At 39.8% G+C, this 125333-nt stretch overlaps 2 protein-coding genes across 4 annotated transcripts; one reads left to right on the top strand and one right to left on the bottom strand.

Annotated features, from left to right (window-relative positions):
- Positions 1 to 26075: 26075 nt before the first annotated feature.
- Positions 26076 to 106236, bottom strand: DICER1 (dicer 1, ribonuclease III). Of its 3 annotated transcripts, XM_089522469.1 has the most exons (30): positions 105955 to 106236; positions 88011 to 88076; positions 85137 to 85198; positions 84123 to 84220; positions 79490 to 79692; positions 76189 to 76351; positions 74988 to 75118; positions 72727 to 72861; positions 71535 to 71695; positions 70948 to 71116; positions 68184 to 68656; positions 63771 to 63903; positions 62473 to 62715; positions 60552 to 60706; positions 59445 to 59577; positions 58624 to 58699; positions 49457 to 49596; positions 47270 to 47449; positions 45848 to 46061; positions 45183 to 45336; positions 43652 to 43834; positions 42699 to 42804; positions 42426 to 42601; positions 38278 to 39052; positions 37286 to 37441; positions 28771 to 29653; positions 28375 to 28643; positions 27741 to 27903; positions 27578 to 27653; positions 26076 to 27169 (listed from the first exon to the last, which is right to left on the bottom strand). In XM_089522469.1, exons 5-30 carry the CDS (start codon positions 79631 to 79633, stop codon positions 27004 to 27006), a joined length of 5757 nt encoding a protein of 1918 aa, XP_089378595.1. In that variant the 5' UTR covers positions 79634 to 79692; positions 84123 to 84220; positions 85137 to 85198; positions 88011 to 88076; positions 105955 to 106236; the 3' UTR covers positions 26076 to 27003. The 3 variants fall into 3 exon arrangements, with proteins under 3 accessions (XP_089378595.1, XP_089378594.1, XP_089378596.1); XM_089522468.1 differs by lacking the exon at positions 85137 to 85198; XM_089522470.1 differs by lacking the exons at positions 85137 to 85198; positions 88011 to 88076.
- A 2438-nt stretch (positions 106237 to 108674) lies between these two features.
- Positions 108675 to 110742, top strand: LOC149315089 (5-hydroxyisourate hydrolase-like). Its single transcript, XM_089523601.1, has 3 exons — positions 108675 to 108838; positions 110259 to 110397; positions 110585 to 110742. The coding sequence occupies exons 1-3, from the start codon at positions 108675 to 108677 to the stop codon at positions 110672 to 110674; spliced, it is 393 nt and encodes a 130-aa protein (XP_089379727.1). The 3' UTR covers positions 110675 to 110742.
- The last annotated feature ends 14591 nt before the right edge of the window (positions 110743 to 125333 follow it).

Here is a 125333-nt window from a genome sequence, read left to right on the forward strand (position 1 = left end):
AGGCAGAAGAAGAGAACTGATATTGCCCTCTCAGCTGCCAATTAGCTTCTGGGCAAGGTAAAAAGTGTTGGTTATTACTTTTAAAACTTTACATGGTTTGGAGCAAAGTTACCTACAGGATTGCCTCCTCCCATATAATTCATACCATACACTCAGATCCTTTGGCAGACATTTATTTCAGTCAGCCAGGAGTAGGTTGATAACTATCAGCCAGAGGACTTTTTCTTCGACTGCACCTAGATTGTGGAACGACCTGCCAGAAGAGGTTTGACAGCTGAATGTGCTATCTGAATTTAAAAGACTGTTAAAGACCAGTCTCTTCTGGAAGATTTATCCAGATCATTTTTAAATTGTGCATTTTAAATGATGAATTTTAAATGTGGGTTCTTCTGATATGTTGTAGAGAGATCTTGTAGCACCTTTCAAATTAACTGCGGAAGTAGACATTAGTCTATGAAGGCTCATGCTCCTAATTTCTTTCTTTCAGTTAGTCTCAAAGGTGCTACGAGATGTCTCTACAACTGATTCTAGAGACTAACATGGCTATATCTTTGAATTCTTTTGATATGTATACATCTTACTTGTCCTTGAAAACTGATGTGTGCTTTAACTTATGTTATTTGCCTGTTTATCATTGTTGGTGGTGGTGGTGGTATTTTATTTTCTAAAAGCCCTGCATGTTTTGGTCTGTGAATTCCCTTTAGGCATTCCTCAGGAAGCCATATTAAAGAATTACAAAATGATAGAGTAGGAATATAAGCAATATAAGAAAAGAAAAACAGGCATACCTCTGATGAGCCACTTCTTGGAAAAAACACCATTCTTTCCCAGATACATCATCAATGTAACCAGAAACAGAGAGTTTTCTATCACTGCAGTTACTTACAACCAACAATTCCACACACACCCCAACCTACTTTTGCATACTTCTTCCATGGTGCTGTAGACTGAGGAACCGAAGTGGTGTCTGTAGCATTCTCCTTTCGCAGGGTGCACTGAGAAAAGGCAGCTGGAGAAACCCCTTAACGTCCTGCCACAACTCCTTGCCTGAATGTGCCTTGCAAACAGAAGAGCACTCTTTGGTCCCCAGTGCCTTGGTCATCCCTCAGTAAGTGTACTGCCAGCCTACAAGGATAGATTTGGGGGTCATATTTGGTACCAATGAGTCCCCAGCTTGCAGTCTTCTGAATGATGATCCGGATGCTAGCCTTTCTCTTTTTTCCTGACTCAGGCGTATCATATTATCTGGTTAGCTGGGCTTTTACCCCAATTCTGGCCTATTACCTTCATGTTCATTTTTCACAATCATCTGACCCAGAAGCTGTTCCAGCCTGCCTGCTAATCGTTGTCTGCCCCATTTCTGTGATATTACAAGATCACACCCTCAAATCTAAGTTTCTTGCGGTTGCTGCTGTTGTGTGCCTTCATTTATAGCAATCCTAAGGTGAATCTGTCATGGGGTTTCCCTTGGCAAGTTTCTTTAGAGGAGGTTTGCCATTATCATCCCCTGAGGCTGAGAGGGCGTGACCACCCAGTGAGTTTACATGGCTGAGCTGGGATTCAAACTTGGGGCCTAATTCCCATTTACCACATAATGCGATTCCTGATTTGGTGTCTGAAAGCGAATTCAAAAAGTCCCTGGTTCCCACTACAAAAAGCCAGGGATGGAGCAGGCAGTTTGGGAGGACAGAGGAAGCAGGGCCATGCAGGGTGGAGGACAGAGCCTGGGCAGAAGGAGAGAGGCCAGTCGGGAGGATGGAGGCTGAAGCAGGCATGGCTGGGGCGGAAGGCTGGGGCGGAAGGAAGGAAGGAAGGAAGGAAGGAAGGAAGGAAGGAAGGAAGGAAGGCGGCTGGGGTGGTAGAGAGGTAGGTGGGAGGACAGAGGCAGGCAGACTGGGCAGAGAGGCCAGGAAACACAGGCTACCAGGGCGGATTCAAACCCGCCCTGGTTCCCACTGGGCTGAATAGATTTATTTCCAAATAAATCAATTCATCCCAAAAAAAACCACCCCATTTTACTTTTTTGGCTCCCCTTTCTGAATCGCTTTAGCGATTTGAATTAAGTGACAACCATGGTGGTTTAAACCGGATTGTTCCGAATCACAATCCGGTTTAAACCATAGTGGGAATTATTCCCTGGTCTCCAGAGTCATAGTCCAACACTCAAACCATTGAATCACTCTGGTGTTGGGTATTGGCCTTGAAATCTCAGGGAATGGGATGCTGCTGGCCTGGCAAACTTAGACAAGCCTCTTTATGAAAGAAACAATTATCAGTCTAAGATTCACAGTCTTTTGCTGACCAATTAAGACTTTTTAAATACATACTTTAAATCTGTTGTGCTGAGCTTTCCCCTTGCTATGGTATGCTAATTTCTGTCGAGGGTCTTAGTTTTAACTGGAGGCTATTGTTTATTTGAGAGCTAGCATGTGTAGAAGTTTAAGCATTGGACTATGACTCTGGAGACCAGGGTTCAAATCCCCACTCAGCCCTGGAAACTCACTGGGTGACCTTTGGCAAATCACACTCTCTCAACCTGAGAGGAAGGCAAATGGAAATGCAAACGCAAAAAAACAAACCAAAAAAAAACCCTCATAAATCTTGCCAAGAAAGTCCCATGATAAGGGCTGCCATAAGTAAAAAATGACTTGAAGGCACACAACAACAACTGCTCTTGATTTTATCTGTTCATTGTTACGTATTTTCTTACTGTTATTTTAACTGCATTGCATTCTTACTGCAATTCTTATGGCCTTCCCTATGTTCATGCCTGGACTATGGAACCCTTTCCTAGGGCAGCTTGCTGTCTTTGTGAAGCTCTTTCTGTTCCAGCGGGCATTTGGGAATGTAATATTTCATATAATGGGTTTTCTGTTGTAGTACTGCATTTTTTTCAATCTATGCTTTTAAATTAATGTTTTATATGGTTTTACATATATATACAGTTTAATGGCATTTTAATCTTAACTTTTTCTATGTTTTAGCTATATGATGTTTTCCTTGTATTTGTTTTTATTCTGTAGGCTCCCTTGAGTCCCACTCTGAAGAAAAAGGTGGGAAATAAATAAAGTGATTGATTGAATGAATGAATCTGTGTTTTTATTGTTGTGTGCTGACTTTCCTCCCTGGCAGTAGAAGGTGGGATAAATAATAATAACATTTTAAAAACATGCTGCACATTACGTTTCTATTTGCTTCCTGGTGATTACAGTGGGCAAGTCCTGCACAGAAGTAAATGATCCAGAATGTTGCAACAGTAGACAAGAGGCTGTTGAAGTATTCATTTTAAGCAGAGAAAATACAGGCATGGCAGTAGTATTTAATAACTCATTAAATGCAATGTATGCAAAGGGAGTGTGTAGCATCTTTGAGACTGTGTGATAGAAGTTGTAGCATAAGCTTTCATAGACTGTTTCAGACCAAAAACAGACCCTGTAGTGGGAATAGCCTTTTCATGGAAAATTGTGCTCCCAAGTTGCTATGGCCCTACTTGACATTTTTCACAGAAAGAAATGTGAGTGCAGGAGGTCAAAAGGCCATACTTGGGATCTTAGAGATCATCTGCCCCACACAGGCTATGCTTTGCCCATCCCTGCCCTAAATGTACTATTAGATTACAATCATAGAAACATTGCAGGAATAGAGATTTCACCTCAATATTAGGAAGAACTTCCTGACAGCAAGAGCTGTTCAACAGTGGAACACCCTCCCTTGGAGGGTGGTGGAGTCTCTTTCTTTGGAGGTTGTTAAACAGGGGCTGGATGGCCATCTCTCAGTGGGGTGGGGGCTTTATTGCATATTCCTGCTCGGCAGAGTATTCGACTTGATGGCCCTTTAGGTCTTTTCCAACTCTATGATTCTAGAATCATAGAATTATAAAATCATAGAGTTGGAACAGACCATAGGGGCCCTCCAACCCAGCCCCATTGTGCCATGCAGGAACACACAATCAAAGCACCCCTGACAGATAGCCATCCAGCCTCAATTTAAAGACCTCCAGAGAAGGAGACTCCACCACTCTCTGGCACAGGATATCCCACTGTCAAACAGCTCTTATTGTCAGAGGTGGAATCTCTTTTCCTGTAGTTTACTTCCATTGCTCCATATCCCAGCCTCTGGAGCAGCAGAAAACAAGCTTGCTCCACCCTACTAGCTACAGAAAAGAGATTCCACCTAAACATTAGGAGGAACATCCCGACAGTAAGAGCTGTTTGACAGTGGAACACACTCCCTCGGAGAGTGATAGAGTCTACCTCCTTGGGAGTCTGAATCCAGAGAAAACGGAATTACTAGTGATAGGTTCCCCGGGCCTGGGTAGTGTAATTTCTCCACCTGTCCTGAATGGGGTCACACTCCCCCTGAAGGACTCAGTTCGCAGCTTGGGAGTGCTTCTGGACTCGTCACTCCAATTGACATCTCAAGTAGATGCGATGATCAGAAGCGCCTGTTATCAGCTTCGGCTGATACGCCAGCTGCAACCCTATCTGGGCCGGGGGGACCTTGAAACGGTGGTACATGCTCTGGTAACCTCTCGATTGGATTTCTGTAATGTGCTCTACATGGGGCAACCCTTGTACCATTCCCGCAAGCTTCAATTAGTGCAGAATATGGCTGCAAGATTGGTCGCCGGCTGTTCTAGAGCTGACCATATAACACCCATCTTACAAGATCTCCATTGGCTGCCCATTCGCTTCTGGGCGCAATACAAGGTGTTGGTAATTACCTATAAAGCCCTAAATGGCTTGAGCCCAGGTTACTTGGAGGACCACCTCCCCCCATATAATCCGCCCCACACACTCAGGTCAGCCGGAAAGAATTTGTTGAGGGTAACAACTGCGAGATATGTGTTGACCTTGCAAAGGGCCTTTTCCATCTCGGCCCCACAAATTTGGAACACCCTTCCCGATGAGCTCTGCTCCATCACCTCCCTGGATCTCTTTAAAAAGAGACTTAAGACCTTTCTTTTCCGTCAAGCTTTCCCCCATGTGCCTTGATATTTGCGGTCTCCCCCCTGATCTGTATCTTGTATCATTGATTATCAACTCAGCTGGTTGTGATATGGTTTTATGGTTTTTAACTGTGATTGAATTTTTATTGCTCAGTTTTAATGTTACGTATATATTGTGATGTCTCTTGGTTTATTGTATTTTGTATTCTTTGTTGTTCACCACTTTGATCAGTATGGAAAAGCGGTATAGAAATAATAATAATAATAATAATAATAATAATAATAATAATTGGAGTTCTTTAAGCTCTATGCCGCCCCAGAATAGGCAGGGTTGGAGACACAGCAGCTGCACACCACGCCCCCAACCCAGTGCAAATAGGAGCTGCGAAACGTGGCTCCTATTTGTGCCCTAAAATGGGTGCCATAAGGGCTGCAGCATGGCCTTATGACGCCCATCATGCGCAGCACCGTGTAAGCTGTGCCATGTAAGTGCTGCACATGGAGGACATCATCATGGTGCATCCCGTGTAAACAGGGAGGCACCAAGATAGTGCCCGCGGCACATGGTAGGGCTTGGGAGCATGTGAACGCTCTGCCCTACTGCAGCCCTAGTTCACACCCAGGTTGACACAAAATGGAAAAAAAAACTGGTTTGGGAGTAGCTATTATCATAGATGTCTGCAATACAGTGGGCCCACGTCATACGTAGGTGTGACTTACACGGCTTTCAGCATATGCCAGAAGAAGGTTCAGCACACCCTGAAAAGGATAATGCACACGCCCATGGCATGCACGCCACACCACACCATGCCGCAGCATGGGCACGAGCCCCATTCTTTTAAATGGGGCTCGAGCATACACGGAATTTCCCTTATGCGGGGTAGTTGGGAACAGATCCCCCACATAAGGGAAGGGACCACTGTATTTAGTAATGTTCTTTATTGTGCTTTTCTAAGTGAGTGGGAATAGGTTCCTCATTTCAGTTTCATCTGGGAACAGCCTTTTAAAGATTTCTGTCTTAATTTCCAAACAGGGAAATATGTTCTCTGCATGTGTGTTTGAATGTCAAGGTCTGAGCAACTGTGATTGCTACATAATGAATAAATGCTTAATGACATCACCAAGGGCTGCCCCTAAGTCTCAAGTTTTGGCCCAGAAACATCTGAACCTGGGATGATCCTGAACCAGCAAGCATACTCTGCAGGCCTTTGCAACCACTCAGGAGTATCTCCTTTCTTCCATCATGAACCAAATTTAATTCCTAGAGCTATTCGCATCATGAATGGGATCATGTTTTACCTGCTTGCCATAAAGGTTTTAAAGAAGAGGAACCTTTCAGGAAATGGAAAGAAAGAGAGAAAATGATAACGTTAATTCAATGCTAACATTGTTAAATTCACAACCATTCAAAACTAGAGGATAAGAGATAAGTATTTCAAGCCTTGGCCTAAATAGCCAAATGGGCCATTTTTGATGTCTGCCACTCTTGATTTTTTTTGAATCTCAAGAACTCTGTGAATTTTGTTAATTCTGATGAACAAACTGAGAGGAAGCTAACTACCATTGGTACAAGCTTTAGTCCATCTTTGAATTAACACATACAAGGTCATTCCCACTGTGTTCTGGATAATATCTTTATTCATTGAAGGGTGTTCTCCCAAGATTGGTCTGCGATCTGGAAAACATTTTCATAATACCCTTTAAGGAGGGAGAAGGGGAGAGGGTCATTATCTCTCTACACCCCATCCTTAGTTTACATTTGTCAACCATAATTTATGCCTCCATGTAATTCATTGCTTAAAATAAATACTGAAACCCAAGAGGAAAGCTCTGTGCAGGATTTGTAAAGTAAAAACCCAACCGGAAAAAAAAAGTCACCCCAAAGTGCCAAGTAAATGGAAGTTGTGGTTAACTTCAGTTCTAGTCTTATTAGCATTCTCGGGGAGTACTGTAAAACAGACCTAGCAAAAAAATAAAATCCTCTTTTACTAGCCTCTATTGTGTCTGTTGAACTGCTGCTCTGTCTTTAGTACAGTCCCTCGCAATCAAAATCTTCTATTAAAACCACCTGCAGGGCTTTGTCAGCTGAGGTGCATGCTGTCAAATAACGGAGCCGCTTAAGCCAATACAAGTCATTAGGAAGAAGGTGAATTAGAGATTTTGACGTTGCCAATAGGAGCTATCTATGATCAATTGATACCTTCCTCTGATAAAGTGGGGCTCCGCAGACGACACCCACTCCCCCGCACTCTCCCTTGCCTGATCCACTGAGACCCCAAGCCCTGGATCCAATTAGAAGTGAGGAATACCAGGCTCAAACTTGTGCTGAAAGGCCATCAGTAGGCCTATCCATTAATAACTCTCCAGTGCGCTGTACATTGTAATTGTCAGGCTGCAATTTACAGTAATCCTCCAATGCAAGAGAGAGAGAGAAGAAGAAGAAGAAGAAGAAGAAAAGCCGGGGGGGGGGGACCCTTAAAGAGCTGCAGCTGATTTGAAATTCATACAACCAGTTGAAAGAGAGAAAAACAAGATGCACGGGTTAAAAGGCCAAGCCGTGCAAGTGTGTGCGTTGAGTGACAGACATTTTAGTACTAGCAGGGGACCATATTTTAAAAGGTCACTGAAAACTTTTGGCTTGGGCCCTCTGACAAACAATGAACTTTCCATATATTTATTTGCCATCTCTTTGTTTTTACAGCAAGCAGAATAAATGAGTTAAATGACGTTGTGGGGGCCTGCATATTGTCAGCACAGGTTATAAGTCATTATTAAACTCCATCAAATCAGACCCAACCCGGTCTAGGCAACGAGACTAAAAGTTATTTGCATTCCTTCTGTCATAAAAAATCATATCCCCTTACCCCGAGACTTTCGTTTCTTTATTAAATGCAGCCACAAGAGTATTTCAGGTCTGGCAATGTGAGCTGAGGAAACCTTACTCTGTATAACTCAGTGTAACAGCTTAGAACCGATTCCACTAAAATGTCCCAGTTGAGTGTATCTGGGCACTCAATCAAGAAACACATATTACTTTTAAATAAGATTAGCCTTTCTATTTTGCTGCTTAAGTTAAAACTTTTCATGTCATTCTCTGGCTTTGTGTAAACTCCAGCCCTCATTTGGGTTTTTTATTTTATTTTTTTGGTGGGGGCAGGGAGGAATGCTTTGCAGAAAATTAAAAACTTCAGGCTGAAGGTGTCACAGCAAGCATTGCTTAATGGCAGGACAAGCTGCTCAGTGACAATCGAGTGTGATTAAATAAGATGAATTTCCCTTGCACTTCTCTGGGTTTGTAATTATGCTCAAGCACTAAGTGCCTTTCCTGAGTACAATGGCAAAAGCAGCATCTCCAAATCAAGGACTTAAATGACCTCCCCTCCCCATCTCCTCTTCAAACTCTTAGGTGAATGTTTGCAACTGTTTGCATGGACTTTACAAAGACTTTGTCCTTGGAGGTCCTTTTGCATCCCACTAAGCCCCAGTCATGAGCCCAACAGTTGGAGTCCCACAGTTTGGTGTCTGCTAAAGATGTTGCACAGACAGATGTGTAATCTCGGGGAGTTCTTGGATTCATCTTTGTCACTGGAGACAAGTGGCACAGAGGTCCTGCTGTCTGCTTTGGTTGGTAGGATAGTTATGGCCATTCCTGAGTAGGGTTAAACTGTTCCACAGTGATTCTTGCATTGGTAATCTTAAAACTGGGGAAAGTCAGCATGGCATAGAGATTTGAGTGTTGGATTATGACTTTGGGGACAAGAGAGATCTTGTAGCACCTTTGAGAGTAACTGAAAAAAGAAGTTGGCAGCATGAGTTTTTGTAGACTGGGGAAGTAGACTGAAGTCTATGAAAGCTCATGCTGCCAATTTCTTTCTTTCAGTGAGTCTCAAAGGTGCTACAAGATCTCTCTATGTACTGATTCTACAGACTAACATGGCTATATCTTTGAATTCTACCATTCTGGGGACAAGAATTCGAATCCCCACTGCGCCATGAAACCCACTGGGTGACCTTGGGCAAGTCACACTCTCTCAGGCAATAAGGATGGCAATGGCAACGCCCCTTTGAAGAAACTTGCCAAAAAACTGTGATAGGTTTGCCTTAGGTGTGCCATAAGTTGGAAATGACTTGAAAGCACACAACAACAATCTCAAGACTGCACTACTCTTGTATGTGAAGTTACCCTTGGATGTAGTTCAGAGGCCATAGCTAGTGAGAACATGTTAATTAAGCTTCAAGTAACAGCTGCCTATCATGGCCATAACTCCTGTGCCACAGCTTAGAGACATTATAGTTTTGGATCACAAAATATTGGATTGTTGTGAAATAACTGTTTCCAAGCTCTACACTTGCTGCCAACTACCAACTAAACCAAGCTCAAGATGTGGATCTTGGTTTATTTGGTCCTAAACAGCTCAAAATCAGGTTATCACCTAAATATCATGAAGGCATCGGAGCCCTTTTGATCTTGGAAACTAAGCAGGATCAGGCCTGTTTAATATTTGGATGGGAGACCATCAATGAATACCAGGTGTGGTAGACTATAATGTTCAGAGGAAGGCAATGGCACTTCTGAATATTCCTTGCTTACAAAACCTATTAATTTCACAAGGTTTGCATAAGGCACCAGATAACTTTAAAGCACACACGCACATGCACACAATCATATTAACAACACTATAACAAATTATATATTACATCTGAAACATATACACTGTTTCAAAAGCCCATGCACCCACTAAGGTGGCAGTGCAGGACTTGATTGGGAGACTTTTCTCCTTGCATTGCTCATTAGTATTGCAACATTTCAAAGCAACCATAAAGCCCAAAATAAAAAATGCAATGCAGAAGATCCACTACAAATAATTTACCCTTTTGTTTGCTCTTCAGTAGATAGCTAAAAATATCACTAAACTGAAATAGGTCGATCCTAGTAGCTGCAGCACCTCTCCTCACCATCTCTCCCTCTCTTTCAGTATAATCCCTTCTTTAGTGTTTGCCTACCCAGGGGAGTGAACCAATGATTTTGGATTGTTTTGGCACTACCTCTACTCCCAGGGATTGTTGTCTAAGCTTTCTCCCCCTCTTCTAACACCAGTAATGAAGATCCGCTAAAGTTGCTATGTACTGTATTCATTTACTCTGCAGTCATCCTCTTTCCTCTAGTTTAAAAGCCAAAAGGCAATGCTGTTATTCAGTTAAAGACAGAGCCTGGACAAATTATTTTCAATTTCCAGAATTTGGATGGTGTAATAATAAAAAAAACCCAACCCCAAAAGTACCTTGTGCTCTCCCTGCAAGACATGACTTGCACACAAAAAATTTGGCTTGCTTTGGGTACTATATGCTATATCTTGATCGGGTGGAGTACCATGGGATAGGAATCATGAAATACTAGAGATATTCTTGTACTGCAAATCCCAACACCCCTAGCTGACATAAACGGTGAGGCATTCTGGTATTTGCAGTCCAACAACATCTGCAGGACCAGATGATTCTCACCCCAGATTTAGCAAAATGGCTTAGTTCTGCCCTGTCAGAAAGGGTTCCGTATAGAACTAACTTTTAGACATGAGTTGCTGGACTGGGGCCACATAGATAGGGCTGATGAACCCTATCTTTGAGCGTTTTACTATGACTCTGGAGACCAGGCTTCAAATTCCCACTCAGCCATGGAAACCCACTTACTGATCTTAGACAAGTCACACACTCTCAGCCTCAGAGGAAAGGAAAGGCAAACCATCTCTGAACAGATCTCGCCAAGCAAACCCCACAATAGGTTTGCTTTAGGGTCTCTGTGAGTCGGAAATGACTTGAAGGCTCACAAGAAGAAGAAGAAGCAGGTCTGTATCTGTGTGTAAAAGAGAAAAAGAAGGAACTGTTTTAAATCTAGTATTTGAATTAGCTGACCTCTTTGAGGGGCAGACCATGGCTTATTTACCAGCCAGCATTTATTCCTCATACTGTCAAACTCATTCATAGTGACCACTGGTTCAGGAAGAAAGAGAATTTCATGTGCATTGATATCCAGACCACTTTTTATGGTGTGAGAGGATTTGAGGCTTGGGGTCATAGCTTTGCTGCTTTCAAACAGAAACTATGTCTAAAAATATGGCAGGGGGAGTAATGAGACCTGCAGAATTTCTCCACACAGCCTTCTAATTCATTACATTAAGGATCATTATATATCATTAGTGAGCAAATGCTAGTGAAAACATTTCAAGGCTTAATCATGCTGTATGAATCCAGCATCAATTCTTGCCATAAGCTGTCATAAAACTGCTTTTGCATTAAAAACTGCAAAAGCAATTCATAAACACACTTCATAACCAATCTCTGCAGTTACTCACTAGAGCCACAGCTCTATTCAAAATATAGAAACTCAGAATTCATCGCCTATGATAAATTTCATTTATTTTAATGTGTGTATATTCATGTACAGCTTTATCACCTGTTCTGAACTATTCACAATAACAGACCAATTAAGCACAAATCCTCTTATTTGATCCTGAAGTAGATCTTTTTGAATTGTGGTGCCCAGAACTGGATGCAATATTCCATGGTGAAGCCTGACCAAAGCAGAACAGAGTGGCACTATTACTTCCCTCATTCTAGACACTATACTTCTATTGATGTTGCCCAGAATCGCATTGGCTCTTTTAGCTGCAGCATCCCTCTGTTGACTCATGTTCAACTTGTGGTCTACTAGAACTCCTTGATCCCTTTCACAGGTACTGTTGTCAACTCAGGTGTCAACCATCCTATATCTGAGCCTTTCATTTTTTTTTTCTCCCTACGTTTCCCCCTGGTGTAGTTCTTTTCAATCTTCACATTTTATTCGCTGCTAGTTTTACTCTGCTTTTATGCAACACAATGTTGCTTTACTTTCACACTGCTGGTTTTATTGTCTATCTGTATTACGATTGTGATTTTAATTTGTTATTCTGTATTGTTATACCTCCCACAGAATTGTGCCTTCAGGGTAGTCTAAAAATGTAATACATTCATTGGGCAACTAGAGACAGTAGCAGTCAATATCCTGGCCCAAATACTTTATTGGAATGAGATGGCTTTGGATTTACCTACATATTATTTGAGATCCTACCATTTTTCCAGTGCTCCAGTTTAGCTTATAACATGAATGAAAACAGAGTATCCACTGGGGTTTGGTTCAAGTCCTATTAAATACAATGGCATAGCAAAATGGTATCCCTTATATAAAATGTAAAATCAAGGTTTGCTATTTTATATATTTTTAAAAATATTTTCAAGCCATGGATGCTTGAATCCGTGGAGGAAAAATCCGTGGATAAGGGGAGCCAACTGTACAGCTAAAAAGCAATAGCTGTGATTGAAAAACTCTGTGTCTGCCCCCATGTCTGTTTTCGGATCCAGGAAAGATCATGCAAAAATAAAAACCATTTAGTCTTAAAGTCACTGCCATATTTCTTTTTTCTTTTTTCCTTTCTCCTTCATCACTTTCATGAATGTGTCAAAATAGTTCCCCAGGCAACTTTTGGTAGATTCATATGCAAGTTCTTGACCTAAGAACCAAATTTACTTGGTCTTGGGCAACTTCCTACATTGCTGTAGCATAGACTGGAACAATTCATATACCCAGTACTAATGGGATGGATGCAGAACAGGATGTTTAAATTCCTCAACTTGCCAAGGAATAATTGAAACTGGGGTGTGGGTTAGAGGTAGATCATAACAGAAGAGCCAATGGATTTGTTGCTTAGAGGGGCAACAAATCAATTCTTGGATGTATAGCCACTCCTTTCATAGCTGCTCTAAACTGTATAGGGAGCTCTTCTCCCAGTGCTAAACTGACTTCAGTCCACGTCTGTTGATTCAAGTCTACATCACTGGATATAAGCCCATGTACAAGTTGGCAGCTACCGGAGAAATGGCCATAAAACTGAGAGAAGATTCATCTTTCACCACCAAATGCTTTTAAGGACTTATGGAATGGGAAGTCCAACCAAATAAAGTTTTCTGAGCTCTGCTTTGAGCAGAAAAATGCAAACATTTTCCAACTCTGCTTTTTGACACCTTGGCGCATTAGACCGCCCAAAACGGGTGGTCTCGTGCTGCTGACGGTTGCTCCGCGAGGGAGCCGCAGCAGCCAAACCACACGGCTCCCTCACGGAGGAAAAAGAAGCCCCAAAATGGCGCTTCTTCCTGCGCCCCGGAAGAGGCGCCGCAAGGTTTGAGGCGTGCACTCGCGGCACCACTTCCGGTGCACGACATCCTGACGCTGAGCATCCATGACATCAAAATGGCGGCACCCATCTGTATGCGGCGCCGCCATTTTGACATAGTTGTTATGCACGAGGGGCAAGGCGCGTCAGGAAGCGCCGCCCCTCACGCGTAACGACGGCGCCCCATAGGGCCTGTCCGGAACGCACCCTTGTTACATACCAGTTTAAACATATCAATTTGTAGCCCAAGCTAAGAAAATGCTTGAAGCAAAAATAATGTTTCCCAAACCTCCCATCCTCCACCATGCCCCAAGGGCCATATTTTCATTTCTTTTTTCAGTCAGATTGTGGATTTCTTTGCCATTCCCCCACTCATAATCTTCATAACCCTGACAATGCTGCTAATAATAACCAAATATTTTGGGGAGAGAAAAGTGATAGTGATATTAATTAAAGTGATCATGGGGGGCAAGATGAGGCGCCTCCCCAGTGTAAAAAAGACCAACAGAGAAATCATAGAGTTGGAAGGGGCTTCATGGGCCATTGAATCCAATCCCCTGCTCAATGCAGGATCTTGCAGTAGTGCCCAAACTCTGGTGTTCCAGGTGTTTTGGACTTCAGCTCCCAGATGTCTCAACCACTTTAACCAACCGTCAGGGATTCTGGGAGCTGAAGTCCTAAATGTCTGGAGGAACAGTTTAGGACCCACTGAGCTAAAGCATGCCCAACAGGTAGCTCTCCAGCTTCTTTTTGAAGATGTTCAGATAAGGAGAACTTGCCATCTCCCTAGGCAATTGGCTCCCTAGGAAGCCCTACTGAACTGAATGGGCTTTATGACTTTAAAATACGGAGAACCTACCATATCCCAGTCATTGTTTCACGATGAGAAAGAACTGGAGAGAAAGGGAGGGAGGAGAGATTATGAATATATTAGGTGAAGGGGGGGGGGCAGAAGGTGATACAGGATAAGAGAGGAATTGAAGGGAAGACAGAATGGGGGAGAGAGAAAAGTGAGAATGAGAGAGAGGGAGGATGATAAGTGTGGGAAGACAAGTACAGTAAGGTTTGGGGGAGAAGGGGGGAAAGAAAACAGCCTTAGCCAGGAGTTGAAAGCAAGGGAGGAAAGGAGAAGAAAAGAAAAGTAGATGATGTTCAGACAGAACATGCAAGGTAGAAAGAGAACAAGAAAAAGCGGGACTAAGGAATAAGGGAGTAGATTAACAAAGACAAGAGTTGCAGATGGGTGGGAAGAAAAAAAGGAAAGAAAAAGAAAAAGAAAGGGAGAGAGAGATTGGGTGGGGGGGCTAAGCAGACATGAAGAATAAAAATTTTTACCAGGCTTTTAAGAATGATGCTTGGAACATAGATTTTACCTTTACAGCATGTTAAGTATTTTTATTTATACCCTGCCTTTTTCCCAATATAGATACCACATGTGATTTACTTTGGTTGTAATCTTTCATTATCATGGATTCTGGTAGATTTAGTGTTTTGTATGTTATGTAGTATGTAAATCACCTGAGGAAGCTTTTGCCGGTGAAACACTAAGAATAATTCCTGGGATCTTCCATACTTCTGGTGCCTTGTCTGCTGTGATTTTTGCTCTTGGACTTGTTTCTACAAAGTGCCTATGACCGTGGTATTACTTCTGCAAAGCATTCTGCTAGTCTCATCTCTGCGATTCGATGTCTACCAGCCAAAGTATCTGTGAACAAGGTTTATTTCTACAATGTACTTTTGAAGCCTGTGATTATTGTTGATATTTTCACTGTCCTCTCTGCCTGGTTTTGGAGCCTTTCCATGTAATTATTTATGAATTAACCGATACAGTGTAATTTGTTTTCTAGATTGTTATTACAAAAAACAAAACATATAAAAGGAAGGGTAACTGAGTACTAAAATCTAGAGAGAAATTAAACAAAGAAGGATGGTTTTCTAGATTGTTAATAATTTTTCCCATGAATTGTTTCACTATCCCTGATGTATAATTACATGTGTATAAAGTTTGTTGTGGTCTGATTCTTGCTGTATACCTTATTCATGTTTTCATAAAGTATTTTTGAAACTTGAGTTTATTGTGTTAGGTTGTATAGTATAAAAATGATGCAAATCACATACAACTCAGATGAAATGAGTAAACTGCACTGCAGCTTCGGTCATTCAGGATGCAGTGAAGTAACCAAATGAGACTGAGAGAGACATCAGTTGTGACACTTAAGCAAAGCACGGGCAGAATTAAGTAGCTCTCTGTGAGCTGGTGAGGTGAAAGCAAAACAGTTTAAATTAGCCTTTCCAACCTATTAGTCTCTAGATGTTTTGTACTAGTTTCTATTACCCCAAATATTGGCTAGAGAGACTGACAGTTGTGTCCCAAAATATCTCCTTAGTGAAGGATGGCCTACTGGGTATACTGGAAAGCATGATTCATAAAATTCAAATTACAAAACCTCCATGCAAAGTTGATGAAATGCATGCACAGCTAAAAAATAATAACTTGGCAAAATGGGATTCCAATTCAAAAGGACTGCCTCTATGAATAAATAGCAAAGGCTCTCTGCTTTAGCCTGTCTCCCTGCATGGATACAAGAGCAATGGAACCAGAGATGGAGGGGTTGAGATTAGCAGGCTCTTTTTCCTTCTCAATTTTTCATAAACATCTAAATAGGACTTCTGATATTAGCTACTAGTGCAATCAAGAACTCAGAAGTTAAACTTGGATTGCATCTTCCATCACTACCAGTTATTATGGATTACAATCTCTACAATTTTCAGGGCAATCTTGGGAGCTATCGTTTGTAATCTGTGTTGCAATTCAAGTGACTTGTCCTTTTCCTGGTATATGTGTTACAACCTGCCTCCCATTTATTGCAGTGCCTTTTGCATATACAGACATTTTAAAGAAATGAATTTTCTTTCAAATTGTGATGTTTCTCCCAATTTTTCTGGTAACTAGTTAGGCTTGTAGTTTGCATTTTCAAATGTAAAGCAGATTAAATTTTCCTGGACCTTTAGCAATCCTAGATTATTATTATTATACTTTATTTATATAGCACTGTAGATTTAGATGCAGATTCTTATCTAATGTCTAAATTTATTATGAGAAATTCATTTTCCCTATCAGACTAATCTGTAATTTCCCATGCAGAATCTTAATTGGAAGAAGCAGTCAAATATACAAAATGGAGTCCACTTTTGCTGAGGGATGAAAGCAGGTCTACATTTGGGGTTTCCAAGAAGAAGGAACATGAAGCAGTACAAAGACTAATCAAGTTAGATGAAATAGATAAGCCATAATTCTTACAGAAGGGGTCATGAAATCATCTAGTCCTCCTCCAAATATTAGGCTGCAAGGACCAGCAACTAACAAATACTTGGAACTGAAGTCCAATATCATCTGAAGGGTGGTGTAGTGCCTGAAGGGCCTCTTCTTTATTTTCTGACCAGGTACTCAGTGGGGAAGTGCCTCTTCCCGCAGTGTACAGTAAGCTCAGCTTCAGACATAACAACTCCTAAGTGCTGCTGGTGGTGCTGAATTCTACTGAGGTGCAGCATCCTAAAGCAGATGGTGCATTACTTGCTGATAATCAATGACTATTTGTCATGAGGGCTGTATGTTATCTTCAGGATCAGAGGCAGGATGCCTGTGAACACAGGTTCTTGGGAGCACAAGCAATCCAACATTGTGCATATGTCCTACTTCTGGATTTAAGTTGTCTGTTTGGCCACTGGGAGCAGAATGCTGAACTAGATGGGCATTCTGCCTGATCCAGTATGCCTATACTTATGTTCACAACCACAATAAGTCGGGGTATATGACTAGTGGTATTATCACAGGGTGGTGCCATGTATGTTTTAAACCTCTTCCCTCACATTTAGCAATGGCAATAGCAACTTCATTTATATACTGCTTCATATTGCACTAAGCAGTCTCTAAGTGGTTTATAACTGTAAGCTAATTGCCCCCAACAAGCTGGTTACTCATTTTAGCAACCTCAGAAGGCTGCCAGGCCGAGTCCACCCCTGAGCCCCTGGTTGAAATTGGACTCACAGCCGTGTGGCTTGTGAGTGAATGGCTGCAGTACTGGCATTTAATCATACTTCTTAAAGGAACTGCCAGAGCCTTCCAGAACAGTCTGGCCAGAGAGAGGAGAAGGAGAGGAGCTGCTTGGCAGCCATTTTGAGACCGTGTGCTTGAGACCGTGTGCTCGTTGCTGAAGGGGAGGAGCTTCTGTGAGTCACATCTGTGAGTCACAAGGGGGCGGAGCTAGCAGACTAGCTTTATATACCAACTGCCAGAGCCTTCCAGAACAGTCCGGCCAGAGAGAGGAGAAGGAGAGGAGCTGCTTGGCAGCCATTTTGAGACCGTGTGCTTGAGACCGTGTGCTCGTTGCTGAAGGGGAGGAGCTTCTGTGAGTCACATCTGTGAGTCACAAGGGGGCGGAGCTAGCAGACTAGCTTTATATACCAACTGCCAGAGCCTTCCAGAACAGTCCGGCCAGAGAGAGGAGAAGGAGAGGAGCTGCTTGGCAGCCATTTTGAGACCGTGTGCTTGAGACCGTGTGCTCGTTGCTGAAGGGGAGGAGCTTCTGTGAGTCACATCTGTGAGTCACAAGGGGGCGGAGCTAGCAGACTAGCTTTATATACCCTGCTCAAGTGGCATCAGGTTAGAATCAGATATTGAAACAGAACCTTCCCTTTAAGTGTAAGATAGCAGCCAGTACATTCCTTTAAAGAAATATTCCCAGTAGATTGACTGTTATACTCATTACTAAAGACTTTGCAGTATGGACAACGAGGGATCTGCTGCAGTCACCTGCAACTCTTGTGGGATGTTTCTCTTCTTGCCTACAGAAGTGGAGAACTTCACATGCACCAAGTGCAAGTTGGTAGCACTCTTGGAGGAGAAAGTGCAGCAGCTGGAGTCCAGAGTAGCTACACTTCAGCATATTAGGGAACAAGAGGATTTCCTGGACTCAATAGAACTAACCATCTTGGATGAGTACCACGCAGAGGAAGATGCTAGGGTGGAAGAGGTCACTTGCCAAACAGAGGAGGCAGACAGCTGGAGGAATGTCACAAAGAGAAGTAAGCCAAGAAGGAATTGTTCGGGGAGCTTGCAGCTAGAGAATCGATTCGAAGCTCTTTCCCTTATCAAGGAGGATGAAGAAGAGCAGCATGGACTGACTTCTGGGACAGAGCAGGGGAGCCCGAGAGTCCCACCCGAGGGAACAGTCGCTGCTAAGCCTCGGAGGAGGCGTGTGGTCGTAGTGGGGGACTCCTTGCTGAGGGGTACAGAAGCAGTGATTTGTAGGCCTGACAAGATGTCTCGAGAGGTGTGTTGTCTTCCAGGTGCAAAGATCCGTGATGTGACAGAGAGGCTGACAAGACTGGTCAAGCCTACTGACCAATACCCCTTCCTTTTGGTCCACGTGGGAACTACTGATACTGCAAGACACAGCATTCAGAACATCAAAAGGGATTATGAGGCGCTTGGTTGGAAGCTGAAAGGAATGGATGTACAGGTTGTCATCTTGTCTCTTCTGCCAGTTGAAGGGCATGGTCCAGGAAGGATGAGGAAAATAGCAGATGTGAACAACTGGCTTCGCAGATGGTGCCGCCGAGAAGGATTTGGATTCTTCGATCATGGGCTGCGGTTCCATGAGGAGGGACTTCTTGCAACGGACGTGTTGCATCTCACACCAGTTGGAAGAAATGTTTTTGCCAACAGTCTCAAGAACTTGATCAGGAGAGCTTTAAACTGAGTTCCGAGGGGAAGGGAGACAATATTAAGGAAGGCGAAAGGGATGGCGAAAATAGTCAAACTGACATAGAGGAAACAAGGCAAACAGTGCAAGGACCCAGCAGTGGGAGGCAAAAAAACTTGTACAGGCAGCAAGTAAAAGGGAACCATGGTCTGCGATGTCTCTACACTAATGCACAGAGCATGGGAAATAAGCAAGATGAACTTGAACTCCTAGTACAACAAAGCAAATATGATATAATAGGCATCACTGAAACCTGGTGGGATGAGTCTCATGATTGGAATGTGGAAATAGAGGGGTATAACCTTATTAAGAGAAATAGGCCAAACAGGAAAGGAGGAGGAATAGTACTATATGTCAGAGATATTTACACCAGTGAAGAGATCCTGGACATCAATCATGGAAGCCAGGTGGAGAGCATCTGGATAAGAATCAAAGGGGAGGGAAACAACAAGGGTGTTACGGTGGGAGTCTACTACAGACCCCCAAGTCAGACTGAGGAATTGGATGATATCTTTCTAGAACAGATGACCACACAGTCAGAAAAGAGAGATGTAGTAGTGATGGGCGACTTCAACTATCCTGATATTTGCTGGAAGTCAAACTCAGCAAAATCCTCAAGGCCTAGCAAATTCCTCACTTGCCTGGAAGACAATTTCATGGTCCAAAAGGTGGAAGAGGCAACAAGGGGGTCAGCTATTTTAGATCTGATCCTAACCAACAAGGATGACTTGGTTAATGGGGTGCAAGTGGTGGGATCCTTAGGTGGAAGTGACCATGTTCTCCTGGAGTTTGTAATACAGTGGAAAGGAGAAGCCAGGCATAGTCAGACACGCATCCTAGACGTTAGGAGAGCGAATTTCAGTAAACTTAGAGAAGTATTGAGGGCGATTCCATGGTCAGAAATACTAAAAGATAAAGGAGTTCAGGATGGATGGGAGTTTCTCAAAAGAGAGATACTGAAGGCACAATTTCAAACAGTTCCAGTGAGAAAGAAAAACGGGAGGTGTCTCAAGAAACCAGGATGGATGACTAAGGAACTTTCAACTGAGCTAAGTTTGAAACGGAACATGTATAAGAAATGGAAAAAGGGGGAAATCACAAAAAAGGAATTCAAAGAAATAGCAGGCATGTGTAGGGGTAAAGTCAGAAAAGCTAAAGCGCAGAATGAACTCAGGCTTGCTAGAGAGGTTAAGAACAATAAAAAGGGCTTTTTTGGATATGTCCGCAGCAAAAGGAAGAAGAAGGAAACGGTAGGGTCACTGCGTGGAGAAGATGGCAAAATGCTAACAGAAGACAGAGAAAAGGCAGAATTACTCAACACCTTCTTTGCCTCAGTCTTCTCAGAAAAGGCAAAGGGTGCTCAACCTGAGGATAATGGAGCAGAGGACAGAATAGGGGAATTTCAGCACAGAATAAGTAAAGAGATAGTAGAGGAACACCTTATTAATCTAAATGAATTTAAGTCTCCGGGACCAGATGAACTCCATCCAAGGGTATTAAAAGAACTGGCAAATGTAATATCGGAGCCATTGGCAGTAATCTTTGAAAACTCCTGGAGAACAGGAGAGATCCCAGCTGACTGGAGGAGGGCAAACGTTGTCCCCATCTTCAAAAAGGGAAAAAAAGAGGATCCCAACAATTATCGTCCAGTTAGTCTGACATCAATATCAGGAAAGATTCTGGAGCAGATCATTAAACAGAGAGTCTGTGAACATCTAGAAGGCAATGCCATAATCACAAAAAGTCAACATGGGTTTCAGAGAAACAAGTCATGCCAGACAAATCTAATCTCTTTCTTTGATAAAATTACCAGCTTGGTAGATGAAGGGAATGCTGTGGATATAGTATATCTTGATTTCAGTAAGGCCTTTGACAAGGTTTCCCATGACATTCTTGCAAACAAGCTTGTAAAATGTGGGCTAGACAAAGGAACTGTTAAATGGATCTGTAATTGGTTGACCGGCCGAACCCAAAGGGTGCTCAACAATGGCTCCTTTTCATCCTGGAGAGAAGTGACCAGTGGGGTCCCACAGGGCTCTGTCCTGGGCCCAGTGCTATTCAACATCTTTATCAATGACCTGGATGACAGAATTGGGAGCATACTTAACAAATTTGCAGATGAAACCAAATTAGGGGGAATAGCTAATACCCCAGAGGACAGGATCAAGATTCAAAATGACCTGAATAGACTAGAAAGCTGGGCCAAAGCTAACAAAATGAAATTCAACACAGAGAAATGTAGGGCGGAAAAATAAAATGCACAGATATAGGATGGGTGACACCTGGCTGAATGAAACTACGTGTGAAAGGGATCTAGGAGTCCAAGTAGACCACAAGTTGAACATGAGTGAACAGTGTGATGCGGCAGCTAAAAAGGCCAATGCTATTTTAGGCTGCATCAATAGAAGTATAGTGTCTAGATCAAGAGAAGTAATAGTGCCACTGTATTCTGCTCTGGTCAGGCCCCACCTAGAATATTGTGTCCAGTTCTGGGCACCACAATTCAGAAAGGACATTGAGAAACTGGAGCGTGTCCAAAGGAAGGCGACAAAAATGGTGAAGGGTCTGGAAACCATGCCCTATGAGGAACGACTTAGGGAGCTGGGGATGTTTAGCCTGGAGAAAAGAAGGTTAAGAGGTGATATGATAGCCCTGTTTAAATATTTGAAAGGATGTCATATTGAAGAGGGAGCAAGCTTGTTTTCTGCTGCTCCAGAGAACAGGACCCGGAACAATGGATGCAAGCTGCAGGAAAAGAGATTCCACCTGAACATTAGGAGGAACTTCCTGACAGTAAGGGCTGTTCGACAGTGGAATGCACTCCCTCGGAGGGTGATAGAGTCTCCTTCCTTGGAGGTCTTTAAACAGAGGCTGGATGGCCATCTGTCAGGGATGCTTTGAATTGGATTTCCTGCATGGCAGGGGGTTGGACTGGATGGCCCTAGTGGTCTCTTCCAACTCTACGATTCTATGATTCTAGGACAGAAATGTGGTCAACATCCATCAAATTTCAGAGTCATGTTTGTAGGATATACACTGTTTTTGTTAATAGGATGGAGCAAATTTGTTTTCTGAAGCTCCAGAGGAAAAGACCTGGAGCAATGGATTCAAACTACAGGAAAAAAGATTCTACTTAAACATTAGGAGGATGTTCCTGATGGTAAGAGCTGTTTGACAGAGGGATATCCTGCCTCCAAGTGTGGTGGAGTCTCCTTCTTTGGAGGTTTTTAAAGAGAGGCTGGATGGCCATTTGTCGGGAGTGCTTTGATTGTGTTTTCCTGCATGGCAAGGGATCGGACTGGAGGACGCTTGTGGTCTCTTCCAACTCTGTGAAATGTGGCTAAAAATCAGCTCACTTTTATTAGCAAAATACACAAGTGAGAAACATTATGACAGCTTAAGGAGAAAAAAGCAAAACAGAATGAACAGACCATAACTTTATTGGAGATATATTCAGCTACAGTTATTACAAAAAATCTATTAAAGGTAATTGTGATCCATAAGGTGCAGACTGCAAATTTCTGCAGCATGATTACAGTATGAATGAATTACATTTTATGTCCCTTAGACAGCTGCAGCAAGTGATGGGAAATATTTTATTGTCCATCAATTATGTTATTCATTCTACTTGATTTTAACCATCTTTAAAGTCAAACTATTTACAATAAAAAAGTCTGCAATTTTCAATGCTTGCTCAACATCTGTTTCTTTATGCAACTTGCTGCTCTAGCATACACATCATTCTTATAACGTCTGTGGTTGTTATTAAAATCAAAAATACAGAGTGGGTAAAACCTATAAAAGGATTCAGGAGACAAAATAGATAGATGAATATTGAATTATTCTTGAAATATATTTTCAGGCAATTGTTTTGTATTTTATAATGTCCCTTACACAGATCTGGTGTCAATTTTCTGCTGGTGACAGTTATTTCAGTTATATTTTATAGTTGTAAATGTTAAGGATTTAACAATACTGTTTTATAAATTTTAACCCACAGTGGCTTACTAAGTATTTTCCACTAACAGCTTTAAACTGCCCTAGGTTCAATTTTGTTTTCAGTAATCACACACAACCAATTCCAGTACATTCAGTGAGGAAAGTAACAGAACAACATGTCGCTCAATCATCAAATGACCACAGCATTGAGGCTTTCACTTTAAGCCACCTGCAGATGTGGTCCTACAGTTTACAGGGCTACTCTGAGCTAAGCAGGGCCTACATTTAAACTTACAGGAGTTTTCATTGAAAATGATGTTCTCTGCATGCAAACAGTGATACCCACAGATCCCTTCACATCCAACATGAAGGAAGGATTTAATTGACAACTATGTACCCATTTTCAGTATTTGCAAACAACAGCGGGCTGGGGGGGGTTACAAAAGAGGCGATATAAACACTTCAATTTAAAATTTCAACTGTTTTACAAAAAAATACAAACATGGTGCATTGCTAACAATAAAAACAGTAAGTGGGATCTAGAATACCACTGGGCAGAGCAGTGCTTGTGCAGTGGTGCTCTCTCAGCTCCTGGGATGGGATATGACTAGCTGCAGCTGGGGAAGACTCATGAAATTAGAGGATCCAGCACACCCATACCCACACACACACATGAACATGGAAGCACTTTCCAGACATACAAGGGACTCCCTGGATCCTAGCTAATAGTTTTTAATTGTTTTCAAAAACATATAATAACATGCCACAGACAAAACAAATGGACTTTGTCAGTTGTGCAAGTTAAGTGACATATCACAAGCGTTCTAATGATCCTTTCCGAATTCAGTAAATCAAGGCAGCAAGGCCCAAACCATATTTTTCCTCTATTAAGTATATTTCTCCTTGAAATGAGGTAAAGCATGGTACCAAGTGCAATGCTCATTTGTGCTACATGAAAAGAACAGCACAAAATAAAGCCATAATAAAAATAAAAATGCAGCATAGTTAGAAGGACTGTAAGTAGTACAGTATAACAGAATATACACATACACACACAATCTGAAACTAGGTTCATGTCAATTAACCCCTCCGCTGTCTACATGAGGAATTTGTGTTTTACATTTTGAACACAAACTTCCAACAGTCCACTTCCAATCCTAACCTTCAAATGATCAAATCTAGAACTCAATAGAATACATTTTCCAATACATCACTTGTATTAAAAAGGGCAAAGCAGTTGCATTTCATAGAAACAAGTGTGTTTTTCATTCTAACAGGATTATAAAATAGTTGGAATTAAAATCCTACGACAAAAAAGTTGTGGCTTTAAAAACACAGAGCAGCAGCAGTCTCATTTACAATTGGCCTCTACTCAGTATTTTCTTGAAACATCACAGGGGCATTGAATATATCTGACTAGAGTCCGCAATTACCAGACTCCTCTGTTATCCTCAGGCTACACTCTAACGTTTGATATTACCCAGGTATTAAACATGCATTTAAAGTGTTCACTGACTATATTTCAATCTTTCAGTTGGTTCTAATTTCACCTGTGATGTTTCATTAAACACATACACACTTTGCACATTTGATTGGAATAAGACATGCCCCCTTTTAAAACTACATGGATGTTGTGAGTTTTTAACAGACTGATGTGTGTCAGCAGGAAAAAACCCACTGATATTATAAAAAATTATTTCCTAGAGTTGCAAAGTTCTCACTCAGGGCAACATAGGTGACTGTATGTCTTCTTTCATAAATGAACTTTATACCTCTATGCTGGCATACTGAGCGTTTATATTGCAATCATCAGTCTACTTACAGTTGAAAAGTCCTCATGAAATGTGGGGGTAAAATACTTTGAAAGCAATTCTGGAGTCAGTGATCAGCACTTGCTGTATTATCTAAACATGGCAACAGATGTCCACAATCCAAAGCTATTTGCATTGGTGGAGGGAGGGGGCAACATTATGCATATAGCAATTTTCAAAACAGCTATTCACAGTGAATAGAACAACCACTTTTAAGGCTCAAAATAATGATTTCTTTCTTCATCCATTTCAGTGGGATGCAGTGAAAAGACAGAAACTTTAAGATGCATGTGCAGTTCACCCTGGCACTGGATCACATCCTTTATGCCGTCCATGGTATTTTATTTTCTCACTGTGACTAAAACCTCATACAAGTATTATTTCATTTCACTGTCATTGGAAATCTAATCAAAAAATCTGTTGCTCAAAACTAAATTCTATATTTCAGAAAAGCTTGATGTCTCCTATAACTAAGGCATGTTTCTCCCCTTTTAGCAAGGTAAGCCAGATGTTTTTCCTCTTTAAATTTTGAATGCATGTGTATGTGCGGGAAGGGGATTTTTAAAAGCAGCGAACAGTATTATCAGTAATTTAACACATAAAACAGCATCACGAGCAGACCACTGTGCTGGAAAACATTAAAAACTTGCTCAGCTCTCTCAAACTTCAAGCATAATTAATGGGGTAAAATTGCAGCAAACCTCTATTGATATTGGTGGGAGTGCAAGATGACCCACAGCTTTTTAAAAAGGTAAATTAAGAGGTATTATAGTTACAGTGCAAAAATTAAAATTTCAAGCATAATACATACACATAGCACCAAAACAGGAAAAAATGCATGCGAAAAGAAAAAAAAAAAAGACACAAAAGAACATAGAAGAACTGAGGTATTTAAGTGAAGGGTGCCTACTAATATCTAAAGAAATTTAGGCATAGCCTAAAAATATATGCTTTCATATTAACTGAAACAACGATAATGAACTACTCTACTTTAAAGGACCAAAATCACAGATGTATCAAAAGTATGGCAGTTTCTCTCACACAACAACTTCCATGGCATTTTAACAGCACAGCTTTGGTAGGTGAAATATGCATGCAATTCTGAAAAGTACAGTAAGAAATTTATGTGGAAATCGCTCTTAAAGGTGTAAAGGTGCTCTGTTTGTTAAATATGTATCCAATATAAAATCTGCAGCATACTTTAGGTGCGATATGTCAAAGGTTCTTTTTTTTTTTAAAGCAACAGTTTGCACTGTGCAATTAACTATTATCACAAAGTTCCAATACCGGAACAATGTCTGCAATCCACCAAAATCTCCCACACAAGCCTCTTGAACTGAAAGGAGGTTCCCCCAAGAGTGATGGATTGTACTCAGGCTAAACCCTTTGACTTTAAAAAAAAAAAAAAAAAAAAAAAACACATTGGAACTTAGTGGGAAACCTTTGTTTGCAATATCAAATAAACTCTAGACTAACCATTTTCTTTGAATTGTTAAAAATAACCTCACTACATATATATGAATACAATTTCTATTACAGTTGTGTAATAAGTTAAGTCACAGCTAAACTAACATGTACTGTAAATATGGAGCTTTATCACTGTAAAATGCATTCTAAAAGTGAAGGGAATGTAATACCGTTTGCTCCAAAGAGTATGAGAAATGATTGAAAAGGTCGTATTAGTGAGGGCTTACGTACTTTTAAGGCAGGAACCTTTTGCAAGACTGTGTGGCATCAATTTAAAAGTCTATTGGATGCCAGACATTTCAATTAAAAACCACTCCCTAATGAATAAGTGCAATAATGATTGGGAATGCCATCTTAATGCAATGATGGCATGGAAAGAAGGAGGACAATACTGGCACACTTATCCTTACATCAAATCATCCAGTACAGTTTATAAACTGCTTCGTGACTGGCATTAGTGCACAGATTTGAGGAATTTCAAAATCACTATATATATATATATATATATATATATATATATATAGCAACTATAACAGACATAAGCTTCCTAGCCTTTAAACACTAAGCAAAGCAGTACTGACAAAGTAAACCAAAGATACCTGACAACAGTTATTTCGAACACTTGCTAAATGTCATCATTAAAGCACTCTTGTGATTAAACAAAGCAGAAGTGAGGAAAGAAGACAAGATTGTGTTTGCGCAAAAAAACAACCATCCTATAACTACAATTAGTTCCAAAATTATGTATACATGTTAAATGTTATTAGCTATTTTGTTATCAAACTTTTAACTGCTGTCTTCAATTTGTTCCTCTCAACATCATCTTTTAAATTTCTCTGTATTGTGTGTTTGTGTTTTGAAGAGGTGTCTCAGCTATTTGGAACCTGAGGTTGATTCGCTTTGAGGCTTCGTAGAGCTCTTCTTGCTGCTGCAGATTTGGCAATCCGATAGCTTCTTCCAACACCTTTGAACTTTCCCTTCCCTACAACTTCCACTGTTACTCTGACCTTTCCATCATAGGTTCTTTCTGCAGGACTTCATAAGAAACAGAAGGAGAGAGGACAAATAGAAAATGAACGAATGAATGAATGAATGAATGAATGAATGACAGCCAAGATACTCAAAGAACAATCAGCCCCAGAATAATTATTATGGTAATCTATAGCAGCAAATACTTTCATGTACTTCTTCTTCGTGGATATATTACAATGGGTTTTTTTTGGTAGAAACAACCACACATCAACAAAAACACACAGAGTGGGGAAAATCATCCTGTAGCTACCATAAATATCAGCAAAAATAGGCATATTGATGTTCTTTCCATTTCTTGAGAATTTCTGTTCCTGGAAGAGCATTCTATTCAAATTTTTATACCATAAAACTTTTGCTTGATTCATGAGTTTAGAAATATTTTGTACAAATTAGAAACAAATGAATTCTTACCTAAATTTAGCTGTCTCAGGCTCCATCTCCAGCAGCTCTCTTACCGGTGAACGGGGCACATTTGCAGAGAATTTTTCTGATTGAAAAATACATATATAATTGTAACCTTCCTAATTGCAAACAATGAATTACTGAATTTATATTCCAAAAACATTTACATTACCTATTAATGGCCTCATCATTGGATAGTACACTTGCCAAACCATTTCCAGCGACATTCCACTATCCATGTAAATGGCACCAGCTAGAGATTCAAATATATCTCCCATGGCCTTTGGTACTTCTATATCTTCTTCTTTTTCTTCATCTTCTTCAGATCTTCGGAGCTAACAATCACAGCAAAAGTTAGGGGGTTCAACTGAGCACACAAACTTAAAATAGAATATGGTGTTTCATCAGGTCACCAGAGACAAACTTTCAACTACATGCTTTTGATTATTGAGAGTAAGGAAGAATTAATGAAACACAATTTGGAGTTTAATTAGCTATCTATAATTAGTTTTAAATTGAACAAAATATGGGTATCTGAAGAGAAAGTACAGTTTTTATATCACATAATTAACATAGCTTAGTTAGTAGTTTGGAATATTTTTGTAGTATTCACCATGCCCTCTTTATGTCACACATAAAGCCAATATTTTAAATAGAAAATGTTCAATAATTACAGTGTTTAATAAGAACATATATCAAATTTTTTTATTGTATACTTTTTTAAAAAAAATCTCATGTTTAAGGAATGAGTTGACACATTAAATGTGATTCAATACTAAAGAAATAGTTTTTCTAATATCACTAACCTCAGAATCCATTCCTTGCATTTCATTTTTTTCCATCTGAAACTGTACGAAATCATCAATAACATGAAATAGCTCAGGAGAGACAGCTTTGAAGTATTTGTGGTAGTCATACTTTACAGCCAAAGAGGCAAAGATGGTGTTATTAACGAGAGCAGATCGTAGGTCTGTTAGAACTCCTGGAGAGTGCTGCCGTGGGTCTTCGTAAAGGTGCTTGGTTATGAGGTAGTCCAAAATTGCATCTCCCAGGAATTCCAACCGCTGGTAACAATCTTAACATACAAGGGTTGAGGGATTGGAGGCAAATACAGAGCAGTACAATTAACATTCCTTCCAAATAATTTGCATTCCTTCCTATCTCTAAACTTAATACAGTAAGCAATTTTTCAAATAACTTACCAGTAATGGTATTGTAATGATAGGAGGCATGGGTAAATGCCTGAAGTAGATAAGCCTTGTTCTTAAAACTGTAGTTGATTTTCTTCTCAAAACTTGCAAAGCCAGATATAAGGTGATTTAAGGTTCTCTCAGCATCTGGATGATCAAACATACACCTTGGAGGAATCTTTAAACAACCATATACTAAGTCTTTATACAGAGAAGACTCTTGATTGGCTAAAGAGGCAGAAATACAGATTGATGAAAGATGTTTCTGCTGCCTGTTTAAATGTTCCATGTAGGAATACAGAGCACTGTCCCAATCAGTTTTTTTAATAACTGGAAGCACTTTCAGTCCCAGTGAGCAGAGGAAAAGCTGAGCAGCTCTCTCACCACAGCTGGTCAGATAGCAGCCCAGAAGGGCTTCCACACAATCTGCAATGCTTTTGTCAGCAATACACTGTTCTGTATGTAAGTCATAGGAGATGGATTGTTTTCCAGCATCAATGCCACAGTTTTCCTCCGATGGATTCCAAAAACCTACTACAAAGTCATCCTCTTCAACAGCCTTGCTAGGATCCAGATAGCACATTGCATCCCATGAGCTGTAGTCAAACTCATCAGTATCTGATGAAAACTGAACATTGGACAAGGTTGATTTTTTGGGTGCTTTCCATTCGTAACTATTATCGGTGGGTGAGAAAGGGGAGAGGGATATTTTCTTCACAAATGCTCCAGAGCCCATTAACATATTGTCAATAAATTTGATATGCTCCTGATCATACTCCAAAAAGTCATCCTCAAAGTCAGGTTCCTCTTTGGGTACCCTCCACATTAAGTCATCATCATCATCGTCATCATAATCCTCATCAAGTTTTCCATTCGACATTAGGCCATCTTTTGACTGAAAATAAAGAAAAGGTGAAAAAAGTTACATTTCTTGTAACAGTTAAATAATTTCACAACACAACTAAGAATGGCAAAACAAGTCTTTTCCTGCACTATGTTATATTCAAACACATCAAATTATGTTGCAGAAGAAGTATTTGTGTCTGGGACATTTCTGGCATGCTAGGCATTGAGAGGCACTCCTTTAGTTGCTTCCACAAGGTAGTGTTGGAGACTTGTGCTCTATTCTATAGCATTTGGTTTTCAAAATAGCCATGTTAGTTTCTTGAAGCATAGAAAGGAGGAGCGGAGGGTGAGAGTGGAAAAAGGAATGTAGGAGCACCTTTAGGACTAATTTATTATTATTATTATTATTATTATTATTATTATTATTATTATTTGGCATGAGCTTTCATGGAAATAAACCCACTTCTTCAGATGCTAACAGAGTGATACAGTGGGCCCTCAGTATCCATGGGGATCTTTTCTGGATCCCCCTGTGGATATCAAATTTGCGGATGCTCAAGTCCCATAGTGGCCACATTATATATTTTTGTTAAAAACCAAGGAATTTGAGTTTTTGTTATAAAATCAGCAACTTCTCATTTTGGTTTCTTGAGAACTCTTGGAAAGATAGCATCTGGAACCAGTCATCTGTTTGCTTCTAATGTTGATAAGATCAAAAATTTTGGTCGAAATCCAATTGTTAATCCCAGCTACAGTATACTCATTAAATCAATAGATTTTAAGTAAATTGATTTATGATTCAGCAATTAATTCAATGGGTTTACTCTAATTGGGGACTAGCAATTGGATTTAGGGCATCTTTTGGCATAGCTATTTGTCTAAATTCTTCAGACTTCTTTCCTGAAAAGATCAGCTCAGGCAAAGGTAACTGTCTACATCTCTGCCATGAAGACAGATACAAAGAATCCATTCAGGGTTACTGTGTGCTATTTGGTCTCCTTTAGTACTTAAATCCCTTGTCAGTGTACGTTTCAACGCCTGCCAGATTTCTTGCTTTAAATACCTTTTAATTTTGCTTGTTTACTGTTAGTTAACAACTCAATCTGTCCATCTTTTTTTGTGGCACATTGTTTCTCCTCTGCAAGCCTGTCTGTCTTTTCGTTCTTGTTTAAGAAACACTTTCATTTTCCGAATAATTTTATTCTTGAATAGCTTTTTGATTACTGATTTTTTTTTACTATGCTGCTGACTGCCCAGCTGTCATTTCTCAGTTATCATCACCAACATCAAGCATTTCTTATTAACATATCAGAAAATTACATTCCATTGCTGATCAGGATTTTGGAGTATATGTGTGACAGAAAAAAGAAGCACGGGGCAGATTTTGAATGGTAGCAGAAGTCATTTTCACTCTTTTTCAGGTGTTAAATCAAGGAGAGGAAAGTGTGATTTTCACACCCAAATCAAGTATTTTTTTAAAAATGGGGCTTCAGGGAGTTCCAATGTCTAGCAAGAGGCCAGTCCCTGGATCATATATGCTCTAAATTGTTTAAACTTTATTTGGAGTTGTTATGTCTAACAATAATTGCGTAAGGTATCTTTGTGCATTCAAACAACAAAACAGCCAACACACAGGTTATGGAAATTAAAAAATCATGTATATATTTTTGGACCAATGTTTAGGAACATTGGAAAGAAAACAAAACTCTTATTCTGAACTGTTACTGTGTTTAAGTGAAATGGCAATTTTTACGTAACTACAGGGTGATTTTAAAAAGAATGGTACACAAGTAAAGTTGGTCTTCTTTGGTTTCGCACCATTCTTTTTGAATCACCCTGTAAATACAGCTTGTTGCAGAGCAGACAGAATTTTTTCTCCACATGAATAAACCAGTTTAGACAATTGTTAAATTATATCTATATACAGATGCAAGAGCTCTAGACCAAATATTTTAAGCAACACTTGACATTCATGTAAACAATTACTGGAATAGTACTGAAACACTTGATTGAGAGTTTGATAACTTGATAAATGCTACAGTTTCAATGAAGGTTTTGGTTTTCAAATACAAATTATATTCAGAACTAAAATCTGAACTAATTAGGAAAAATAGTTTTAGTAGGTAATACAATTTTTCTGATGCTGTTCTACCAACATAACCTTTCAGTTATCAAATTGGACATGAATGATGACTATTTTCAAATCTATAAAGTAAATTTAAAAAATAGATAAACAATAGAAATGGCTCCCAACTTGGATGGCTTTAAATGATTGGATGAATTCATGGAGATGAGACTACTGGTTTACTAGAATCATAGAGTTGGAAGAGACCACAAGGGCCATCCAGTCCAACCCTCTGCCAAGCAGGAACACACAATCTAAGTATGCTTGACATATGGCCATCCAGCCTCTGTTTAAAAACCTCTGAAGAAGGAGATTCCACCATTCTCCAAGGGAATGTGTTCCACTGTCAAACAGCTTTTACCATCAGGAAATTCTTCCTAATGTTGAGGTGAAATCTCTTTTCCTGTAGTTTGAATCCACTGCTCTGAGTCCTGTTCTCTGGAGCAGCAGAAAACAAGTTCACTCCATCTTCAACATGACACCCCTTCAAATATTTAAATAGGGCTACCATATAATCTCTTAACCTTCTCTTCTCCAGGCTAAACATCCCCAGTTCCCTAAGTCTCTCCTAATAAGGCATGGCTTCCAGACCCTTCACCATTTTGGTCAGCCATAATGATGTATGCTGCTGTACTCCTCCTTCTGTTTGGTCTTCTCACAAGCAACTGACTAGCCACTATATGACCAGAATTTGTTGTACCCTTGAATTGACTCAACTGCTCTGCCCAGGTCCTGCAGGTCTACACCCATGTCTTCCTTGATCAAGTCTAACCATCTGGTGTGTGGTCTTCCTCTCTTCCACCTATCCTACCATCATTGTTTTTTTCTAATGATTCATTTTTATCATGATGTGGCCAAAGTAAAACAGCCTCAAATCAGTCATCTTGGCTTCCAGAGAAAGTTCAAGCTTGACCTTCTCTAGAACCCATTTATTTGTTTTCTTGATCATCCACGGTATACTTGGTACTTTTCTCCAGCATCAAATCTCAAATGATTTGATTTTCTTCCTATCAGCTTTCCTCACTGTTTAGTTCTCTTTCGTATATGGTGATGGGGAATACAATAATTTGGATGATTTTCACTTTAGTGTTCAGAATTATGTCTGTATACTTTACGATCTTGTCTAGTTTTTTCATAAATGCACTTCCCAATCCTAGTCTTCTTCTGCTGTCTTGACTGCAGTCTCCATTCTGATCAGAATAGACAAGGATTTAATTTAATTTACTGTTCTTTTTACATTCTTACTTGTAAGTACAACTAAGCCAAATTGATACAAACTATTTCCTGCTCTTGTTCTATGAGTAAGGCAAGAAGATACAATAACTTTCCTCAAATGGTATTCTCAAGAAATGCTGGACAAAATTCCATCACACCTAATCAGTATGATCACTGTGGAAGATGAGAAGTGTGATCCAATACATTTGAAGGGTATCAAGTTGTCAAAAAATTGTGTTTCAAAACTCCCTCAATGAAGTTCCTGATTAAATTTACCATTCATAGGATAAGAAGACAGTTCATATTATAGATCACTAACCAGTTAAAAAACCAAAAGAAAGTTTGAGACACAGATAAACAATAAGAGGTTTGTGGGAGATACATAGTTAAGATATGTCTGAGATGGGCAACATGATATCAAGAAACAAATCAGAATGAGTGTAGGGTACTGATGTATTTTATTAAAGTAAGACTTCAGTTTCATATATACTGAAATGGGACAAAACTAGGAAACTGATAGTGGCATTCATGGCAACCAGTTCAAAGATATCATGAAAGTAAGGGGTAAGTGAAATTAAAATAAGCCTCAGTGCTTGGGTGCATCAAAAAGAAACTTAAAAATAAGAGAAGCAGCCTTGCAATTCTTTTATATAATCCACCACAGCCAGATTTTGGAATACTGCTTGTTGTTCTAGTCACCTGATTGATAGATCATAGCACTGAAAAAGGTGGAGAAATTAACCAAGTATGTACCTTTTATGTGATGAAAGACTAAAACATCTGATGATTAATTTTAGTTTCCCTTAGAAGAAAGGTGGGACATGACAGAGATTTAAATTATGGCTAGTTTCAAAAAGACTGGTATATAACATTATCTCTCTTGTAATACGCATCCAGCATTAACCAATGGAACTGATTGTTGGTAAATTAAGGACAACTGAAAGAAAGCATCCTGGTTTTTACTTCTGTGGATTTGATTATTTGTGAGTTTGTAGCTGCCCCCACATTTGGGTGTTGCTTTACCTAGCTGTCTCCGCTGCTAGTCTCCAAGTTTCCCCCTTCACCTCCTACGATGATGCTGTTCCAAAAATCTCCGTAAGTGTTGTTGTCCTTCCCCTCTCCCTCCTGTCTGTCTCCTTTCCCACAACAACCCTCTCCAGCCCATGGTGCATGTGGTTTGCAACCAAGGCAACTTTTATTGGCAATCAAAGCAACTGTCTGCTCCCTTGCCTGTTTGGTCACTTTCGCTCTCACTGACTGGCAGATCACCCTGTTTGCCTCACTTAGTCTGCATGCTGGATTGACAGACCCTCCACCCTGCCACTACTGCTGGGTACATCTGCCGCCTTTGCCCTCTCATATCAAGCTGAGGCCAGCTAGAGTGAAAGGGCAGGGGATGAAGCAGCAAAAAAGACAAAGGGGTGATGGAAGTTGCTGCTTTGGCAAATGTCCCCACCTTCCCGGTTTTCGAGGGAAATATGGTTATAGCCACTGGCTTGGAGAAACTGAAATAATTCTATTCAACACATAATGCTATTGTATTTATCAATTTATACTCTTTATACACTGACCCTAGGAATTTTGAGTGGGAGGAGGTGGACAGGTTTTAAGATAACTGTATTCCTTTTTGTCTTGAGTACAGCCACAGTCATACTCAGAAGTGCATTCCAATCACACAGCGAGGACCTACTGGTGTTCCTTGGGCCAGTGTCTTTTCCATCTGCAAACTTTAATATTAGTTACTGACACTTTTGGCAGGTGCATTTGCTCCCTTATGCTCCCCATACAACTTGTGTTTCCTCTATCCATTCATCACTCTGTTTATATGCTGCCTCTCTCTCAGACTGGGGCTCAGTGTATCCTTACGTTCTGTTAACAGACAACAATTGGCTAAGAGATTATTACAGAGAAGCTACATTATTAAACACGCACTGTGTACAAGAGTTGTAACATCAAACTCATATAATTTTATTTTTAGAGAGGTATAAAAGCAACCTCTTAAAGTGAACTGCACTTGTATTTATTCAAAATTTATTCAAATTTACTCTGCAATGTATGTTACATGCAGTAGCTATCCAGTGTGCCCTCTGGTGGTTCTGCAGCCAAAGTCTGAATTTCAGAATAATTTATCAGTTCAAAACATTCTGTATTCTTTCTAATCATAATTACGGCATTCTATGGCAAAATACCAATTATAAAGTAAAAGACCACATCAGGATTTTAAAAATCAAACTGATGTATGCAAATATTGAAAAATTCAATAAAATAAGAGCAAAGAAGTTATCTAGTCTCATAGAGTGCATAGAGAAAGAAATCCAAAGACCTTTTCCAGCTGTAAGACATCAGATTATTTTTGCCAATCAGAATTCTTTACAAAACAGTGAAACAGCTCATAGCAATCCAAAAAAAATTAAAAAATAAATAAAAATAAAAATAAAAAAAATCCAACTGTAAATGAACTTTTAGCTTGATTTCTAAATTCAAAAGCAGCCAAGTCAGATATCTGACAACAGTTATTTGTCCCTTCTCTGGCAGCCTACAGGATGGGAATGACGAGAAAGAAAGATAAACATGACAGAACCAGAAGTAAAGAAATGAGAAGATATTGATTTTAACTGTGATTTTATACTACTGTTTTAATATTTGTCTGGTTTAATCTCTTTTTAGTATTACTATGTTTTTATACTGGGGGGGAGGGATAGGGGTTTTAGAATTTTAACTGTATCCTCTTTTATTGTTGTAATCTGCTTGGATTCCAAGTGATTAAGCGGAATATATTATTATTATTATTATTATTATTATTATTATTATTATTATTATTATTAGAAGCAAGAGAGAAAAGTATTGGTGCCATGCATTGGCTTTGAACCTTTCCAATAATTTGCTTCAGCCCCTCCTACTTGGCAATATGAAACCTCCTGAAGAGGGATTCTGTCAAATCACCTACAAGGGAAAGCAGCCCTTAACAAAAATAAAACTGACTATGGCTATAAAAGAAAAGTCTAAGTCTCGGTCTAAATGACATGCACTATTTTTCCACTTTTAACTGCCAAGCAAGATTTCAGAATTTCATTAGCTTTTCACTACATATCAACAATTCTCAAAATACTATTTCAAGCTTACAAATTCAGAGCTTTGATTCTGTATAAAGAGAGAATGAATTTTAGTGAGCTAACAAGACTGCTATAAACCCAGTGAGTATCCAAGGATACAGTGAGTATCCTGACTACTCTAATCCTGAAATACCATTTTCCTGTCCCTATTATAATTTTGGTACATAATAACATATACTCCTAGAGCTTCTGAAGGCTTAGTAGTAAGGAATTCCAAAATAGAGAAAAGAATAGTTATGAGAATGTAAGAGCTAGTTCAAAAAACAAATTTGGCAAATTTATTTCATGTATGTATGTTTGGTGGGGTACAGCCACAACGTAACAGACATTATGTATGAACCAGACACCCAAAGACACAAACCACAGCCAGTTTGAGTACATCTCCTTTTGAAAGGGGAAATGATTGGGAAAAAGGTAAAGGTAGTCCCTTGACATGAATGTCTAGTTGTAACCGACTGTAGGGGGCAGTGCTCATCTCCGTTTCTAAGCCAAAGAGCCAGCATCGTCCGAGGACTGCTCTGGTGGTCATGACTGCACCGAATGCTGTTACCTTGCTTCTCAGAAGTGGTACCTATTTATCTACTTGCATTTGCATGCTTTCGAACTGCTAGGTTGGCAGAAGCTGGGATTAGTGACAGGAGCTCACCCCACCATGCAGTGCTTGGGCCACAAAATGCCAACCTTCCGATTATCCGAACTGGTGTCTTAACCACTAAGCCACTGCATCCTACATTGCATTGCTACAGTCTGCTAAACAAAACATAAATTTTCATTCACCATCATACATATGTTTATACACATCTATGCATGTGATGGAGGCAGGAAAACTACTGCTTATGTCAGGAAGAGTAGACTGTGATTCCTGACTAATAGTTTACTCAACATGAAGTCATAGTTTGGCATTACACCTGCTATGCAGATCAAACACCTTATTTTATTAATATTGATCTTTATTTTCAACTCTGTAAACTTTTACAACAGTAGGTCAAAGCAAACAGTTTCTTTTCCCTGCATGGAATTTTGTCCTTTCCCACTTTCACATTGAACCATTCTTCACAAATTGTTCTTCATAAGTCATCCAACATCACCCTTGTCCCTATTTTTATTAATTATAGGTATACAATGCTGAAGTAAGGTAAGAACAAGACCCTGCTTTCCTCTTTCACTTGTAATGACATGCTTATACACTGAGACATTTAATATTAAATGTATTTCAACAAAGGCTTACCATTTCATCTTTTCCCCATTTGTCTGCATTACTCTTGTCTTGGTTTACTATGTAACCAGGAGGAAGCCAGTTGACTGGAGGATCAAAAATAGATACCACCATACGACTAGGAAGCCCCTTCTTTTTTCCAAGACGATACAAGTTACAATTGCTGACCTTAAAAAAACACATGTTTATGACAATCTATAGAGAAATAATTGGAGGGAAAAAACTTGGAGACCACTAAAAATCCCAGAACTGGCCTATAAATTAAGGCTTATAAACTTATTTTAGTGGCAAAATTTATTTCTAACTACTAGCTTCTTTTAAAAAAGTACAAGCCACAGTCTCTATTCTACAGTTAAGTTATGGCCAGATATGAAGTGTGACATCTCTACAGAGAGTTTATACAAAAGCAATTAATTTAGTTTATGTGAATTTATGTCAAACTTGCTGTCAAAATAGCCTGCACAGAAGTTTAGTAAAACAGATTAAGATCAGGTCTTGTATTCTCCCCAGTATAAATATTAGTATCAGGATATTATAACTACATTTAAGAGGATTGTATGCACCATTGTGGTACAGTGGCTAGGGATTTAGTGGCTAAATTCAGTGGCTAAATTCAAAGAGCAGTTTTTTAAAACAGTAGTTGAATTCTACGAGACTCATGCAGTATTTATGGACAGTTAATGAATTCAACATTTGTACAGAATCATGTGCAGAAATCAGCACCAGAAAGCTATTGTGTTCCTCAATTCAATCTCCTGTGAGTCATCCGTTTCCATAATTTTTCACAATACATTAGATATCCCCGTCATTATGAACTGATGGCAATAATGCTTTGCTGATGAACATTTCATGGACAGAAAGGTTTAGCGGCTTTTGGATCTAATATGTTCTTGCAAATTCTTAGAATATTCAGCGTACAGGGCTAGTGGTATATTGAGTAACCTTTCTCAAGTTTGCATACTCATTTCTATTAAACAGCTGTGAATCATAAAAATAACACTCACTTTTTTGCTTCTCATGTATGACAGACGTCCCTCATGAGCATCAGGGTAAGTGCAAAACAAATATGTAGTGATGGCATGCTTTAAAAATGAATCACCAAGCATTTCAAGCCGCTCCAGATTGAATCCATCACTAGCATTTGAAAGAGTCAAAGCTTGCAGAATGAGACCAGGATTTGGGCCAAGGGTTTTTGAGGAATACCCATTAGAAGGGCTTGTTAGAGAATCTACTTTTTCTTTTGAAAGATTACAAGCATCTGAAGCACTGGTGGTCACTGCCATTTTGGGAGATCCATCTGAGGTAGATTTGTTAGCATTTCCATCAAGATATTTACTCAGAGTACATTCATTGCTGGGCTTGAGCTGGTTCTCATTGTTGTATAAATTCTGAATAGGATACGAGGTAGTTGGTTGTACAGGTATTTCCTGCTTGCAGTAATTTAGCTGATTTTCTTGGCAAATATCTTGCTTAGCTAAGTCACAATTGCCATTGGCAAGGTTTTTATTGTAAGAAATGCCATTAACTGTTGCCAGTTCTATTGAGACATCATTTTGAAGTTTACTATGTGACTCAGTCAATGTTCTGTAATTCACAGACATTTGGTCATGCTTATCTGCAGAAGAGGTTTTGTTAGCACCTTGATGTGCAGCATTTTCAGGGACTACAATTGTGCTGTGCTTAATATAATTTTCATTTTCTGACAGAGAGGAGCTAGGAGCAGAGATGAAGGATTTGCTGTCAATAGATTTTTTCCATCCAAAATCCAGGTTAGGATATCTGTAAAATGAATTATCAAATTTAAAAAATCTGATCATTTATTGACACATATATGTGCTGCCTACATACGACCCATGATGCTGGGACTTTTACTCCCCCTGGCCCCAGAGCCTGACTACAATGCATGAAAACTGCTTCTGGGAATTGCATGGTCTAAGTTAACTTGTGAAAAGGAATGGAAGCTCTCCTAACAGAATTAAAAGACGCTCTGCTGCTCTTGTGGCACTAACACCCTAGTATCCTGGAAGGGTTGCTGAAGATAACTTACATTGGTAGATGAAGTGTTACAAAAGTAGTGGCTAACAGTGCTCTAGAAACATTAGGCAAATGCTAACAGAAAAGTCTATGCAGTACTATAAAAACAGGCAATGCAGCAGTTCCCATGATTAAGTTCAGGATTTTATGCATGAATATCAGCTCTTACACAGCATGCTTACTTTGAGTGTTTATTACTCTAAGAACAGTTTGATTATAATTGTAATAAGTCCAAACTTTCAGTGTTCACTTAAACTCACTGCAGATATAAACTGAGCTTAAAAGTTAATGTACAGACTCTATATTATACAGCAAGCTATCCATACAAGATATTTAGGTACACCAATTCAAACTAATGGCTCCTGAACAGAACAATGAGAACAGGCAACTGAGTCAGCTAATCTACCCAAATGGCCATCCTGAGGGTTTTCTTTATAGAAGTTGGCTGTTTTATATGTTCCACTACTCAGGCTTACAAAGTAAAGTACCTGGCTCAATTTACTTTTGGTATTCTTATTTGGATTCCTAAATTTAAGTAGAAAGAGTTGAAAATAGCTTCTTAAGAAGATTTTGGTTTTACCACCCTGAGTGTGGAATGTGGCTATTTATTTGAAATTGGGTGTGTGATAAATGGAATGTAAAGCTTGGATAAATGCCCTGAAATGGTGGTTAAATTTGTATTTTTCTACAACTTCTGCTTGTTATATTTATTTATTGCTCTTAAGATTATTTGGTTAGTTGGTGGATGACAGATACGGAGAAGAAGATTTTTAGATTGCATTTCTAAGGTTGAGGCATTGGATAAATGTAGTCTAGAGAAGACCCAAATCTCTCTTGCACAGGGATTAATAGACTTAGACCTACAGTATTTGAGAATCACATTTGCTAACGTCTGGTCCCCATTATTTCTGGGTCATCCTCTAAGACTTCTTACACACTAATAGTTTTCAAATACAAAAGCATATTTATGCTTGCTCATTTCAGTGTCTGATAATTTAACAGGATATTGGAGGAATCTGAGCAAGTGTCTCTCTTGGTCATATTCTTTTTGAATATAATTTGTACAGAAAGTATAGAGAAATCTTATTCTTCTCTATAGTATTCCAGGAAGATATCCACAATGTCTGGTACTATTATTTTTAAATGAGGATAAGTAACTCTTGAGGAAAGTTGGGGGTGGGGTGGGGTGGGGTGGGGTGGGACCCACTTTTTGATCTAGTGGCTGATGTATACTCCAGTGCTGTCTTTGTGGTGACCACAAAGTTATATACAGAAGCAGCCAATAATGTCACAAAAAACCAAACAACTGACTGACAATGGGTGCTGCAGCCAGGATCTTCTAGAGTTGTGTTGGAAGTGTGCTTTTGGCATCAGGTCCCTGCTGGTCTCTATACCCACAGAACTGCTGTTTTTCCCCACAAGACTGGGATCATGTTCTCTGCTGCTGTGGAAGATCTAAACAGCTGATTTTAAACAGATGTGCCAACCTTCCCACAAGCCTTCAGCTTGCTGTGGGGGAAGGGTATATAAAAGCAGAGGCAGCCATGGGTGGAGGGTTGCAAGTGGCCTCACTTTTTGTAAGTAACCCCCAAAGAGGTAACACTAAAAGGGATCACCCCTTCAGATCACCACTTTAGGTAAACATAGGGGCAGGTACACCCATCCAGTTGGATGACTGTAGAGAAACAGACCTTGGATGAGAGAAGGGTCTTGGAATAATATCATAATGAGGGTGTGGATTAAATCTCTTGGGCCCGGTACAAATGGGCCCTCAGTGACACCCTCGTCACGTGCTAGGGTTGCCTCGGGGCGGAGCGCCTACACACCCCGCAACCCTAGCATGTGATGAGGGCATAATAATGGTGGGGCCCTGTATACATAGCTGGCCTTGTGGCGTAAAAAGAACCCAATTTTCATGGGTTCTTTTTCTGCTGGAGGGAAATCGTGCAGTTTGGCGGCTGCGGCTTCCCTCCGGCAGAAAAACTGGCACTGGCAGGGCACTGTTTTTCAGCAGTCTGTACTGCGCCTTGGAAAGCCACTTCACAGCCTCTGGGTGAGAGTCAGCATCTTTAGCTGCCCATGAGAGGAGTGTACCAGGATAGATGCAGATGTTTCCAGGAGGGAGAACACCCTGCTAATTGATTTTATTTACCTCCATTTGGTTCCTGCATTGCTGCTGGTCTCTGGGAAGTATTGGGAGGCTGGCCTAGCACACTTGTTCTGACCTGCAGCATCGGCATCTCCACAGTGTTTGCTCCTTATTATATGTATGTATGTGCACATTTTAATATTGTGCATATGTCTGGGTGAATCTCAGGGGAACAAGGATGAGGGGGGTGCCTCTATTGAGGCAATCATGGACACATGGACAGATGGAGGCCAGGGTACAGTAATGAAATGCCCTTAGTAGTTATAAAATGGAAACTCACACATATGCAAGCCCCATAGGCTTGAAAGGGTGTGCATGCCCACAAGCAGCTCTGCCCCCCCCCCCATTTTAATCCCCTCCGTTTGCCCTTCATGAGGGTCACGGATATAAAGTCCGAGCAAACAGAAGGTCAACTGTAAGTCTGAAAACTTTTAAATTTTTAAAATCTATTTTAATTCAGTATACTGTTTAATGTGCTTTATCTTATTCATATTTTCGTACTGTTTTTAACCTATTTAATCTGTTTTAATGCTATTGCAATCCACCCTGAGATCCCTTGATATAAGGCAAGAGAAATATGGTGGTGTTAAGGGCTACAGGAAAGGAATTTAAGATTGCATGCAGCCCACAGGATGCACTTTCTCCACCCTGAGATGTAATAATGATTCTTTCCGTATTATTGAGAATTTCTTGTTCCTTTTTTTAAAAAAATATGCTCACTAGAACACAAAATATTAACAGAAATACTGCTCAGCAAAACTATATAAGCCTAAAACCACAAAAGAACTATCTTCCCCTCTGAAGTTTTCCTGACACCCAAAAGCCAGCTCTGAAAGTTTTCCCAGCTCTCCTGGATAAGTCTTGGGAGTGAACAAGGGGTTGATGGATTATACTGGATGCACTGCCTGAAATGTGGAACCAATCCTTTAGATTTTGACCAAATAATTAAAACCACAGCAAATTCAATACCTGAAATCTGTAGGAAGTGATTTAACCCCAACACCAGCATCAATGGCTGTTTGAGCTCTGAGTTCCTCGGCTGTCAAAAGGCAGTGAAGACGATAAAGAATGCTAGGGAGACAAACAGCTTTTCTCCACAATGATGCTGGAATGGGATGTATAGCACAGAGTTCTGGAACCAGAATCTGTAATAAAGAAAAATATATCCCCCAGAAAAGCCTGTTATATCTTTAAAACAGTAAAGGAGTATTGTGTTTTATAAAATGGGAAGTATATTACTACCTGTTTGTTTTGCAGACTTTCCCACTTAGCTTTCCTCTTCTCTGCACTGCTTAATGGAAGAGCTTTTCCCTTCTGATTCAAATGACGGGGAGTCAAAAGATTAAGTCTAAAAACGAAATAAAAGGAAAAACTTTACTTTAAAAGATACAGTTCAGTAACTCTTTTTAAAAGGGGGGTACAATGAGGAGAAAATCATCTCCCTGTATAAGAACTGCTAAGAGCAACGGATACAAAACTTCCCCTAAAAATATTTTAGAAGTCTTACAAAAATGTTTTTGTTTTTCTTAACGCAGATGCTTCACTGCACCTTCAAATTCACTTAAAATAGTTCCTTGTGATGAAGTGCAACCATAATTTTACTTAATATTTGCCTTCCAAAAAACAGATACGATGCAAGCATTCTATGGAGGTAATGAGAAGCTGCAGTGAAGGTAACCATCTTTTCTTACTCCTTGCAAGAGCTGGCTATTGGAGGTGGTTTCTTTGATATTCTGGCATTTCCCAAAAGAAGGAAAATGTATTACACCCACAACTAGTCTTTGGGCTAGCAGTTTTCTTCCTTCCCTACTGGCTTTGTCAGGGCAATGGAAGTGCATTGGATCCTGAGCATCTGCAGCCTGAGACCACCTGATTTTGTCCCCTCTAGTATCACACTTCAGGTGTCAAACAACTGACAGAAAATGTTTCTACTATAGCAGGCAGGAAGGTTCTGAAATTGGATCTCCCCCTCTGTAGGTAACCTCCATCCCATTCCCTCTGTGGCTTTGGAGACAGCAATCTGAAAAATCTTTGAGGCAGCCTCCTAAGGAGCATAAGTTTGTCATCAAAATAGGGTTAAAAAAGAAAATAAGTGAGGAGAATTTTAAATCAGTATCTGATTTGGAAAAGTTAAGGTCAATGCTTTCAGTCATACCACACGAATAATAATTAACATCTGTAAACTCTGATCTTACCTTGAAGATGTGTGGTCCACATCCAGCAATGGCTGGTTGAGATTGGTCAGGTCAAGGTTATACTTGGTTTTATAATATTCAGCAAAAGTCTCATATTCTGGGGAAGGAAATTTGCTCAGTGGAGTAAGATCTGTATAGACATCAGCAACATAGAATCGATGAGGCTGATCAAAGTTTCGATACCTAGGCAGAGGAAGATATTTGGTTAAAATGTGAAGTGCTATGGTGAACACATTTCCTAAGTCTGAAATGCTTTTAGAATTACTATGTAAGCTCTAGTAAGCAACTACAAGAAAAGTCTAAAATAAAATACAGCTCCATTAAAGGGTTAACTGAAATGGCTGGATTTATCAAAATAGATGAACAACCAATACAGTGGTACCTCGGGATACGAAATACCCAGGTTACGAAATTTTCAGGATACGAAAAAAACCCATAGGAAATTATTGTTCCGGGTTAAGAAAGTTTTTTCGGGTTACGAAAAAACTTTTGGTGCTTTTCTGCGCGATTTCACACGGAATCGCGGCTTTTCCCCATTAGCGCCTATGGGAATTCGGCTTGCGAAAGCCTTTCGGGTTACGAAATTGACAGCGGAACGAATTAATTTCGTAACCCGAGGCACCACTGTATTTACTGGCCAAGACATAAAGGGCTTTATACACATCCAAACAGAATCTAATTTGAAAGTAAACACTCTTCCATATAGCAACATATTTTGCAGTCCCTTTTCTTATTAAATAAGTCTGCCATGTAGTATTAAGAGAAAAGGTGGGCTGGTGTTGAAACAAGAGCAAAATTATTAGAGGATGAACTATACAGTATTTGGTTTGTTGTTGTTTGGTTTTCACTATTCTATTTCCATTAGATTAGCAAGCAAGGAGTATCTATAAAATAAAATTGCACAAATACATTTAAAATTATACTGCATATTCAAAATAAGTAGAAAACCAACATATTTTAGTTCCTGTTCCTGATTAAGTCCCTTTAACCTTTAACCTACAATTTCCTTCTCCCTTTATGCTTGAAATATTTGAAACATTCCATGGTAATGTTATAATTATCACATTTGTTTTCCTCACATACATTAGCAGTACTTCCAACAACTTTAATTCCTTTGAAGATTTTAAGGAATGCAAGCCTAAATCCAATTGCTAGTCCCAGCTTGAGAGACCCACTGAATCAATGGAATTTTACTTGCCATTCTGCAATTGATTCAACAAAACCCTTTTAGCTGGGACTAGCTATCAGGTTTACACCATATTGTTTTCCATACAACATTTGAGATAGTTTTCCCTATTTGATTGCAAAAGTTTTTCAGGAAGTGATTAGAAACTTATACAAGGCAAATCAAGAATAGTTTTATAGTATTTTTCTCCAGGTGTCTTTTATTTTGGTGTGATATTGTTTCAACTGGTCTAACTCACCCTTCAGCATCATTAGCCATTGTTATGTGTGCTCCTGAAATGAAAGCAACTGGGAATTACTCACAACAAATACACACAGAGAGATTGATAGTTCATAAGATACTTGCCTTGGAATGATAACTGCATCCTGGTAGTCTTCTAATTTGAAAATAAAAGGTGTCTCTTTTGTATACTGTGTACTAGGAATGCCTGTACGAGCTTCAGATTTTTCAATATCTTCCATAAATTTAAAATCAATGTCCAAAGTGCTGGAGCCATCAACTTAAAAATAAAGATATTTAAATTTTCAAAACTGAATTCTCTTTTCAGAATGTTATTTCAGGTTCTTAACATATATTGCTGATCACAAGCCACTTTGCTTTGCAATACCGCCTGCAAAGAGTCTAATGCCACAATTAATATATTAGCACCATGAGACTTCTTGGTATTTTCAATACAGATGTCACTCTGACCATGGTCACTACACTCTTCCCAAAGATCCTATCAAAATTACATCCCAGAATCATGAGTGGAAAGAAGTTAGTTACTAGAATAGTTCCATAAAAACATGGGCAGGATCTTTCCTGAGAGTTTTAAGTGTTACTTTAATAAATACATTCTGTGACAGTTCAAGCTTCTGCTTGTGTAAGAGAATATGTTGACTCTTCAAATGTACATAATTCTAACACAAGGTGTAGAAGAACAGCTCTTCCATGAATGGAAGGCAGCTTTTCTGAATGTAGGTGGAAGCACTGTAGGTAAACAAAATGTATATTTATAACACTCTCCTCACCAATATTAAGAGGTAGAACACAGTAGGCTGAATCAGCATCGGTAGGTCTGAATTCTAGTGCAGGTTTCTCAAGCCGAAGAATGTGAGAGAATATGTACTGGTGAAGTCTTGTGATCAACTCAAGCATTTGTAAAGACAAAGTGAAACCTGATTTCTTTAGCTCAATAGATATGGTCACCTCTCCTGAGCGAGTATACACTGGAAAGTGAGGAATCTAAGAACAGAAAGTTGGGAGGAAAAGAACAAAGGAACCCCAAAGTCAGTAAGAAATTATTTCAAAAAGTAGTGACCAAAGTTTATATATTTGGTCAGCCATAAAATGCACAGTCTATACAGAAATGAGATAGATATTTTCATAAAGCAAAGCTTAATTTGAGCCATCCAATTCTTAATAGTATTCTGTAAATCAAAAGCACAAGGAATCACAAATTAATATAGGTTTAATATATATTAATATAGGCTTGAATTCAAAACAAGAAGAAAGGTATGCAATGCACTTGAATCAAAGACTGGATCAAAGATAAATAGCAGCTAGCATCATGCAACAGACATAAGGGAAAGATCTTGCTAATTTCCCACTTTATAGGAATGTGTGCAAGCTCATTCACACCCTTTCAAATAAGGGTATTATATGGGCATGATTTTCACTTCTTTTGACAATGGTCTAGTCAGATGTAAAGACAGATTCTGCATGCAGAAGGCAACTTTTGAATTCAACCCAAGGGAGCTTTGTAGAGCCTGCAAAGAAAACTAGATTCTTTTTAATTTCCCTTTAATTCTAGGAGAGTTAATTTTTGGGTGGAATGGAAGAGAATAGCAAGGGTATTAAAATGACATACTGTCCTACCATACAACAGAATAACATACTAGATTAGGCCCAAACTCTAACCTTGGGCCTCTAGGCCTTGAACAAGGTTGAACAAGGTTTTCACTCTATATTAAAAGATGCACTTTAATTGTGCAAAGCACAAGAATATACAGGATTCAGGATCATGGACACACACACACACACACACACACACACACACACACACAGTAACATAGTTACTTGCCCTCAGAGAAACAATAGCATCTTTAATAATAATAAAAAAACTACAGCCTTTAGTATTCATTTTGTTCCAGCAACTGCTTCCATTTAGCAAACTACTTGCATAATTGCAAATCCAGTTACAAGTTAACATGGGAAGCTACAACAATACTAGAAGTTAAGCTACTGCTATGTATTGTAAACTTATTTCAGCAACAAGAGCTTCAAAAATTTAGCCATTTTTAAAAGACCGTCTGTGCACTAGGAAGTATTTTGGTGCATGTGTAACTGAGATAATGATGAGGGCAAAGAAAACATCTAAACGCTTCCAAATGTTGAAAAACAAAGCAAACAAGAAATAGGGAGAGAATATGCACAAACATATATTTAGCTACCTGAGGTATAGGTTTGGCTGTCAGTATTCCAAAACATCTTGTAGTATCTTCAGGAGGATACAGCTTTCGACGCCTGAAGTTGAGCTCGTCAGGTAGAGGAGTAGTTAATACCATTCCAATAACATAAAGGTAACAGGGCTGGTCAGGTTTTGGATAACTCTCTTTTAAGCACTCTGGAATCTATAGAATGAGCATATATTTATATTTTAATTGGAAATTTCCTTTTTTTAAAAATAAAGCAACTCATCGTCAGCCATTAAAAGGTCACAGTGGGACTGAACAGACAGCCAGTTCAGGGCAGCTCTATACCGCCCCTGGAAGCGCTGGATTGGGTACACGGCAGCTGCGTGCCATGCCCTCAACCTGGTGCAAACAGGAGCTGTGAAACACAGCTCCTGTTTGCGCCCTAGAATTGGAACCATAAGGGCCATGGTCGTTTGGACGCTGCCCACAGTGACCGTCATCAAGGCATGCACTGTGTGGAAAGGTGCGTGCTATGATTGCGGCCGCGTAGCGAAACTAGGCCTGGGCACATGTGAATGCCCAGCCCTAGCACAGCCCTACCATGCAGCCAGTCTGGCACAAAGTGCCGGTCTGTACTGCCTCTGTGTTTACATGCTGAAATAAGCTTTTTACATATTAAAAATCTTAAGAGAAAGACTCAGTGGCAAAGAACCTGCATAAGAATCCCAGGTTAAGAACACAATCTCTGAGCTAGAGTGGGTCTGAAACCATGAAGAGACTTTAACAGTCAGTGTAGGCAATATGGAGTTAAGGGATCAATGGTCTAACTTGGAAAAAGGCACCTTTCTATCTTTTATGAATAAAGTAGCTTCAGATTTGACCATATAGTTTTGTAAACAAAAACAACTAGTGGCTTACATTTCCTATAAGCTGTCAACAACATGGAATCTGAAGTATGCCTTCACCTCCTCTGCCTAATTTGTGCATTTCCTAAATTAAGGAGATGGAACAGTTGTACAAAGTACTTCCTTTCCTCTGTAAGACTATTACACTTAAAGCTATTTATTCTTTATAAAGTGGATATCCACAATGCTGGATCTGATTAGAGCAACAATGGTTAAAAATGATATTGCTCCCCCCCCAAATATGACATGTCATAAAAAAGAACTTCCTGGATAGGCTTTCATCCAGCCACTGACTAGTTCTAAAAAAGCTTAATGAACTTCAATGAGATTGCCGCATTCCATTGTTTCAGGGAATGTCTTTTCTCATACTAGCAAGAACATAAAACAACAGTCTGTTTTTTATTGCTCTACTAGTGTTTAAATATGTACAAGGAGAAAAGACTCACATATCTATAGAAAGAAATGGAACCCATTATTGCTCCACCATGTTGTGCCTATAGAATCAAATTAACATTTAGGTTAAGACATTTAGGGAAGAACCTAGGAAGTAACGAAGTTCGACCTAGGACATGTCTGAGTTCAATGTTAGTCGACAAAAATTGGGATCATATTTTAGAATATGATATCCGCTGTTTACCATTTAAGTTGCCGCCTTACTTTGCTTATGCCTCAAAATCTGTGCATACTATAGACATAAAGTTTTAACGCAAGGGAACTGGGAACTAACAAAGCCAATTTTGTATAGACCGTATGATTTTAGGAGAACCCTAGGAGAGTTGGCGGTTGGCACCAGATTTGCCTTAACTATTTTTTGAAATGGTAAGAGCCCTTGCTTTTATTTATGATTTTAATGCTTGTATAATTGTGTATGATGTTAATGTTCATAATCGTGTATAGAAATCTATGAATTTCTATTGTGACTTTCCATATTTATATGCTGTGATTTTGTTGGTCAATGACCGAATAAATTTTATACTACTAATACTCAAATTAACTGTATCTGAAATTCATGTTCATCGTTTTCCTGTATCTCTTCATCACCCCCAGCCCCACGGGCCTCAACAGAAAAAAACAACACCCAGTCTCTCAGCCTATATGATCATTTCTACAACAACTACAGGTATTTTGTAAGACAAAACTCCTTTCCTTAGATATTTTAGAAAAGAATTATTTTTGTCTGCATATCCTTTCGGTAGACCTTAGGTTTACACAGCTGGAGTTTATTAATGTATCTCCTTTGCCTACAAGTCAGAAAAAACAGACACATGGTTAAACATCACAGGCTATCATACATAGTGAGGCACTGAACTATACTAACAGCTTTAGGGTAGCATTGCCTTCGTTTGGTAGAGCCTGGCCTTCCTGGAACACTGGTTTCTTCTTCATCATGCAAATCAAGTTCCTCCTCATATTTCACTGTCTCTTTCCCAACAGGCATCAAGTGATCATCCAGTTCACCTAAAATTATTGATAGAGAACAGATTATGAGTCCAGTAGCAATTCATTAACTACAGTAAAATCAGAGCATTTGCAAAGAACATGGTGTATATGGCTTAAAATAAAACTGCTGTGGAACTGTGACATTTGGGTGACCTCACTAAATGTTCTGTGTGCATCTTACATTATCTGCCATCTGAAGATCTAAAGTTCCTAATCTCTTTTGTGGTAATGAAGGTAAAACTTTCTATGTTCACATAAAAGAACACATAGAAGAATTAAAAATAATCCTCTCTTTGTTGAAACTGACAGAGAATTTAATTTCCTGCACCAAGAGCTCAAGGAAGGCTGCCCAAGTTTAAATTACTAAGAAAATCTTTTCAAGATTTTCACATGTTACATTAAGTTTGGTAAATGTTTTTTGTTCAGAGAACCACATATCACTGTAACTAACTGTACAAATGATCAGTTATATTTACTCTAATTCCATTAATTTAGAATTGTCTCCTAAATCTCTGTACACAGCATTCTTTTCAAGCATACTAACAAGGTTCCCGACTTGTGAAGGTGCAATTCCACTTGTACAATTTATTACTTTTTCCTAGCCCATATTGCTGGGCTGATGTCCAATGACACTCTCCAAAACCCGTAGAAGGTCACTGGACCTTTTAAAATAGTAAGAAGTGCACAGGAACTATAGCTTGCGTATCAGATGTGTTGCAGGGAGGGGATCAGGGATAATAAACTTAAGGCAGCCAGCATCTGATCTACAGGAGTTGCATTGGGATTGGGCTGCGGAGTGAGGAGACAAAAGATGCTGCAAAAGGGGGTTATAGCAAAGTCTGATTGTTTAAGCTGTATTTCACCTACATTCATATGGTTCAATGCCAACATTTTCCAGTGACTAAGAATGTTGTACCTCAGCCAAAACCCATTCTTAAAACACTCTAACGTAAATTAATATGGCATATGCCAGGCATCTATAATTGCTGGCAACTGATGAAAATTCTACTTTAACAGAAATGTTGCCAATACACGTGAGGTAGGCTTCTAACAAAAAGGTGTATGCTCAGTAAGTCAGTGTTCTTGAACCTCTGTTGAATCAACAGAATCATCTTCTCTTTCACCTTCTCAACTGCTTTCATCTATTCAAAAAGGATGAATTTATGCAAACAGATACTGACAAAAACAAAGATAAGGAGGAGGGGGAAGTAAACACAGCAAGGGATGAATAACTTGTGCCCCTTCAAATGTTGACTACAGCTCCCATTGTTCCTAGCCAGCACAGTCAATGGTTGATGGAAACTGCAATCCAAAATCTTACTGCAGGCCATAGATTGTCCATGCTTGGAAGAGATGTTCATTACTTGGATTAATCTGAAGCCAAATCAAGAATATGAAGTGCTTGGGAGAAAGAAAGAGAGTTGAACCTGAAGTGAAGCCTGGCAATAATGTTCTTATAAGGTTGGAAATAGTTCTCAGATAATTACTGGAAACACATGAAACAGTCATCACTGTACCATAACATGCATTAACAGTGGTTTTTGAACTAGCAGGTAATGAATTGACTGTCTTTTAAAATGTGCACAGATTTTGTTTGTATTTTATTTCTCTGAAATGTACTGCACGCCTTGCAAATGTACAGATTTCTGAGGCAAAATGTGTTGTTACAGTGATGAGATGTCAAATGGATAATTTTATTAATAATCTGGATTCAAATTAAAATCTTTGCCATCCCTAGGTTGAATCTTGTACTCTACCTTTCTCAGTTTGTTAAAGCCTGTCTGGTAAAGGCCTGTCAAGTGTCTCGACACTTTCCCACAAACCATTAATTATATCTTTACTTAGAAAATGAGCTGCTACATACTACAATCTGTGGCCTGAAGAAGATTAGTCTATTTTAATTTTGGCCCCTACCAAAGGTTGTCCAGGTCTGTCCCAAACAATATAAACACCAGGAATACCTGACTGTTACCAGATCTTCAACCCATAACAGTAACACTATTTAAACAGGACCCCTGAGATCATAATGCAAGTGCACTGCTACCAAGGAAAAGGGAAGAATGCCAGGTGATGGTGGTGAGATAATGAGAAATGATGAAGATGAAAATTTAGAAATGAACAGCAATGAAGAGCTATATAGAATTACAGTCGGCCCTTCTTATACACAGATTTTTTATACATGGATTCAAGCATCCATGGTATGAAAATGTTCAAAAAAAGTATAAATTTCTAAGATCAAACCTTGATTTTCCATTTTTTATAAGGGACACCATTTTGCTATTTCATTATACTTAATGAGACTTGAGCATACACAGGTTTTGTTATACACAGAGGATCTTGGAACCAAACCCGAGCGTATAACAAGGGTCCAAGGGGGAACTGATAAAACAAAACTGGAATATTTGGATTTTGAATTGAGTGTAAAATAATTAAGGCTGTAGTAATTTAGCAATTTAGGGGGAAAATAGATTTTAGAAGATAGAGGATAGAAGAGGACGATAGTTTGGAAAATTAAGAAACTTCAAAAATTCAAAATCTGAAAACAGAAATAGAAATTGAAATTTAGAAAAAAAATTGTTCTTTATTTTTTGATTGAATTACTATTACCCATATCTTTAATCTTAGATTTGTTTTGGATTTTTAGTTAAATTAATTTTTGATTAAACAAAAGTTGAAACAACCTGTATTTGTTAGGACAAAGATAAGAGATACATGTAAATCAGATGTAAGATTTGGAATTTGTATAAGAATTTTTGAGAGTATTTAACAAAAATTTGACTAGAAAATTAAGATGTCAACTTCAGGGAAGAATGTACCACCTAAGGGGCAACAATAGAGAAGAGCGTTGTTAGAAAAGACAGACATGACAACAACCCTATTAGACGAAATAAGGAAATTGAGGACTGAACTATAAGAGACAAGGACTGAATTAAAATTGGAAATGAAGGACACAGAAAAAGGAATTCGCCAAGAACTAAGATCAGATATGAAGGAGATAAACCAAAATATTGCAGTTAACTACAGAAATAACAGCAACGAAACAAAAAGTCCAAAAAATAGAAAAAAGGAGTGACGATATGGAAAGTGAAATAGTGACATTATAGAAAAGACTGGAAGAGAAGTTAGAAGAAAAATCAGTATGGGAGCAGACATTTAGAGATAAATGCATTAAAATAAGAGGATTACTGGACGATCAAGACAAAGACCTCATGGATAAAATATCTACCTATTTGGCAGAATTTTTGGGAAGAGACTCAACTACTTTTGAATACAAAATAGACAGATTGTTCCGTGTGAATTCTTATATTGAAACTCAAAGACAGCCGCCAAGAGACGTGATCATTTATTTTGTTAGGAAAATTGTGAGGCATGAGATTTTAAGAAGACACAACGAAAATCCCTTAGAATATGAGGGACAGACTTTGATGATATTTAAGGACATACCAATGAAATTACTGAGGAAGCAGAAGGAATTCCAATTTATAACAATAAAATTGAGACAGGAGGGAATTAGATACAGATGGGAGATACCCGAAGGCTTAACTTTTTGGTTTAAAAAGAAAAGAATTATGATCAAGACAATAGAAGATGCCAAAAAATTCATGAAACACTTCGAACGGCAGCATGACTCAACAAAAAAGAAAGGACAAGGAGAGGAAAAAGATAAGCAGAAGAAAAGAACTATGACGACTCGTAGTATGAAAAAAAAACTCGGAAGAACAACAAAAGGAAAAAAAATCAGCAGTGAATGACGAATTGGAAATTTATGGAGAAGGAGCAACTGGAGGTGAAGACGATGGAGATGGAAAGGATGAGACTGAGAATGAAAATGAAGAAGGGGAAGACAAATTAGAAGATGCGATATAAACCATAAATTTAAAATATAAGAGAAATAGTAACAAATTTTGAGAAAATGGAAAAATTAAAACTTTTAACATGGAATGTACAAGGCCTAAACACACCGCATAAGAGAAAATTATAAAATTTATAAAAACAAATCTTCCACACTTTACAGAAACAAAAAATAGATGTAATCTGCCTCCAAGAAACAAGAATAAAAAAAGGATGTAAAACATTTGTGTAATCCGAAATTAGGTTTAGAATTTGTTTCAGCCTCCAATCACAAGAAGAAAGGAGTGGTCTGTATGTAGACGATTTGAAAAATTTAAATTTTGATGATGGAGCCCTGGTGGCGCAGTGGTTAAATGCCTGTACTGCAGCCATTCACTCAAAACCACAAGGTTGCGAGTTCAAGACCAGCAAAAGGGCCCAACCTCGACTCAGGCTTGCATCCTTCCAAGGTCGCTAAAATGAGTACCCAGACTGTTGGGGGCAAATTAGCTTACTTGCTAATTAGCTTACTTGCTGTTCACCGCTATGATCTTTGGAATAGTGGTATATAAATAAAACAAATTATTATTAAATTATTATTATGATATGATTTTGATGGGTGACTTGAATGGGGTATTGGACCCAATGTTGGATAGAAAATCATACAACAAGGAAAACTGCCTAAAGAGTTCTTTGGTTTAATTGATATAATGAAGATCCAAGATGCTTGGAGATCAAAATATGGCAACGCTCAAGATTACACTTTTTTTTCAAATAGACACAAGTCCTGGTCATGACTAGATATGTTCTTCATCTCATCTTTTCTATGCTCAAAAATAAATAAAATGGAGGTACTTCCCAAAGTTTGGTCTCATCATAACCCTGTAAGTTTAGACAATAAAATTGGCAAAAGAGAATTCTCTTGGAGATTGAATGAGAATTTATTAAACAATGAAGATGTCTTCAAAGAAGTTGGAGAAAATATAGAACAGTATTTCCGAGAAAATTTGAACAAAGAAGTCGCAACACAAATAGTGTGGGATGCCTCAAAAGCTGTCATAAGAGGATTGCTGTTGAAAAAAGGTGCTAAATTTAAAAAGAAAAAGAAAGTTCATATGACCAAATTAACAGAAGAATTGAAGGCAAGAGAAAATCAATTGAAATTAAGACCAAATGATAAAAAATTGGGCAAGAAATGAGAATACTGCAGAAACAAATATCACAAATTACACAAGAAATACAAAAGAAAATTAAATTTGTTAAACAAAAATATTTTGAGTCAGCTAACAAACCGGGAAGACTTTTGGCATACCAACTGAGGAAAGAGAGAGTAAAAAGACGAATTAGAGAACTGCAGATAGAGGAGAAAGTAATTAAGAACCCAAAAAAGATTCAGAATATATTTAGAGAATTTTACTCTAATCTATATCAGAAATCAAAGGTAAATGGAGACAAAGTCAAAAATTATCTTAAGAAGATTAAAATCCCAAGGATAAGTGAGAGACAACAAATAGAATTAAATAAGATAACAAAGGAAGAAATAATCATGGCAATTAGGAGGAGCAAATTCGGCAAGACACCAGGACCGGATGGATTTATAATGGAATACTACAAGAAGTTTATGGCTCAATTGTTAAGCCATTACATATGATGAACGAAATTTTGAATAGAAATATACCGGAAACCTGGAGGAAAGCAAATATTACCTTAATTCATACAGAAGATAGAGATCCGAAAAATCCATCCAACTATAGACCAATATCATTACTGAATTCGGATTACAAATTATTCGCAATAATTCTGGCAGAAGGATTAAAAATGTATTAAAAGATTGGATCCATGAAGACCAAAATAGTTTTTTGCCTAATCGATTGATGAGAAACAACATAAGAAATGTATTAAATCTGATTGAGTACCATGAAAAGAATTTTGATAAAAAACTGTTATTAATCTTTTTGGATGCAGAAAAGGCTTTTGACAAGGTGAATTGGCAATATATGATTAAAACACTAAAAGAAATGGACATTGGAGAAAATTTCCTAAATTGGATAAAAAAAATATATACAACGCAAGAGGCCAAATTAATTATGAATGAGGAAAAAACAGAGACATTTCCTATCCACAAAGGTGTAAGGCAAGGGTGTTCCCTGTCTCCTCTATTATTTTTGATAGTAATAGAGACTCTTCTTATGCAATTAAGAGAAGAGAAACAAATAGAAGGTGTAAAGGTTAAAAGATGGGAATATAAAACAAAGGCCTTTGCCGATGATTTAGTTATCTCATTGAGTAATCCAGTTGAAAGTCTTAATCCCTTGTTGATAAAATTAAAAGAGTACGGTGAGTACTCAGGACTCCAAATTAACAAAGATAAAACAAAGACGTTGGCAATAAATATTTTTGAAGAAGAGCAAGAGATATTAAAAAGTAAATCGGACTTCCAAATGGTGAAGAAGCTGAAGTACCTCGGAATTTGGCTTACAACAAAAAACACAGATTTATTTTAAAATAATTATGAAAAAGCATGGATAGAAATTAAAAAAGATATAATGAGATGGAACAAATTGGAACTTTCTTGGTTTGGATGTATGTCGGCCATCAAGATGATGGTGCTCCCTAAGATGTTATTCTTATACCAGAACCTACCAATTACAGTAAATGACGTCCCTTTTCAAAAATGTAATAAAGATATGACAAAATTTATTTGGAAATCTTAAAAACCCAGGATTAAATTGAAGTTACTTCAAGACACAAAAGAAAGAGGAGGCCTCGTGTTACCCATACTATTATGCCGCCACCTTAACCTGGACATTAGATTGGACAAGATTAAAAAGGAACAAGATCATAAATTTGGAAGGTACAGGCCTGATATATGATCTGCATGGATATTTGTTTTATGAAAAAGATAAAGTAAATAAAGAATTCAATAATCACTTCATAAGAAAAATAATTTATTATGTGTGGAAGAAAATAAAGAAGAGATGGTTTCCCAAAATCCCTTTGTGGGTATCCATAAACAAAGCCCTTTTTAAAAATAAAAAGTTGTCATGCGAGAAATGGCCAACATATGAGGATCTAACTAAATCCGAAAATAATCAAAGAAGAATAAAAACAGAAGAAGAATTATTTCAGGAGGGGTACATCTGCAATTGTTTCTTGTACAGAAGAATAAAAGAAAGATATAATCAAGATATGAAACTGAATGGAATAGGAAAAGGTGAAATAGAATTTAAAAAGATCATTATGCAAGAAGGGACTCGAGAAATTTCAAAAATTTATCAATTGTTGCTAAAACAAGAACTGGAACAAGAAAATATAAAGAACTGTATGATAAGATGGGCACAAGACTTAGGACAAAATATTCAGCTTATACAGTGGGAAAAGAATTGGACAAGAAGAATAAAATACACAAAAAAATCATGCCATTCAAGAAAACCTTGTCAAAATGCAATTTAGATGGTACCTAACACCGGAAATAATATCAAAAATTTCAAAGAACTGCCAAAATAAATGTTGGAAGTGTAAGGAAGAAATTGGAAATTTGATCCACTGTTGATGGAAATGTAAAAAAGTTAACCAGTTCTGGACAGAAATACATCAAAGGATGCAAAACGTTCTCAAGACGAATATTATGAAAGATTCAAAGATGTACCTCTTGAATATAGTGGAAGATAATGATCTAGAAAGGAAACTAGGGAAGCTAATATTCTATATGATTTGTGCAGCTAGGATATTATTGGCCTCAATGTGGAAAACAGATCAGATTCCTGATATAGATATGTGGACATTGAAGGTGTACAAATACATGGAAGTGGATAAATCAACTTGTTGGATAAATAAAAGCCCAATAAGAAAACATAAGGAGGATTGGGAACCATGGTTAAATTATATGAAAGAAGAAGAAGGAACCTACCGTATTTTCCGGCATATAAGGTGACTGGGCGTATAAGACGACCCCCAAGTCGCAGGCCGGCAGCGTCCCTGGCCTCCTATAGGACGAAGTAAGGGGGTCTCACGCCCTCACGCACGAGCTTGAGCGGGCCTCTGTGGAGGCTTGGAAGGCGGGTACTGTGGCCAGGCTCTCTCTCGCCGCCATTGCTGGAAAAGGTGGCGGAGAAGCGGCTCCAGAGCCAGTCGGGCTGAGGGAAAAAGCCGGCCCCTTATTCCTCGCCGCTGCTGCCCAAGATACTCCGCTCCTCCAGCGGCTTCCGAGGCAGACTTCTGACACACCATGGAAGCCACTGGAGGAACAGAGTATCCTGGGCGGCGGCAGCGAGGAATAAGGGGCTGGCTCTTTCCCTTGGCCTGACCAGCTCTGGAGCTGCTTCTCCGCCAGCTTTTCCAGCAATGGTGGCGAGAGAGTGCCTGGCTGCGTTGCCTCCTGGGACAGGAACCGCAAGGACCCCAGAGACAGAGAGGTGGCTACACCATTCGCCTGTCTCTGGGGTCAGAACCCGGCATATAAGACAGGTGTAAAAAGTCATCTTATACATCAGAAAATACGGTACTCTATTATTATTTACAACTAAACCAAACAGATAAGAAGGAAGGGGGGAAAATCATTTCACTTGTTATCAGTATATAATAATGAAAAATAAAATAAGATAAAGAAGGATGAACTAAACATAGCAAAGCTGGTAAAAGAAATTTGAGGTAAAGAATTATACATGTAAAGAATACAGTGGTACCTCGGGTTACGAATTTAATTCGTTCCGCGGCGCCGTTCGTAACCCGATACATTTCACAACCCGAAAAAGCCGCTGGAAAGCCGCTAGCCGCTAGCCGCGGTTTGAATTTCGCGCCGAAAAGATTTCGTAACCCGAAAAATCATTCGTAACCCGGAACAGTTTTTTTAAATCTAACTTTTTCGTACCCCGGAAATTTCGTAACGCGGTGAATTCGTATCCCGGGGTACCACTGTAATGTTAAGGTGAAAATATAATGAGAAATAGAAAGTAACAATGTATTAAATGGTGAACTACAATCCTGACAGAAATCTGAGGAAGGATAAAAGCAGAAAACTCTATTAATCATGAAATGTAATACACGCAATATGGTGTATTTTAATATGCAAAAACTTAATAAAAATATATTTTAAAAATTCTGTAAGAACCTTGGCAGTTTCCAAATCTCTGCTGCATAGCAGCAGGAATAACCCATTTGTGTGAGTCACAGAAACATTAAGAAGAAATGTTCTTCACTTTCAAAAATGCTTACCAATTTTATGCAATTTTTCACAGCAAATAAGAGCAACTACTCTCTCTGCCAATCTTGTACAACTCATCGGTGGACCCTAGAAATAAAATGTAAAGTAATGACATTGTACTACATATGTTTTAAAAACAACAACAACCTACAATCACATATTTTAAATAACCTTTGTTTAAACAACAAAGTTCTCTCTCTCACACACACACACAAATAATTTATGCAATGGGAAGATTTAACAATAAAGCACATTCAAGAATACACAGAATAAAGAAGTGTAATTTATATAACTCACTAGAAGTTGCTTACTGCAATTTATAAAAAAGATGCACGGCATCTTACTGCACCAAAAAAGTACATATTCCAATCCAACACTGAATAAGAAGGTAAAACAAGTTATTTTCTTTTCCAGAACCCATCAGTTCTGTGCTTAGACAGCTGTTGACAAGATCCAATACAGGATCCTGTCAATAGGGGCAGTGCCCCTCCTACACTGAAGAAAAACTACAATAGTGCCATTCAAACATTAATATGCTAGCTGGGGAGAATGGAGGATAGGAAGACATATATCCTCTCATCAGTCCCTCATTGCAGTATATGTCTTGTAGTACTTCAAGCAGTCTAAATTGTGCCATACTTGTTAGATCAAGTTTCAGCTGAGGCAACGTAAATTAGGTTGCCTAGCAGAAGGAGAATAGGCTTGTATCCGGTAGCAAAATATATACTACAGAAAAGATAAGTGTCATTATAAATCAGTGGGAAAATAAAAAATGTAGAACTTGTAACATGTTTAAATAGTAAATAAACTTACAAAAAATTGAAGTACTTACAACTATTGATGCTCGAAGAGGAGAATTGATAGGTAGATAAAGAGTTGAATAAAATGTGTTATCAGGAAGTTCTCTAGTTTTACATTTAGGAGCCAGATGAGTAAATGGGTCACTGGGCAATCTAGCGCAGTACCTATTTGACACAAGGTTGTTTTTTTTTTTAAAAAATGATTAGACAGAAATCTTACGATTGGCTTACAAACTCAACAAGAAAGGAAAAGGAGCCATCTGTTTGCAAGTATTGATAATTTTTTGCATCGCGTTAAAAGGTATGCAGTATGTTTTTAAAGTCAATACTCAAGAATCCTCAACTGGGGTTGGTGGTAAAGATGAGTTAGCAGTTTACTGCATGAGGATAAACTAGTATGAGAAAAAATAGGCTATAAAGTTAAAAGGCCAGACCGTTTATTAAGTTGTGGAAGCTTTAACAAATACTGAATTAGATGGCATTCTCTCTATCTCTTAACATTAAAATTATTCATATACTGTGAAGTACTACAGAAATTATAATCCCCTTTGTGTAAAACAGAATATATATTGGTCAATCTATACCAGCATACCACCTTGATTGGAGTATTGTGACACAAAAATACAGTACTTTTTAACTGTTGCATGTTGCAATACTTCCAGATCACGATGAGGTAAAAATAAATGTCTCAGGTTTACTGAGATGCATCAAGAAAATTATTTGCTGCTCTTTGCTTAATCAAGTATGACACAGCCCTGAATCTACAAGACTTGAACAGAGCTGTTGCTGTTACAGTTTCTTGGAGGTGTCTTATTCACAGGGTCACCGTAAGTCATGGTTGACTGGAATGCCATTATGAACAACAACAAACAGTACATTACTGAAAACATCAAAATATTTTTCTGGATCCACATCCAATCAAAGAGAACTGATAATTATACAACAAATAGATTTGACTGCCTTAGATCTTAGAAGATGGGAAATATGCAACACAACTATAACATATTGTCTCAAACCCAAACATCATTCCTGACAACAGAGTAGTAATAAAAAGGCTGTCTTATGCCCCTTCACTTATGGGCCTGAAAATACATTGAAAATATGTTCAAAGTAAAACAGAAAAAAAGCAGTAACCATACCTATTAATGTGTCCAATAGCAGTGTTTATTGTGACTCGTGGACCCCCATCTTCTGGTTTCAAAACATATGGTGGAAAGATATCATCATCATCTATAATAGGTTCATTTTCTGTTTCATTATTGTCTACAGACTTTGAACATTTGTTCCTCAGGATCTTTGAAAAGGTTAGTCAGAGAAAATGATAAGATCATTTTATGCACACTAGCAATGAGATAAGCATTAAAGTGAGCAACAAATATGAGGGATACTTGATACAGCCAGTCCTAAATAAAACCATCTGAAGCACCATTAAGATAGCTTTGGCCTACTATGTTACAACATATGAGGACTTCATTAAGCTCTCATTTCGCCTGTCTAATCCTTTTGAGGTCCTTCCTACCATACATGGAAATCAACACAATCAGTACACTGAAACTTTGGGGTGGGAATCAATGACACTGAAACAGTGTGCATTGTAACTGATGAGACAACTTAAGTGAAAATTAAAATCCCAAGCTATTATATTTGAAAGTTTCCTACTTTAATCATTTGATGTTCCATTTCCAACAATGGAAAAGGCCACAAGGGCCATTCAGTCCAACCCCCTGCCATGCAGGAACTACTACTACTACTACTAATAATAATAATAATAATTGCTGCTGCTGCTGCTGCTGCTACTACTACTACTACTACTATGTTTATTTATATCTCGTCTTTCTCCCAGTACAGGAATTCAAGGCGACTAACACATCTACAACAGTTCAAGTTAAAATACTATAAAACATACAAAATACAAGCTTAAAAAACAATTAAACAATTAAACTCTTTAAAAACAAAAACAAGACAGCATCCATGTCTTGCGAAAGCCCGGCAGCATAAAAACGTCTTTACCTGCCACTGGAAGGACAGCAGGAATGGAGCCATCCTGGCCTCCCTAAGGAGGGAGTTACAGAGCTTGGGAGCAGCCACTGAAAAAGCCCTTTTTCTTGTTCCCAACAAATTTGCCTAAGAGGGTAGTGAGAGAGAGAAGAGCCTCCCGATGACCTCAACATTCTGGGGGGCTCATACAGGGAAACATGGCCCTTCAAATAGCCTGGACCCAAGCTGTATAGGGCTTTATAGGTCAAAACCAGCACATTGAATTGTGCCTGGAAATGGACTGGCAGCTGGTGTAGCTGTTGCAACAAGTGAGTTGTATGCTCCCTGTAGCCAGCTCCAGTTAACAGCCTGGCTGCAGCTCTTTGGACCAGCTGAAATTTCTGAGCACTTTCCAAAGTCAGCCCCACGTAGAGCGCATTACATCCCCAAACAGGATGTAACCAAGGTAAACAGTCAAAGCACCCGACAGTTGGCCATCCAGCCTCTGTTTAAAAAACTCCAGTTTAAAAAACTCTGTTTAAAAAAGAAGGAGACTCCACCACACTCCAATGCAGCATATTCTACTTTCGAATAGCTCATATGGTATCATATAGTAAGTGTGAGTGGTAAGTCCCAGACCCCACTTTTAAGTAAAGCAGCTCAAAAAAGGAGGCAACCAAACTATTAAGCTAAACTAATATAGCATCATACCAGACTATGTAAAAGCTGCTCATAATAGGGTATGGCTTCCAAACCTTTTACCATGTTGATTGCCCTCCTCTAGACACATTTGATTCTCACTCCTTTATTTCCACTGAATCCTCTATAATCTTCCTGCAGCTCTTCAAGCCCCAATTTCCTCTTTGTTTAGCTATAGATATTTTCAGGGTAGCAATATTAGCCATATAGCAAAATATAGTAATACCCAAAATCCACAAAAGTGATATTGAACCAATCAAAATGCACAACATATACATTGTGCATTTTGGTTCTCCCCATAAAGTTATCACTGTTTTGTGGATGTAGGATGTAATTGTATAGATACGCTGTTTCTGATACACCAATATTTCTTTTAATACATACCTTTTCAATCGCTTTGTAGGTTTTAAGGTCTTCTTCAAAATACTTAATTTTGTCTGAATCTGCTAACATGATGTAATTTGAGATAGGTGCCCTGGCTCTTCCTTTGGACTGCACGTAGGAACGGTATTCTGTGGGCAAATCAAAACGAACCACCAAATTGCATTTTGGTATGTCAACACCCTCTTCTACAATACTAGTTGCAATTAGCAAGTTGGTCTCGTGTGCTCGAAATTTTCTAAGTACCTACAAAAGTAACCAAGAACATACATTTCTAAGACCAATTATAAAATTGTTAGCTTGACAAAATATAATAAATGCTTTAGAATTCAACAAAAGAATCAGCTCTACAAACCTGCTCCTAATTCATTGCTTACTAAAATCAGAAAACCATTCAGAAAACTTTTAAGAATTAAACTTTTAGAAAAGTATTATCTTGATTATTCTGCTTCCATCTTACTTTCTTCTTTCTTCTCTTTGTTTTAAATTTGATTCAAACTAATATTGCATCAACTTGCACTTCCACTTTACAATTCAGAATTCAGGAAAAAAAACCTAGTGTATAACTGAATACAGACTAACATCCTTTAAATTTTGACTATGAGCTAGGCGCTAACACAGCATGTAAAAACAACAAAAAAAGTAATATTAGAAGTTTCCAAACCTGCTAGTAGCATTTTCTGTAACTAGCCTATCAATTTATTCCAAACATCCCCAAAAATGATGTAAACCCATAAATTTAGAAGTCCTTGAATTAAAAAAACTGAAACTCCAAATCAGATTGCAGTTGTGTTCACACTGAAATGTGACTGACTGCTCAAGTGCTTCAATATTATGCCGTCTTTGAGCAAAAATGATCCAGCTATGAGAACAGACTTGATATAAATCAAATATATAAATCAAATATATTTTCTACGTAGAGCTGGCTACCTGTTTTTTCACTTTTATATGAATTAGAGTTCTCACAAAGACTGTAAATCTGTTATCAAAATTTTGGAAAACCATGTTTAATGCCAAAGGCATAGATAAGTACTCCACTGCATTTTTAAGATAAATTTTCACATGGAAGCAGTAAAACTATAGCTATCAAAGCAAATAAGACATTTGATCCATATAGTACATTTTTATGTTTTAAACTCAGCTACAATTTGTATCTAAAATTAAAGCCAATTATCTCTATTTCAAGAAATAAGAAGTTCAAACTATGCAGAATTTTTGAAATGGGAGTTATAGGACCTGGTGAAGGTTCCAAATGCAAGAAAATACAAGCATTTTTGGTTAATTAGTTTAATTAACGTTACCTCCTCCTGCTTTCGAAATTCTACTTCCATCTGTTTGCTACGGGGCTGATTCTTTCCAATGCCATGTCCAGTTATAAAATTGCTGCTGATGTATGCCAGCTCTGGGTCTTGTTTGCCAGCTTCTTTTATCAATCTAAACATATTACACACATTTTGAAAGGCATATATAGTTGAGAAAATGTACACTAATCTTTGGGATGCCAAGGATGCTGACAAGTAATTGACTATCTAGCCAGGGACGTAGCCAAGGGGTGGGTTCTTGGGGTCCGGACCCCCCCTTCCATTAGAAAAATGAATGGTGTGTGCTGCTGCGCTGCCGCACCCAAGCCCCATTATAATGGTGGCACTTAGTCTGGACCCCCCCCCCTTCCTAAAATCCTGGCTACGTCCCTGATCTGGCAATATATATGCAGAGGTGGCATTACTGAAGAGTACTTAAATTTCTTCTGTAACACTGTAACAGGCAGACAGAAAAAGCTTGCAATCAAATCAGAACAACAAGAAGCAAATATCAACAGGCGAAGGGAATCCTAAAGATTGTAATGGTACAAACTTTTTCAAGAGAAGAAGAATCCTCTCCAACTTCCAATAAGGACCAATTGGCTATAGAATGCTGACTAGCTTAGGAAAATAGAAAGATGGAGAAGTAAAATGAGACAGAACAGCTGCAATCCTAAAGAAACAACACACTGACACACTATCACAGGTTCCACTTGTTATGTACATTGTACATTGTAACCCGCCTTGATCTATGGAAAGGCGAGCTATAAATAAATAAATTATTATTATTATTATTTAGAATCCTTATATACGTTGCTTAGAGACCTGAATCTCTACTATCTCTGAATATTCCCAGCTCTGCAATTCAATCATATATAGTCTCAGTGTATTTGGTTCTGACGCCTATGTAGATTTATTTGAGCCCTCATTTTTGTCTTTGCCTTTCTCTGCGATATTCTGTTTTAAAGATTTTAACTTCGTAAGCAATGTATTATTTTATAATGTATTTGATGTGTTTGATGTTCTATTTTATGCTTTTATGGATTTTAACAATGAATTGATGTTATATTTGTTTTGAGGGATTGCTTTCTTTTTGTAATGGCATTTCTTTTTGTAATGGCATATGTTACACAAATAAACTTATTTACTTACTACGTTGCTTAGAAATATTTTATATTAGCAGATTAAGTACTGCAAATAATAGTAAATAAATATCTTGAGGAGCATTTTATCAAGAATTTTATAGGTAACTGGAAAGGTTAATTTTTTCATCCCTAATTTATTATAGAGTTTGTTACTTTTCCCCTGAAGTAATATGTTATTGTTGTCGTTGTGCGTCTTTAAGTTGTTTTTAACTTATGCAAACCCTAAGGTGAACTTATTATGGGGTTTTCTTGGCAAGATTTGTTCAGAGGGGGGTTGCTTTTGCCTTCCTCTGAGACTGAGAGTGTGTGATTTGTCCAAGCTCGCCTACTGGGTTTCCATGGCTAAGTGGAGATTTGAGCACTGGTCTCCAGAGTTGTAGCCCAATGCTCAAACTACTATACCATGGTGGATCTCTTCAGTCCAAGATCTTTTAGAGTGGAGATGGAAAACTCATGCAGTCCTCCAGATGCTGTTGGACTGCCATTTCCAGTAGCACTAGCCAGCACATCCTGTGGTAAAGAATAATACTGAGTTGGAGTCCAACATCACCTGGAGGACTAAATGGTTCCCCGCCCATTTTAGAGTTAAAACGTCTTAAAACCCAATGAACATTTCCTATTCTTTCTTCTTTTACTGATGAAAGTCTGTTACAGTGAACTCCCACAAGTTAATTTTAACATGTCATTTTTCATGTAATGGTTTTCAAGAAGTGTAAAGTCCATTTTAAGTTTTAAGAAAATCTCCCATTCTTTTTTCAAGGCTTATTTTATTGTATACTATAAAACTGCCAAGAATACAATCATATTTGTAACAAGCTGACAGCATTATGTGAAATCTTTCTTCTTTCACTGATTTCACATAATGCTGTCAGCAATGTTCCACAGGCAGAAATCATGGGACTCTTGGCTTTTATCAGAACAACTCAACATCTTAGACAAGAAGTGCATGGATTCAGGGGATTACATAAAACAAAAGAACTACAGGAGAGGTAGTTAGGATAATCACCTGTCCAACAGCACACACAACTGTTTCCATAGTACACTAGCCCCATGGATCCCCTTCAATCCAGGCAGGTGGGTAAATCAGCAATTCCCATCACCACTGCAACATCATTGCCTCTGCACAGTAACACTATTTGTGTAATTAACAGCTATGAAAACATAGTGGCCCACTATAGGATCACAGTCATTTACAACTTACACAGACGTGCCATAAATATTATTGTATTTTAATGAATATTTTCATATGTACTTATATATATTTTAACTTTTATTTGTGTAATTTGTGACACCAAGTATTTCGTAATTCAATTTTAACTGTTTTATATAGATTTTTAGCTGCCCCAGAAATTTATAGATTCCTAGCTGCCCTAGAAGCGAGCCCTGACTAATTTAGAGGGAAAATGCCAGCATGTACTGGTCTGAGCATAAGACGACAACTGTGGAAGCCAGGGCTCAAAAACCCAGATGTTGGGCAAGTCACAGTCTTGGGCTTAGGGGAAAACAAAAGCAAACCCCCTCTGAACAAATCCTGGCTCAAAACCCCCATGATAGGTTCACCTTAGGGACATCATAAGTTAGAAATGAATTGAAGGCACACAGCAACAATACTGCAAAAAACACTTTTGGAAGGCTCCAGTAGAAGGAAAAAATGGGGGAACACATGGCAGACCACAGAAAAGGTCTTGGGAGCTGTGTGCATCCTGCAGGTCATACTGTTCACCTGCAACTATGTGCAAGTTGCAACACTGTCACCTTGTGGAATGCTGCTGTTTAGGGTTCTAGCCAACTAGCAAATACCTTTTCTAAGTTATTCCATTCCACATCCATCTTTCTGCCACCCTCTCCACACAATCACTGGCACATTCAATCCTCGTGATAATGGGGAGAGAGGCACAGGATTACATAAGATCTGCACTCTGCTCTCAGTTTTGTAAACAAGGGAATTATATAAATTTTATACATACATGCAAGGCTGTGAGTTAGGGGCCCTTTCACAGTACAAAATTATAGCACTATGATTCCACTTTAATTATAATGGCAATATCCTATGGAATCCTGGGGTTTGTACTTCAATGAACTACAAATCTCCCACTGAGAATTCAGTATACTCCTCCCTGTGTGGCAAATCCCAAGGTTTCATAGCATGTTACCATAACACTGTAACTCTGTAGTGTGAAAGTGCCCTTAGATCAACATTATTCTCAGCGTGTGGACAGAAGAATGAAGATCACCACTTGGTACAGAAACCAACAAGATTTTCAACGAGGAAGCTCCAAAACAAGAAGGAAACTTTATCTTGCAGATTAATTTATTTTGACTTTGATTCCAGGGCAAAGGCTGGGTGGTAGAAGTGAGAACCAGAGGTCCAATTTAAAGTCTACAAGCTGCATGCTACAACCTGGGTTTGGAGGCAATCCAGGAAGGATGTCAAGCCCATACCCATTTTCATTCACATAGTCAAAAGGGTCAATGTTTTCTCAGAAGGACATTCAGTTTGAGCTGCTGCTACCTGTCAAGCTTTCCAAGGGATCACACTAACCAATAAACCTTAAACACACTAATAAATAAATATTTAAGGAGGAGGGAATCCCAATTGTTTATATCCAGTTTCCTAGGCAGTGAGGTCAGTTGCCACCTTGCTCCTCCTAGCAGTACCAATACCAGCTGGCCTCTGGTTCCCAGAGAGAGAGGGGGGGAAGAGAGCGAGAGAGAGAGAGAGAGAGAGAGAGAGAGAGAGAGAGAGAGAGAGAGAGAGCCTCCTGCATTGATCCTCCTCACTGATGGCAGAGCAGGTATCCCACTCTGTGCTGTAGGCACAATGCTGCCTTTGTTTCCTGAATGTAAACATTTACAATTCAAAACCAGCAGAGTTCCTGAAAAGGAAAGACCTGATGGTATTTCAGAGGAGGGGAGAGGAGGGGAAGGAATCAGATAGCCTAGTTGGGCAAGGATGTTCAAAAGCATAATGGTTTTGCATTTAAAATTTGTTGGGGGCAGATTTTACAATGTATGTGAGGCTTTTTAAATTGAATGGATTCCCTATGGCATTCAATCCCAGACATCTGAATTCAAGCATTTCATTTCATTTTTTTTTCCTTACAGCATATACTTGGCACTCTTTCAATACACAGAATCTAGACCTCTTCACCAAAGATCACAGTGACCCATATTTATGAGCCATATAGAACATGAAGAAGAAACAGTCTGACCAGTTATTCAAATTATTATAGCTAACAATACTTTAACATTTTTTTAGAAATCATACCTGTTTAGAACAACTGCTGTGTATCTTCTTTCAACAAAAATAATTCCACATAATATGTTAGTAAAGGGAGAAGGAAAATTAGTCTCTGTTTTCTCTTTTTCCTCTATTTCTTCATCTTCCTCATCATCTTCAGAATCACTCCAAGACACATAGTTATCCTGATTCCTATTATTATACCACTCAACACTTTCAAACTGTTGTCGTTCATACGGTTTATATTTACGTAAGATTTCAAGCAGTTTTATTACTTTTGGGGTTACAAATTTCAGATCAAGTGAGGCAGGTGAGAAGTGCTCTTCACAGAGTGCATGTATTTTCCTTAGAAAAGTATCTGTAAACAATAAAAATTTCCTGTGCAGCTCCTCTTGCTCATGTTTAATGTACTTCTGCAGCTCTCTCACCATCATCCCAGCGACTTTATCTGCACACCAGGGTCCCAGAACAAGCAACACTGCTCGGCAGTCTGACAGTATCTGCAAACAAATGAAATTCATCAGTTCTGTATAGTGTGATACCATTCAAAGAGCTTATATTAGGACCTTATAGTGTATATAAAGTGGCGTACAACTTTTAAAAATACAATATATACAATTCTAACTTAAAGGAAACTGACTAGCAAAGAAGACTTGTTCCTTTTACACCTCAGTACTAACAGACCAGCTACCTGAATGATCTGTAATATCTTATGCAGCTTGTTAAAGAATTATGGGCAGGGCTACAATTTCCATTCTTCTGTATCCATTCTGATCTCATTCCCACAACTATGTAACTCTGCTTAAGAACCTGCGACTTCAATACACCAGCACTCCATCAGCACATAAGAAGTGGTTTGATATCCACAAAACATCATGCAGAAATAAATAATAATATACTGTTAGCTTCTCTGATTCAACTTCAACGCATGGCAACCCTGTGGATTACATATCTCCAGGACCTCCCATATTCTCAACCTCTCTGCTCAGGTGCTGCAGGTTCAGGCCCGTGGCCTCCCTAATTGAGTCTAACCGTCTGGTATGTTGTCTTCCCCTCTATTGCTTCCTATTTTTCCTAGTGTTACTGTCTTTTCTAATGAATCATGCTTTTTCATGATGTGGCTTAAGTATGACAGCCTCAGTTTAGTCATCTTCACTTTCAGGGAGACTCAGGCTTGATTTGTTCTAGGACCCATTTGTGTGACTTTCTGTCTGCCCACAGAATACTCAGCACTCTTCTCCAGCACTACATCTCAAATGGGTTAATTTTCTTCCTATTCGCTTTCTTCACTTTCTAGTTCTCACATCCATACATGGTAATGGGGGATTTAATGGTTTGGACAATTCTGATTTTAGTGTTCAGTTCTATATCTTTGCACTTTAGTATATTATCTAGATCTTTCATAGGCCTGTTACAGACAGCCAAAATAAAGCTGCTTCAAGTCACTTTGGAGGTATGGTATTTCAATGATGCATGAATCCTAAGAGTCTGGAAGCTTCACCAAAGCTGCACTCCAGTCCTTAGGACTGGAGTGTGGCTTTGGTGCGGCCTTTGGACTCTTAGGACGCATGTATCATTGAAATACCATACCTCCAAAGTGACTCAAAGCAGCTTTATTTTGGCTGTCTGTAACAGGCCATAGTGATCATTCTTAGGCCTGTTACAGACAGCCAAAATAAAGCTGTTTCGAGTCACTTTGGAGGTATGGTATTTCAATGATGCATGAGTCCTAAGAGTCTGGAAGCTTCACCAAAGCTGCACTCCAGTCCTTAGGACTGGAGCATGGCTTTGGTGCGGCTTTTGGACGCTTAGGACACATATATCATTGAAATACCATACCTCCAAAGTGACTCGAAGCAGCTTTATTTTGGCTGTCTGTAACAGGCCTTAATCTTCTGAAGTAAATTAGTCTTAAATGTGTTATTAGACACTTCCTTTAGACATTTCCTTTCTCAATCACCATTTTCCATTTTATGCTATGACAGAGTAATAGAGCTATCTCTTTGGAAACTGAGACATACAGTTGTCCCTCCTAATTCGCAGATCTGAAATCCGCGACCTTGAATATTTGCAGTGGGGCAACCTTCTCTATTGTCAATGGTTTGTGCACCCCATTCAAGCCTATGGGGCTTGAATATACACGAGCCTCCATTTTCGCAGGGGTGTGTGTGTGTCCAGAACGAATACCCCTGCAAAAACGGAGGGCCAACTGTATAAGTCTTTTGTAAAAAGCAACAGAGTAACCAGAATGTGGAAAAATGTCTGGATTGTCCCTAGAAATACATCCAGTGTGAAAGTATGCATCTACCTGCTACTTAAATATTACCCGAAGTACCACTTTCTTTTTCATATTTTCTAAATTAGTTATATAGTTGGCCCTCTGTATTCATGGATTCTTCATCCACATATCCAACCATCCACAGCTTGAACTTATTTTTTTTCAAAAATTTAAATAGAAAACCTTGATTTTGTCATTTGATATAAGGGACACCATTTTATTATGCCATTGAAAATAATGGAACATTAGAATCCACAAATTCTGGTATCCACAGGGGGGGCTGGAACCAAAACCCCAGCAGATACCAACGGTATTTGATTTACAAAAATAACTTGAGAATATATCATAAATTCTCAAACTAATTTCTCCTGCCGATGAATAAAAAAAATTATGCAGATTGAACAAGAGGTAAACTAAAAATATTTCTGGATGGAAGGTTCCTATGAAATAAACAGAATCATAATGTAGTTAATCAAATAAAGGACAATGCTATATGAAAGCATTTGCCTTTACCTGTTTAGAAATTAAGGTAGAATCTCTGTCCCTGCAATGTACAGATATATTGCAATCATTCAGAAAACTAAGCGCATCATCCAGCTCGGTTAACAGCCTCTCATAGAGTCCACTTCTGTCAGCATATGGTCCACAGTCTACCACAATTTCACATGGCTGAGAAGTATACCTTTAGTTTAGAGGGAGAAAAAAAAACCAGTAAGAAAATTTACACCAAGTGTTGAAAATATATACCAGGAAATAAAATCTTAATTTAAAAAGATATAAGCCACAAAGTTTACTTTTATTTTTCTTTAGCAAAATAAATTTAAAGTATATCTTTCAAGTATTTCAACAGTGTTTGAATACACAAAAAACACTTCTCCTATGTCCAATAGCAATTTTCATCAATTGTACATTGTGTAGTGGTCTGAGCATTGGACTACAATTCTGGAAACCAGGCTCTGAATCTCCACTCAGAACCCAATTGGGCTACCTTGGGCAAGTCATACTCTCTCAGCCTCAGAGGAAAGCAAAGAAAAGCCCCCTCTTAACAAATCTTGCCAAGAAAATACAACATATAGTACTACAAGTGTATCAGTGTATACCTGTCCAAAACCACTAAATCAGTTGCCGTTTCAGCACTGCTCTTTAGAATTTTCTCCAGTTTCTGAATCTTCTCTTCTAATTCTGCTGGATCACATTTTCCATTTAAAATGGAAGCTGTTAAACCCAAGATTCGAGGGCATGATGGACAACTCTCACAAAGCTAAAGAAACAAAACAGAATGTGTTATGTGAACACTAATTTTATTTTAAAGTAGAGATGGCACTCATATCCAAAGAAGTGGAAAGGATTCAAGAGATGGTTTATGAAATTCTGTAACTCTTTTTCCAGTATGAGGGGAAAAAATTTAGGGAGATGGGAGAGAGAAAACAGATTTACTGGACTACAGAAAAAGATCACTTGCCTCCCACCATTACCTCCCACAATTACTTATTATGTCTCAGACTGGAAATGACCCAGTAATAAGTGGTATTAACAATATATTTGATATAAGCAAGATTGCTGCTAGTGCTGTATATGTAGGGCAATGGTTCTGAATCCCTATAGTCCAAGCCAGGTGACTCAATGATGCATCTTCAAAGCACACTTCCAAAGAAGGGACTACAATGCATATTATATAAGTACTGTAGAGAAAGAGCGTTATAATTAGAATCACTATTCTGTAAGCACCTTGCAACCACTCATTGCCAAATGTTAAATGAGAGATCACAATAATTCCTAGCTGAACACACCAATAGGATTGTTTTGAGGATGGCTGTTAACACTTAGAAAGCACATAATGTTCCACTGTTAGACCTTATTGAACAACCATGTTTAATAAAGTGCATTCTCACCTCATTAGCCTCAAGAAACATAGGGGAGTCTAACTGGCTCCAGAAACTACTATTGTGATGGCTAGAAAACACTTCTAAACATTCTTTGTTTCCTGGTATCAAAGAAAAGAAGCTGATGTCTCTTAAATGGCACTGAATTTTTACTTACTCCATTCCTTCCCCATACCCATTCCCTATAGTAGTATCTGCTGAGTAAATTAACAGTCAACTTCCCTAATCTCTGGTAGGAGAAAGAATCCATTTATTCAACAGAGAAACAGCTACCGTGAGAAAAACAAGTACTGTAAGTTTGATGCCAGACAAGGTACAGCATCACTAGCCAGCATCACTATGCAAGACTTCAGTTTGCCTACTTACTAAAACCTATTGATTAAAGAGATAAAACTGAATCACAACTAACCTTCATAATTTCTCGATAGGGGTGATCCTGTATTGCAAGGTGGCACTCGTCAAAAATAAGAAGATTGATGTTTGACAGGGATAAATGTTCATGTTTTAAAACGTTCAGAGCGACTCGACAGGTCATAACCAAAACCTGCAATATGAAGAGAGGTAAGATGAACATGAAGGTTGTTTACATTAAAAAGATCAAGACTTTATTATTTTTAATGATCATTAATAACAATAAAACATGACTTCTCAAATTCAACAGATACAGGTTCTAACAAAAAATGATTTTGGTCTCTCACAGAAAGCTCAGGAAGTTTTAGAGAACTACATTTTCATTTCACCAAGGGGCAAGTCAAGTCCATCCATTTACAAGTAAGGACCAAGCTAGACCTTTAGGTGCTACTACAAACTAGAGTCTGGAAGGTTCATTTTAAAAGCAAATGCATTTAACATCAATTTTTGAAAAAAGGTTTCCATTACATGTTTGTTAGGCAAAAAGTTAACATATTTCTTTACTCATTAATAACACACTACTATAATCACTGGAAAAGTACTACTACTTATATAATGGGCCCATATAGACAGGCCAAAATAAAGCTGCTTCGGGTCACTTTGGAGGAATGCTGTTTAATTGATGCATGCATCCTAAGAGGCCAGAAGCTGTGCCAAAGCTATGGTCCAGTCCTTAGGACTGGAGTGTGGCTTTGGCATGGCTTCTGGCCTCTTAGGACGCATGCATCATTTAAACAGCATACCTCCAAAGTGACCTGAAGCAGCTTTATTTTGGCCTGTCTGTACAGGATGAATGACTATTATAATAACACAGGGTGGGCTTTTTTATATATATACTTTCAAGGGTGCTCTCCACTCCCTCCAAATTTGGGAGGGGAGGCAGGGGGAGGAGGTATTTTTAGTTTTAAAAAAGACTACAATTTTCTTCACACTCCTTAGAGCAGGGCTGAGTAGCTCTCAGACCTTAAGTGCCCTAAGGGATCTTGAAGGGCCACTGTACCTTTTTAAAATTGGGAGTGGGGCGGTGGGAATTGCATACACCCCAATCACACCAATGTCCCAGGCATTCTGGTCCTCTATGGGCCACTTTAGTCCAGGAGTGGTTTTGTTTGGGTTTTTCCCCCAAAAGGAAGTGACCTTGAAGTCAAAATATAGGTCAATTTCTTTTGGAAAAATGGTTCAGGTTGTCAAAATATCCCAAACATGCATCTTACACTGTCAAGGGGGCATTTGAAGGCAAAAATGGTGGTGATGGGATTTTTAAAAAAAATGTCCTGGAGGCCCAAGGGACTGTATTTTACCAAGCCCTATCTTAGAGGATATAGAGAACAACTTTTTCTTTCTCTCTCAGGTCTGAGAGGATCCTTAATTTAAGCAAAAACTAAAGTAGAAGTAACTTCCTTTGGGATATGGTGGATTGTTTTTGCAAAATACAAATTTGTGTGGGGTATTAAAAACTAAAGGGAATTTCAGGGAGGTGGTCCAGCCTATTGGTGGCAAGCATCACATCCTATCATTGGCAGCAGCTCACCCCTGCAGTAAGAAACTGCTTACTAAAACCTTTAGCAGCACATGTAGTTCCCTCTCCTCTATCAAATCCAGCAGAAGTTGCCTTGTGCTATAAGGGCCAAACAGGCTACAACCCTTACTCCTATCAGAGGCAGGTATGGATGCAGAGCACAGCAGGGAAAGTACATACTTTATAATGGATCAACCTATGTTCTGCTAGCACTGGGAGAGGACGAGGAAGAAGCGCGTTCCTGTTCCTCCTCCCTCCCAACTCTTCCTGGCTTCCAGCTGCCACTTTGGAGGCAGCTGAACGCTGGGAATAGCACTAGGAGAGGAAGAGGCATCTTTCCTATTCCTCCCTTCCCAGTCTCCACAGAAATAGATAGATAGTGCGGAGGGACCCTCCTTGGCCTCCAGGCACCTCTCTGGAGGCAGCTGGAGCCCAGGGATGGTGGGGGGGAAGGAAGAGGCGCACATCTGTTCTTCCCCCATCCCCTTGGGCCTTCAGCTGTCCCTGGAGAGGCAGCAGAAGGCCCCGGGGCAGGGGGGGGGAGTACCACTCCAGAAGGCAGAAATCCCGCCCCCGGCATTGGGTAGCACCTTTTAGTTTGGGCACTAAACCCCTAAAAGGTTTGCCATCACTGTCTTAGGCCAATACATTCTATTAGTCTTCAAAGTGCATCACATTAACATGGAAGTTTAAGTTACTGTACCAATGTATAGTTTACATGGTCCTTCAATTTATCTTACCTGGTATTTAGCAAATTCTTGGTTCCATCTTTCCTTTGTCCATTCTTCAGTTATTTCTAAGCTGGAATACTCTCCCACTTTGAGATCTGAATGTGTCCTAACAGTCGATACTTGCTGAGCAACTTGATTTGCTTTATAGTAAAGAGAAGTTTAGACAGCAATATAACTATTTTGAAATAGGTCTTTAGCTTATACTGAATAATATGCAGATTACAACTGTTCACATCAACATGCTGAAATGGCGTAGGCACACAGGCCATGTATGCTGCCCTTTCTTTAACCCAGTGTGCAAACCAGACTATGATTGGGAAAGTGACTGAAGTAGCATTCTATTTATATTCAACTAGATATTTGTAGAATTCTCTGTATGATTTTGGAAACCTGATAAAACAGTCCTTGATTGCAGAGAGTTCTGTTCACATTGAAACACACACAAACATGCTGTTTCCTCATATCTTCACATTCAGCATAATAATGTTGACAAGGAAGCAGGTTTGGCATGCATGGGGAAAGCATGTGTGTCCCCCTCCCCTCCACAATTTAAATCAGGGGAATGGAAAATGTGATCCAAGGGCATTATGTGCTGTATCTCCAATTTTAACACTTCTGATCAGTTCCAGACCAACAATCAGTCAGTAGCACCCACTATCTCCCTAAACTATCCCCACCTCAACACATTTTCCCACTCCTGGTTAATGCCTTCTCATGTTCAGCCAAATGACTGAACAGCACAGTACCACGTAACATTTAATTATGCCAACCTTTCTCTTACATGCTTAATGTGGAACATATCAAATTCATGTAGGGCAAACTGTTTTCCAGATATGCTTGGGTTGCAACGTCTATCAGTTTTAACCACCATAGTGAAGGATGATGGGAGCTACAGTCCAATAAAATGTGAAAAACCCCCATGTTCCTCACTCCTGCTATTTATATATATATATATATATATATATATATATATATATATATAATACACATACACATACACACATACATACATATATATATTACTCAAATCCTTAAGTGAAAGATTCCATCCTATAATTTCAACCTCATCTTGCCTGATAACAGATCAGTTAAAAAAGCTTGTGAGAAAAATCACAATAATTTCATTTTGTTTATTGTATTCTACACTGATTCTATTGTACAATTAGTACATCCTTTAGACCCTGTTGGTCAACCCACATTATATCCTTACCAGAATTGACCAAGAATACTGTTCTTTTTCCATTTTTGTTGAAGTCTCCCCTGATCTGATAAGACAGTTCTTTAATGAGTAGTACTGCAATAAAAGTCTTCCCTGAGCCAGTGTTTAAACAGACTATTGTATTATGATCCAGAGCTGCTTCTAGCAGTTCAACCTGCATCAAAATAAAGGAAAAACCGTTTCACTGTTTAAAATTCCCACAAATTACATGTAAGTGAAAAACTGTAATGTTAACATTTCTATGATCAGGATGCACAGCATCTTATGATTCTTATCCCACAGATAAGTTGACGGGAGCAATTAATGGACCATCTTAGTCTAATGCTAACATAGTCTAATGTTAAAATCAGCTCTAAACATATTTGAAGTTATGTGAAATTTTAAAGGGGGAAAGATGATTTCCCCAAACTACTAAAATATAGAATGCTCCATTCTATATAGAGTATTTTACTCAGTTTAGTTTTCTGCTTTGGATCATGTGGCCTCATCTGACACATAATACTGCAACTAAAATCCAAGTGTAAAAAAATGAGGACTGATAGTATTATCTTCTTGTTCTCACTGTAGCCACAAATCTTGGGGGAGAGGGGTCCTTGATATTCACGTGCTGTTCCATGCAGTTTTGGGATCCAAGCCAATCAGATAATATTATAATCAATATTACAATCAATATTCATTGCAGTCCAGTATCTGTCTATTTTAATTTAATTAAAATTAAGAGACGTAGTAGTGATGGGTGACTTCAACCATCCTGATATTTGCTGGAAGTCAAACTCAGACAAATCCTCAAGGTCTAGTAAATTCTTCACTTGCCTTGCAGACAATTTCATTGTCCAAAAGGCGGAAGAGACAACAAGGGGGTCAGCTATTTTAGATCTGATACTAACCAACAGGCATGACTTGGTTAATGGGGTGCAAGTGGTGGGATCCTTAGGTGGAACTGACCATTTTCTCCTGGAGTTTGTTATACAGTGGAAAGGAGAAGCCAGGCATAGTCAGACATGCATTCTAGACTTTAGGAGAGCTGATTTCAGTAAACTCAGAGAGGTACTGGGAGTCAAGAATACTAAAAGAGAAGAGAGTTCAGGATGGATGGGAGCTTCTCAAAAGGGAGATACTGAAGGCACGATTTAAAACAGTTTCAGTGAGGAAGAAAGACGGGAGGTGTCTCAAGCAATCAGGATGGATGACTAAGGAACTTTCAACTAAGCTAAGTTTTAAATGGAATATGTATAAGAAATGGAAAAATTGGGAAATCACCAAAGAGGAATTCAAACAAATAGCAAGCACGTGTAGGGGTAAATTCAGAAAAGCTAAAGCGCAGAATGAACTCAGGCTTGCTAGAGAGGTTAAGAACAATAAAAGGGCTTTTTGGATATGTCCACAGAAAAAGGAAGAAGAAAAAAATGGTAGGGCCACTGAATGGAGAAGATGGCAAAATGCTGACAGAGAAAAGGCAGAATTACTCAACACCTTTTTTGTCTCAATGTTCTTAGAAAAGGCAGAGGGTGCTCAACCTGAGGAAAATGGAGCACACAATAGAACAGAGGAAATTCAGCACAGAATAAGTAAAGAGATAGTACAGGAATATTTGGTTAATCTAAATGAATATAAGTCTCCAGGACCTGATCAATTACATCCAAGGCTATTAAAAGAGCTGGTAAATATACAGCGGACCCTTGTTATACGCTGGGGTTTGATTCCAAGATCCCCCGTGTATAACAAAATCCGTGTATGCTCAAGTCCCATTAAATATAATGGCATAGCAAAATGGTGTCCCTTATAAAAAATGGAAAATCAAGGTAAATTTATACTGTTTTGGAATATTTTCAAACCGTGTATGCTTGAATCTGTGTATAAAAAATCCATGTATAAGAAGGGCCGACTGTAATATCTTGGTAGATGAAGGGAATGCTGTGGATATAGTATATTTTGATTTCAGTAAGGCCTTTGACAAAGTTCCCCATGACATTCTTGCAAACAAGCTTGTAAAATGTGGGCTAGACAAGGTAACTGTTACATGGATTTGTAATTGGTTGACTGGCCAAAGCCAAAGGGTGCTCAACCATGGCTCCTTTTCATCCTGGAGAGAAGTGACCAGTGGGGTCCCACAGGGCTCTGTCCTGGGCCCAGTGCTATTCGATATCTTTATCAATGACTTGGATGACAGAATTGGGAGCATACTTATCAAATTTGCAGATGACACCAAATTAGGAGGAATAGCTAATACCCCAGAGTACATGATCAAAATTAAAAATGACCTGAATAGACTAGAAAGCTGGGCCAAAGCTAACAAAATGAAATTCAACATGGAGAAATGTAAGGTACACTTAGGGCGGAAAAATAAAATGCACAAATATAGGATGGGCGACACCTGGCTGAATGAAACTGCATGTGAAAGGGATCTGGGAGTCCAATTAGACCGCAGGTTGAACATGAGTCAACAGTGCGACGCATCAGCTAAAAAGGCCAATGCAATTTTAGGCTGCATCAATAAAAGTATAGTGTCTAGATCAAGGGAAGTAATATTGCCACTCTATCCGGCTTTGGTCAGGCCCCACCTGGAATATTGTGTCCAGTTCTGGGCACCACAATTTAAAAAGGATGTTGAGAAACTGGAGCGTGTCCAAAGGGGGGCTATCAAAATGGTGAAGGGCCTGGAAACCATGCCCTATGAGGAACAACTTAGGGAGCTGGGGATGTTTAGCCTGGAGAAGATAATGTTAAGAGGTGATATGATAGCCTTGTTTAAATATTTGAAGGAATGTCATATTGAGGAGGGAGCAAGCTTGTTTTGTGCTGCTCCAGAGAACAGGACCCGGAACAATGGATGCAAGCTACAGGAAAAGAGATTCCACCTCAACATTAGGAAGAACTTCCTGACAGTAAGGGCTGTTTGACAGTGGAACACTCTTCCTCAGAGTGTAGTGGAGTCTCCTTCCCTGGAGGTCTTTAAACAGAGGCTTGATGGCCATCTGTTGGGGATGCTTTGATTGAGATTTCCTGCATGGCAGGGGGTTGGACTGGATGGCCCTTGTGGTCCCTTCCAATTCTACGATTCTATAATTCTATGATTCTATTGCAGAAGACACACAAGTAAGAGGCAGGTATTTCAGTAGACAACAGAAAGTAGTACTGTACCAACATTTTCTCTATTTCATGCAAAAGACAGACAGAATCACAGCAAAAAGTCATCTATGCAGAAAGATACATAAGGCATAGCTAGCCTCCAAGAAATATCCAGATTTCACTTTCATGCTGCTTAACAAAATATTACCATTACTGCATGTACCTGATATTTTCTTGGTGTGTAAATGTTATCATGAATTGCTTCTTGTTGCCATGGTAGTCCAAAAAAAGGACCCATTGGGGAGGAAGCAGGGGTCATGAGCTGTAGTCCTGCCATGCTGTGGGACTGCAAAGCAGGGCTAGTCATTCAGTCATTCATTCATCCAGTGTTTCTTTCATTGCATTTGTCGTTCCAGCACAGCTTACCTGGGGATGGAGTAGAGAGTACATTCATCAAACCATGTATTGATCAAAAGGTAAGTTATTGATATCTAGAAGTTAAACCTTTCTAAAAAGCTCAGTAAAGTTGTAAACACAATCTCTGAATCTTCAAAAGACAATCCAAAGGAAATCTGCAAGCTACAATATGATGTTATACCAACTGCACAGGAATCACTTTGTCATCATTCCTTATAGCAGTGATTCCCAAACTTTGGTCTTTCAAATGTTTTTTACTTCAGCTCCCAGAATTCCTGAAAGCTGACTCGGCCTTCTGGGAATTGAAATCCAAAACATCTGGAGGATGATAGCTTGGCAACCCCTGCCTTATAGTGTTAAAAAAGTGACACAAGTAATCTTTGGACACACTGGAGGGCCCTGCATTACAGGCACTATAGCTTATCTCCACATTACAGAAATATTCTCCCAATTTCTGTAATGCTGCTACAGTGTCTCCCACATGACAGTAACATTAGGCCCAGGCCTCCTACACATTCAAGAGATTACTTTCAAGTTAAGATAGCTATTTAAGGTGGATACTTTTCTCAAGATGAAATACCAATCCGTTGCAATGAAAATGAAAAAACAAACAAACGGAAAAGCAGAAAGTGCTGAATAAAGTGAATTAATACAGGTAGAAACTGTAAATGTTTTCATACTGATTTCAGCATTCCAAAAACTATTAAGTATATTGCACATATAGGCCTTCTTAGCCATTCTGTCAACCTTTATTAGGCATACAGCAACAATATACATTTACAATAAAACTTCAGGATCAGAAAATTGGCCATTAGCCTAGTAATATGCAGATTCCAATCTTCCAATTAGTATTCCACTGATAACCCATCCAAACAGATATTCATTTCCAATAACCTTCTTAACAACGTCCCCCTCAGAATTATATACAATGGACAAAGCAATACAATATGATGGAGAACATCTGGAGCTTGATCACAGTGACATACACAATTCAAAAATGGGGTCTGCAAATATCTGCCCCAGTCACATTTGAGGGGTGTACATTCAATCTTGCAAACAAAATGGCCTTCCTCAATACCAGCAGCGAAAGGGTTTGAAAATAATCCAGATCCTACCCTGCAAGGGAGGGATACCGAGCATCACTGGAGAACACACTCTAGGAGGAGCTGGATATGTCAGTTGATGTTCTCTCTCTGCAAGGCAGATCCTAATAGATTCAAGACACTCCTTTTTGGTTAGTAAAAGGAGAGAATCAAAATTTAAACCCACAGAAATTAGTTTACTTTCATAAAATTTAGGCCAACTGGCATAGTAAACGTCAGATAGTCCATAAAAGACTGGATCTATTAGGCCTGAAATGTATCTTAAACCAAAACCTATAAAGTCATCAACCAGGTTTCAGTTTCAAGAGCATTCAATCCCAGTTCCGTATAGAGAGTCAGAGGGTGTACGCACAGAGGTACAGATAATAGTCTCCTGAAAAAAATGTGTCTGCAAAGGTTCAATTTCCTTATTAAAAGCTAGAATCCAGGTGAATATGCTATGAAATAATTGCAGTCCTAATTTGGTTTTGTAAATTTTTAAGGCCACTAGAATATCCTGGTTGCCTTTTTTATAATAAAAAGTTTGTATAACTGCCAACTATCTTTTCCCTGTTTGTATTACAGTGGGCCTTCGCCTTACGTGGGGATCCGTTCTGGATCCCTCCGCGTAAGGCGAATTCCGCCTATGCTCAAGCCCCATTGTAAACAATGGAGCTCGTGCACGGCGGTGCGGCAGCTCGTGGGGCACAACAGGCGTGCACGCCCATTCAATTGAATGGGACGCACCGCCCCTTCCGCCCTGCACGCGCCCCGCGGCTTGAGCGCGTATGCTCAAGCCGTGTAAAGCACGCCCGTGTATCTCTCTGTATAGGCCTTCTGATAACCTGAAATGCCCTATGAAAAATTACAGTCACCATGCAAAATAAACCAGTCTCCAGAGTGCAGAAAGAAGAGTCTGACAAAAAGTGGTTTCCCTACAATCACTCACAGTGCAATGCCTAATGTGAAATATAGGAAGAAGAATGTAGGACCTGAAGAATTAGGAGATTATTAGCACGCATATATAAAAGACCAATTTAAATTAAATCTAAAAAACTCAAAACTAACCAAAAGGTAATTGATTTGTTGTACATATATAATCCATGGCCCAAGCAGGCATGGCATTCAAATGTAACAGAACACTGATAATAAGAACTAATAAACTAACACTTAAAAAAAAAACCAGATGCATTTTAAGGTTTTCGCATCATCTTCACTTCCAAGACAGAGATCACTTGTTACATACGCTGCTGCCACGCTGCACAATTAATGCAGTTTGATACTGCTTTAACTGCCATGGCTTAATGATGGGATTTCTAGTTTTGTTGTGACACTAGAGATCTCTGACAGAGGTGGTTAAATATCTCACAAAACTACAAATCCCAGAATCCCACAGCACTGCGCAATGGCAGTGAAAGCAGTGTCAAACTGCATTAATTCTGCAGTGTGCATGTAGTCACAATCTTCTTATTATCTGAACCATCATAGCAAGGGGTGCTTTTTATTGTATGGAAAAGTTCAGACTGAATTAGTAAGTTTTTTAATTAAAGTAGATTTAACTGCTAGGTTTATGTTCAAATGATTATGTAGCTATTTTTAACTAGTATTTCAGGTTTTAACTTGCTAAACTAGATTTATCCATATTTAACCCATGTCTATACAGGATGTATGCCTATTGTGGCAAATATTCATTTATGTATTTGCAATAAATCAATCATCTTTTGGCTTGTTGAACTTATCTTGATCTATTTAAAGTTTATTTTTATACTTTGCATACATATATATTTATAGTGTTTGTGTGTGTATATAATTTCTACTAAAATGTCAGTCCTACTGAATTCAGTCAGACCTATTTCCAAATGTACAACATTTCAATCCTAGTGAGTTACAGGCCAAAATGAGGTTTAAAAATGACAACCTTCCAGATAACTGCTTGTTCAGTTATCCATACATACTGTATATACTAATGTATAAGTCTAGAAATTTTAGTCAAAAAATGACCAAAAACCTGAGTCAACTTATGCACAGGTCAATGTAAGTACTGTACTTTAACTCTTATTAAGAGAAAAGGGAATTTAATCAGTCTTGGTAGCACTGATTCCTACCTCCCTTATTCTCTTATCCATCCAGCCTTCACCAGGAGCACAAACAGTTAGGTCTGTTGGAAGTTTGTCAGTTCTTTGGCATCATTTTCCTTTGCTTTATCCTTTCGATCCTTTGTTACTGGCTCATCATAATAATAATAATAATAGGTTTTATTTATATACCACCCAATCACTGGGAATCCAAGCGGTTTACAACAGAGGGGATAATAGGCAGTTCCCTGCCCTCAGGCTTACAATCTAAAAGACGCGACACAAAAGGAGAAGGGAATGGGGGGGGGGGGGAGGGGATCAGGTCCAGCATTCTTCTCTCCCTCTGAGGCCTGGACCAAGGCAGATGGACCGGAGGGAGGGCTCTTCTTCTTCAGGCTAGCCCTGGTGGAACTGGGCCAGCCTATTCTCTCCCTCACAGGCCGAAAGATGAGAGTTATGGAGGGAGGGCGCTCTATCTTCAGGCTAGCCTCTGATGACGCTGGGCCAGCCTATTCTCTCCCTCACAGGCCGAAAGATGACAGTTATGGAGGGAGGGCGCTCTATCTTCAGGCTAGCCTCTGATGATGCTGGGCCAGCCTATTCTCTCCCTCACAGGCCGAAAGATGACAGTTATGGAGGGAGGGCGCTCTATCTTCAGGCTAGCCCCTGATGACAATAAGATAATACATAAGTTTTACCCTCAACTTATCCATGGGTCATATAAAAAAGGAACGCCAGTCTTACCTGATGTACGTCCATTTCCAGCAGAGAAGGGTTCGATCCTCCTTAGATTGGGTTGTCCCTCTATAATTTTAGCCCCCAAACCTGCCCTCGACTTATACATGAGGTTGACATAGTTTATATATGGTAATAGATATGGTTCAACATTTAATGACCAAATAAAAATCAACATGGCAAGAATCTGGTTTGAGAACTAGTTTTTAAGTGAAAAAAAGAATGTAATCTTAAATAAAATATATCAATAAATAATCAATTCAAAAGCCTCTATGGGCCTAAAAGAAAGTGAGCCCCACCACTCAAAATAGTCAAAAGGAAACCCAGAGGCCTAAGAGAACACTACTAGACATTTGGGGACAAAAAAACAACTCCAAGGAGAGCATTCTTGAGGATCACAAAACTATCAGGTGGATAGTTGCTCACTTCTAGCCTATAATGCGATCTCAAGTTTTTCTTCTAAAATTGTTCCTTTTTTAAAGAAATGTCAACATGAACCTCAATATTCAAATATAATTTCTGGTGATACAATGAACTGAGCACTTACTGTATTAATATCTGTGACCTCTTTATACATATTTTCTGAACTGCATCCTTGACATCATTATAATCCATTTGTAGGCTAATCGCATTGTTGCCAAGCTCCTGTTCAATCGATACAATAAAATCATTAGAGGTGAAAATTTAAGAGTAAGAGATTCCACCATATTAGTTCAGTCAAAATTTATAACTACAGATAACTACCAAGTGATCTAAAATTTCTAGACAATTTTGGAAAAAAATGAGGTTTTTAGAGAAAAAAGTACCATAGCAGCCTTTACAGAATGAAAGTCACTCTATTACTGTACAAACATAGAACTTATTGTAAAATATATGTACAATTTTATTTGGCATATTAAAAGTACAGGCTATTCAGAGAATAATTACAGATTGAATTTGCCTTTAAAAAAGTTTTTCTTATGAATGGAGCTACAAAGTCCTGAACTGTAAAGACTTCAGATTTTTGTAGTTATTAAGAGCAAGCAAAAATATAACAGTAAAAATAAAACCTAAAGAGACTATCAACATTAGTAAACATAGAAAAAATATTTTTTCTCTTCCAGTTCTCCATAGTGTCAAACAGAAATAAAGTATTCATTCCCATAAAAAAGAAGCAAGAAATAGAGACCCAACATCAGAAACTGCAACTGAAATTGTAAAACTTTGCTTCAGAAAAAAAAAACACTTTTTTTTAGTTTCTGTGGGTTTTACAGGCTATGTTGCTGTGTTCTGGAAAAATGTATTCCTGATGTTACACCTATTATCTGTGGTTGAATGATTCCAGCCACTGATGCAGGTGAAGTGTCAGGAATAAAGTCTTCCAGAACGTGGCCACAGAAAACTATGGACGTTGGCCATGAAACTACACAAAATGTTTCTTCTCCATATTTTCCCAATCCCTCCCCTCGGTTTTCATATTTCCAGTCATTCTAAGATTAACTCTTATGGTCAAGGTTCTGAAACGGTGACTCCCCTCCCCCCAATTCCTGAGCGGTGACAGATTCTCAAAGCAGGCACCAACCTCAGATGGGGATTAGCTGACCCTCTAGTGCTTGGAACACTTTTTTTCCTCTTCAACTCAGACTGCATGGCAGGGAGTGATAGGAAGAGAAGAAAGTGAGTATTAGGCTGAGGTGGGGAGGCTGGGGCTTATGCATGACTGGTTGCAGTCTGGGAAGGGGTGGAGCAAAGTTCACTGACACACACACACACACCCCCACACACACACTTTTACTTCTCCTTTGCTCTTTCCAAAGGGAAAATCTCTTGTTTCTGTCTTTGGAAGGAGCAACGTAACCTCTTCCTTTCCCTTTACTCTTTCCAAAAGCGAAATCCCTTATTTCCATCTTTGAAAGCAACCAAGTTAAAACCTTTTCCTTTCCCTTCACTGGCCACTGCACCTTTCTGGACTGTCAATTCAGACTAACACATCCAGAAAAAATACAAAGCCATGAACACAGTCTTTCAAGGAGAGTATTATCCCACCCAAAACAGATTAATACACCTTCCAATCCAGGTTAGGACCCTTAGCAGTAAATCCTTCCATCTTGCCTGGATTCAGCATGAGTTTGTTTCCTTCACCCAACTCATTTCCTCCTCCAAGTATACATTCAGAGGAGATGCACTATCCTTAGCTGAAGTTATTACTGACGACACAAAGAAATATATTTTGGTGTCATCAGCATAATGATAGCACCCAACACCATGCCTCTAGATGATTGCATCCAGCAGTTTCAAGTAGTTGTTAAACAGCACTGGAGATGTCAGTTCTTTTGAGGAGCCGCTATCCCCAAGCACCACCCTTTGCAACCTACTCAAGAGACAGGACCAGAACCACTGAAGCACAATGCTCACAATTCTCAAACAGATCAGGCATTCCAGAAGGATACCATAGTCAATGGTACTGAGAGGTCCAAAAACACTAGCGAGGACATACTTCCCCTGTCAATGCTCAGGTGAAGATCATCCACTGAGGCAACCATAGCAGTCTCAACTCCACATCCTGCTTTGAAGCCAGATTGAAACCAATCTAGAAAATGTGTATCATCAAAGAATGAATTGGAAGGCAACTACTCTCTTGGTCACCTTGCCCAGAAAAGAAAGATTTAATACTGCTACTGTATATATTTATTAAATGTCCAGAGAGGGTTTTTTCACAGCAATAGTGCTATTGATTTTAAACCTTAAAGAAAGAATCTAAGTCTTTATACCAGTCTATTATGAGTTCATTAACATCAAATTTAGTACTTTCCAACAAAAATTGTAATTTATATTTATTAAAGACTGTCCTGTGCTTATCTACCATCAACCAAAGAGAGGAAAAATATGAAGTCAAAGGCTTTCATGGCCGGCATCCATAGTTTTTTGTGGGGTTTTCGGGCTATGTGGCCATGTTCTAGCAGAGTTTCTTCCTGACATTTCGCCAGCATCTGTGTCTGGCATCTTCAGAGAATGTTCTGAAGAAGCCAGCCACAGATGCTGGCGAAATGTCAGGAAAAAACTCTGCTAGACCATGGCCACATAGCCCGAAAATCCCACAAAAAACTACGGAGAAAAAACAGTTTGTATTTACTGAGAACCTAACGCCACAATTACTGAAGAGGCTACATCTGGTCAGTTTCCTTAGGATCAGTTTCAGTTACTGAGACGTGATATGGATAATGTCCTTGAAGTAGGTGGGTCCAAGTACATGTAAGCTTGACCCTTGTCCGTTTTAGCTGTTAAAATCTATCAGGAGTAGATTTATCAAAAGTGTTTTCAGAGCTGGAAAATGCCTACCACCTTGAAAGAGGTGGTGTGCCCTCTCATGAAGATGTCCTTTTGGACCCAGAGGCATGTGACAACTACAGTGCCCTGCGTTGTTCTGAACGCTATTCAGTATCTATATTAAGCCAGTGGATGAAGTCATAAGGGTGCCATGAGTGTGCTGGTCACACTTAGCTCTACTTCAACATACTGTCAGAATCAGTTGAGGCTCCACAAGTACCTGGGAGTACAATCGGCTGGATGAGGGGAATAAACTGAAGCTGAATCCTGATTAGATGGTGGCTATGTGGAATGATAGTTCAAAGCTTGGGGACTGAGTAAAATGCTCTGGATGCAGATACACATCCTCTAGATGAGGTTGCATTTCCTCTGAATGAAGAGGAATACTAATAGACCAATCTCTGTCACTGGAGGCCCAAGTGGACTCTATGACATGGAATGCTTAGGGCTACTTATGACTTCTCTGCCAAATAAAAGATTCCCTGGACAGAGATAAACTAGCCACAGCAGTCCACACTGGTAACTTACTGATTAGAAAAGACTACTATAATGTGCTCTATAAAGGACTGCCCACGGAAGTAACCAGAATTCCATATAGGGAACATGTAATACCAGTATTAAATGTGCTATACAGGTTGCCAATTCATTTCTAGTTTAAATTCAAGGGGCTGATGAAGATACTTAAAGCCTGGACCAGTGTCCAACATAATTACTTACTTACTTATTTAAAAATACTTCTATTTTACCCTGTATAACAAGATTTCAGGGCAATGTAAAAGTAAAAAAAATATCAAAATGATTAAATTATTAAAGAAGCAAGGTCCCTAGGAGATTTATCACTTCCTGAAACTTGATTTTTTAAATGATAATAATAATCTTCACCACAATTTTATAAGAGGTAAATTTTCTTATATCAGTATAAAGTTTTCAGTATTAAAAATACAGGTAAGGAAGTCAAGAATTTAGATAAAATAAAAAGTGGCATTCTGTTTATGAAGTATTCTTAAACAAATATAAGAATAATTTTAAAAGGCAATTTGAATGAGACTGTCTATCCCACTTTTGTTTAAAGATTAAATTTAACTAACAAGCACACTTTAGAATTTCACAACATTCTTTTTTTTTTTACCTTGAATCCTGATATTGAGCTTTTCCAGACTTTCCACACCTGTAATTCAGTTTCACCCTAGGTATCCTAGAAGGCAATATAAGGCAATATAAAGACAGTGAAGTTTTAAAAGTAAATTCCAATAAATTCCAATAATGTTCTACTACAGTTTGCTTCCTTGCATTTAATATTTAGTTTAGGGCAAAAGCTCATTACCCTTCAAAATCTAATTGTCATGTGTTCTTTTTGGCCAAGAATACAGATCATAAATATTTGAAAGAGATCAGCTTTAAGGGCTTGAGCATATTTGCATATTTTCTACTCTGCTAAAGTAATTATTCACTAACATCAATTAGATTTACATCTGGATCTAATTCACTGGTTTTTTTTTCCATTATAAAATGACATTTTGAAGAAACCTGATATTTACTGTGCTATAGGACAGTGAACGGTGTCCATTTTTCCAAAACTATTCTCATTAATGGAAAAAACAACAGAAATAAAAAGCCAGTTTTGTTTCCATGTGTAATCCTCCCTCCTTTCTCGTGGTCTTTGGACCCGCATCCCTCGCTTATGTGCTAGGGACAAATGGAGGGAAAATGAATGGTGCACGTGCCCACACTTATATTCAACCCAATATTGTCTGAATATAGGTGAAACTCCATTTTTGCGAGGCTTTCTGGAATGAATCCCCCGTGAAAAAGGAGGGGCAACTATACTTATATAAAAAGAGGTGGTATATTACAAAACTCTTCTCCCCCTCTCCCATTTCATTATTGCCTAAGAATTGCTGAAAAGTCAGCAAACAATTCTTGATGTTAAAAATTAAATGTAAATTAAAATTTAGATTTAAAAACATAGTTTTGTTTCTATTTCTTAGCCAATTTTTTTAAAACATAAAAATTTGTAAAGCACACCATACTACAATTTTTGCACTACAAAGATAACTGTTTAACAAACAGCAATCCGAAGTTCATGCATAAGAAATTGCAAAGATGACTCACTTACAAATTAAGAGTATTAGGACAATTGTTACCTGCTGTTTTGATATGTACATCTTCACACAACAAACCAGTAGATACTATCCCAAGAAAAAACCACCTAGCCTGTCAGTTCAACATTTTAGCAATGATCTACTTCAACAGTGGATTCTAGCACCATTAAGATATACGCTATAATTCTGTTGTAAGGGAAGAGAGCTACATAAGGTATCAAACTGAGGGAACTATGCACACTGTGGCAATACAAATGTGTTTCATAAGCTGTGAGCATTTGTTTGTTTATTATTTGCTCCATTAAAAATGGGCATCCTAAGGGCATCATTCATGGTTTTCTTCTGCATCCTCACAACAACTTTGCAAGATAGGTTAGTTTGAGAGTGTGACTGAGCACAAGATCACCCAATGAGCATTACAACAGAGTGTGATTCAAACTGAATTTCCTGGATCCTACTCTCGCACTCTGGCCATCCTTGTGCACCAGAAATTTATTTTAGCCTACTCTTTAGAGAAATGTTTTGAACTTGATTATGGCATGTAGCAAGCAAAGTTAAGAGACCAGTCACTGTTTTTGTTCCCTACTGGCAGCTGGGGAGTTCACCAAATGAAGGAAGATGTGGCTTGTTTAGTAAGAACTGTAAGTAAGGTAAAATTGTACCAGCCTCGTTGTAGTTCTGGTCAAAACCTCTATGATATATAGATAGGGTCATGCTAGCAAACATATCACTATTTCCAAAACTTTGCAACTCCAACCAATAATCTCATTGTGCAATGAGCTTTTATAAACTCTTCACACACAAATGTCCACATTTCACTAGTAACAAACAAAACATGTGTGTTGCAAAGTATTCTTTCATTTTTGGAAGAACTGCTATTTTTCATATAAAAACATCACTGAATTGAATGAGATTTAATTTAGAGTGGGCACAAAAAGCAAACTGTCTTTTATTACATTCTGAACAGAGAAATCTCATTGGTTTCTTACTTTGCCTATCTTGGCACCCTATATGTAGGCATTTAATTAAGAGAGTACTGTAACCAAAATTACTCTGTATAAAAATACAAAGAGTTGTATCCCTTAAAAATCTAGTGATAACTTTCTATTGAATATTTTGCATTCATAAAGCAAAAACTGAAGAACAGAAGTGGATGAAAAGGATGAACTGCACACTACTGTCCTTGTTACAACAGCCCTTTTCAGTTCTTAAACTAACATACAGCTAGACAGATTTCATATCAAAGACTGGACCAAGGTCAAGTACAAAACTGTAACCTTTCATCACATTAGCATGCCAATCCTTTTGCTGCTCTCCTCTGGACAAAAGGCTTGTTGCAACTCTGAAGGAACCTTCTGTCTACTGCCAAAGAAATAAATAATTTGCCAGAAACTACTGCTTCACAGCAGCTATTATCTATGCCTTTATTTTAAGGCAGACTCGGGGGGTTGTTCAGACAACCCCAAATGGGTGGGAATGGAGCCGCCCCTGTTTCAGCCAGTTCATGGCCATGGCAACTGCACACCACAGTCCTGATCTGACCTCTCCAGGGTGCCACAGCTGCATGGCTGAAGTTTGGCAGCGATCCTTTGGCGCTGCATCGTATGAACGCAGTGCTGGAGGAGCACAATGACGCCATACGCTGTGTGGTCAGAAAATAAATTCTGACCAGCAAAATTCTTTCCAGATCAAAGGGAGAGCAGAAGATTATCCATGTAGTACTTGGGGACCCTGATTCCTGCACTGACTGCAGAAAACCAAGCAGTCGGGTGTGACTGGCACCAGGGCGGAGACTGAAGCTATGTTGAAGCTCATGCCAATGAAAGCAAGCCTGAGGACAATAAAACCTGCCACCTTTTTTTAGGCACCTTTACTTTTAACATCTAAAGTACATTTAGGTATTTTAATTAAAAGCATCTTTGATTCTTCAGTGACAACATTACTTCTGTCAGTATTTTCCTTTTTGTTTCAAGAAAAGTGAATGGAATGATCATTTTATAAATTGCTGCTGTGCACACAAAAAGTTTAATTGGGTGGTGATGTACTCATTAGAATAGAAAAAGACTTTAATAATTTTAAAATTCAAGAATGGACATTTCCTCTTTTTTAATTCCAGGTGGAAATAGCTTGGATTATTCTTGAGAGTGTAAGAGTTCCTGTGGGAAAGTATATTGTGAAGTCGAAGGCTTTCACGGCTGGCATCCATAGTTTTTTGTGGGGTTTTCGGGCTATGAGACTGTGTTTTCGAGTTTTTTCCTGATGTTTTTCCAGTATCTGTGGCTGGCATCTTCAGAAAATGCTGGCATGGAAGAGAGTGGGGTATATATACTGTTGGTTGTGGGGAAGCGATTTGCATGTTAATCTGTGTATTGTTCTGTTGTTGAATGGCAAGATTTAATTTAATTAGTGATCAATTGTCTGTTGTGAATCCCCCTCACCCTGGGTGGTTTTTATTTGCATTTGCTAGGTCTTGATTTTGGTGTTTTTCAGGACTGGTACCCAAACTTTGTTTACTTGAAGGGTTACTTCTTTCCTGTTGAAGTTGTCCAGGTGTTTATGTATTTCAATGGCTTCCCTGTGCATTCTAACCTGATAGTTGTTGGCATGGTCCAGAATTTCAGTGTCTTCAAACAGCATTTTATGCCCAAGATGGTTTATAACGTGTTCTCCTACTGCTGATTTTTCTGGCTGACCCAGTCGGCAGTGTCTCTCATGTTGTTCAGATGGTTTTAAAAAAACGGTCAGATCTTCTCTGTGGCTCCAGATGGTGAAAGTGTCGTCCACATATTGGAACCATGTTGTTGGCTTTCTGGGTGCTGTTTCCAGGGCTTGCTTTTCAAAGGTGGGTTACAGACTGCCGAAAAGCGGCAGCCTGCAACCGCCCCTTTCCCAGCCAGATCGGGGCCTCAGTGGCTAGAGTGGCAGCTGCTGAGCCCCCGATCCGCCGTTTTCCAGGCTGCGGGAAAGCAGCAAAAGGCCACTTCCCCGCAGCCTGGAAAGGGGTGTCCTTGGGGCTTCAAGCCGCAAGGACACCCCGCAGCGGCGGGAAGGAGGAGAAAGGGGCCGCTTGGCCCCTTTCTCCTCTGCATTGCTGGGAGCAGCCGTCTGAAGGCTGCGCCCAGCGATGCAAACAGCAAAAGGAGCTCTGTTTCGGAGCTCCTTTTGTGGCCAGGGAAGAGGCGGCGCGGTCGTGACGTCGTAATGGCGGCGGCCGTGTGGAACAGCCGCCACCATTTTGTGCGCACTCCGCGAGTGCTAGGGTTGGGGGCGTCCGGAAAGGATGCCCCTTTCTAACCCTAGCACGCGCAGAGCGCGCACTTTTAGGCCCGTTTGTAACGGGCCAAAGTGTTCCATGTAAAAGTTTGCTATCAAGGGGCTCCCAGGACTTCCATTAGCTACACCATCCCTTTACCCCACCATCCCTGCTACCCCATGGGTTAGCGATAGTATAATCGTTTGATTAAATGTGATAAACAGAAAAGATTATTAACACATCACTGGCTTTTTATAGAAATTAAGAATATATTTTGACATGTTTATATTGTGTTTATTACTAAGTAAAGAAGAGAAAAGCTGGAATAGATCTGAGAGCTACAAACAGATGATATGTTTTCCATTGGCAGGAAAATATTTTTATACAGACATTCTTTTAGAATTGAAGGCTTTTAAAGATGGGCTATAAATGTTGTATGGTTTTAAATAGTATTAATTTTGGAAGTATTTCAATAATGTCTTTGACATGCATATTAGTTTAATTACGTTTTAATGATGACTTTTTGTGTTTTTAATTGCAATTTTTTTATGTGCCAGTTCCAGTCCTGGGGAAAGGTAAAATATAAATAAAGCTGATTAGTAGTAGTACCCCTAGTAGTATGCATGCCTTGGAGCTCCAGATGTAATTATGATTAAGAGCTGTTTGTTACAGGAGATGTGGGAATTCTGTGGCCCTCTAGAGATGTTATTAAACTGCAGCTTTGTCCTGTGTAGCCAATGGTGAGACATACTGGGATTTGTGGTCCAACTATAGTTGGAAGGCCACAAATTTCCCACCTTGGCTTTAAAGGGAAAGGGCGAACCAACTGAAATTGCCTCAACAGCAATAACGGGAGTTCTAATTAAGGAAGAAGGGAAAGGACAGGCATCGGGGGGGGGGGGGGGGCAATGGTCCATGAGGCCCCATCCAATTCCAAGATTCTATGAATATTGGCTTCAACATGGGCATGGATGAAAATTTGAACACTAAGATGATCAAAAATGACAGTTTTATATATTTAAAAATATATACTCTGCCCTATATCTGAGGGTCTTTAGGCAGCTAACGATAACATGAATATGAACAGTTTAAAACAATTTAAAATGGGAAAGCTAATTTGAAAATTAAGAACATATTGAATCATTTAAATTTATAAATTGAACAGTTTAGAAGCATCTTAATAGAACAGTTAAACAGTTTTAAAATATTTTAAAATGTTCAGGGGTAAATGCTAACAAAATCAATAATGCCCCAGAAGCTTTGGAAAAACACCATGCCTGGTACTGGGATGATAGCAGCATGGGTGCCAATTAGATCTTTAAGGAGAGGGGATCCCATACGTGGTTTCCACAGCAGAGAAAGCTTTTTCCCACATCCTCCCACAGTGTATTGCCCTCACTAGGAGGGCTTCTTCACTAATCGTCATACCCTGGACTGGTATACAACAGGAGGGGCACTCCTAAAAGTATTGAGACCCCAAGATGTTTAGGGCCTTGACTGTCATTACAAACATCTTTAATGCAGACCGGAGACATACTGTAGCAAGTACTTTTTAAAAAATAATGTTATGATTTCTTTCAATTAGCAGGCCACTTTCTGTGTTATGAACTAGCTGCAATTTTCAAGTCGCTTTTAACGGTAGCTCAGGTAGAAAGTATTATAGTACTCTAGTTAGGAAGCCACCAATGCCTAGACTACGGTATCTATTGCTGACATACCAGTCAAAGTGGCTTCAAACAGCTGGAACTTTGGAGTATGCCTAAATAAATAAATAAATAAATAAATAAATAAATATTTTATTTCTACCCTGCTTTTTGTAAAAACAATCAAAGCAGATTACAATGTTAAAAGAATACACCATATATACAAAATATCCCCCACTTAAAAAAGAATTAAACAGTTTAAAGTTAAAATTACATGAACAATTAAAACAATAACGGCAGGCAGAGTCATCAGATATATGTGGGGGGGTCGCTACATGGCCGAATAATTTATTCTGGGAAGGCCTGCCATAAGAGATCCGTCTTATCTAGATTGGTGATTTGACGGATCTCGTCTGGCAGGCTATATTCTACAGGCTGGAAGCGGTTGCAGAAAAAGCCCTCTGGGAAGTCGCAGTCTTTATAGGCTGGAGTAAATTCCTCCGAGAGGACCTGAGAGCAAGGGGCGGATTGTATGGAAGTAGGCAATCCTTTAAATAAGTTGGGTCGAAGCCATGTAGGTCTTTAAAGCTGCTAACCAACACCTTGTACTGTGCCCAAAAACTAATAGGTAGCCAGTGGAGTGACTTTAATATTGGTGTTATATGATCGCTCCTAGATGATCCAGTGATCACCCTGGCCGCCATATTCTGTATCAACTGCAGTTTTCAAACTAGGCACAAGGGTAGCCCCATGTAGAGCGCATTACAAAAATGAAGTCTTGAGGTGACCAGTGCATGTACTACAGTTTCAAGGTCCCCCTGTTCCAGGAAAGGGTGAAGCTTCGAAGCTGATAATAGGCACTCTTCACCATCACATTCACCTGATTTCTCATGTGAAGCAACGGCCTTCAGTGACAAAAGATGGCTCTGAGACTACTCTCAAGCTATGCACCTGATTAAACAAAGAGAGCACAACCTCATTCAGAGCAGATACCTTAGGCAATTTCCAGACCCAAGAATTACGAATTCTTAGAGCCTGTCTTATCATGATTTAATTTCAGTTTACTGGCCCACATCCATCCCACTGCAGCATCCAGGCGCTAATCCAACACTTGCACAGCCTCAGATGACTCCCACAATGAGCTAAAATACAGCTGAGTATCATTTGCATACTCATAGCACTTCATCCGAAATCTCCTTATGACTTCAGCCAATGGTTTAATGAAGATATTGAACAGCACTGTGTCATTATGAAACTTTGTGGCATTTCACAGATTAGTTAGGTATATGGTTAAAGAATGATTTCCTTATGTTACTGTTAGGAATCAGCCACACAGACAGGAACAGAGCCATTGTAACAAAGCACGTACCTCCTACTACCATCTGATGGTGCTGGTCCAGTAACATTGGATGATTAATGTTATCAAAAGCCACTGAGATCCAGGAATATCAACAACGTGGCACTTTCTCTATCTTTCACCTAGAGTAGATCATCAGTTAGTACAACTAAGGTTAAAGACTGAGTCTCTCTTATCCAAAATCCCAAAATCCAAACCTTTTGGAACTACAACACAAGTAGTGCAGTATATACATTTGTGAGGCTGGAAGTAGACATGAACAAATAACCAGAAGTGCCGCCTCCTCTGTCTCAAAGGCGGAGATGGATAGTTGGAGGCCTCCCTGGAGATCTCCTGAACAGTAATCAGGTCCCCTACATAAAATAAAATGTTGCAGTATTTGTGGGCTGCAGAGAAAGAAGGTTGGAGAGCAACTTGGAATCTGAGCCACCCATCAGTGTGGAGGCCACTGCTGCTGCCAAGGCCACTCTTTAGGGTCCTATCATCCACTGGCATCTGGTGCAGCTTGCCTCCTCCCACCACTGCTCCATTCATCTGAAAGTTCACCTCATGCATTTTTTTAAAAACAGGTTTTTGAAATCTCATGTCTCTGAGACCTGCAAATGTGTTGTTGTTGTATGCCTTCAAGTCATTCCCAGCTTATGACTGACCCTAAGGCAGGATTTTCTTGGGAAACGCTGCATTTTATTTTATATAATGAACCTGATACTGTAAAGATCTCCAGAAAGCCCTCTAACCACTCACTTCTGTCTTCAAGATAGTACCACTCCTGGTTGTTTGTTTGCAAAGCAGAAGTGGGTGGCTGGCAAATATGCCAAAATCTAAAAGTATCAAAAAATCAAAACACTTCCAGAGCCAAGCATTTTGGATAAGGGAGACTCAACCTGTACTACTAGATGCCATGGCCTGACCTGAAACTAGACTAAAATGGTGCCAAGTAATTTCTTTCCTCCAAGAATGTTCCAAATTGGCCAGCCACCCTGCCCCCTTCCCCCAATTTTATTAGCAACAGGACAATAGTTTTCACACTACAGCCTCCTTCAAGGTAGGAGGAACCACCTCTGGACCCACCAAATCAATCTACTTCTGCCAGATTTTATCAGCTACAATCACAAGAGTCAGGATTACATGGGGGTGGGTCTAACCTTTCAAGCATGTTGTCCATATCATCATACTGCAACAAGTGAAATTGATCCCAAGAAAATTGACTAGGTGGAATACTGGATATTTCCTCAGCCTCTCCAGTAATAGTGGCATCAAGTACTGATTCAATATGATTGTCTCTCCTTAAAATGCCTTGCAAATTTATCACAGGGAACTGAGGCTTCTAATTCTGCTCACCAGCTTCCTCACTGCTTAGAACAAAATATCTTTAGGGTTAAGAGTAGGATATTAGAAATGTAATAGGCCTCTTTTTTGGTCCATCTCACATAATAATGGCCCCATACAGACAGGCCAAAATAAAGCTGCTTTGGGTCATTTTGGAGGTATGCTGTTTAAATTACACACATATCTTGAGAGGCCAGAAGCTGCAACAAAGCTGTGCTCCAGTCCTTAGGACTGGAGTGCGGCCTTGGGATGGCTTCCAGACTCTTAAGACACATGCATCATTTAAACAGCATACCTCCAAAGTGACCCGAAACAGCTTTATTCTGGCCTATCTGTATGGGGCCAAAGTGATCATGAGAGCCCTCACTAATTTTCATCCATACTTGCTCCGTGACCAGTGCCTTTACCAAGCAGTTTTTTCACCCATAGATGCTCTGTAAACCAAGATGAATTACAAGCTCCACAGCACTGGACTGGGTGTTTAAAGAGCAATCGTATCCTAAGCAGTTAGAAGCAATTTTATCCTTTCAATCTTGCCATTTCACAGTAAGACCAAGACCTTAACCAAATTTCCAAATCTGTCAACCAGAAAATCCCTGTAGGGTGGGTCTGTTGTTGTGAACCTTCAAGTCATTTCTGACCTATGGTGACCCTATCAGGGGTTTTCTTTATAGAATTTGTTGAGAGGGGTTGCCTTTGCTTCCCTCTGAGGTTGAGAGAGTATGACTTGCCAAAGGTCAGCTGGGGGTTTCCAAGGCCGAGCAGGGAGTCGAACCTGGGCCTCCCAGTGTCCTAGCCCAACATTCAAACCATGCTGGCTCAACTGATGGTTTACTACCATGAGGCAAAACTTCACAAGAAAATAATCTTACCATGACAATACTCAGTACTGGGTACAAATCTTCAGAACTAATGCTAAGGTAGGTGAGTTTTCTCATGCAGACAATAGAGTCTTTATGAATGAAGACAGCTCCTTACCCAACCACAAATTTTGGGCCTTGCCATGTAAAAATGCAAATAGTAAATTACTTAAGAACGTACTAAGCATGGGAAACCCACTAGACTGTAATGTTGTTTATCCTGCATTTAAAAAGTATGGATAAGAAAGCGACAAAACATTATCAAGCAATAGGTACAGTAATTGCACAATGCCTGAAGGACAGAAAAATGGTCAGCATTTTAACTATACTGAAGTCCTTGATATTAGGTGCATTTCAATGAACCAACAGGCACACCAGACTGAGTGTCTAATTGTATATTCCTAGCTGACTAAAGAAAGTACTTACACAAGCAGGTGTTATACCTGCAGTTGCCTTCAATGTTGCAAAGTTATGGGAAAGGACAAAAGGCTTACATTTTTCTCTTACAGTATTAGTCTCCAAATTGTCAAGAAAGGCACAAGATTATCCAAGTTAATATTTAACACAATATTTTGATTATAGCCTAAGAGATATATTTCAGTTTGAAAAAGAATTCCACAAAAAAAAAAATACTTCAGATTATTACATGTCAATGGCCCCATACAGACAGGCCAAAATAAAGCTGCTTCGAGTCACTTTGGCAGTATGCTGTTTCAATGATGCATGCGTCCTAACAGTCTGGAAGCCATGCCAAAGCCACGATTCAGTCCTAAGGACTGTAGTGTAGCTTTGGCGCAGCTTCCGGACTCTTGGGACACATGTATCATTGACATAGCATACCTCCAAAGTGACTCGAAGCAGCTTTATTTTGGCCTGTCTGTATGGGGCCAATAGTTCTATCAGAACCCTCATTGGTTCCTAATGCTTCCCTACAATGTATGCATGCTTTCCTACAATTTACAAACATAGGGCCTAAGCACATGGCCTGAAAGGAGAGGCCACTGGCCACTCCGGCCCCAATCACGCCAGGACCGTGGGAACTGCCCAGCCAGCTTTCAAACCAGGCCACCACCACAGCCCCAAGTGGACCACTGACAGGAGTGGATTTACTCCACTCCTAAAAGGTCTAGCTCTTGCGCTGTAAATGTGGTCTTTGCATGGCTACCAGCCACTTTGGAGGCATGTGTCATCTGCACACCACACCCCCAAAGCAGCCGGAAGTCGCTTTATTTGGCCTATGCTTTGGGGGCCATAATACTTGTCTGTTAGGGGGCTCCCAGGTCTAGTTTCAGAGCATCAAAACATAAAGTAGGTTTCACAACAAACTTATTCACAAATAAAGTAAAAGGCAACATACTAACATTTGCAAACCAAGACAACAGAGTCCTGCAAGATAATGTGCAGAATAGTACCCTGAGGGAAAAAGACACAATTTCTGACACTTGTCCTCAATATTCCTTTATAATGGAAGTTAACTATTACAAGCAGCAATTAAGAGGTTTTTCTGCTGTACTACAATGGCTCATCCCCAATTTTTTTCCCTGGCAGTGGCAACAATGGCACAGGAGAGCTTATGGGGGAAAGGGGGAAAGAAAATGAAGGTGAACGCAAACTCCCTCTAAACAAATCTGGCCAAAGAAATCCTGTGATAGGTTCACCTTAGAGTCATAGTAAGTCAGAAAGAACTGAAGGTGCACAACAACAAGTTAACAGAACTGCTTCTTCCCTAGTAGCATCAGATACTTAACTGGGGTTCCAGGCAACACAATATTAGTTTCCCCTAGCTCTTGTATAGAATCTGTATTGTGTGATTAGCTATACAGGCCTAAATTAGGAGCTGGCAGTTCTACAAAGTATAGCAAATGGTGCTTGAAGCTGCAGTCAATCAACATTTGGAGGGCCACACTTTTCCTACACCTGGTCTAAATACAACTGCTAATCCCAATTAGAACAGATCCACTGAAATTATCGATTACATCAGTGCTGATTTACCACTGAACAATTTATTCAATGGATCTACTCTACTTAGGGCTAGCAAGTTGATTTAGGTCCTAATGTTAGCAGTGATAAGTGAAGCATCTGAAGTATACAGTGTCTTATGAAATGATGTTTGGATAAATTTTAGGACATCAGATTGCAGAAGTTAGATTGGGGATCCACTAGTAGACCTTCAAGTCATTTGCATTACCAGCAAGGGTTTAAAAACTGCAAGAACACAAAACTGTGGTCCAAAAAAACATTGCAGAAATAACCCAGTTTGACACTATTTTAACTGCCATGGCTCAATGCTAGGGGATTCTGAGATTTGTAGTTTTGTGAAATATTTAGCCTTCTGTCAGGAAGCTCTGCTACCACAACAGACTATAATACCCAGAATTAGCATGAAGTCATAGAATCATAGAGTTGGAAGAGACCACACGGGTCATCCAGTCCAACCCCCTGCCATGCAGGAAATCCAAATCAAAGCATCCCCAACAGATGGCCATCTAGCTTCTGCTTAAAGACCTCCAAGGAAGGAGACTCCACTACACTCCGAGGAAGTGTGTTCCACTGTTGAACAGCCCTTACTGTCAGGAAGTTCTTCCTAATGTTGAGGTGGAATCTCTTTTCCTGTAGCTTGCATCCATTGTTCTGGGTCCTGTTCTCTGGAGCAGCAGAAAACAAGCTTGCTCCCTCCTCAATATGACATCCTTTCAAATATTTAAACAGGGCTATCATATCACCTCTTAACCTTCTCTTCTCCAAGATAAACTTCCCCAGCTCCCTGAGTCGTTCCTCGTAGGGCAAGGTTTCCAGACCTTTCACCATTTTAGTCGCCCTCCTCTGGACACGCTCGTTTCTCAATGTCCTTTTTGAATTGTGGTGCCCAGAACTGGACACAGTATTCCAGGTGGGGCCTGACCAGAGCAGAATACAGTGGCAATTACTTCTCTTGTGATGAAATTCATTTTGTTAGCCTTGGCCCAGCTTTCCAATCTATCCAGGTCATTTTGAATCTTGATCCTGTCCTCTTGGGTATTAGCTACTCCTAATTCAGTGTCATCTGCAAATTTGATAAGTATGCCCCCAATTCTGTCATCCAAGTAAAATATTCCCAGGCTCTTTTACTATTTCTGTTTTCTAGTTGTTGAGGATGAATTTGTGTAAGATCTCCACGGTCATTATTTTTAGCAATAGCAATAGCAAATACATTTCTATACCACTTATCAGTGCACTTAAGCACTCCCTAAGCGGTTTACAATGTGTGACCTCACTGCCCCCAATAGGCTTCTCCTTTTGTGTCATGTCTTTTTAGATTGTAAGCCCGAGGGCAGGGAACCATCTAATTAAAAAGATTGTATGTACAGCGCTGTGTAAATTTACAGTGCTTCATAAATAAAGGTTAATAATAACAATAATAATAATAATAATAATAATAATAAGTTTTAGTGACCTCAGAAGGATGCCAGGCTAAGTGGATCCTGAGCTGGAATTGAATTCACAACCTTGTGGTTTATGAGTGGCTGCAGTACAGGCATTTAACAACTGTGCCACCAGAGCTCTTGTTTTTGTTTTCTTTATGTTCAACAATAAGCCTGCCTTTGCACTTTCTACCTTGACTTTCCTAAGTAGCAGCTCTAGGTCTGTGATGTTTTCTGCTAGCATTGTATCATCTGCATACTTCAAATTGTTGATATTCTTTCTCCCTATTTTCACCCCTCCTCCTCCTGTGTTCCAAGCCTGCTTCTCATATAATATGTTCCGCATGCAAGTTGAACAGATAGGATGAAAGGATGCAGCCTTTCCTGATCCTTTTGCCAACAGGGAGCCATTCTGTTTCTCTGTGCTCTGTTCTCATACCTAGGATCAAACATTAATCAGAAGACTCCAATCAAGAAATCATAAGAAGACTAAGAATTGGGCGGGCAGCTATAAAAGAGTTAGAAAAGAACCTAAAATGTAAAGATATACAACTGAGCATGAAAGTTAGAATTGTACAAGCTATTGAAGGGTCAAGCAGACAGGAAGGAAGGAGTGGCCTGAAGCTGCTTTTTCCAAGAGTGAGCCAAGACACTGCTGACCACATCACCTACTTCCAATGTGGCATGCATGCACATGCCACGACTGCATGGCACAGCATAAAGCTATGCTGCTGGGTAATTTTTTTAAAAAAATCCCCCCACAATCCATGCACATTGTCACACAAACACACTGCTGGGAACTGCCTGCTGCCCAAATGCCATCCCATTTGATGGCCGTCCCTTTGATCATCCACACAGTCGTATTTGCAGATGACACCAGGACAGGGCATCGGAGCGGAGGTGTGCCCACTAAAACCCTGGCAATGCACAATCATGGAGGTCCTCTCTACATGCCCCCATTCACTCCATGCCCTCTCTTGGACTGTGTGGTTTGTATATGTTGTACCTATAGCCATTGGAGGCATCATACTTTCTCTTTTTTTGCATTGACACCCCGACCACTGGCTCCATCTTTTTAAAATGTGCACCTGCATTTGTACACCACTTTAGGGTAAGGGTGGAGTGCTCCTTTCAGGCTGGTTTTGCATCGGTCCGGCTTTTCCTGCCTTAGAGCAGGCACGGTGCAGTTTCCAGCCACTTCGGGAGCGTGCATCATCTAAACGCCACACCCCCAAAGCAGCCTGAAACCACTTCTTTTGGCCTGTCTGTTTGAGGCCTATTATTATGTACAGATACAAGAGCTGGACGGTTAAGAAAGTAGATGGGAAGCAAAGCAATTCATTCAAAATGTAGTGTGAGAGAAAACCATGGACAGCCAAGAAGTCAAACAAATAGGTTTGATGTAGAACACATCAAACCAGAAATCTCTCTGGCAGCCAAAATGACTAAATTAAGGCTGTTGTGTTTTGGCCACACCATGAGAAGGCATGACTCACTGGAACAAACAATAATGCTAGGAAAAGTGGAGGGAAGCAGAAAGAGAGGAAGGCCGCATGATATAAAAGAAGTCATGGGTATGAATTTGCAGGAACTGAGCAGAACAGTGGAGGACAGGGAGTCTTGGAGATGACCTTAGAGAAGTTTATAAGGTCACCATGTGTCGAGATCAACTTGAGGGTGGATAACAATGACAACAACAACAAACTCCCAGGCTATCAAATCCCTTCCAAGAGAAGATAGGCTCCCCGACCCCCCAAAAAAAGCAGGTAAAGATCTGTTTAATTAGATGCAGTCTCAGGAAATGACTTCTTGTTTCTATTTGAAGGTGGTTGCTATATTTAACTGATGTCTTTAAATTAATGTTGTGTTTCAAAAGCAGACTGTATACTATTTTGTTTTTAACATTATAACTGTTAATATTTTAGTTGTAATTTTAGGTTAATCTTGTTGTAATTCACAACAGAAAGGGGACACATGTCTCAGTATGATAGAAGGTGGCATATATTATCATCTTCCAGCCTCTTGAAACGTGTCTTTTTCTTTTGTAGCTTTCATCAAATGCACATCAGGTTGTTCTTTCTAATCTTGTTATGAGTCACTCTGAGTGTCAGTTCTGAGAGAAAGGCAAGCTAGAAATCAAATAAATAGGCCATAACAACAGAACATATAAAGAACCTGCCTTACCAACAAAAGCAAACAAATTCATGTTATTTGACTTTACTAGCAGCTCAAATTATACTGTAAAAATTCATCACCAGTGCACCCTCAGCTCTTAAATCTAATCCCCAAAAGATTTTGCACAAATGCTTATATGGTGAAAACTCCTACCAGTTTTAACCAGGCATAAGGTATTTCAAAAGACAACAAAGCACAGTTTAGGCTCATTTCTAAAATCCTACTACAGAAAATTTGCTATTCCTTTGCATTGCCACCAGTTTAAAGGTCATATTTTCCATCTTTTCACGCAGCCAGGAAGCCAGTCAAACTAGAAGCTACACTGGGTAAAATTCACCAGATATTTTTTGGTCAGGGGCATTTTTGGAGGAACCAGTGGAAGACATTATGCCTCTCTCCCAAGAAAAGGATGCTAGTCTGAGAGGAGAGTGTGGAAAAACACAACCCTCCTTTAATCCCAACAATACCCAAGACAGGGAGGGAGAATTAGAATAGCAAGGCTAGGACAAATCGAAGTTGCTAGACATCCCTTATTTATTCCAGCCTCGTGGACATGGATCGATGGGCATCAATTTAACTCATACCCCTTTAATCCTATAGACATTATACAGACACCCTATTATTTCTTAAAAATTGGCTTTAGCAACCCACAAGGATAATGGATTATGAGGAAGGGAGAAAACAATAGACGTGAAAGTGGTGACTTGTGCTCAGTAAATTCTGGCTCATGGGGAAGAAAGAAGAAAAAAGAACATCTGACTGATCTCTTTTTATACAAAGTGTGCCAGTCACGAGAGGGAAACCACAAAGAATAACACAAGTAAATATTCCTCCTCACCATCTCCCATAACATACCCTACAGACTGATTCTTATGTCACTTTTAAAGAAGTCTTCTGTAATCCAATGATACTTCAGAATAAGGACACAGAGAACTGTCCAGTTTTTTCTGACCTTGCCATAAAACTCTTTTGAAACACCCCTCCCCAAAAAACATTATATCCCTTGTTAAAGTGGATATTGGAAGATAATAAATAAATTAGGTATACATTTCCTATGGAGAAAAAATATTGTTAGAGTTGTACACTACCTTTCAATTAAAAATACCCAGTATTGAATTACTAACTACCACCACCATGGGAAATACACTCATTCCTCCATATTTGTGGCTTTGATTATTCATGGATTTGATTAATATGTTCTCTCTAGGAATATCTAGATCCTCCAGTGCAAGTCTATGGTCAACATTCACTAAATCATGCACTGAAAGACCTAGAGATTCCTGGAGAGAACACTCCACTAGGCCTTTGTAGCTCCTCCAGCAGTTCTTTGGTCAGTGTCTGTCGGACGTTGGCCACAGAGTTGCACTGGAGGACCTAGAGGTTCCTAGAGAGATGTCCTCTCAGGTAAAAACCTGGTGTTTTGTTATTTGCAGTTTTTCCATATTCACAGGGGTCTTGTGCCCCTAACCTTAATGAATATGGAGGGACAAGTGTATATACAAAACACAGGGTGTCCTCCCTAAAAAAATGTATACACCTTGTAACAGCTAATATATACACCTTTTAACACCCTAATGGGTAGAGTGATAATTTGAGCATTGAGAAAATACATTTATATCGAAGAATAAATGTTCCAGGTTGAGTCTCCCTTACCCAGAACTCCGAAATTCTGTGGCTGCATCTTCAGAGAATGGTGGCATATATACTACTGTTGAGAGGAAGTGATGCCAGCCACAGATGCAGGCGAAACATCAGGAATAAATTCTTCAAGAACATAGCCACACAGCCCAAAACCCCCCCAAAAAGGGAGGGAGTCGCATGAGGGGAGTCGATCCACCCTCTCCCCCCATCACCACCATTGAAGGAGGAAAGGAGGTGAGTAGCTTAATGACTACAATGAGGCTGTCCTACTTTGGCCACATCAGGAGAAGAAGGCCCCATTAAAGAGCTCATGGGCATGAATTTGAATGCACTAATCGGAGCAGCGGAGGACAGGGGGTCTTGGGGATGCCTTGTCTTCAGGGTCGCCATGAGTCAGGGTCCACTCAAAGGCAGCAGCAGCAACAATAACAACAACAACAGTCCCTTTTGCATACGTTGTTGTTTTTCTGTGGCAGGATCGCTCCGACTTATGGTGACCCTCCCACTGGGTTTTCTTGGCAATATTTGTCCGGAGGAGGTTTGCCATGGCCTTCCTCTGAGGCTGAGAGAGTGTGACGTGCCAAAGGTCTCCCGGTGGGTTCCACGGCCGAGACGAGAAGCGAACTCTGGCTTGCATCCGCAGGGTAGAAACAATCTGGTTTGACACCGCTTTAATGGCCATGGTTCAATGCGATGGCATTCTGGGAAGTACAGTTGGGGGAAGAAGGGGGAGCCACTCCTAGAAATGTCTAAATAGTAGTAATCATCACCATTTATTGCTATCCTGCCTTTTCCAAGGATAAATATATAACATAACACATCCCATTACCCCCTTTCATAAAACAAGCCACACAATTACAATACAACCAAAGCACAACACAACTGGAACCATTGAACAGTAATCCCAGCTGCTGTTTACATTTTGATTATTTTAATTGAATTATTTTGATATTACTCTGTTTAATCGTCGCCTTGAAAGGAAAAGGGGTTTTTATCACATGGGGAGGGGATGCTGGGCACTCCTTCTATTCCTTTAATTGTCTTTAGGGGGGGTTAAATGAATAAATAAATAGAGCCTTTTATTGCATTACATTTTTAGGACACAGAGGGCAAAGGCAAAAGCAGGGTCCGATCAGGGAAGGCCTTCAGCTCAAAATGGAGGGCGTCTGGGGAGCCCCTTCTCCTGCAAATGGAAATGCTTCCAGGACCGGAGCAGGACTCGAACCCAGGACTCCAGAGGAAGGGAAATAAAGGGGAAAGGGAGGGAAAGGCTGGGGCTTTTAAAGCAGGGGCCGCCATCTCTCCCTCTTACCCGCCAGGTGGGACCCAGCCTGGAAAGCGAGCCCAGCTACAGGCGCCGCCGCCTCATTCTGCCGCCATTGCTGCCGCCGCTGCTCCTGCTCCTGCTCCTCTTCCTCCTGCCGCCGCCGCCGCCGCCGCCATTTCGCCTCTCAACTGTCAGGTCCCTCCATTCACCTGGCCTACGCCGACAGCGTACCGCCCTCCCTTCGCCAACGCTCCCGATAGGGATCCCTTCTACGCCGTGGGCGCACACGCGTTGCGAGAATCCCACTCCTCTCCGCCTGCGATAACGGCTGCCTGGCCTCCCCCTGCGTTAGCGAGGAAGGTGGAACTCTCCGCTTCCAGAGCGGATGAGAGCGCGTTTCCTATTGGTCGAGAGCAGCCGGGTGAGAGGTTAGAGGGACAGGGCTGGACCAATGGGAGGGCGGGAGACGGCGGGGGTGTTTCGCGGGTTTTGTGAGGGAGCTGCTTTAAAGGCAACAGACAATCTGGGGACTTTCACACGAAAGCTTTTGGTGTGATTTTGGTGCCTGGCTCGATTTCAGGGCAGATTGGGTGACTTTCGCCCATTTCCGCTCCAGCCCTGACTCTGAGAGGAGCGAGGCTGGCTACACAGCAACCAACCCTTTGGAGTGTCACACACTCACAGCTTTCAGATACAGACACATATACACATACATATACATATATATATATGCAGTCAGGCACACACACACACACGCACACATACATGTCACAACAAACTACAATTCCCAGGATTCCCTGGTTTGATCCAGATCACAGCCCCAGAGAATGAGTCTACAGCATATCACTGTTGCCAATTTAAGTCCACTTCTTCAGCTGCATTTGGATTTAATCATGATAATAATAATGGTGATGATGATAGAGAGATAGATCTTGTAGCACCTTTGAGTCTCACTGAAAAAAAAGTTGGCAGCATGAGCTTTCCTAGACTGAAGCATATTTCCTCAGATGCATGGGAACTGTAGTTCATTGTGGCACCAGAGCTCTTTCTCACAAAACTACAATTCCCAGGGTTCCCTAGCACTGAGGCAGGGCAGTTAAAGCGGTCTCAAACTGGATTATTTCTGCAGTATGGATTGGACCTTGAGCATTTTTAATAACTAAGGTCCAAAACACACTGCAGAAATAATCCAGTTTGTGAGCGCTTTAACTCTCCTGGCTTAGTGCTAGGGAATCCTGGGAATTGTAGTTTGTTGTGGCACCAGAGCTCTTTCTGATAGAGAAGGCTCAATGTCTCACAAAACTACCATTCCCAGGGTTCCCTAGCACTGAGCCAGGGCAGTTAAAGCAGTCTCAAACTGGATTATTTCTGCAGTGTGTCTTGGACCCAACTCAGGCTGCATCTTCACTCCAGACTCCAGCGACAATCCAGTTTCATACGTTTTAACTGCCATGGCCCAGTGCTATGAAATCCTGGGAATTGTAGTTTGTCGTCACACCAGATTTTACCAAGAGAGAAGGTTAAATGTTTCAGAAAACTAGAATTCCCAGGATTCCATAGCACTGAGCCAGGGCAGTTAAAGCTCTCTCAAAGAGGATAATTTCTGCAACGTGGATGAGGCCTTTGCAACTCCATTTCTTGTCGCTTTCCTTTTTTATTATTATTATTATTATTATTCAGAGGGCCTTTTAGAACTGAAGGCTTTTAAGAAAAGGGCTGTAGGGTTTTTTCGTACTGTTCCAGATTGCACCATTTTATCCATTTTTTAAAAAATCCTTTTAAAGTACAAACAAGGGCCCCTTGGCATCATCCATGGAGACTCAAGCCCCGTTGAATGCAATGGCATAGCAAAATGGTGTCCCTTGCCATCTGGGATAAAGAGGGCCGACTGTACATTTACAGATTTGCTTTCATGTGGGTAAGAGTTTGAATGTTAGCTTTCGGTATGTTGTTGTTTTTTTATTTCCACTGCAATTATTTTAATGGAGTCCCAGTCCTGGGGGAGACTTGACATTTGTCTTCCATTTTCTGTTTGTTCTGTTCCGAAGAAAACACCAAAAAGATTGAAAACAGGAGATGAGAAAGTTTGCACTGAACACCGTTTTGTAAATTTGGGGAGGGTAGGAAGACATTTTTTTTAAAAAGATTGAGAAAGTTCAATCCAACATACTCCGTTTATAAGGACAGGTGGCTTACCTGTAACAGTATTTCTTCTTTGAGTGGTCATCTGCAAATGCACACAAATGGCTTAGACTGACCAGCTTCGGTCAGTGGAGGAGGGAGCGCCATGCCACACAAGAAAGGCACATAGACCCCAAACACAATGGCCATTTATGAAACCAGGCCTAAGGGCACACAAACATGGGGACAAAGAGTCCCGCTAATATGACAATTCTACGGAGTCAAATAGAAAATCCAATGCTGAGACATAGTGGGAAAAGTCACCAATGGAGGGGAAACGTGGCCATTGGCAGAAAAAGGGGCTTAACGTTTTCTCCTCAGGAGTGCAAAGGGACCTTGCCAAGTACACTAACTGAGGCAAGTGGCCATTTTATTAAAAAAGAATGTTCCTCAGAAAAATAAAGGGCCTTGCCAAATGCGAAGGTGAGGCAATCTGTTGTTCAACAGCTTTACCTCAACATTTAAATTCACACTTAAGTACACAAGCGACAGAGAAGGGCTGCCTCTGCTGCAGCAGGGAGGCACTTAGCATTCTCTGCGCGGCTTCTGAGCAGACCTCAGCGGCTGCTTTTTTAGGCTCTGACATGGCCCTCTCTGAATCCCAGGCTCCGACTGGTGACAGAGAGCCCCACACTTCTCTGACCGTCCACGCCCTGAACGTCCTGACCGGCCTCCCTGCCACAGGCCTGGCCATGCACTTCCTGCAGCTGGAGGATCCTAACGCATTGTGGATGGAGCTGATAAAGAGGTAGGTGGGACAGAAGAGGGCTTTCCACGCTACATGGTTATAGCACTACGGATCCACTTTAAGTAGGACTGCATAGAATCACAAGGTTGGAAGAGACCCCAAGGGTCATCCAGTCCAACTCCATGATATGCAGGAATATGTCAAAGTCAAAGCACCCTTGGCCAATGTCAATCCATCCTCTGTTTAAAAACCTGCAAAGGAGGAGACTTCACTACCCTCCGAAGCAGCTAAGTGTGAGATACAGATTTTTCTAAGTACCAAATCAAATGAATCAGGACAAAACAAGTGAAGCAGCAATTTCCAATTTTATTAGTTACAATCTTGCAAGAAGGGGTGTCTCAGGCAAGTAGGCACACCATCTGAGGTTTTATACAGTATTTATAAGACATTTTCTGTTACAATATTGTTATCTCATTTTTTATTGGCTAGATCTAGACATGTGATCAATTTTAAGACCACCTTTCCAAGTATGTAAAAACTCCACCCATAACATATCTCATCATACGTCTCATGACCATTTAAATTAGCCATTATAGATTCATAAGTGTGTTCTAATATTCATCACCCCCCCCCCCCCCCATTACGCATGGTCAGTTAGAAATTTTTGTGAACTTTAAGTCACCCTTTTATAAAAAAAAGATTCTTGTCAATTAGGGAGAATAAAACTCCCGTATCTCTTGATTTATTATTCCCTTGTAACATTATCCTAGATTTACAGGTGCAGACAAAAATTTTTTTCCTTTGAAGCTTCTTTGTCTAATTTAACTGTTATATTTGTAATGCAAGTCTATCTCATTATATATATATATATATATATATACAGAACACTTAGCCATTTTGATAATCTTAATAGAGACAAAAAAATACTATTTAAAATAACTAAGTCCAGCATATTTTATAAGCGTATCTTGTTTATCATCAACAACATAACCCCCCTTTATTCTTGTAAAACAATATATTTAATAAATAACAGTGTTATAAAAAGCTTATCTAAAAACTCTTTCTTTTACTAACCTATATATTTTTTATAAAATTCCCTTTCAGTTAAAGGCCTCAGCTGACCTTTACTCAATCCTATTAGAATAGATATATTGATTATAATAGTATACATGTATATATGTGGTTCCATATTATATATATGTAATTTAATTATAGCATACGTTTATATAGTCTAACACAATTTCTATTCTATTCATGTGTTTCTAACTCTTTTATTAAATCTTATGTTTGATTCAAATCCATTTCTCTCACTAAGTACATGCCCTCAACTGCAAATCCCAGGGTTCCATAGAGTGGGACAATGGCAAAGTGGAATCATAGTCCAATAGCTCTGTAGTGCGCAAGGGCTCTTGGATGCACTCAACAAGGGCACGAAAGAGCTGGTTGTGCTGCTGCGCCCATTCACACCTTTCTGTTCCAGCGCAACCAACACAGACAGGCGTTTGGACAAGAGCAGCCTGGCACCCCAGCGGTTGAAAGCGGGCACCTACAGGCTGCACTTTGAAACAGGGCCATACTGGCATCAACAGGGCTACCGCAGCTTCTACCCTTACGTGGAAGTAAGTTTTGCTCCCGGCCCGGGTAAAGTCTGAGGCTGGTGGAAAGGGAAGCAGGAGAACCGTGGCACACCAGAGAGGCCTGAAGGCCAGGTCCCTGCCCTCTTACGGATGACCTTCCTGTTGTGGCCCAACATATATATGCATATACATATATATATTTGGACAACAGCTCTTTTGTCTGTTCCAGGTCATCTTCACCATCACAGAGGCAGAACCAAAGGTCCACATCCCTTTCCTGCTCAGCCCCTATTCCTATACCACCTACAGGGGAAGCTAGTTCAAGAGATGGGGCTGGCTCAGAGAAGGGCCACTCTTGGGGCATTCAGACCACGCTGGCTTGTTTCCAAGAACTGAGAATTGGGGCTGCAACCCCAGCCCCTGGCTTTACACATGGGGGCTTGGCTACAACCTGCTGCCTGCCATTAAACATGAGACAAAATAAACAGCTAACTGTGCAAGGTTGTTGTGAGTGAATGTAAAGACTGCTCCATGCAAGCCTTTTATAAAAGCCTTCTTTTAATGAAAGGAGTGTCTGGGAAAAGCCTTAGCCCCTCGTCCGATGGGTATGGCACTTGTGGGGCTCCAGCAGAGGAGTACGTTGGTGTTTGTGTAGCTGCTGCTCTTGATAAGGGGCTCTTGAAGGAAAGGACAGCTCCACAGGTTCCCCCAAATCTTATCTTGAAAAATGGGAGGAGGCCTGCTGAGACCAGGTATGGAAAGCCTCTCACACACCGGAGCCCGTTTAATGCACTGTGCTATGACTCTGGAGAGAAGGACTTCCATCCTCACTCAGCTATGGAAATCCACTGGGTGATCTTTTGCAAGTAATACTCTCTCAGCCTCAGAGGAAGGCAAAGGCAAAGCCCCTCTGAACAAGAGCCCTATCACATTGCACTATTACAGCACTATATTCCACTTTAACTGCCATGTCAAAATCACACAGAATTCTGGGATTTGCAGCCTCACTAAGAAACCCACAAACAGAACTTGGAAATCTTGGGGGGGGGGGGGGGTCCAAAGAAGTTACATCCTTAAGATGTGACCATCAGTCTCAGGAGAGGAAAGCTCCTTTGGTCCTGTATTTTTTGGCAAGGGAAGTGGAGAAAGGAAGTGGCACAAATTGAAGTGGAAGTTCCCTGTGGAGTTGCCTTGTGTAGCGGCAGCTGAGCACAGGAATGTGGAAGCCTCAGAGGGAAGAAGCAGCTGAGTGAGGTGCTCTGCTCTGGGAAGCCTCTCTCGCCTTTCACATCTCCAGTTACTGGCGCCAGCAGGACTTGGAATGTCTCAGCTGCAAAGCCCATTCCCAGATGCTTTAGGTCCCCGGAGACTGATATTTCCATCCCAAGGACCAGCCAGCCAAGTGAGGCAGCCCAAGGTGGAAGGAGCCACTGGGATGCGCACAGGAGCCTTGACCTCTTGGTCGCTGCCCTTGAATCTGAGGCCTGGCCCAGTGGGCAGTGTGCCAGTGCATGGGAAGGCTCCTGGGGGAAAGGATCTGCTAGCCCTGAAAACACAGTGTTCATGTTTAGCAGGAGGGCATTTCAGAGATGGCAGCATAGGAAGAAGGGGGAAATAGCAGGGAACTCAGCAAAAAGGAAAAGCATGTGGAGTGGAAAAGAGGAGGCTCACTGTATGGTTGGTGGTCCCTGAGCCCCTGGAGGAGCTAGAAGGCCCTGACTGCCCCAGGAGGCCTCAGGGAGAAAGGGAAGAAGGAAGGAAGGAACTGTAAAGGCAGACAAAGCAGCCCCTGCTTTTCATGTCTACCGACCCCCAAATTGTCTTTAAAGTAGGGTGTTCACCTCTGGCAGGCAGGTCACCATTAAGTTTGACTATTTGCAGTTATGTTTTTTACAAGACAATGAAAACACCATACACTGTCTTAAACAAACATTATCTTCACCACCTAAGTAAAGATCCTAACACTCTGAGTAGCATGAAAGCAACAGCAAAATAATGGTCATTTAGGATGCTTCTGAGTGACAGTTCCCACGAAGCTCAACTACATAGGATTCTTGGTGGTGCCAGGTCATTTCGGGTAGGGGCGCCAGCCTCCTCATGAAGGGGGCTTGAACCACCCTTGCCCTCTTTGTTTTGGGGTCCATGCCAGTGGTGATTGGGTAAATAAGCAGGAGACAGTTTTGGCCCAAAAGGCAAGGCGTTACTTCAGGCCCTCTCAGCTACACATGGGAAAAGGTGTGCCTGATCTTTGCCATAATCTAGATTCTTGGACCAGATGAAACTGCACTCATCCAGCAGACTGGCATTTGCCACTTGGGCACGGGGCACATGAATAGGAAACTTCTAGAACAGCATTGTGTTGGTGCTAAAGCCCATCCTTACCCTGATCTTATGCTCACGGGGGTGACAATGAGTGAAATCCCAGCAATCTGGTTTTATAGATTAAATTGCTGTTCCTCCCTTCTGTCTCCTCAAAATGGGACTTCAAGCTTGGGCAGGGCTGGAGAAAGCTCATTTTTTGGGGAGGCTGCACTTTTCTCTGCCAGTGTGGCTATTGCCTTCATGTGTTCACCCCACCAGCAATTCTTCATTACCTGAGATTCTCATTGAGATTTAAAAAACTGGATGGAGATATGAAAATACCCCTAATAAGTAAGTATAATTCCTTGGGAAGGGAGCAGTAGGGGGCAGAGTACCTCCAGCTTGCGGGTGACCACGCTGAGGGCGCTGGGGTCGAGGTTGGAGGCTGCCAGGACCTCGTTGCGCTGCACTTCCTTCTTCTCCAGGATGTTGGCCAGACCCAGCAGCTTCTGCTCCAGCAGCAGATTCTTGAAGCCCGTCTTCTGCTGCACCTCGTTGATGGCTTTGGTGAACTTCTGATACAGATCGTCCCGCTCTTCCTGAACCTGGGCAACCACCGCCAACACACATACACATGGGGTCAGAGAGAGCAGCGAACCCAGCCCAGAATTGGGAAAGATCCTCTTTTGGACTCCAGTGCCCAGAATTCTCCTGCCAGCATGGTCACGCTGTTAACCTTGCTGGCTGGGGGCATTCTGGAAGATGCAGTCCATCAAGAAGGTTGTTTAAGTGCTGAGACTGCCTCATCATGCTTCCTCCCAACCACCTCCATTAGGAGAAGGCAATGGCTCCTTCTCCAAGCCTTCACAAGGGGCTGCTATTAAGACATCCGCACTTCTAACTTGCGTGTGCTTCCCCTTCCTTGGAGCCAGATGGATGTGACCTGCAGTGATCCTGGCTTCTCACTGTGTGGCAATAAAGGGACCACCCAGCATTGAAGGCTTAGCCAGTGTTCTCAGGAAAGGAGCCACAGTGCAGGGAAAGGGGCTCTGTTCTCCCCCTCCGACAAAGTTGGCAAGATTGGCGCTGGAAGCCAAAGGGGTGGGAGTGGGGAGGAGGCAGCCTGACCCACTTCTCCTCAGGCCCCTTCATTAAGACAAGCCCACGATGGCCCTCTGAAGGACAAGCAGCTAATGAGCTCCTGGGCTTAACACTTGAAGGCAAATGAGCCCCTCTTCCAAATGAGTCACACGTGCTTCCCACAAAGTAGCCTGTGAATTACACACCACACATAGGGAATTTCAGGGCGGATCTTTCAGATTCTCCAATGGAAACCCCAATTTTATTGTACGACTCTGATTGCCTTTCTTGTTCCCAGGAAGACCAGGGCTTATTTGGTGAGGTTTTTCTCTCCAACAAAGGGAAAGCAATGGTGAATTTGGCTTTCACTGGCAAGTTTATTTGTTACAACACATAAACCTATCTCTAGTTGTGACAGGCAAAGGCTTCTTGACAGGCTCAATGTGCGCTCCCTAAAAAAGAGGTTCTTGCAGCTCGAAACAGGACAGAATCAGCCTAAATCTCAAAGGGCGTTCAATTTTGGTACTACTAATGGAGATGGTTGGGAGAACATCTGGCTTCTCCAGAAAGCCAAGGGGACACATTTTAATAACTGCAGGGGTCTGAGGTGCTTCAATTTTTCAACTTCTGTTTATCAACCTTCCTGAGGCAACTGCAGTGATTTGGGAGCTAAAGTGGCAATGGCTGTTGCTGCTGCAACCCAGAAATTCCTGCCTTAAGTGTCCCCTTTTTCCCCACCTCAAAGAATATCCAGAGGGGCCTTCAGGGAGGGCAGGAGGTCTACTGAATGATGAGAGAACATAGACTGAGTGTCATGGCCAGCCAAGATCAGCTCTTGGAGGATGAGCCTCTTCCAGAGCAAGAGCTGATTGAGGCTACACCAGGTGGCAATCCTGCCCTGCCAGGTCCCAGCTATGCTCTCCCAGGCCCTGAGGAGGAGGCCCAACCAGGTCCTAGTGCTAGGGAAGGGCCTCCTATGGTGCAACAGCCTAGTGGTGACTCTGGGGAGGAAGCTTGTCTGGAGGTGCCTACGTTCAGAGAGAGAAGGGCTGAGAGTGCTTGCAGGCGCAGATCCAGGAGGATTGCAGAGAGGCAATTAGCCAACCAGCCTCAGGTGGCATGGGGGAGAGTTTCCCTTACTTAAACTGCTGAGAGACCTTCACTGTTTGCCAGAGTTTATTGCATTTCTGCAGCAAAAACAACATTCTTGTGACTTCATATGAACTGATCATTTTAGGCTATGTGTTTTGGGTTGATGTGTTGAGCGGTTTCCAAACTTGGAGCATATCCAGTTTTGATTTTTCCCTGTCACAGTTCATGGAAATCTTGCTACAGCCATTCCATCTCTGTTATTAGATTTGGGAAATCACATGAGGAGGTAGGACCCGAAGTATTCTCAGTCTCTTGCCAAGTTGCCACACCCCTAACATGGGAAAAGAATTTAGACCATCCTACAGGTTAGTACTATAAATTATTTCCCTTCCACTGCAGGCAATGGAGAGTAGTTTTAAAAAAAAGCAGCACAGAGGGAGAGCAGTAAACATTACTCCACCACCAAGAGCGTAGTTGTGTTTAACAGATGTTCTCAGAGCTAGACCTCAAACCTTTCTAATCAAGCATTAGTACTGCCTTGCTCTTGTGGTTCACAAAAGCCTTTGCCAAAGAGAAATACTCTGAGAATTCTGAATTCCTCTGAAATCTGGAGGTGTAAGGACAGATGAGAAGTCTATAGAAGGACTTCCATGATTCATGGGTGTGTTTTTCTACTGCTGACAACTTGAACGATATGTGAACTTCATGAGTTTGTGGAGGTTAGAAAGGAATTGACAGCTGCCTCCAATGACTTTATCATACTTTCTATTTTGCATTCTCTCCTTCCGATTCATGAAATGATTGTCAGCCCCCTTTCTTCAGCTGTCCTGCTGCCTTTCAAATTCCTGTGTTTTAAAAGCTGGAGCATGAATGGCAAAGCTCCATGGGGAAAATGTTCTAGCTATATTCTAATCAGGCTACCAATATACTGCGACAGTTTTCTTTTTATTCCATTGTACAATGCATCTCTATTAAAAGAGAGAGATATGTAAAATATTCAACATAAGGGCCTAAATGCAATGTTTAATCCCAATTGTTGATTTACCAAGTTTGGTGAATCCACTTCAGTTACAACTCATAACTGGTTTTAGACAAGTTACTCAGGGGCAAGATTTCCTAACTACTGAAGCAGAGAATGAATGTGGTAAATAACTGTATAATAAAAACTATTAATATAATGTTTCTGGTTATTTAGCTGACATAGATATGGGGGGGGGGGGGAGTTAGGAATATGACTTTCTTTTCTCTCGACTTCCATGTAGTGCAAAAGAGGAAATTATATTTTCTGATATGTATTAAAGAGACATTGAAAACAGCCACTAATCTTTCCCTTTTTAAAACAAGTATTCTTATTAGGACTACCATGACAATTTCTGTTTTGAGTGATTAAGACCGTATATTAACACAGTAGTCCTGTTCGATAAAGGAGAGCTGGTAATACCGTCGCTATTCTCTTTAAAGGCTGAAGCTAAAAAGAGTGCTTGATTTGCATGCAGGAAACTCCAGGTTCAGGGCTCAGCATTAGATACAAAGTCTTTGAGAACCTCTGACAGTGTACGTAAAACATGAAGAGGACAATTACAGCGAGCCCTTAGTATCCGCTAGGATTTTGTTTCAGAATCCCCCATGGATACCAAAACCTGTGGATGGTCAAGTCCCATTAAATACAATGGGATCGTAGAATGGTGTGCCTTATATAAAATGGCAAAATTAAGGATTGCTTTTTGGAATATATATATATATATATATATATATATATATATATTTCAAGCCATGGATGATTGATCGAATACGTGGATAAAAAAAATCCATAGATACAGAGAGCTGACTGTATTTTGTGCTGAAACAGTAGAGCATCAAAGCAAGTTTCATTCTCAGACAGGAGCTTTTCAAAATTTGGCAGAGACTGTAGTTGACCGATAGGGAACATCTCACTAATGCTCTATGCATGCAATAGGCATCAGGTGTCCAAGTGGTCAATATTTTCTTTCTCTTTCCTGATTTCCTCTGACTGCCCATATAGCTTCTCCCTACATTTTGAAGTGCTTCTCTGAACCATTTTAGCTCCCTGGTGTGGGTGTGTGAGAGAAGTTTTGGTTTTTTTAAAACAGTAACAATTAACCTACAGCACAAGACAACTGGATTTCATCCGTACATTAAAAATGGTTGTGGTGGAGATGTAAAACCTAACTTTTTCTCTTCAGTTTCATAACTACAGTGGGCCCTTGGTATCTACTGGGGTTTGGTTCCAGGACCCCCCTCCCCCTTTGTATACCAAAATCCATGGATGCTCAAGTCCCACTAAATACAATGAATAGTAAAATGGTGCCCCTTATATAAAATGGCAAAACAAAGTTTGCTTTTTGGAATTTATATTTTTTGGAATATTTTCAATCCATGGATTCTTGAATATGTGGATAAAAAATCCATGGAGGGCCAACTGTAGTAGGAAACTCATCTGCTTCCTTTCCTAGTGAATTTCAAATCCACCCTTTAGTTTAGTTTAGTTTAGTTACTTTCACAGGTGGGCTAAGCACTGCAGAATTCTGTCAGGACATTTCCCATCATTGGATGTTTGAAGATGTTCCTTAGATTAATTGTTTCCAAACTTTTCAAAGAGATAAGGCAAAGACGTGGCTGGAATCAACAGCTTGTGTGTTGGCTTGGTTCCTAGGCATTTTGGCGGTGAGGAGTAAGTCATCTACACTTTAAATACATTTTAAAATTGTTTTAAGTGAGTGCCATTAAGAGGATTATATTCTTTATATTCTTCAAGTAAGATTATACATATGCAGAGCACTCTAGTGTTAAGTGGGGCCTCTTCTTGCTTTGGAAAGTCTAAAAAGCCTATGGATAGGTGAGAGCTTTGCGGGGTGTAAAATGTTTCTGGGAGTGCAGAACAAGCAATAGATGAAGGAGTTCTCTTTCCAAGGGAGAGCTCTCATTTTGCCTCAGTCATACATATTTCTATCCACACCTGCTGCAAAATGGCACTTCTGTTCTGCTTTTTCTCTCCTTACTGGATGATTGATTGATTGATTGACTGCAGTTAGAAGAAAGACAGATGCAGAGGTGAGCACAAATGGACTGATTACAAATGGACTGTGATATTATCTGGACCATTCCAAAAATTCTATGAATGAGACAGGGTGATTCTGTGCTTGAAACTGTTTTGAAGCCACAACTTCGATTCACCAGCCAGCATAGCCACTTAGCTGCACATAGAATAGCAGCCTATCACCAGTTGACCCTCCCACCTCAAATGGGTTTTTTACTGCTCACAAAAGAAAATTCAAAATCTTCCCAGGATTGGCATTCTACTTTATATGAAGTTTAGTTTTTACTCAACCTTTTACCTTTGGTCAATTCTTTCTAGTCTCAGAATTTGTTCTAATGTATTTATGCTTAATAAAGAAAAAAATAATGCATGATGCTTTATGTTCCTTAGATGGATGAATTGTATCCTAGCACTCCTTCTAAAGTGGAAGACCTATGACCCTCCAGAGGTTATGGGACTTCAAGTCCCAGTGTGCTTTACCCCTAACTATACTGCTCAGACTTGCATATTTCCCACCCACATTCTTTAAAAACTGGTAAAAATCGGGTGACCTTCGGCAAATCACAGTCTGTCCGCCTCAGAGGATAGCAATGGCAAACACCCTCTGAAGAAACTTGCCAAGAAAACCCTGTAATAGGTTCGTCTTAGGGTTGCCATAAATTGGAAACAACTTGAAGGCAAACAGCGCACGCACACACAGCATTATTAAGTAATGTGTATATGTTCTAAAATGTAAAACGAAGGGAATTTTTTCCTAAGGCACAAATCGTTAATATTGATTCCTAGCCTGACAGATGAAGACTAGAAACAAGTGTGGCCAAGGAACTTCAGAGAGTGGTCAAGATGGCAAAAGTTATTGATTAGGAAGAACATATAACTTAGGAAAGGCTGCAACAGTTTCCCTAACCTGAGCCTATGGAAAGGACAAGATTTCACCTCCTCCTTTCCCCAAATGAGTTAATTGATTGCAAACTACTTTTGCATTTTGAACTCAATTTTCAGCAAATGGAATATGCTGAGGGCAAGGGAGGGAAAGTGGGAGGAGGAGAGAGAGACTAGAATATTTTAAAAGCAGCTGGAAAAAAATGGGATGACAAATGATTAATTGGGACTGTCCCTGCCAAACTGGGAGAGTTGGAGAGCAGTTTAATCATACTCATTGTGTTTCTCAGGGTTGAACTGTTAGGCTGAATTCTGAGAGTAATGTAATGTAACAAAGTAATTTGGAACATGTTGTTGTTTTTGTTATTATTATGCTTTATTTATATAGCACTGTAGATTTACACAGTGCTGTACATACAAACAATAAAAGATAAAAGTAAACCTGCCCATGGCGTACAATTTAAGTATACTTCAGCCTTCCCCAACCTAGCATTTTCCAGTTACGTTGGACTAGCTCTCATTGACTTTAGTCAGGAGGATTTGCTGGTATTTGCTACTATTACACCTATTGTTACTATTATTATTAATAGCACATGGCGCTTTATGACGAACAAGACAGGTGTCTGCCCCCAAACATTGGCCAAGTCATCTTCAACATACAGAAAAGAACAGATGAAGATATGTAGGGCAGTGACTGTCAAAAATGAAAAATGAATCATCCTATTAGCAGTATATGACAATCATTTGAGAACTGTCAAAGTTCTAAAGAGGGTTTTTGTTTCCTAAATGAGCTATTTGCTTGAAGACAAGGCAGTGATTCACACATATGCATCTGCCTCGTGGGGTCTCTTTGCATAATTTCACTGGATGATTTGCAGTGGAATATGTGCAGGGCTGGCCCTGCTATTTACCAGTGGGTGACAGCTGCCTCAGGAAGCAAATTTTGGGCATCATGAAAAGACAGCAAATTCCTATTTATTAAAACTGTGTTTTTACTGCTAGGAATGATGAGAGATATTTGTAGGACTTTCTGCCTCACATGCCAAAATAAATCGGTTCACTCTGAGTCATACAGATCTTGATTTGGGGTGAGGCATTAGCTATCTGCCTCAGTCAACAAAATTCTTCAAGGGCAGCCTTTAGGGTCAGCTGAGGAAGAATTTGCATTGACATTAGTGAAATAGCTGGAAAAGAGTTCTGAGAATAATGAATAATCAAGCCTGAACTATTCCTAGAAGTTAGGATCACTAAACTGAGTCTGTCATACTTTGACCATATAATAGGAAGACATGACTTACTAGAAAATACAATAATGCTTGCTAAGGTAATGTGTGTGTTGTTTCCAACTTGCAGTAAGAAAAGAGGAAGACTGTTTTCCAAATGGATGGATGCAATCAAGGAAGCCATGGCCCTGAGTCTGCAAGACCTGAGCAAGGCTGTTGATGATAGTATAACTTGGAGGTCTCTCATAGGATTGCCATAAGTCTGACTTTATCACATGGAGGTGAATTGATTAAATCCCGTGCAGAAACAGGACTTTAAGATTTGCTTTTCATTGGTGTCAGTGAGAAATAATGCAACATTAATCCAAACGCAAAGTTTACCAAACACACTCCTTTTTACATTTGGGAAGTTCCTGAAAGTAAAAAGGAACGGGTCTTGTTGACTTTGCATTTGGATTAATGTCACGTTATTTCTCATTGGCACAAATGTCATCTGAAAAACTACCTTCTTTTGTGGGTTATTTCTAATTTCTGTTCAGGTTAATCCCAAACATCATGTGAAAAACAACCAACTTTTGCAGGTTTTTTCCACTTTAACGGTTTCTGCACAGGATCTGTCCTGTGTGATAAACTCCTAAATCAACTTGAAGGTAGCGAACAACAACAGATGCTAATGGCAGTAGGATATACTGAAGCTGTATGACCCTCCTGGTGTTGAACTGCAACTCCCAGGTTTCTCACCATTGGCTATGCTGGCAAAGATTACTGGGAGTTGTACTTCAATATCATCTGGAGAGCCATGCAGTTCCCAGTTCTGGATGAAAATATGGTCTCATGGCTAGTAGCCTGTAATATAAGTTTGTCTCTTTCTTAATACAGAACTAATTATTTCAGCTTTAAACAAATATGATGTGAATAGCCATCCAGCCTTCTTAAATGTCCAGTGATTCACATGTATTTCTCAGAGGAACATACACAGACAAAAATCAATTTCATACAGAAAATCCATTTATTTATTTGAAAATTTGTGGCATTAGAAAATACAGTTTTAAGCTGTTCACTACTGCATCATTTATTTAAAAATTATTAACACAGATCACCAGCCCACCGAAAAACCATCCCCGTTTTTTCCCCTGCTGTGCATAAAACATTTATTTTACAAAAAATAATGTTTTCAAGACTAGTGCAAAACATTCAGGGTATAGATCTGATTAGGAAAACATACCAGAAGTACATAATAAACTAATTTATTTATGTGCTTTAAAAATACATCCTCAATAATTCTGTTCAGATTGTCTCCACTCAAGAAAAATGTTCAAATACTCCCCTGCCCCCAGTAAAAATGAATTAAGTCATGTTTGTAGAGTCAAAACAATAGCACTGTCCCACAATTCCTGTGAAGTTCAGTGTGTCTTGCTTCACAATCCAAATAAATAAACTTTAGAGTACAACTGAGAATGAAATTGGTATGAAATAGTGTGCCTCTATCCAGAAGAAAATTTCTGTTGATAATATTTTATCCCATTTCTCCTCCAAGGAGGTTGACACAGTTTAGACACTTGCCTGTGTTTTAAAATCTTCCTGGAAACCCCTTCTTTCAGTCCCACTGGAGATATGTCTTGTAACGGTGTGAGAGAGCCTTTTTAGTGGCTGTTCTGACTATGGAATTGCCTGCTGAGGGAGGTATGTGATTTCAAGACACCTGTCAATTTATGGCAACCCAATGAATTCTCATAGGATTTTCTTAGGCAAGGCATGGATCTTCCAGGTGATGCGTTCCCATCCAAGTACTTATCAGGGCAAATCCTGCTTAGCTTCCAAGCTCAGATCTGGTTCCTTTAGAATACTCAGCAGGCAAAAAGAGCGAGGCCATACTGCCAACATTTCAAAACAATTGGGACATATGTGGCCAAGCAACATCATTACAGTCAAGATGGCAAAAGGTATTAATGGGGGGGGGGGATGCAAACAACCTAGAAGAGGGTGCACCAGTTTGTTTCTGTCTGAGCCTATTGTGAAGGGCAAGAATCTACCCCTTTCTTTCCTCTCCCACTTGGTGAATTAACTGTGTGCAAATTGCTTTTGCACGTTGCACTTAGTTTACAGCATTTGAAGTAAGCTAAGGATAAAGGGGAAGGCGAGAGGAGAGAGAAACTAGGACATTGAAAAAAACAGCTGGAAAAGTAGGATGACTGATGATTAATTGGGACTCTTCTTGCCAAATCTGGACATTTGGATGATACACCAGCATAAACTGATGTTTGTGGGAGGATTAACTGCTTGGGCACTGGCTGTATCTTTTGCTGGCATGTTTCAAAAATTGTTTGGCTTTTGTCTGATGTTTTAATCAAGACTGTGGTTAATTCTGTATTTTAGAATTGTTAGTTGCTTTGAGATTTATTTATTTATTTGGTAGAAAGGCAGGGTATATATTTAATAAATAAATATTAGATGGTTTCCCCCCTCCCCAGTGAGGTAGGCTAGGCTGAGAGGTTGCAAGTGGTCCAAGGTTATCCAGAGTTTCATGGCTGAGTGGTGATTTGGACCTCCATCTCCCTGATCCTAGATAAGAGTGCTGGACTAGTACACCACACTGATTTCCCCAATGTCATGCCAGAGTTAATAAAAGGCATGGAGCAGAAAATAAATCCAGATCTCTCTAGCTTGAAGTTCTCTGAAAGAAACTCTTTTTTTGTTCTTTAAAAAGCTGTGCACCAGACTTTTTTTTTTTTTTAAGAAATGTATGTTATGCATCTTAGGATATTCCCTCTAGGAGCAGTATTCTTCCATTGGAGCTTCTGGGGAAGAGCTTAATAGTTAATAAAACATTTAGTCAAACAATTTCAAATAAAATATTCTGTTTTCAGTATTCTGTACAAACTGTTTCTTAGCCATAAAGAGCAGTTCAGCTATGGCACAACCTGCTTAGAAATAAACTTCTATGAATTACTGGTTGGGCCCAGTGGGTGAGGAAAACCCAACAGGAAGCATTACTAGTTAGTTCCGTTCAGTTCAGTTCAGTTCAGTAAGAGAGGTAAGGAGGGAGAACTGAAGAGAGGAGTCACAGGGGCTGTACAAACAGCACCTAAGGGGCGGCATGCTGCCACCCCTTTACTGGCCGGATCGGGGCTGTGGCCACCAGATTGGGGCTGTGGCCATCCAGACACCGGAGGGTGGAAAAAGGAGCTGCAAAATGCAGCTCTCTTTTGCACCCTCTAAAATGTGCCACAGCTGCGGCAGCGCGGCTTTGTGACGGCCTTTTGGCACTGCATCATCTAGATGCAGTGACAGGGTCATGCCATGATGCTGCACACCATCTAGAACAGTGCATGGCATGAGGGGGTGGAGTCACTACATCAAGCATGCGGATGCTCCACTGTGACTCCGCCCACAGGCTGGCACTTTGTGCCTGCCTGTACCAGGCCACAGTTGCCAGAGATAAAGATTAGGCCCTTTCCACCTTGAATATAAAAGAGATGGGAGGAAAAACGAATGACACATGGAATGAAGAACCATATGAAGACAAACCCCAAATTTTAAGAAGGAAGGTGGATCCTACAATAAGAGAAATTTGACTATGAAAAGCTTTGGCTGGGCCTTAAAGACATGAGAGTACCACTACATCTTATATTCCTGAGGAGAAATCTCTACTTAGGACAAGAGGCTACTGTCAAAACAGAATATGGGGAAACAGAATGGTTCCCAATTGGCAAACAGCTCAGACAAGGCTGCATTCTTTCACCCTATTTGTTCTACTTGTATGTAGAAAATAAAATACAAAAAGCAGGTTTAGACTAAGAAGAAGGAAGAGTGAAGATAGGAGAAAGGAACATCAGCAATCTAAGATACACAGATGACACCATACTACTAACAAAAAACATCATAGATTGGGAACAATCACTAAAGATAGTTGAAGAAGAAAGTGCAAAGGCAGGCTTACTGATGAACATAAAGAAAACAAAAATAATGAACCCAGAGTATTTACATAAATTTAACCTAGACAATGAGGAAATTAAAATAGTTAAAGAGTTCCCATGCCTTGGATCAAACAGTGATCAGAAATAAGACTGCGGTCAAGAAATCAGAAGAAGACTAAGAATGGGAAGGGCAGCTATGAAAAAACTAGACATGATCCTAAAGTGTAAAGGTATACAACAGATGACTAAAGTGAGGATTATCCAAGCCACTGTATTCCCCATCACCCTGTAAGGATGTGAGAGCTGGAAAGTAAAGAAGGTGGATTAAAAACCCCCAACTCATTTGAGATGTGCTGGAGAAGAGTGCTGAGGATACCATGGATAGCCAAAAAAGATAAACAAATGGGTCCTCAAAGAAAATAAACCCTGAATTGTCACTGGAAGCCAAGATTATCAAACAGGCTTTCATACTTTAGCTGCATCATGAAAAGGAATGATTCATTAGCAAAGACAATAAAGCTAGGAAAGGTAGAGGGTAGTAGAAAGAGAGGAAGACCACATGCCAGGTGGATAGACTCAGTCAGGGAGGTCTTGCGCCCAAGTTTACAGGACCTAAACAGAGAAGTGGAAGATGAGGTCTTGGAGATGTCTCATCCACAGGGTTTCCATGTGTTGGGGCTGACATGAGGACAGGAAACAACAAAGGGTAATTGGATTTTCAATTATACATTTAGAAGGGAACAGAAGGGTTAATTGCTTAGAGTAGAATTTCTATTAAGCATTTGCATCTATTTTATATTTAAGATTTAGGGCTTTAAAGTTTGCACCCAAGGTTACAATATGACCAAGCAGCATATATAGAACAATCCTTCAATCATCCTGCACTTGCATCATTAGATACATGGAAATGTGGGGACAGCTGATATGTGTTAAATGTAGCATATAATTTGTTGTTTTGGTGTTTTTTTTAATGGTCTTAAATTATGATTGTGTTTGCAATGTTCATTTGTAATTAGTCCCAGAACGAGGGAGAACAGCCTCACTTTCTTTGGAAAGCATTTGTGGAAAACATTGCTATGCATCTGTCAAAGATATATGCAAGAGATGCTTGCTACCCTTGGGCTTATAGTTTAGGACTTCTTCAGTTATTAAGATCTCCTAGAGCAGCATTCCCCAACCTGGTGCTCTCTAGAGGTGATACATGAACACTCCCATCATTCCAAGCCTTTTTGGCTGGCGACAACAGGGAAAGCATCTAAGAACTTAATGCACTTGTTAATCCCAACTAAAGTAGATTCACTGAAGCAGTGGAAATTACACCAAAGTTGACATGCCAGGTTCTCACTCATTCTAGTTACAAGTAACAACTGGATTTAGACATACCACATCTGGAGAGTACTGGCTTGGGAAAGTTGAACTGACTAG

Source organism: Sceloporus occidentalis, unplaced genomic scaffold (assembly GCF_023333645.1).
Source record: "Sceloporus occidentalis isolate IW3139 unplaced genomic scaffold, rSceOcc1.0.p SCAF_4, whole genome shotgun sequence".
NCBI lineage: Eukaryota > Metazoa > Chordata > Lepidosauria > Squamata > Phrynosomatidae > Sceloporus > Sceloporus occidentalis.

Coding starts and splice junctions, on each gene's coding strand:
- DICER1 (XM_089522470.1), bottom strand. CDS start 79,633: ATGACTAGCCCTGCTTTGCAGTCCCACAGCATGGCAGGACTACAGCTC. Junction 42,805..43,651: donor GTGGACCACACATCTTCAAG/GTAAGATCAGAG, acceptor TTTCGTTTTTAG/ACTTAATCTTTTGACTCCCC. Junction 27,654..27,740: donor AATGATGAGGCCATTAATAG/GTAATGTAAATG, acceptor TTTTTCAATCAG/AAAAATTCTCTGCAAATGTG.
- LOC149315089 (XM_089523601.1), top strand. CDS start 108,675: ATGGCCCTCTCTGAATCCCAGGCTCCGACTGGTGACAGAGAGCCCCAC. Junction 108,839..110,258: donor TGGATGGAGCTGATAAAGAG/GTAGGTGGGACA, acceptor TTTCTGTTCCAG/CGCAACCAACACAGACAGGC. Junction 110,398..110,584: donor GCTTCTACCCTTACGTGGAA/GTAAGTTTTGCT, acceptor TGTCTGTTCCAG/GTCATCTTCACCATCACAGA.